General features: G+C 40.7%; 3 protein-coding genes across 5 annotated transcripts in view; 2 read left to right on the top strand and 1 right to left on the bottom strand.

The window, feature by feature from the left end:
- fam171a1 (family with sequence similarity 171 member A1) overlaps window positions 1-22,251 on the top strand; it is a 170,983-nt gene extending 148,732 nt beyond the window's left edge. The window contains exons 5-7 of the mRNA XM_048607863.1: window positions 18,216-18,332; window positions 18,652-18,775; window positions 19,493-22,251. Coding sequence (XP_048463820.1) covers window positions 18,216-18,332; window positions 18,652-18,775; window positions 19,493-21,086 — 1,835 coding nt within the window. The 3' untranslated portion in view covers window positions 21,087-22,251. The remainder of the gene's footprint in view (window positions 1-18,215; window positions 18,333-18,651; window positions 18,776-19,492) is intronic.
- Window positions 22,252-42,739: 20,488 nt separating this feature from the next.
- On the top strand, window positions 42,740-100,257 carry nmt2 (N-myristoyltransferase 2). 3 transcript variants are annotated; one of them, XM_020534567.2, is made up of 12 exons: window positions 42,741-42,910; window positions 51,091-51,229; window positions 59,445-59,589; window positions 69,297-69,415; window positions 71,574-71,665; window positions 71,763-71,879; window positions 75,572-75,742; window positions 77,432-77,540; window positions 78,012-78,182; window positions 81,426-81,593; window positions 83,054-83,191; window positions 98,646-100,257. In XM_020534567.2, the coding sequence occupies exons 1-12, from the start codon at window positions 42,798-42,800 to the stop codon at window positions 98,664-98,666; spliced, it is 1,503 nt and encodes a 500-aa protein (XP_020390156.1). In that variant the 5' UTR covers window positions 42,741-42,797; the 3' UTR covers window positions 98,667-100,257. The 3 variants fall into 3 exon arrangements, with proteins under 3 accessions (XP_048468794.1, XP_020390156.1, XP_048468793.1); XM_048612836.1 differs by having other exon boundaries at window positions 42,758-42,910; window positions 69,287-69,415; XM_048612837.1 differs by lacking the exon at window positions 75,572-75,742 and having other exon boundaries at window positions 42,740-42,910.
- Window positions 100,258-106,740: 6,483 nt separating this feature from the next.
- On the bottom strand, window positions 106,741-114,165 carry rpp38 (ribonuclease P/MRP 38 subunit). The gene is made up of 2 exons (XM_020514637.2): window positions 114,004-114,165; window positions 106,741-108,266 (listed from the first exon to the last, which is right to left on the bottom strand). The coding sequence occupies exon 2, from the start codon at window positions 108,216-108,218 to the stop codon at window positions 107,295-107,297; it is 924 nt and encodes a 307-aa protein (XP_020370226.1). The 5' UTR covers window positions 108,219-108,266; window positions 114,004-114,165; the 3' UTR covers window positions 106,741-107,294.
- Window positions 114,166-120,656: the final 6,491 nt, after the last annotated feature.

The raw sequence follows: 120,656 nt of genomic DNA, 5'->3' as shown, positions 1-120,656 counted from the left end.
GCTGAGCTTTTCCAGCAACTTTGTTTTTGTTCCTGATTTACAGCATCCGCAGTTCTTTTGGTTTTTATCAGTATTCTTATAGCTGTACTATCAGATTTTAATGAGCCTAGTTCAAAATTAAACCAGTTCTTAATAGCAAATCCAAGTTAGTCTCCACATGGGGAGGAATCATCCTGGAATATTTGTGGACTTTTAAATGCTACACTCTTGCTTACATTTAGTTGAACATACTTTATAAATAAACTTGCAGGTCCCTCTTAAACTCACGTTATAATGCCTGTGAATGCTTTTCTGATTTATATCCAAATGAAATCAAGCTTAGTGATTCATATAACTCCTGGGATCAGTAATTTAAGTTGAACAAGAAGCCATCTGTGACCAGAATCTGGGAGAGTCGTTGATGTGCAGTGAACAGTCTGACATAGATGACATTGTCTGAGGTATGAACAAATATTCCAAAGGAAAACAGAGTTTATTAAAGGTTATGCTTTAATTACATCGCTGCAGTCCCAAATTACACATGATTAAGAACTTCTTTTTAAAACTCATGATAAGTTGTTTTCCGGGTTTTTTTAATTGTTTTTTTGTGTATTGGCTACTTCTGTGAATTATTCTGCAAACTTAATGCAAAAGTGATCAGCTTCTTCAAGAATTAAATTAAAAGTTGCTAAAGATGTATCATTTTTTAAAAATATTAGTGGGACTACAGTGCTACAAAGCGATGGGTCAACTAACTTGCAGTTTCATCCAAAATTCAGGTTTGAGTTAAAATTTAAGTGCTACACCACCAAGTACTTTATTGATGGAACTTTAGTTAACCAGGCATTTTTGTGAAAGTAAGCAGCGGCATCTCACCAGGGTGAAAATTGTGAATCTGTTTCACTGTCACAAATGATGTTCCTAATTCCCAGAAAAGAGTTTAATGTTTATCTATCCCTGGCCTGCATGATGTCTACATTTCCGAGTTGTTTGTATTGGAAAGTGATTCACCAGGGTGTTATCAAAGATGAAAAATGGCAGTTAATTAGAGATAATTGAATGCAACTTTTTGTACCAGAGCTGAGTGGTTTGACTCCCGTCTTAAGAATAATTGAAGGTTATATTATAATACAGGAAGTCATTTGAGTTACCTATGCTGGAAAAATCCAAATCTGATCCAGTTCTTACTCTCATTGAAATCAGTCCATTGAGTCCCTGTTAGGTCAGTGCAGAGCAATCCCACACCCCGGATGTGTATCTGTAGAACTGCAAAGTTATTATTTCCTTGAAGTGCACATCCAATTTCCTTTTGCGGACATTGATCATCTCTGCTTTTATCTATCCTTTTGAACAGTGCTCCCTATCCCCATTTGTTCCGATATTAAATATTTTGCCCATCAAAGATACAGTGGTGCATGCTTTAAGAGTTCTCTACTTAAAGCCTTATGCCAGGGGTTTCCCAAGTTGGACGTTGGAATCGTAAGTGGAGTCGCAAGCTTAGATTTTGTGGTTGCAAGCTACGAGGCGCAATGGCTGACTGACCCCCTGCCCCTTGCACTAATAGATCTTCTCCTGCCTTTCCCCGCAGTTGTATGTGGGGTTGCAACAGGTTTCAAGCTTCAAAATGGGATCATGGTAGGAAAAGGTTCAGTAAGCACTGCCTTAAGCAACTTCCCCTAAACGTCCCTTCTTCTCGTCCTGTCAGTTTTACAGTGCTGGCCCGTCGTGTCCAGTCATTGGAAATAGGCTTTTCCTATTCACTGTACGAAAGTCTCTATTAAAAACCTGAAGCAACCACATGAAAACATTTTTTATTTATTCATAGAATGTGGGAGACACTGTTGAAAAAAACATTGGTGAGTAATTGCAGTCCAGCTTTAAGATGGTACTGGTAGTGGAGGGGGTGACTTTTTAAGATGGTGGATGGGGCTCCTTTGTCCTGGATGATTGAATGCATCTTGAGTTTCATGCAGCTCTGATTCTATAATATATTATAAACTGCACTTATCCAGGCAAATGGGGAGCATTCCATCACATTCCTGACTTGTGCCTTGTAGATGGTGGAAAGATTCTGAGGAGTCAGGAAGTGAGCTATTCCCTGCAGAATATGCAGCCTTTGGCTTGCTCTTGTAGCATTGATATGCACTTCTGGTCAGCAGGCTGGTGATGGTGGGTGATTCAGTGATGATAATGTCATTGAATGTTGAAGAGCGATCAATAGACTTTTGTTGGAGATGGAGATGTATATTACTTGCCATGATTTGGACCATGCTTGTATATTGTCCAGGTTGTGTCAAAGCAGAATTTAGGAGCAGGTGGACACGATTTGACTCTTTGAGCCTGATTTGCTGTTCAATAAAATGATGAATGATCTGGTTGTGGCCTCAACTCCACTTTGTTGTATGCTACCCAGAACTGTTGACTCCATGATTGAACAAAAATCAATCTAACTCAGACCCCAGTAAATTCAGTGACCCTGCCTCCACATGCTGATGACACTCTCAGAGAAAGAAAAAAATCTCCTTGTCTCCATCTTAAATGGGAGATCTTTTCTTCTTAAACTCTATCCCTTAGTTCTTGTCCCCCGACTCCCATGCCACACAAAGACACACAAGAGGAAGCATTCACCTGGTAACCCCCATAGAAAGTCCCCTCAGGATTTTCTAATGCAGTGACATCATTTGGAAGCAATTTCTTCACCCAGAGAGTATTGTTTCTGGCTGCAGTTGTGCAAGGCCTTGGTGAGACTGCACCTGGAGTATTGTTTGCAGTTTTGGTCTCCTAATCTGAGGAAGGAAGTTCTGGCAATGAAGGAAGTGCACCAAAAATTTATCAGACAGATTCCTGGGATGGCAGGACTGATGTATGAAGAGAGACTGGATCATTTCGGACTATATTCACCGGAGTTTAAAAGAATGAGGGGGCTATCTCCTAGAAAGCTATAAAATTCTAACAGGACTGGATAAGATAAATATAAGGAGGATGTCCCCTGTGACTGAGGAGTCCAGAACTAAAGGTCACAGTCTAAGGATATGGAGTAGGCCATTTAGGACTGAAATGAGAAGGAATTTCTTCACCCAGAGAGTGGTGATCCCATGGAATTCTCTGCCACAGAAAGTGGTTCAGGCCAAAACATTGAATGTTTACAGGAAGGAGATAGACATAGGGTTAAAAGGATCAAAGGATATGGGGAGAAAGCAGGAACAGGGTACTGAGTTGAATGATCAACCATGGTCGAACAGCAGAGCAAGCTCAAAGGGTCAAATGACTGACTCCTGCTCCTATTTTCTTTTTTTTTTAATATAAATAAGGAGACCAGCACTTTAAAAAGGCATGGACTGCTTCAGTATCTGAGTGATTTTGGATGGTACTGACCAATTGAAAAAGACAGCTGACCTTTATAATAAAGGCAAGACCATTTCACGGAGCCACTGAAGATGGTTGATTCCAGGTTTGTGGTTCTGAAGAACTCCAGAGGCAATATTGTAAGGCAAGGATGACTGGCCTTCAATAACGACAACCATCCTCCTTTTGTTCTGAGTATTACTACAGCTGGTGGAATGCTTTTCTCTGATGTCCATCGACTCCAATTGTTTGAGACAAGATTCTTGGTAGGAAGCAACAAGCTCTCTTTTAATGGGATTTATTGCTTGTTTTTGGTTTCATTACCTGCAAATCGCACCTCAGTAATGGGCAGCTTTGTATTCTACCACCTGCCACATGGAAACTAGACATTAACGACTCCTGACAAGGAAAGCAGATCAGTTATCTGGTGACTTTAGCTCAATGCTTGTTCCTCTGGACCACCATATTGAACAACCATCAACAATATCCCTGCACACTCACCAGGGCACCTGCTGCACTCACCCCACCCTACGCACCAGCAGACAATGACTTCCAGACTCTCGGTATTGTCATGGCACCTTTCCAATTTGCCTCGTGTTACAGGGGGCTAAAGAACAGAAAAAGGCCTTTCAACCCAGTATGCACTGGTTGAAAACAAACACCTACCTATTCTAATCTCCTCATTTTCCAGCACTTGGCCTGTTGCCTTGTAATGTCTTGGCATCACATAGCATATCTAAATACTTTTCACATGTTATGAGGGTTTCTGTTTCTACTACCCTTACAGGTAGTGAAATCTAGATTACCACCATCCTCTGGATGAAAATATTTTTTCTTCTTATTCATTCTAAACCTCCTGCCCCTTAATTTAAATCTTTGCCTCCCCATTCATGATCTCCCCATCAAAGAGTAAAGTTCCTTCCTGTCTATCCTATCTATGCCCCTCATTTTTTTATGCATCTCTATCTTCACCCCCACCCACCCCCCAAATCTCCTCTGCTCCAAGGAATTCAACCCATGTTTATCCAATCTCTCAACATAACTAACTTACAGGATACTTCTGCACTTTAAAGCTAAACTTAAAGGAGCATCAGCAAGTAGCATTGAATTGCTGCAACAAGCACACTTTGTGCACAGGGACATGTATTGTACTGGGTTTCACCACAGCTGGACACTCGCTCCCTTCGTGCTCACTCAACTTGAACCTACCTGGATGCTCACAGCATTGCCTGACATGCATTCTTGCACTCTGCCACCTCCAGTCAAAGCGACCAGGCTTCTATTTTGCCATTTAGCACAGACACAAAGCCAGGAGACTTGTAACGGTTAGCAGTCCTCAGTAAGGTCAAGGGAGACAACCTTCAGCCAAGGGTGCTCTGGTACAATAAGGTGAGGGCAGCCTCTGATATCAGTCCACGGCTTGGATGTGGTCAGCTGGCTACTTGTGGAGGTCAAGGTAAGGATCACCCTTTGTAAAGGGTGAGCGGCCAAATGTCGGTTCATCAATGTTATTGACATAACTGCCCTCGGAAATGTTCTAGAAAACCACTCAGTTATTTCAGACAGCTCGGTAATATCAAACTGCTAAAAAGCCTCAAAGGAATGGAACAGCTTGGGCCCCTCACATCATCCAGGAATTTGAAATTATAACCTCGGGACTGTGAACACTGTAAAGTCCTCCTTTCTAACATCTGGGGGTAGTGCCAAAATTGGGAGAGCTGCCTCACAGACGAGTCAAGTATTAGGATTTCGGGCTCCCTATTGTTATATGGTAATGCCCAGTTGATATTAGTACCAGATCCTTAACAGGCTGGATAGATCACAAGTTTTCTTTTCTTTTGTTACCAAAGCGATCTTTTACAAAAACTTAAGTATGCAATGGTGCACTCTTTGTTTTAATAATAAAGCAAAACAAAAGTTTATTAACGACAGAAATGAAGATAAACAAGTAGAAAAACCACTCTATCCTCTTATAACACAGATTCAAAGATTTTTAATCACAAGAGTAGAAACAACCCAAGCACTCTTTGTACATTGAAAAGAAACAACAGCTTTGTATCAGTATCAGTAAAGATAAAAGTCACCATTGTCTTCCCAGACCATTGAACTGCTCTGGTGGTTTAACCTGAGGGCCACCAAACCTGAAGGAAGGGAAGATTTTGAGAAGAAGAGTCCTTCATGGTAATGCTAGCCAGTGCAGAAACTCTCACACTGTTGGCATCAAGCTGCATTGCAAACCGTCCAGCCAGCTGAGCTAATTGACCGTTCCTTACGGTAAAGTCACCAGCGTCCTGCTGGACTGTCGGGCTGCTGTCTGACTGGAGAGAGATGATTTGTGGTGGGTAACCATGCCTTAGGTGAGGGGAGAGGGTGAGGAGGAGAGTCCTTCATGATAACCTCAACCGGTACAGAAATTGAACCTGTGCTGTTGGCATCCCTCTGCATTACAAACCAGCTGTCCAGCCAACTGAGCTAACTAACCCTATCATATCAGATTCAGTTACTCTGTTACAGTAGACTGACATTGATGCAATTCTTGTATTTAGTGTCATACCTATGGCAAGACCCATTCCAGCCAATTTGCAAGAGAGAGAAAGTCATTGCTTTTTTGAAATGCTTGATTGGCTTGAAGTAATTAAGGTTTCAACCTATTTGCTGGAAATGTAGATAATTTTTTCTTAAATATTATTATGCTTCTGACATAGCGTACTTCTTGTGCTAAACTATACCTGATGTAGCTTCAATTCCTTTTCTCGTTTTTTTTCAAAAAATACTTAACTTCATTTCCACTGACTGTATCCAAATATTCCAGTCTGGAATTTATCATAACTTCTTATTCTAAGATAATTTCCATACTTTAAACTTGTTTCCTTAGCACTTTTTACTCCATCAAAAGACTTCTTAGAACTTTGGAACTTAATATATTCTTCTCTCTCAAAGGACTTTCCTGCACAGACTAAAAAATGAAAAAGCCCCAAGCCCTCTGAGTAACTCTGAGTTCCCTAGGAACTCTGGATAGCTACCTCTTACATGGAGTTATGGGTACTGTATTCTTTAAAAATAATTCTCATCTCCAAAAATACAGACAAACCCATATGTTTAACTGAAAATTCATGTCATAGGCCAGACCAGGTGAGGATGACAGATTTCCTTCCCTAAAGTACCAGGTAGGTTTTTGAGATTATCAACAATTGTAATCATTAGACTTTGTATTCCATATTTTTTATAAAAATTCAAATTCCACTGCTTGCCATAGTCGGATTGAGACCCTGGTCCACAGTGCATTACCTAGATCTCTGCATTACTTATACAGTGACAAAATCACCATGTTATCACCTGCCCTTGTCTCCCCTACCACATCATTCTCGGGAACTTATGCTGTACGCTCTGTACAACTTGATTATCCTTTCAATAGTAGAGCATCCAATACTATATACAGTACTGTGTCACTGCTATTGCCTTGAGAAAATTCATCATACTTGTATAAGACCAAAAGTGCTTGACCCTTCCTTACCTACAACTGCAGTTCCAAGGCACAATGCAGTAAAATCTCAAGTCTTTTCACTATTAAATGAATACTCAAGACTTCTGCTTTTTTTGAAGATGTAACGCTCAACACTTTGTTGATTTAACATTTGTCTGCTCTTTCTGTGAACATTTCTATATTCTCCTGAACGCCACCTCTCTGAAGTCCCTATTTGTCCAGCTTCTTGGAACTCCCTTCATTTATTTTCATCCCTGTCTATCTGACCATAGACAGACAAGGCATTTTCCATAATTCCTTCTCTAATCCTAATGGCTTACAACTCTTAGCTTTTATATAAGGTAAGTATTATAGCATGTTATTATGTCTTAAGTTGCTGCCCCTCAAAACGATGTAATCCTTCAGCGGGCGGATTTCCTACATTTTGGTGAAAGGGGAAAATAAATTTAATTGATTTTATGTTGTTCACTGATTACATTTACAAAATAAAATACATCTGTGCCCCTGAAGTAGACTGCTTTCAATGTGAATGCTACAGTGTGAATGCTTCACACAGGGACAAAAAAAAATGCCAGGAAGTGATGATTGCTTAACTGGAAAGAAAATAATGTGGATGGAAAATGAATGCCATCTGAGGCCTCTGATTGACAGTAAATTGAAGCTATGGCAACTATGTTCAATGGCATTGAGTAAAGCAAATCAGATGTTGGGATGTATTAAAGGTGAATATTGAGCCAAAATTGTGAGGTAATCCTAGCAGTTCATAAATCACACAGCTGCACTTACTGTGTTATTGCCACAATACAAAAGGGATATTGCAGCTCTTGAAAAACTGTAGAACATAGAAACAGAATGATTGAAGAGATGGAATAATTCCATAAATTGGTCATGTTCTCATTGGAAAACAGAAAATTGAGAGGTGATATGTTTGCTGTTTTATGATTCGAAAGAACAAGATCATATAAACCACCGTGAATTGTTTCACAGTGTAGAGAGCTGTGGATTTAGAGGGCATGCACTTTGCTTGAAGGGGCTAAATCAAAACTAATCTGCAGAAAGAGTGGCCCTGAATTTATCAAAGCAAATCATCTTGTGGTAAGCGCTATGAGTCCATAGAGTCATACAGCACGGAAACAGACCCTTTGGTCGAACTTGTCCATGCCGACCAGATATCCTGAATTAATCCTGAATTAGTCCCATTTGGCCTGTATCCCACTATACCTTTCCTATTCATGTACCCATCAAGATGCCTTTTAAATGTTGTAGTTGTACCAGCCTCCACCACTTCCTTTGGCAGCTCGTTCTGTAAACGCACCACTCTCTGCATGAAAAAGTTACCCTTCAGTTCCCTTTTAAATTGTTCTCCTCTCACCTTAAACCTATGCTGTCTAGTTTTTGACTCCCCTACCCTGGGAAAAAAAACCTTGGCTGTTCAACCTATCTGTGCCCCTCGTAATTTATAAACCTCTATAAGGTCACGCCTCAGCCTCCAATGCTCCGGGGAAGATAGCCCCAGCCTATTCAGCCTCTCCCTGTAGCTCAAACCCTCCAACCCTGGCAACACCCTTGTGAATCTTTTCTGTACCCTTTCAAGTTTAACAACATCTTTCCTATAGCAGGGAAACCGGAATTGAACGTTGAGTTGAATTTTTTTTTCTAACACTTCAGCTCTAGTTTTGCCTTAAAAATTCTTGAGCTGTGTGTTAAGGGCGCACTGAAGGCAACAGTCTATCTGGGAGCTTAGCGGAAAATGGGACAAGTAGTCTCACTTCTTAACCAGTGAAAATTTAAGGATTTTACTAGCTCTGAAGTAGTAGCTTGGATATCTGATTATTTAATGAAAAGTCAATTAAAGTATTACTGAATTACGTACAGTTCTGTGTATTTTTGCCTATGGGCCATGATACAGCAGTTGAAGAGGACAGTCTCCTGCCTTTGATTCAGCTAGTATCTTCGGGAAGAATCTTATAAGAGTCTGAGTGACGTGGGCCAAGGTGAGATATGTGGCAGAATCCACCAAGACGTCCAACGAAGCTGATCTCAGTATCAGTAGCATCTTGTCTTTTTTTCATGCTTTTGGCAAGTTAATTATCCTTGTTAATGATCCAAATTTCATGGTTAATACTCAGCATGCTATCTCACCAAACATGCCAAACAAGCTAGACTTTGGGAAAACTCAATATGGAATCCAGAGCAGATACCGGGCAGATTTCAAAGGATCTCCATGTCGTGGAGGAACAAACAGCAACTCGCAGCAAGGTCTATAGCCATCAGCTGGACATAGCACGGACATTAACATCAAGTATTTGCGAGTCTCTTATAACTGTCATGGAACCTCTCTTCGTGAGACAGCTCACAGGGTGCACTGGCAACTAGTTTTGAAACACTGCTGCAAGGACACCTTGTGTGCCATGGCACCTAGTTCATGGATTGGCCCAGGCTGCATCTCACGGTCATTGTTTGTTATCTTAGCGCTCACTCATATATCAGCTACCTGCATGCCGTACCATGCATACTATACTGTGTTGTGCCATTTAATGCAGTTACACACCTTGGCAAGTTGCCACGTTGGTCAGCATTCCTAACTCAAGGGGGTGGACATCTAGTTGTATGTTGCATCAATGTCACACCTTCTCCATGTGTCAGCACATTACATGTCAGCAAGCAAGCTACCATGTGCTAAAGTCTGATCAGAGTACATAAGAACATAAGAACTAGAAGCAGGAGTAGGCCATCTGGCCCCTCGAGCCTGCCCCGCCATTTAATAAGATCATGGCTGATCTTTGAGACTCAGCTCCACTTACCCGCCCACTCACCATAACCCTTAATTCCTTCACTGTTCAAAAATTTATCTAGCCTTCCCTTAAAAACATTCAACGAGGTAGCTTCAACCACTTCACTGGGCAGGGAATTCCACAGATTCACAACCCTTTGGCTGAAGAAGTTCCTCCTGACCTCAGTCCTATATCTGCTTCCCTTTATTTTGAGGCGATGCCCCCTAGTCCTAGTTTCACCTGCTAGCGGAAACAACCTCCCTGCCTCCACCTTATCTATTCCCTTCATAATCTTATATGTTTCTATAAGATCTCCCTTCATTCTTCTGAATTCCAATGAGTATAATCCCAGTCTACTCAGTCTCTCCTCATAATCCAACCCTCTCAACTCTGGAATCAACCGAGTGAATCTCCTCTGCACCCCCTCCAGTGCTAGGATATCTCTTCTCAAGTAAGGAGACCAAAACTGCACACACTACTCCAGGTGTGGCCTCACCAGTACCCTATAAGCTGCAGCATTGCCTCCCTGTTTTTAAACTCCATCCCTCGAGCAATGGCAGACAAAATTCCATTTGCCTTTTCAATTACCTGCTGCACCTGCAATCCCACCTTCAGCGATTCATGCACAAGGACACCCAAGTCCCTTTGCACAGCAGCGTGCTGCAATTTTTTACCATTTAAAACATAGTCCATTTTGCTGTTATTCCTACCAAAATGGATGACCTCACACTTATCAACATTGTACTCCATTGAGTAGTCCTGAATGAAGTCCATGGAGGCAGCTATCAGTCAGAGGGTCACAGACAGTAAGTGCAGGGCAGCCTTCCATAACAGGCCAAAGGATTGGCAATGGTCAGTTGTCTGATTGAGGTGATCTCGGTCAGGATGCCCATGTCTCTGCAGTTCAGGAAGTGCTTTGCAGGCATTGGGTACGCAGGAGGCAGCCTTCCTGATGCTTCCTCTTATCCTCTTAAGTACTCTTATCCTCCGAGGGAGCCAGGAGGGATGTGGTGTGTATGGGGTACGAATGAGGGGAGATTTTGCAAGTATGGTGAGAGTGGCAAAGCATAGATCAGGCTGCCAGCGTCTGATGGCATGGCCTTCTCTGCCAGTCCTATGGAAAACAGACTCTTCTGCTTTGTGGCATCCAGGTCCTTGTTGGAGAATCATGGCACCAACTACCCCTTCTCCAACAGATCTGGAAATGTCCTTGGCCAAGCAGGGCAACTTCAAAATGCCAGTGCTCATCCGGGTACACAACAACCAGTTAAATATGGCGTGGCTGCAAGGGATGCTGGTCTTTTGGCTGATATCTGCTGAGTGGCAAGTTGTTCTGGAAATGGCTCATGGTAAGATAAAGGAAAATAGTCCCAATGTTCATTTCCGGGAACATTCTCATGAATCCTTTGTGTCCTCATCTGAAAGCCTTCACATCTTTCCTAAAGTGTAGCCATTTCCTAAAGTAGTTGCAGTACTCCAGTTGAGGCTGAACCAGTATTCTGTGCAAGGTTAGCATAACACCCTGGTTCTTAAAGTCTATGCCCCTATTAATGCAGCCAAGGATGCTGTATGCTTTATTAGCCACTCTTTTGATCTGCCCTGCCAGCTTTGATTGATCATACAGATAGTCATCCAAGTGTCTCTGCTCCTGCAGCCCCTTTGTTTGATGTTGGATCTCTGTATTCTTCCTACAAAATGAACCACTTCACTCACCAAACTGAGATATCAGAACAGGTGACCTAAAGCAGGACCAGAGTGCTGGGTCTTAATAAGTGACTTAAAGGATACCACAGGCAGAGAGGTTTAGGGAGGGAATTCCTGAGCATGCGATCTAGACAGCTAACGGCATTGTTGCCAAATGTAAGAGAATTCTGATGTGCAGAACTCCAGAATCAAAGAGTGCAGAGATTTTGGAGAGTTAAGGGGCTACAGGATGCTAGGGGAAAGGAAAAAGGCTTATTTACAGTGCCCTTTGAGACATTCAAAAGGGCTTTACTGCCAATGAAGCAATTAGAATTGTAGTTGTTGTCACGATGCTAGAACAATAAGAACAATATTGATCTGAATATGTCAAAAGGCAAGTTTGTGCATAGCCAATGGATAGCCTTTAAAGAACCATGGCAAGGATAAGAGCAACTATATGTTCCTTCAAGGTGCAAAACCTCAATAAGAGTCAGCCAACCATAGCTGACATAGGAAGTTAAGAGTTATATAAGTTTGAAACAAAAGACTCATTAAGTTGCTGGTAGAAGTAAAGAATCAGAGGTTTGGGAGATTTTTAGAACAGAGCAAAAGACAACCACAAAACTAATCAGGAAAGCGTGAATCAAATATAAATGCAGTCTACCAAAAGAAAACATAAAAATGGACTGTGAAGGCTTCTACAGGTTTGTGAAAAGGAAACGTTTGGCTCAGACAAATTATAGGCAGAGTCAGAAGAATCTATAATGGGGAATAGAGAAATGGTAGAGAAGCTAAATGATTACTTTGTGGCTGTTTTCACTGAGGAAGACACAAGAAATCTCCAAGAGTTAGACATCCAAAAACTAAGGAGAATAAAGGAACAAAAACAAAGTTGCTGGAAAATCTCAGCAGGTCTGGCAGCATCTGAGGAAGGGTCACTGGACCCGAAACGTTAACTCTGTTTATTTCCTTCACAGATGTTGCCAGACCTGCTGAGCTTTTCCAGCAACTTTGTTTTTGTTCCTGATTTACAGCATCTGCAGTTCTTTCAGTTTTTATTTAGGGAGAATGAAGAGTTGAAGGAAATTAGTATTTGTAAGAATATTGTACTGGAGATCTAAAAAGTTGATAAATGCCTAAGACTTGATATTTTATATCCTGGAGTATTGAAAGAGATGGCTATAGAGATAATCAATGCAAAATTCTATACATTCTGGCATTATTCCTTCAGATTGGAAGCTGGCAGATGTTACTGCACTTTTCAAGAAGAGAATGAGTGAGAAGACAGGGAACTATAGCTATTAGCCTTACATCAATATTAGGGAAAATGCTGGGATCTATTATATGGGATGCAATAAATGTACACTTGGATAATAGTGTTCTGATTAGGCATAGTCAACGTGGATTTTGGAAATCATGTTTAATGATCTTGTTGGAGTTTTTTTAAGGATATTATTAATAAAATTGACAAAGGGGAGTCAATGTACATGGTTTACTTGGATTTTCAGAAGGCTTTTGATAAAGTCCCCAACAGAAGTAAGTTAGAAAAATTTAAAGCACATGGATGGGAGATAATGTGCATAGATTATGGATTGACTAACTTAAAGAAAACAAGTTTTTCTTGCATTGGCAGGCGGTAACTACTAGGAAATTATTAGAGAAGATTCTTAGGGACAGGATCAATTCTTTGACCCCAGCTGTTCACAGTATATATCAATGGACTTGGGGACCAAACGTAACATTTTCAAATTTGCAGATGATACAAAGCTAAACAGGAATGTTGTGTTGTAAGGAAGATTTAAAATGTTTTCAGGAGGATCTGGACAGGTTTCATGACTGGGAATTACCATGTTAGATGAAATCTAATATGGAAATTGTGTGATTATCCACTTTAGTACAAAGAACAGATGTGCAGAGTACTTCTTAAATACTCTTCCCGTGAGGATGAAAGGTAAGGATGGCAAGTTTCAGGAACCTTGGATGACAAGAGATATTAAAATGTTAGTTAAAAATAAAAAGGAAGCATACATAATGTTTAGTAAACTGAAATCTGGGAGACATGGTGGCTCAGTGGTTAGCACTGCTGCCTCACAGCTCCAGGGACCTGGGTTCAATTCCACCCTCGGTCGACTGTCTGTGTGGAGTTTGCACGTTCTCCCCGTGTCTGCGTGGGTTTCTTCCAGTTGCTCTGGTTTCCTCCCACAGTCCAAAGATGTGTAGGCTAGGTGGATTGGCCATGCTAAATTGCCCGTAGTGTTCAGGGATGTGTAGATTAGGTGGGTTACAGGAGGATGGGTCTGGGTGGGATGCTCTGAGGTTCAGTGTGGACTTGTTGGGCCAAAGGGCCTGTTTCCACACTCTAAGGATTCTATGATGATGAAATCAAACAAGGCCCTTGAGGAGTACAAAGGAAGCAGAAAAGAACTTAAGCAAGAAATTAGGAGGGCTAGAAGGAGCATTGAAATATTCTTGGTAAGTAGGATTAAGCCCAAGGCATTTTATATGTATTTGAGGAGGAAGAGGGTAGCCATGAAAAGAGTAGGTCCCCTCAAGGAAAAAGGAGGAAATTTCTGCATGGAACCAGAGGAAGTTGGTGAGGTCCTAAATGAGTACTTTGCATTGGTATTCACTGAGAAGAAGGATATAGATGATGGTCAGATTAGAAGGGGGTTTGTTAATATTCTGGTGCATGTCAGTATTAAAAAGAGGAGGTTTTGGGTGTCTTGGAAAACATTAAGGTAGATATGTCCCCCGGACCTGATAGGATCTATCTCAGGATACTGAAGGAGGCATGGGAACAAATTGCTGGGGCCTTGACAGAGATCTTTGTATGCTCTTTAGCCACAGGCAAGGTCCCAAGAAGACTGGAGAATAGCCAACGTTGTTCCTTTATGTAATAAGTGCAAAAGGAATAATCCAGGAAATTTTAGGCTGGTGAGCTTTACTTCAGTGGTAGGGAAATTATTGGAGAAAATTCTTAGGGACAAGATTTACTCACATTTGAAGAAGGACTTATTAGGGATAGATGGGGAGGTGATGGCCGAGTGGTATCATCGCTGGACTGTTAATCCAGAGACCCAGACAACGTTCTGAGGAGCCAGGTTCAATTCCCTCCACGGCAGATGGTGGATTTGAATTCAATAAAATATCTGAAATTAAGAGTCTAATGATGACTGTGAATCCATTGTCGATTGTTGGAAAAACCCATCTGGTTCACTAATGTCCTTTGGGGAAGGAAACTGTCACCCTTACCTGGTCTGGCCTAAAATGTGACTCCAGCCTACCCTCTGAGCAATTATGGATGGGTAATAAATGCTGCCTAGCCAGCAACACCCTCATCCCATAAATGAATAAATAAAGAAAAAAAAGTCAGCATGGCTTTGTGTGGGAGAGGCCTTGTCTCACAAACTTCGAGATTTTGGGAAGGTGATGAAGATGATTGAGGGTAAGACAGTGGATGTTGTCTACATGGACTTTACTAAAGCATTTGACAAGGTCCCTTATGGTAGGTGCCCAGAAGATTACATCACATGGGTTCCATGGTGAATTGGTTAGTTGGATACAAAATTAGCTTGGTCAGAGAAGACAGATAGTAATTGTGGAGCAGTGTTTTCCTGACTAAAAGTTTGTGACCAGTGATGTTCTGCAGTGATCAGTACTATTACCTCTGTTGTTTGTAATGTTACTAGTGACTTTGATGAAAATGTAAATAGTCTGATTATAAGTCTGAGTAGTAAGTCTGTAGATGATACAGGAATTGGTGGAGTTGTAGATAGTGAGGAAGTTTATCAAAGGATACACTAGGATATAGACCAGTTGGAAAGTTGGGCGGAGAAATGCAGATTGAGTTTAATCCACAAATGTGTGAGTTGCTGTATTTTGGGAGATCGAATGCAAGAGGAAAGAATACAGGAAATGGCAGGACCCTTAGGAGCATTGATGTACAGAGAGATCTTGGGGTCTAAGTCCGTAGCTCCCTGAAAGTGGCAACACAAGTAGATAAAGTGAGAAAGAAGGCACATGGCATCCTCATTTTCATCAGTCAGGGCATTCACTATAATAGTTGGCAAGTCATGTTGCAACTGTATAAAGCTTTAGTTAGGCCACATTTAGAGTATTGTGTGCAGTTCTAGTAACTATACTCAAGGAAAGATATGGACGCTTTGGAGAGAGTGCAGAAGAGGTTTACCAGGGTGTTGTCTAGATTGGAGTGTATCAGTTATAAGGAGAGGTTGGATTGTTTTCACTAGAGCATCAGAGGCTGAGGGGCTACCTGATTGAAGTATATAAAATCATGAGAGGCATGGATAGGGTGGATAGTTATAATCTTTTAGTAGCCTAGTAATCAAATACTGGGGGCATAGGTTTAAGGTGAGAGGGGAAAAGTTTAAAGGATGTATGTGAGGGAAGTCTTTTTACACAAAGGGTGGTAGGTGCCTGGAACGTGCTACCAGGGGTGGTGGTAAAAGCAGAGATGATAGCAATATTTAAGAGGCTTTTAAACAGAGAGGTCAAAAGACAGGGAATAGAGGGATATGGACAATGTGCAGGCACATGGGATTAGTTTAGACTGGCATAATGGTCAGCACAGACATGGTGGGTTTAAGGGCCTGTTCCTGTGCTGTACTGTTCTATGTTCTAAATGATGAGACTTTGGAATATTAGATGTGTGAAAGAACTTGTCTGTCCTTGTCAATCAGTCATTGAAGGCTAACACGCAGGTGCAGCAAGCTATAAGGAAAGGTAATGGAATGTTTGCCTTCATGGCACAGGGATTTGAGTGAAGGAGCTGTGAAGACTTCCTTCAATTGCATAGGAACTTGGTCAGACCACACTTCGACTACTGTGTGCAGTTTGGTCCCCTCATCTCAGGAAAGGTAATATTGCCTTAGAGGGAGTGCAACAAAGTTTTATCAGACTTGTTCCTAGGATGGCAGGACTGTCCAATGGAGAGAGATTATGCAATGTATTGTATTGTGCGTGTATTGTCTACATCCTGCAGAATGAGAAATGATCTAATTGAAACCGACAAAGGACTTAAAGGAATAGACAGTCTAGATGCAGGTCAGATGTTCCCACTGGTTCGGGTGTCTAAAACCACACGATGAAAATAAGAGGGCACGCCCCTATCTACATCAATGGAGCTGAAGTGGAGAAGATCAAGAGCATGAAGTTTCTAGGAGTGACAATCACCAAAAATCTGTCCTGGACCACCAAAATTGATGTGACGGTCAAGAAGGAAATTTGACGTGCCCATAAGGACTCTCACCAATGTTTATAGATGCACCATAGAAAACATACTATCTGGATTCATCACGGATTGGTATGGCAACAGCTCTGCTCAGAACTGTAAGAAACTGCAGTAAGTTGTGAACACTACCCAGACCATCACACAAGCCAACATCCCATCCATTGACTCCATCTATACTCCTTGATGCCTCGGAAAGGCAGCCAACATCATCAAAGTCCCCTCCCACTCCGGTTATAATCTCTTCCAACCTCTTCCATCAGGCAGAAGATTCAAAAGGTTAAACACATGTACCAACAGCTTCAAGAACAGCTTCTTTCTGCTGTTATTAGACTTCTGAATGGACCTTTCAAATGTCAAATCTGATGTTCACCTCACCTTGCGCACCTTCTTTGCAGCCGTTACTATGTATTCCTCGCCCTTCAATCACCCCATGATTTTTGTATGTTTTGATCTGCCTGTACTGCATGTAAAATAAAACTTTTCACTGTACCTAGGTACATGTGACAATAATAAATCAAATTAAATAAGGGAGATGTCGCTTAGGACCAAAAGATGAGAATTTCTTTCTTACTTGCAGAATTGTGAATCTTTGGAATTCTATTCCTCAGAGATAAGTGGAAGCTCTATCTTTGAGTATACTTAATATAGAAGTTATATATTCCTGACAAACTGATCAGAATCTCATTACTATTCTAAACACTCCCATCTATGGGCTTTCATGTGTTCCATTTTAAGATATTGCATACACAACATTACAGATAAATTCATTGAGAAACGTCACACTTATTCATGTGGCAATGCTATATATTGCACTGATAATTTTTTAAAGCTATTTATCTGTGGACCAGACCACTGGCTGGACCAGAATGTATTGCCCAACCCCAGTTGCCATTGAGTAAGTTGCCTTCTTGAACCGCAGTTTATTTTGCAGTCTGATTTCTAAGCTTTGGCTTTGCTGGGATTAATCTTATACAAGTCTGCTGAATGTGTAACTGAGAGCTGATTTTATCAGTAGATAGCTGTACCTTTTTCTTTAAGTTCTGGGAAGAAAGCTTGCAAGGCATTCTTTGTCAGGGTTGGTTTGTCTTGCTAACTGTATCTGTCAACCATGCACCCTGTGCTCACGTGAGAATGTCATCTGGTTTTGCATATCGATCAAATGGTTGAGCAACTACCTTAATTTGGTAGTTGTCCTTAATTGTGAAGAAATATTAACAATACATTTTGTTCTTTATATCATGTTATGTACTACGCATATATGCCCTCTAGTGATTGATGAGGACCTTGCACAAATCAAACATTTCTAAACAATTGGAATCTGTAAGTGCAAGTGATGAAAAATAATCTATATCAAATGCTTACTGCAATTACAAAATAGATAGTAATTTGCTAATACTTACTGATTTGAGATAAGCTGAACTTTGCTAGGATTATAATGCCAATATCCAGAACTGGAGAAAAAAACTGCTGAGAAGGCACATTTTCAAAATACCATTTTTCCATTTACCTTCTCAACTCCAGTATCATTTACTTTGATTTCTCTTAGTTTACTTACAAGTAAGTTTATACGAGGAAATTGGATGTGGTTCTTTACGAGGGTGCCAATTTTCCAATATTAATTTAATGAGGTCAATTATTTTTCGATAATATATGACTATGATTTGAATCAAAGTTTCCTTTTTGATTGCTGTTTCTTAAGGTGCTTGGCTGAAGAGTGGATTGGGCCTTGTACAAAGAGAAGGCGACTATCTCACTTGGACATACTTCGCTCCACAGTTGGGTTACTGGGTTGCAGCTATGTCCCCTCAAAGCCCAGGTAAATAATTCAGGAGAATAGTAGCAACGTTTCAGGGTCACCATGAATGGTAGAGTTTGGAAGTCATGGACTAGAACACTGCAGTACTGTTATTGATATTTACCAATATTGAAACTGAAGGTGCCTGATAAGTGTAGGTATTACTGTACTTTGACAATTCTAAGTATTTGACATAGAATGAGTAGTATTTCACCTGTTTTAATGTTATGCAGTACAAAGGGATCCCATCTCCTTTATAAAATGATTCCAGTGATATTTGCTAAATTATTTATTTTAACCAAAATAAGTTATTTGATATAATATAACTTGCATATTTTAGGTAATATGGGTTCTGTTGGAGCCAGTGACATCACTGTCTATCATACAGCCTTCCTGTTGGCCATTCTTGGAGGAATGACTGTCATTCTGCTGGTCCTGCTTTGTTTACTCATCTATTATTGCAGGTAACTTTTCAAAGGAACATGTTTCTTAGAACAAAACAGAGCACATCAAAATAGTCCACTTCCAAAGGATGGGATCTTTTAACAACCACAGAATTTTAAATCTTATTTTCTGATGGACTGCGCACTATGTCTTGCATGATTTTTCTTATTATTAGTGTTTTTTTAAACTGTTTACAACCAGAGCTATATGAAAGATTTTTAATTTTTCTAGTATAATTTAGAGTTATGTTAATATGTTTTGTCTAATATGTGTACTCCAGTGAGGTAGAAAATTACTCCCTGCAGCGATTCTCCTTTGAATTTGCAGTCTCAACAATGCTGTCAAGAAAGCATCAGTTGACTGGGAAGAATAAAATGCAGATTGGAGAAACTAGGGCAATGTGTTTTCATAGAATCATACAGTACAGAAGAGGCCCTTCATTCCATTGAGTGTATACTGTCAAAAGAAAAGCTTTATTTAAGTGTATGTTCATTCATTATCGTTCAGTCATTAGTATATAGTTTATTCATTACAAAGGCAATTGCATAAATAAAATACAAGACTCAAGAAGTTGCTTTTTAAATTGCCAGGTAGATGTTTCTTGAAAAATTTTGATGCATTTGGTTTATTCTTAAAAGATATCAAGTTTAACTGGAAATTCATTAATTATATGAAGTGATTTATTTCAATACAATCTGAAATATTCTTTCTTTCCACCCCGATCAATTTTTTTACAGGAGAAAATGTTTAAAGCCCCGTCAGCACCATAGAAAAATTCAGCTGTCCTCTGCACTAGACAGTTCTAAGAAAGACCAAGCAACATCCATGTCTCACCTCAACTTAATCAGTGCAGTCCACATGGAATTGGTATCATCCAATGGAGAGGCAGATGTACATACACCAATGCTGAAGCCCTCATACAGTACTTCACGAGAATTCAGTTCTAGAGAAGAATTAATTTCACACAAAGACCCATCTTTAAGAGAGACCTTAAAGGAGGAATATTGTCAATCTCCTCCTCGAAACTATCACCTCAAAATGGCAAGATCCATTGATGTTACTGAAGATTTTGAACCTCCTGCGAGAGAAGACTATAGAAAGAGCTACAATTCCGTTGTTTCCCAGCCACTACTGGATAAACGAGATAAAGAAGTTCAGGCTTCAATAAGACTTCTTTCCACAGACAGTAAAAGTAGTATCCAAGAGCCAGACTATCAACTATCATATGTTCCTGACAAAGCACAAAAAGTGGACAGAAAGGCAACTGATTACATGATGTCCCGGTCAGTTGACCATCTTGAAAGACCAACCTCTTTTCCACAGCCAGGCCAGTTGCTCTGTTGCAGTTCAGCAGATGAAGTGAATGACAATGTTTATAGAAAAGTACTACCTACGTTAGTTATTCCTGCCCATTATATGAAATTGCCCATGGAATATCAGTCCATGGGGCAGCCTTTAACTGCCCCTGCAGAACAACAGCTGGAGTTTGAAAGATTACAAGCAGAGCTTTCTATTTCTCACCAACAGATGCATCCTCATTCTCAACAACAACAGCAAGTGACACCACAAACTTTATCACAGCAGCAACTTCAGGAAACAGAAGGTGGAGACTGGAGTCCCCAGTCATCCACCATGTCAGAATCTGTATCCATCCCAGCATCACTAAGCGAAGCAGCAATGGCTCAGATGAATAGTGAAGTCCAACTCTTTGCAGAAAAAGCACTGCTAGAAATAACAGGAGGAAAGCCTCTCCCTCACCCCAGAGCTTGGTTTGTGTCCTTAGATGGCCGTGCAAATGCCCAGGTTAGGCATTCTTACATTGACTTGCAGAAAGCTGGCAAAAATGGGAGCAACGATGCAAGTTTGGATTCTGGCGTGGACATGAATGAACCAAAACCTTCCCGAAAGGGAAAAGAAGCAAGAGAACAGAATCTTTCTGGCAGTATGACGTACACTAGGCTGGTGTATGTGGATGACATGGAACAGAGCGGTAGTGAAAGTGGTACCGCTGTCTGTAGCCCAGAGGACACCTCGATGAAACCACTAATGGACGGGTCAGCTGAAAGAGATAGTCGCACAACATTAGGATTACAGAATGAAAACATCCAGCGAATTGAAGAACTTGAGGAGTGTCTTCCAACTAGTCCACGACACACAGAGACTGCTGAAACTGATGAAAAGATAATGAATAATGAAAATGACCGTATTAATGACAATGATCAAATCAATGAGAATGATGACACTGACAGCACTGAAGACCAAGACGAGGATAAAAAAAGCCCTTGGCAGAAACGGGAGGAAAGACCTTTAATGGCTTTTAATTTGAAGTGATCATTTACAGGTTTACTCTCATTGGAGTTAAAATAAAGTTGCCAAATATGTTATGAAAGCGTGTGTTCAGTTGTGGGAATTTGAGATAATGAAAGAGGGAGAAGACATAAATATATTTGAAAGGAGCTGTGAATGCTGTGCTGATGTTTCAGACATTGTAGGGAAAGTGCTCAGAGAGCTTTCTGAACAATTGTTGCTTGAATGAAGGCCAGTGAGACAGCTGGATGATTAAAGAAAGATAATGTCTTCAAATTTATTTTTGCCATAAATGACCTATTGTATGAAATAATCAGTTCCATGCCAGATATTTTACCTAAATATCCAAACAGTGGCAGTGGTTGACAGATTGTGATTTATTTGCCAGAATTATACTGTAATAGTGTATAAAAGGGCATCACGCTGTGTCCACGGTTATAAAATATTTGAAAGAAAGGCTATGCATTGCTGCTTTTAAAATTATGTTGCTTAACTCACTTGTCATGTCTAATATCTGTTGTAAACTATTTTTGTTAAGATCGCTTATTCTATTAGATTCAATATTGTTAGAGCATTTAGCTACCAGTATGCTGTGAATGACAACACTCAGTGATGGCAGAAGCCACTGATTAAAACCAAACTGTCCTCTTTATTAAAAAAAAATCTGGTCCGGTATTCTCCAAGTGCCTTCATGTTTTCCACTTAACAAACCCTATTTCAATAGTTCTTGTCTCTGGACTCTTGAAATTCTGCTTTTCATAATTGTCAGTTTTTTGACAGTTCTATATTGATTTGCATGCAATTATCAACCAGTTGTGCTTTTATGTCATGCTTAAATTGCAACAGTATATTGTAGATAGTAATGTGTATTGTATTACTGGTTTGCTGTTGAACTACAGATAGACTAGAGAACTTTTACAGAGACATGAAAAAAGTAGCCATGAATGGATGTTCTGTATATATTGTATGTTTGGCTGCAGTTGAATATTTTAATTGCTAGCATTTCCAATGTCTTTCCAATCTGGGATAATTGAGTGGTCAAGACTGAATGATCAATGTGTTCAAACCAACATGTTATCCTTCTGTGTCATTTTACAGTACAAGGATTTCTTTTCTGTACAATCATTTGGATTGGTTGCTTGTTTCTACAAGGCTAATTATTCAAAATAAATCTTGGGTAAAAGCTGAAGTTTCTTGTATTTATTTTTGGAAGGATTTGCAGTTAGTCTTTTTTTAAGTCCTGTATTTATTATACCTTTCTTTATATAAGTAACCAATTTCTGGGGGCATTTGATTTTTTTGTGCTCATGGTATTGAATGAGAAGTTGAATATTTGCTTACTCCATGATCACATTAGCTGTTTTATAGGTTATAATAAAACCAAATGTACAACATGCTCCCTTGTCTCACTGAAATTAATACTTGTTTAAAATATTGTAGTTTCTTTTTATCCTGTGGATTATAGGTTAATTTATGTTTTTGTGTGTTTCAGATCTCCAGTACCTGCAGTTTTTTGTTTTGTTTTTATGTTTAAAGGTAGTTAGCCATATGTTAACATTTTTAAATGTATCACGCATATTCAACTCGTCAGGCAGTAATCCTGGTGACTCATCAGCTCTCACAATTTAGCAAGTCTGGGGTTTACCTTTATTTAAATCTGGCATTATCAGTCTCTTTCCACCCTATCCCACAAAGAACGACAGTTTAGAACATTTCTATCTGTTTTGTAATGGAGTCAATAACAAAAAGAATGCCTGACCTGTCTTCTAAATTCCCCAAGCCATGGTTCAGCCCTGGATCATGAGATTTGCTGTACTTTTTGGTGGCCTATTTCTCACTCAGCACTATCAAACCACAACCTGAACACAAGGCAGTACCATTGTCCCTTTATGTTAAGCGTACGAATTCATTAATAGCACACAAAATCTGATAGCTTGAAAAACAGATAACAGAGCACCTGCTAATATAATTTATATTTATAAAAGAAAATTTAAGACACTAAAATGATATATTTTTATTTTACTTTATTTTTGCGAACTAAAATGGGTAAAAAATTATTTTAAATTATGTCACCAGATATTCCCCAAATGAATCCACTGGGTTCAATACTTGGGAATTGATTTATGGCTATGAGACTAGAGGACAATTAAAATTGATTAGGTAAAAGTTCTTGAATACAAAAGGACAAATTCTCAACATTGTCCATATTTTTAAAAAGACTCAAAGGTTTTACATACACAAGTTAAAGAACGGGCTGACAAACATCGTACAATTGGAGCATTTCAAGTGGGAGAAGACGTAATGGTATTGTTCCCTCTGAAAGCAAAATTCAGTGATACATACAAGATTGTTAGGAGGTTCACTTAGCTGACAGATAATCCTGGAAGATAAATCTGTAATGTCACATTAACATGTTGAAATGGTACTATCGCAGGGAACAGGATAAAGATGAGTAAGTATGTCAGGTGATAAGAGTAATGGAAGATGATTGAAATAATGAGCATGAGGCGGAAAGAGAAATGGATAGTTTTTAAAGCCAACTTCCTACAATTCTAGAAATTCTGGGACAGTTAGGCTATTCTTCTATTTAAAGGAAGGACAATAGGAGGATTGCATGATAATCTGGACAGATATGCTTGGATGTACTGCATTAGCTAGGTATGATGCTAGACAGTCAGTACCAATAAAACAGTGCCCTTATCCGTTCAACCCAAATAAACAAGTTCAGGTAAAAAACAGAAATCCAATACATGCTGGAAAATCACATGGTTGAACCTAGTCAAAACAGCTAAAGTTCACCATTACTGTTGGTTCCTAAATGGGATTGATCTATGATCATTCCATGTAGACGACAGAAAGGCAAATACAGTCACGGAAACAAACTTGTACCCACTTCCAAAAAAACTGAAAACTCTAATGGAATTTACTGTTCCTAAAACAAAATAAGAAACCATGAGATTTTTAAGAATGTGTGGGTTTTACAAAAAAATTTTGCATAATTTCAGCACAATCGCTATTTCTTTAACAAATGTATTTGTTAAATAGGCAAGCAAAAGAGGTATGGTCAGCAGAATGGCATGCAACTTGGCAACTTTGAGAAGCTGAACCCAATCTAAATAAATGAACCATTGTTGATCACATTTAAAATGGACGTTGGTGCTCGTGACCTGGAGGTACGTGCAGTCTTGTAATAGAATGATGAATTGGAAGTAGAGAAGCCAGTGGGGTACTTTTCAAAGAAACTAAATCAGTATCAGAACAAGTACTGTACTGTAGAAAATTAGAATTTGGGAATATTATCATCTCTTCAACACATTGATGTCTTGCTTGACATGGTAGCAAAGAGTTTTTAATCTACATGGCCCTTAATCCACTGGCATTCATTAAAATATGAAACATGAAACGATTCGCATGGAGTCACTTGTTTCAACTATTTAATTAAAGATTTTGCATTTTACTGGAAAAGATAATGTGGTTACACAATGTAAACTGAGAGTTAAGTTCAAGATCTAAGAAATACAGAAAGATTGTGTAAGTATACCTAAGAGAAAGAATGAATGGATATAAGTTTTTTACTTTCTTGTTTGTGTATCACATAATTAGTGATGAAACATGTATAAAATGGTGTTTCATCTCTTATAATGGTATATAAAGACCATCTATTTTTGTTTATCTTTAGTTTTGAATATGAATTAAAATGGGCAAAAGGACTGTTTTAAAACTGATGACTGTGAAAGGAATTGCTGCAGTTTTAAAACACGTTATTAGAACTCATGAGATAACAAGGTGTAGAGCTGAATGAACACAGCAGGCCAAGCAGCATCAGAAGAGCAGGAAGGCTGACGTTTCGGGCCTAGACCCTTCTTCAGAAAATTAGAACTCATTGTAAGTTGTGTTTACACTGCTACATCATTGAAGCAGTGAGAGAAGAGAAATAAGATGCCATGGAAGCATGATATATGCATAAAGTAGCATTTGTCCGGCAATGAATTGCTGATTGATTCGTGCAAATGTGACCAGTTTGTGGTTATTGCAAGTCATTAGCTCGGTAACAGTGCTGTAATTGGCTCCCGGGCATGTGAACAGTTTGTTTTTTATGACCAAGAAAAGAAGCCTCTGGACTTCTGAAGGAGAAGCTTCTGTGTCTATCTCTCTGCAGTAAAAGTAACTAAAACTGGAAGAAAGTTAGTTGTTTTCTCCCAGCAGTTTTTTTTTCATTCAGGGAACATAGGCATCGCTGGCTGGCCAGAATTCATTGCCTGTCCCTAGTTGCTCTTGAGAAGGTATTGGTGAGCTGCCTTCTTTCACCCCTACAGGTCACACGCTGTAGGTTGACCCACAATGCCCATTGGGAGGAAAGTTGCTATTAGCTGTTGACTTTAACCAGCATGTAAGAGACTTAATGATTAGTGTACCAATCGCCCAGTACCTTCTGTGAACAGTGAAAGAATCTGGAGAAGGAGATTGGAGAACTGAAGGGCCTGGGAAGAGTCATGGCATCATACAGATCATTTAGTCCAAATCATCCATGTTGACAAGGTATCCCAAACTTAACTAGTCCCACATGTTTGTATTTGGCCCATATTCCTCTAAACCTTTCCTATTTATGTATCTGTCCAAATGTCTTTTAAATGTTGTAATTGTAGCCACCTCAACCACATCATCTGGCAGCTCATTTCATACACGCGCCACCTTCTGTTTGAGAAAGTTGCACCTCAGGTCCCTTTTAGATCTTTCCCCGTCACCTTAAATCTATGCTGTCTAGTTTTGGATTCCCCTACTCTTGGATAAAGACCTTGGATATTCACCTTACCATGCCTGTCAAGATTTTATAAACCTCTATAAAGTCACCTCTCATCTCCAATGCTCCAGGGGAAGAAAGCCCCAGCCTATCCAGCCTTTCTTTATAACACAAACGCTCCAGTCCCAGAAGAATCCTTGCAAATTTTTTTGGCATCCTTTTCTAGTTTCACAACATCCTTCCTATAGCAGTGTAACCATAATTGAATGCAGTATTCTAAAAATGTCCTCACCAATGTCCTGTACAGCCACAACATGACATTCCAACTCCTATACTCAATGTTCTGACCAATGAAGCCAAGCATGCTCAATGCCTTCTTAACCACCCTTTCTACCTGCAACTCCACTTTCCAGGAACAATGAATCTGCAACCTTAGATCCCTCTGTTCAGTAACACTCCCCAGGGCCAAATTAAACTCCATCTGCCACTTCTCAGCCAATTGGCCCATCTGATCAAGATCTCTTTGTACTCTTAGATAACCTTTTTCACTGTGCACTATACCATCAATTTTGGTGTCATCCACAAACTTACTAAGCATACCTCCAATATTCTCATCCGAATCATTAATATAAATGACAAATAAAAGTGGGCCCAGAACCAATTCTTGCAGCACACCCCTGGTCACAGACCTCCAGTCCAAATAACAACCCTCTACCACCATTCTCTGTTTCCTACCATCAAGCCAATTGTATCCAATTGGCTAGCTCTCCCTGGATCCCATATAATCTAACCTTACTAACCAGTCTACCATGCAGGACCTTGTCAAAGGCCTTGCAAAAGTCCATGTAGACAACGTCTACCATTCTGCCTTCATCTGTCTTCTTGGTAACCTCTTCAAAAGACTCAATCAAATTTGTGAGACACCATTTCCCACTCACAAAGCCATGCTGACTATTCCTAATCAGTCCTTGTCTTTCCAAATGTATGTAAATCCTATCTCTCAGAATCTTTCAACAACTCACCCACCACTGACGTAAGACTCGCTGATCTATAGTTCCCTGATTTTTCCTTGCAACTTTTCTTAAACATTGACACAACATTAGCCATCCTCAAGTCTTCCGGCAGTTCACCCGTGGCTGTCAACAATACAAATATCTCTGCAAGGGGCCCAGCAAGCACTTCCTACAATGTTCTGGCATATACCTGATTAGGCCCTGTGGATTTATCTACCTTTATGCATTTTACAACCTCCAACACCTCCTCTTCTGTAATGTGGACTCTTTTCAAGACATCACTGTTTATTTCCCTGGACTTCCATGTTTCTTTCCGCAATTAACACTGAGGCAAAATATTTGTTTAATATCTCACCCATGTCCTGTAGTTCCACACATAGACAGCCTCGTTGATCTTTAAGGGGCCCTATTCTCACCCTTGTAACTCTTTTGTAAAAAGAAAAGCTAAAGGAACGTTTCATCAATTCTGTACACTGTGCTATTGAACTGTGTTTCCCTAGTGATTTGTTTTCTCCACCCATGACATTTATTTTTGTTTGTCTGTGTCTGTTTGCATATTTCCAGCAGATTGATTCTGGCCATAATAATTAAGTATGGGTTCCGAAACTAGCCACACCCCTGCCTAAGCTGTCCTAGTACAGTTATGACAATAGCATTTACCCTCCAATGTACAACATTGAACAGCAGTGTGCTGAGCATAAAATGTAGGAAAACTCCAATTCAGCCAATTATCATGCCATCAATCTACCCTCAATCATCAGCAAAGTCATGATAGGGGTCATAGACAGTGCTATCCACTTTTTTTTCCTATTCATTTCCTATTCCTATTCATTCAGAGTGTTTAAAAAGGGAGTTTTAACTAGTAGAGATATATGTTGATAGTTCATAGTTTTAATTAGCTGTGGACACAACTTCATTATTTGTCATAAACAGCGGTTATTGTTAAGTACAGGAACCTGTTTAGTGTTTTCTGTTAACCTGATTCCAACAGACAGGTAAACAAGGGAACAAGAGAAAACAGAAATTGCTGGAGAAACTCAGCGGGTCTGGCAGCATCTGTGGAGTTAACATTTCAAGTCCAGTAACCCTTCTTTAGAACTCTTTTGTGTGTTTCACATCTCTAACATCTATAGTTCTTTGTTTTATTTTAGGTAAACTAGGAATTTAATGCACTTAGGTTAACAATTTAATCAATGTCGTGAGCCCAGGAGTAGTGGAGCTCGAATCAGTGCAATTTCCCAAGTGAACTAGAACAACACCAAATTATCCTTCCTGATAATTTGTGATCTTTTGCATTATTATTTATATATTTAATGTTAATGGAGAAAAATATCTGATATTTCCCCAGCTACCAGCATTTTTTGTAGTTGCTGTGTCATCAACCAATCTATCAGAAGGTCATTGATGAAGCAACTAAAAATGGTTGAGCCCAGGACACTGTCCTGAGGAACCTTCCCCAATAACATTGTGGTCTACCTACAGTACATGGACGGTAGCGCTTCAAGAAGGCAGCCCACCATCACCTTCTCAAGGGCAACTAGGAACAGGCAATAAATGCTGGCCTAGCCTATGACCCCCACCTCTATGAGTGAATAAACAAAATCTTGCAGGAGGTCATAAGACTGAGGTGCTTGATCTCCAAACACTATAGCTATCTTCCTTTGTGGTTAGATACAACTTAAACCACCAGAGAGATTTTCCCCAATTCCTCTTGCCTCTACTTTGGCTATGGCCCCCTGACACTACACAAGGTCAAATACTGCTTTAATTTCAGGGCAGTCACTCTCACTTCACCTCTGGAATTCAGCTTTTTTGTACATTTTTGGAACAAAGCTGTAGTGAGAACAGGAGCTGAATGACCCTGGTAAAACCCAAACTGAAAGTCAGTGAGAAGGTAATTGCAAAGCACGTGCAAGCTAGGAATACTGTAGCGAGTAACTCGCCTCCTGACTCCTCAAAGCCTGTCTGCCATCTACAAGGCACAAATCAGGAGTGTGATAGAATACTCCCCACTTGCCTGGATGAGTGCAGCCCCAACAACACTCAAGAAATTTGACACCATCCAGGACAAAGCAGCCCACTTGATTGGCACTACATCCACAGGCATCCACTCCCTCCACCACCAGCGCTCAGTAGCAGCAGTATGTACAATCTGCAAGATGCACTGCAGAAATTCACCAAAGATCCTCAGATAGCACCTTCCAAACCCACGACCACTTCTTCCTAGAAGGACAAGTGCATCAGATATATGGGAACACCACCACCTCCAAGTTCCCTTCCATCCTGACTTGGAAATATATCACCGTTCCTTCACTCTTGCAGGGTCAGATCCTGGAATTCCTCCCTAATGGCATTGTGGGTCAACCCACAGCAGGAGGACTGCAGCGGTTCAAGAAGGCAGCTTATCACCACCTTCTCAAGGACAACTAGGGATGAGTAAGAAATGCTGGCTAGCCAGCAACGCCCACATCCCACAAATGAATAGGAAAAAAAAGTGGATAGCACTGTCTATGACCCCTATCATTACTTTGCAGATGATTGAGGGTAGATTGATGGCATGATAATTGGCTGGATTGGAGTTTTCCTACATTTCATGCTCGGCACACTGCTGTTCAATGTTGTACATTGGAGGGTAAATGCTATTGTCATAACTGTACTAGAACAGTTTAGGCAGGGGGTGTGGCTAGTTTCAGAACACATACTTAATTATTATGGCCAGAATCAATCTGCTGTCAGGGCCCATAACCTTTGCAGCATCCAATGCCTCTAGTTGTTTCTTGGTATCACGTGGAGTGGATTGAATTGGCTGAAGACTGGCATTTGTGATGCTAGGGGCTTCAGGACGAGGCTGAAGATGATTGCAAATATTTAAGCCTTATTTTTGCACCAAAGTGCTGGGCTGCCCTGGTTCTTGAAGATGTGGATTTTATTTTTGGAGCCTTCTCCTCCTATTAGTTGTATGATTATCCATCACTATTCAGGAACTGGTTGTGGGTAGACTGCAGAGGTTAGATCTGATTTGTTGGTTGTGGGATCACCTGTTGACCCTTAGATTCATACTATCTGTCCTTTCCTATCCCAGTCTGTTAATTATTTTGTCTGTTTTTGCATTGGCCTTCACTTCACTCTTTGATCTATCACAACTTCACATTTGATTCCTTGCCCTCAATATTTAGTTTTAAATCCCCTCAGTAATGCAGTTGGCATTAATACTGTGCCCAACAAGGTTTAGCTGCAAATAGGCCCATTGATACAGATCCCACTTTCATCATTACTAGTGCCAGTATCCCATGAACACCGTTTACTTCTCCATTGCACTGGTCTTTGAGCCATCTCTGTCAACTAATTTGCCTTAATCCAATTTGCACATGGCTGAGGTAATAATGGGAAAGGTATCAACCCCAGCAGCAGGGTGGGCCTTTATTTCCATACAATGTTCCATCTGCACCTTGGACGTAAGCAGCAAAAGGTATATTTTCAAGGCATGAGAATAATTGCTACTCTAAAACGCCTTTAGTTCAGTGACTTGGCAACACAATTAGTGCAAGCTAATATTGGCATGATGAGCACTATTTTCAGCTTATTCGGGTCAAATAATGTCTGATAATGGACCACAGTTCACTTTCACCAGTAAACCATTTCAAGATATGTATTAAATGAGGAGTGAGCCATGTCCTATTGACTCTCCAATTGTACAGCAGAATGTATGGTACATACTATCAAATCAATGACCATTGATTGTTGAGCAACAAATCAAGATTTTCATTTTGCATTGTGGCATTTTCCTGCAATACGAGTGTAAAAGGGAATTACCATCAGGACAACTTATGCTCAGAAGGTACGTGTGAACAAAATTTCTGAGCAACCAATTGTCTAACCACTCCAAGACAGAGGATATTCTTCTTCAAAGACGGAGGAGAATAAAAGAGATGTATGAAAGATGAGTGAACAGGTAAAGAATGATCAATTTGAAATGCTAGTCTTGAAAACCCTAACTATGTATAATTATTATGTACAATATGTAATTGCATATTTATGATCATGGCATTCATACTTGTTCAACTGCCTGTGTGTGAAGTCAGATCAGTGGAGGCAGACCCCTCAGTACCAAATACCTGCAAAGTGATACTGCATGTTTATTGAAATATGTTGACGGCTCAATTTGTCAAACTCTTTCCAGCCTTTCAGCGGCATCAATGCACGTTACTGTTGGGAGGACTTTGGTTTAGAGCTGAAGAATGGAGAAAGGATTAATACAGAAACACACACAAACTCAAGAATAGGAATAAAAAGAATTTAGAATTTAGAAATACATGAGATGGAAACAAATTGAGAATGAAAGACAAATAAAACACCAACTACAATGGTAACTAAAATATATAGAAATACAAATAAAGAAAAGGAATATGAAGAATAAGTGAAAGAAAAATTCTAAGCAAGCTCTCCAGGGAAATCCTTGATTTTGAGTTTAGCCTGAGACAATTAGTAAACATTTTCACATCAACAGATCAGGAAATGTGTTGACAATTGCTAGGAAAATAGTGACTGAAATTAAGTATAATACATATCTCAAAGTATTGATTGAATTGTCAGTTATATTATTGGAATATACAAATTAGCTAAATACATGATATAGGATTACACAGGATATGAGGAACAGAAACATTTAGCAGACTCTAGTTTTTATATCCCAGCTAATTTCCAACAAGATAATTGCGTGTATTTGCAAATCAGCAGACACAATTGCCAAACTCATGACTAATTGTTTGAGGTAGAATTCCACACAATTTTTGGTATATTTTCCAGGTGTTATTGAGGGAAAGAATTTTTACTGCTAACCAAAGGTGCAAAGGTCACATAGATGTTTAGAAATCTTTTAATGAATAATTTGTTAACAGTATATAGGTGTTGTCGGCTAGGCCAGCGTTGTTCAATGCTAATTGCACTTGAGAAGGTTACAGTGTGCCATCTAATTGAACCGTACTGTTAGGTGGAGGGAAGTGCATCAGCTGTACTGTTGTGAAGGGAGTTTGCAGGATTTTGACTCAGCAACATTGAAAAAATAACAGCAAATTTCTAAGTCAGGATGGTGTGTGGTTTGGACATGGAACTTGCAGGTGGGAGTGTTTCTATGCATCCAATTAATGAACTGGCACTTTTCAATTACTTCAGAAACCTATTTCTGACATTGAAAACAGGTTATGGAAACTTGCAGCCAACGTGCAAACGTGCATTTTTCTCCAGGGTTCAAGGTAATGTTGGAAAATTCAAGTCCAGTCTGACTTAGAAGTATGCCAGAGCATGAAAAAAGTGCTGTTGTGACAATAGCCTCCATTTCTTGACAGGTTTCCATCTATGGATTCAGTTGAAACAGCAGAATCTGAAGACAAATTGTGGACTAGAGGGTATGATCCAAAAGTTTGCAGATGCCATGACAACTGTTAGGGTAATAAATAGAGAGGAGACCGGTTGTAAACTGCAGGAGGATATGAATGGACTGGAATGGAGTTCCACAGGGGTCAGTGCTGAGACCACAACTATTCACGTTACACATTAACGATCTGGATTTAGGAACTGAGGGTGTTGTTGCTATGTTTGCAGCAGACACAAAGATAATTGGAGGGGCAGGTCATGTTGTGGAAGTGGGGAGGCTGCAGAAGGACTCGGACAGGCTAGGAGAGTGGACAATTAAGTAGCAGATGGAATATGATGTCAAAAACTGTGAGGTTATGCACTTTGGTAGGAAGGGTGGAGGCATAGATTATTTTCTAAATGGGAAAGGCTTTGGAAATCTGAAGCACAAAGGTACTTGGGAGTCCTAGATTCTTTTAAGGTTAACATGCAGGTTCAGTTGGCAGTTAGGAAGGCAAATGCAATGTCAGTATTCATTTCAAGAGGACTAGAATACAAGAGCAGAGATGTACTACTGAGGCTGTATAAAGCTCTGATCAGAACGCATTTGGAAGATTGTGAGCTGTGTTAGGCTCTATACCTAAGGAAGATGTACGGGTATTGGAGGGGGTCCAGCAGAGGGTTACAAGAATGATCCTGGGGATGAAAGGCTTATCAAATAAGGAACAGTTGAGGATTCTGAGTCTGTACTTGATGAAGTTTAGAAGGATGAGGGGGAAATCTGATTGAAACTTACAGAATACTGAGAGGCCTAGACAGAGTGGACATGCAGAAGGTGTTTCCACCAGTAGGAGAGACTAGCGCCGAGGGCATAGTGTCAGAGTGAAGGGACAATCCTTTAGAACTGAGGTGAGAATGAATTTCTTCAGCCAGAGGATGGTGAATCTCTGGTATTTATTCCTGCAGAAGGCTGTGACGGCCAAGTTATTGAATGTACCTAAGACAGAGATAGATAGGTTTTTGACTGGTAAGGGGATGAAATGTTACGGCGAGAAGACAGGTGAATGAAGTCGAAAAACACATCAACCTTGATCAAATGGCAGAGCAGACTCGATGGGCCAAATTCTGCTCCCCTATCTCATGGTCCTATTAACACAGCAGAAAACTGTGAGGTAATGTACCTGGGGAGGGATGGCTAGGCAAGGGATTACACTTTGTATGGTATGAACCTGGAAAATACTGAAGACTAGAGGGACTTTGGACTGCATAGCCACAGATCCCCGAATGTATTAGGACAGGCAGATGAGTTGGTTAAGAATGCATTTGGGATACTTTATTATCTGAGGCATAGAATACAAGATGAGGGAGTTTATGCTGGAACTGTATAAAATTCTGGTTCGGCCACTGAGACTCACTGTCTGAAAGGGTGGTTGGGTCAGAAAATCTTGCAACATTTAGGCAGTATTTAGGTACTCCCTCTTGTTGCCATGCCTCCAAGTATATAGGCAAAAGCTGGAAATTGGGATTAAAGTAGCCAGATCTTTGTTGATTAGACAGTCATTATAGACGGAAGAGTCACCTTCGCTGCTTTAAAAGTCTATGAATCATCTGAGTTTAATGTTCAGTACACAAATGTTGGCCCTGAAACAGACATTGAATAATAGTTGCGGAATTGAAATATAAGCACCCTCTGCTGGTTGAAAGCAGGAAAGAATGTAAAGAGAAAAAACATACTTCAGGCTACGAAAATTACATTCAACATATAAAGCACATCTGTCATACCTAGTCCTTAGTTGAATTTTTTAAAATAATTATTTAGTCTTTGCTCTTATCAGAATGTTAGGGTCATAATCATAACATTAGAACTGTAGTAGCCAAGCAATGATGTAAAATGAATAATTTTGGATCGGTTACCCATTTATTTTTATGTAAAGGAACATCAGATGGTCTGTTAATTTGACCTTGTCTGTTTTACACCATTGCCCAAAGTTATAATTATCACCAAAGCCTCCAAAGATAAATAGAATAAGTCAGAGGTCTTTGACTATTGAAGCCATAGAGATGCTCAACCATTGCGAGTAAGTTCCTTCTGGAACCAGCAATCTGCATCGTGCGAAACTCCAGATTGAAATTACTCTCACGGGAGGATCTCTTCATCTGACTGATCATTTTCCAATCTCAGATACAAACTGATGACCAGAGAGTATAAATCAATTATGTCCAGTATTCACTTGAAGGCTGACTGCTGGACACAATAGGATAACACTTGTTTAATGAAAAAATGGACAAAATTGTTTCTAAAACTTATTATTGTGCTTTTTCTTAATTTTGAAAAGCTTAGTGCACTTTATTAATAACCTCCTGCCTCTGGGGAGACACTTACTGTTCATCTCTGATAAAATGATTATACTTCAAATCAATGATATGAAGCATACTGTTGGACAAATAGGAGTCACTGATAAACATATTTGCAAAAATGTAATAACAAAAATTAAATATATGTTGTCAATTTATTAATTGTTGATGTGATAAACATTAACAGTGCAGAAAAACATAATAACATGGAATATGGTAATGGGAGCATTGATGAACACAAGGGAAATTATATCGGTCTTGATATGTTACTACCTAAGACAATGAATTGGCTGAAAAGTTAATGGTTAAGGTTGAGGAGTCTAGAGTTCTGACAACATGTATATAATATGCATTGATTTTGAGCAAATTAATTGCTGAAAATCCTAAGAAAAACAATGCCTGGTTTGTAGGTTTCTCACCACTGGGATGCTGAAAACTTAGATATCTTAATGCAATTTGATGTTGACATATCTGATTATATTACTGTGCTAAACAGTAGATTGTGCAATAAATTTGAAAAAAGATGAGGATTTATAACAAATGATATTATATCACTTCCTTGCAATGGAACATACAGCATTCATCACTTTTCAGATGACATTACCAGAAGCAATGGATCAGGCCAAATGTCATCACAAACATGCTTCCATTATCATGGCAATGGCAAGATTTCTTTTCATTTATTCACATGATTTAGGGGAGGTGATGACCTAGTGGTCCAGGGCTTGCTGCATTTGGAAACAGATTGCTTCAGTGCTGAGCATTGTTGTAACATCAGCAAACATCACCACTTCTGACCTTATCATGGTTGGGCCTAGAGCACTACCCTTGGAAACGTCCTAGAACTGAGACGACTGACCTCCATCAAACCCAACCATCAATTGAAAGAAGGTTTGACTCCAATTAATGGAGAGTTGTCTCCCTGGTTCCCATCGACTCCAGTTTTGTCAGGTCTCCTCGATGTCCCACTTGCTCAAATGCTGCATCTGAAGGTCTGTCACCTTACCTCTGGAGTTCAACTCTTTTGTCCAAGTCTGACCCAAGGCTGTAATGAGGTCAGGACCCCTGGCGGAAACCAAACTGAGTATCATTGAGCAGGTTATTGTTAAGCAATTGCAGTTTGACAGCATTTTTCTAGCCGCTTTTTTGGCCATGGTGCCCCAATACCTATAGCTGAGGTATTTACAGCAATAATCGCAGAATAGGATAGATGGTAATGTATTAGACATCAGTGGGGATCAGCATACCCTAATTTCTTGATAGAACATCTCTTGTTGCGCACCCAAATACCATGATTGTGACTTCTTTAAGAGACTTCTCAAGCATTCTGTCACAGAGGTGAAGTGTGCAAAAAGCAAAGGAAATGATTCACCATTCCCATAAACTGTTGCAGGTCATGCACCAACTTTGGAGTTTGGAAGTCTTTGACCTCTTGGTTTTCTAGAATCAGCTTGTATCTCATTCTTGCTGATGAAATAAGTTTGGAAATTAATTTATCCCTAGAAATTTTACATTTGTCGATTAAAGTAATGCCTGCTGCTTGTAAACATTTCAGCACATTGTATAATCATGGAGCTGGGTTGCTTTGGTATGTAGCAGGATATCATCCATGTAGCATATGACGGTATCTACTCCTTCTAAGATGTTGGACATAGTGCATCAGAATATCTCCAGGGCGGAAGTGATATCAAAGGGTAGTAGTCTATTGAGATAGTATCGACCAAAAGATATAATGAAGGTGTGAGGACTTGTGACATCTCATCCACAGGGGCTTGACAAAACCCACCACTGGCGCACCTTTACAAATTTTCTGAGTGGAAAATTGAGCCAAACTTTCATCAATAGGACGAATTTATTAGCGGCTGCTTTATTCAGCTGTGTGAGATCTGCACACACATTTGTATGGAGTCTTTGAGCCTGGGATCTAAGAGCACCACTGTTGAAGTTTAGTCACCTGGGAAAGAACACCCACATTGAACATGTCCCTCCGTTGCTTCTTCACTTTTTCTCTTTGTGGTTGAGAGATTTTACTCTATGTTGGCACCAGCTTTCAACATGATTTTATTAGGGGTTTTCAGTTTTCCCTGACCAGTAAACAATTACTGGTGTTGCAAGACACTTTTCAGAGTGTGTGAGAGTACCTGTACTCTGCACAGGAAGTTAATGCTTTCTTACTCGATAGGAACAATTGCTGTTTTTTGATGATGCATGCTTTCTCCTCATATATGCAATCTTTGAATGTCAGAATGACATGCAACACCTCTAGGTGTACCAGATGCAGACTTATTTTTACGTCTGGTAAAGTCTAATTTGTCTTCTTCATGTGTTCAGGTTCATGTGCTCTCAAAATTTTCCCTCATTCTACAGTGTTCTACCACTGCCACATTGTACTATTTACACTCGGTGATGAGCAGCTCTGTGGCATCAATACAAGGCTTCTCCAGGAATCTGAAGTAAACTTAAAAGATTCAGAAAAGATTTACAGGGATGTTAAACAAAAACCAAAAGAACTGTGGATACTGTAAAACAGGAACAAAAACAGAAGTTGCTGGAAGCTCAGCAGGTCTGGCAGCATCTGTGAAGAGAAAAATCAGAGTTAACGTTTCGGGTCCGATGACTTTTCCTCAGTTCTGAGGAAGGGTCACCGGACCCAAAACATTAACTCTGATTTTTTCTTCAAAGGTGCTGCCAGACCTGCTGAGCTTCCAGCAATTTCTGTTTACAAGGATGTTGTCAGGTTTGGAGGGTTTGAATTATAAGGAGAGGCCAAATAGGCTAGGGCTATTTTCCCTGGAGCATTGGAGGCTGAGGGGTGACCTTATAGAGGCTTATAAAATCATGAGGGACATGGATAGGGTAAATAGGCAAGGTCATTTCCCCAGGGTAGGGGAGTCAAAAACTAGAGGGCATAAATTTAAGGTGAGAGGGGAAAGGTTTAAAAGGGACCTAAGGGACAACTTTTTCATGGAGAGGGTGGTGCGTGTATGGAATGAGCTATCAGAGGAAGTGGTGGAGATTGGTACAATTACAGCATATAAAAGGATTCTGGTGGGTATATGAATAGGAAGAGTTTTGAGGGATATGGGCCAAATGTTGGCAAATGAGACTAGATTAATGTAGAATATCTGGTCAACATGGTTCAGATGAACTGAAGCGTCTGTTTCCATGCTGTACATCTCTATGACTCTATGCTTACACAGCACTGCTTATGTTTACTGAATGTGACAGTACTATGGCTTTAAGAGATGTATTTTGCCCCTTTCTTATTATGAGATAGAGGTGATAAGCAGTTTATTTCAAGCCAATTAAGTAAACAGTTTGTGAGGCCTTGGAGTTTTTTATAAGTTGGAACAATAGAAGCAGCATGAATGGGTGGCGACAGTCAGGCTCCCATAGAACCTGGGTTTTAGTTTAGTTTTCAGCATTTGTTGGGGTTTTGAAGCTGCTAAATATCTCTTCCTGCTACAGAAAAATGCTTACATTCTTTCTCTTCTCTCTCTCTCTCTGCTAGAATTTTCTCTTGATGTCCTTTCCTCCTGGACTGGAGAAATATTGCATGTGGACAATCTATTTTAATTTACCTTTGCCAAGGATGTGTTAATTTGATGTTACTACATTGGAACAGTTGCTGTTTTGTAGTTAATTAGTCTATTATTCTGATAACTTTTCCAATAGAGTTAAAGTTATACCAATTCTTTTTTGTTTCATTTGTATTTTAACCGTAGAGTAAGAATATAGTGTGTTTTGCTTAAAGCCGAGTAGTGTAACCAATCAAATTACACCTGGAACACAGCACCTTATATTTGCCTTCAAATAAGAAAAAGTTAGGGTCTAGGCTATCTCCTTGATATAATTGAAAGGGGCTTGGTCTGGTCTATAACAAATTGGGGGCTCTTATCGGGATCAAAACCTTTATTTCCAGGTTTGGCTTAGAATTATTGGATTCAAAGACAGTGAATGGTGAGTGTTCGTGCTTTTTTTTTCGGGTGTTGTATTCAGTTGGTTTAAACAGGGTGTGCCTTGTGTAGTAATGGCTCTTTCAGTCACTAAGAGTTTTGTGGGATGGAAAAAGTCACTTTGGGAGTTTTACAGAAAGTGAGCAAGGCAAAGCTTTCGGAGTTGGCAAACAAATTGAAATTGTAGTTGCCTGTGCCTGTGAGGAAACAGGATATTATTGTGGCAATAATTCTGCTTTTATAATTGCCAGGAATGCAAACAGAATCATTGGAAATGGCTAAAATTCAATGGCAAATGAAGTAGCTTGACTATGTAAAGGAAATGAAACAATTTGAATTACGAGTAAAATCAGAGGAAAAAGAAAAAGGTCTTAGTAGAAGAGAGGGAGAAAGTGAGAAGTTTTGAAGTTCAGAAGTTGGCAATGAAAGAGGAAAGTCAACTTAAAATGGCGAAGGTAGAAAGCAGGAGTAGTGATGAGGACAGTGATGAAGAGCACACCAATCAAAGCCATACACCTGGTGGGGATCTGTTTAAATATGTTCAAGCATTACCAAAGTTCGATGAGAAGGATGCAGAAGCTTTTTTCATTTCATTCGAGGAAGTGGCTAAAAAACTGAAATGGCTGGTGACCATGTGGGTTTTGTTGATCCAAACAAAGTAGAGCTAGTGAGATATTTGCATCACTATCAGAGGAGGTATCTGGGGAATATGAGGAGGTGAAAAAAGCCATTTTAAGTGCATATGATTTAGTGCAAGAAGCCTTCAGACAACGTTTTAGGAATCTAGGAAGAGAACCTGGTCAAACGTATATTGATTTTGAAAGGATCAAACAAAGCATTGAAAACAGATCAGACATATGATGCTCTTAGAGAGACTGATGTTTTGGAGGAATTCAAAACTTCACTTCCTGAAGTAGTGAGAATTTATGTGGAAGAGCAGAGAGCTAAACTGCAAGATTGGCAGCGGAAATGACAGGTGATTATGAGCTAGTTCATATATCAAGGTTTGGCTTCCAACATCAATTTTACTCTGTGAGGGATAGAAATTGGGGAAAAGAGAAATCCCCAGGTCGTATAGGAAAATGAGATCTCTTTGAAGATAGTAAAGGTAGTTTAACACATTAAAAATGGTGGGGGGATGAAAGAGAATTAAAAACCCTCATGTGTTTTAACTGCATGAAGTTGCAGTGTTAATGGTTTAAGAAAAGCACTGGGAAGATGGATGTGACAAAACAAGGTAAGCCAGTGGGTTTTATTAAATTGATAAAGGAGATCCCATTAGAAGCTATAAAAGAATGTACAGCCTAGTCAGGGGTTGGTTAGTAAGAAAGTACCAGATGTATTTAAAGTTACCTGCATGGGGAAGGTTTACTCATGTGTACCAAGAGTCATAATCAGTCATAATCATGAATTCAAACTACGTACCTTTAATCCCACAGACACAATCACATAACACAAAAGCACAAAAGTCTGGACAGAGAAGTTATTTTACAGAAAACAAAAGTGGAAAACAACATCTGCTGGTCAAGGGTCTGGGATTTCTCATGGTCAATAAAAGTGAATTGTTGATAGCCATGGAATGATATAAAATGTGCATTTCTGATTGCCTTCGCCCTGCCTGTGGAAATTAAGCAGTCTACCTTAATAGTTTTTACAGAAATTTGGTCAGAAATTCTGGGAAATGCAACTTCATCCAGTTCCCATGAACTTCAGCTGAGAAAGTAATTATTTGTGAATTGGATCCAGATTATTTGTAGGTCTGAATTCCTTGTTGGTTGGATCTGGATTATTTGTGGGTCCAGTTTGTTTGCGGTCTGGAATAGGATATCTGGTTGGGATGGATGAGTTGGATGTAGAGTCTGTTTCCATGCTGTACTTCTCTGTGACTCTGAAACACGATTTGTGGATCTGGATTGTTAGTGGGTGTGAGTCGGTGCGGATTGCAGTTCCTGGTCGATGCGGATCGGTGTGGGTTGTGGTTCCAGGTCAGTGTGGGTCTGGGTTGTGGTCTGGATTGGTGCGGGTTGCGGGTTTGGGTTGTGGTTCCGGGTCAGTGTGGGTCTGGGTTGTGGTCTGGATTGGTGCGGGTCGCGGGTTTGGGTTGTGGTTCCGGGTCAGTGTGGGTCTGGGTTGTGGTCTGGATTGGTGCCGGTTGCGGGTTTGGGTTGTGGTTCCGGGTCAGTGTGGGTCTGGGTTGTGGTCTGGATTGCTGCAGGTTGTGGGTTTCGGTTGAGGGTGCGGGTTGGTATGGGTCTGGGTTGCGGTCCAGGTCGGTGCGGATCCGAGTCACGGGCCCGGGTCAGTGCAGGTCTGGGTCAGTGCGGGTCTGGGTCAGTGCAGGTCTGGGTCCAGGTCGGGGTCAGTGCTGGTCTGGGTCGGTGCGGGTCCGGGTCGGTGCAGGTCTGGGTCCGGGTCAGTGTGTGTGCAGGTCAGTGCAGGTCTGGGTCCAGGTCAGTGTGGGTACAGGTCAGTGCAGGTCCAGATCCGGGTCGGTGCGGGTACAGGTCAGTGCAGGTCTGGGTCCGGGTCAGTGCGGGTACAAGTCAGTGCAGGTCTGGGTGCAGGTCAGTGCGGGTGCAGGTCAGCGCAGGTCTGGGTCCGGGTCAGTGTGGGTACAGGTCAGTGCAGGTCTGGGTCCGGGTCAGTGCAGATCCAGGTCAGTGCAGGTCCAGATCCGGGTCGGTGCGGGTCCGGGTCAGTGCAAATCTGGGTCCGGGTCAGTGCTGGTCCGGGTCAGTGCAGGTCTGGGTCTGGGTCGGTGCGGGTCCGGGTCAGTGCGGATGCAGGTCAGTGCTGGTCCGGGTCAGTGCGGGTCCAGGTCAGTGCGGATGCAGGTCAGTGCTGGTCCGGGTCAGTGCGGATGCGGGTCAGTGCAGGTCTGGGTCCGGGTCAGTGCGGGTACAGGTCAGTGCAGGTCCGGGTCCGGGTCGGTGCGGATCCAGGTCAGTGTGGGTGCGGGTCAGTGCAGGTCTGGGTCATTTGCAGGTCTGGGCCCAGGTCAGTGCGGGTACAGGTCAGTGCAGGTCTGGGTCCGGGTCGGTGCAGGTCCGGGTCAGTGCTGGTCTGGGTCTGGGTCAGTGCGGGTACAGGTCAGTGCAGGTCTGGGTACAGGTCAGTGCAGGTCTGGGTACAGGTCAGTGCGGGTGCGGGTCAGTGCAGGTCTGGGTCCAGGTCAGTGCGGGTACGGGTCGATCCGGGTCCGGGTCAGGGTCAGTGCGGGTACGGGTCAGTGTGGGTGCGGGTCAGTGCGGGTACGGGTCAGTGCGAGTGCGGGTCAGTGCAGGTTTGGGTACGGGTCGATCCGGGTCCGGGTCAGTGCGGGTACGGGTCAGTGCGGGTGCAGGTCAGTGCAGGTCTGGGTCCAGGTCAGTGCGGGTGCGGGTCGGTCCGGGTGCAGGTCTGGGTCCAGGTCAGTGCAGGTACGGGTCAGTGTGGGTGCAGGTCAGTGTGGCTCGGTGCAGGCCTAGGTCGGTGCAGGTCCAGGTTGGTGCGGATCCGAGTCACAGGCCCAGGTCAGTGTGGGTCGGTGCGGGGTCCGGGTCAGTGCAGGTCCCAGTCGGTGCTGGTCCAGGTGCGGGTCTGTGCAGATTCTTTATAGGTTCAGGGACAGTAGCTGTGCCTGCCAGGCAGTCAAGGACATTCGGCCCTGGATCTTCGCGTAAGCATCCTTCAAGGTGGACTTCAGAATACACAACAACGCAGAGTCGCCTAGCAGAGGCTGATAGCCCAGTTCGGTACCCGTGAGGATGAGAATGGGATCTTGGGTTCATGTCGCACTACAGGTTGACCCCACCACACTATACACTCTCACACATGCATTCATACACCGCCCCCCCCACATACTGTCTTTCTCCCACACACACACACTCTCTTTCCCCTCCTCTCTCTCACACACGCATACACATTTTCTCTCTCTCCCCTCTCTCACACACACATATTCTCTCTCTCCCTGACACACTCGCGCACACCCACACACACTCTCCCCTCCTCTCTCTCATACACGCACATGCTCTCTGTCCCCCTCTCACACATACACGCGCTCTCCCCCCTCTCTCACACACCTTTTCTAACTGATTAAAGATTTAACATCATCTTCGGTTTGTTTAGTATATCCTCATCAGTGGTGTGACCCTTTGATCTTTTACTTATTAATTCTGCGTTTGATACCACCTCTCTCACTAAGACCTGAAGACGGAGTGAGGCTGTGAAAGTTTGTGTTTTTAAACAAACCTGTTGGACGTAACCTGGTTGTTGTGTGTGGTTTCTGACCTTGCCTGGCGGGGGCGCTGTCTGTGGCGTGCCGGCGGCCGGCGTTTGGATGATGGCGGAGGACAGCGAGTCGGCGGCAAGTCAGCAGAGCCTTGAGCTGGACGATCACGACACCTGCGGCATCGATGGAGATAACGAGGAGGAAAATGAGCAAACGCACAGGTAGTGGGCGGTGGGGAGAGGGCTGGGGCAGTCCGGGCCGGGTTAGGGATGTGTGTGTGTGTTTTGGGGGGGGATTCGGGGCCCTGGGCCCGGCAGGCTGCCTGTTGTAGGCTTGGTAGGGGGGTGGAATTTGTGCGCTGTCTGCAACTGGCAGGTTAACCGTTAAGACATTGGGTCTCTGCACCGTGTCCATGTCGGGCTAGTAAATGAAGATCGAGCCCCTGGACTGTGCAGGCTGGTAGCTTCAATCTCCTGCGCCATGTGGGTATGGCAGGTAATGTGGGGGAAGCGGGGGAGGAACTGGGTGGGCTGAGGATCTGGACGACTTTTTCCCCTTCCACCGCCCTTGCACGGCTTATCTCAAAGCTTGCAAGGCACAGAAATTAATGAAGTGTTTCTAATCAGCATTTTACCAATTCCGTCTTCCTCTTCTGTAACCGGCCCCTGCCTCCAGTCTGCTGTTTGTGTCGTGAAAATGACAGTGAGATGAACTGACTGGAATCTTTAACAAAAACAGAAATTGGTTGAAAAATTCAGCAGATATGATATCTGTGGAGAGAAAGCAGATTAAAATTTCGGGTCCGGCGATCGTCCTTCAGACCTGCTGAGTTTTTCCTGCAATGAATTGAACACAATGCCACAGGCAAGTTCATAAATTGATATTTTTTATTCTAAGTAGAGTCATTGAACATTAAAGCAAGGGGAATGTTTACAAACTTCATAAATCTCTGTTTAGACCTCAGTTGAATTTTCAACAACAATTCCAGGCGTCAGATTTCTGGAAATGCATAAAGATCTTGGAGTACAGAAGATTACTTGGGTGTCATGAAAGACAAGAGACTTCAGTTGTGAGAAGAGATTGGAAACATTAGAGCTGTTTTCCTTGGAACATACAAGGCGAAGAGTTGCCTGCCAAAGTGTGGTGTTATGATAGCGTAGGTAGGAAAAAACGATTCCCCTGGGAAATGTCAGTAACTTGTGGTCATAGATTTAAAAGCATTGGTAGAAGATTTTTTTCATTTATTCTTTTCACGGGATTAGGTATCCATTCTTAATTACTCTTGAACTGAATGACTTGCTCGGCCATTCATAGAACAGTTGAGATAAGTTTTATATTCTAGATTTATTAATTGAATTCAAATTCCACCAGTTGCTAAAGTGGGATTTGATCCCTGATTGTCTGGATTGTTAGTCCAGTGATGTTACTACAATAACATCGTTCGAAATCAGAAGAAATTTTTTATTCAGAGTATGGTCGAGATCTAGAATACTCTACTCTAAATGTTGAAGCAAATGTAACACTCTGTTTTAAGAAAGGGAGGAGACAGAAATCGTAAAACCTAATGCTAGTTAATCTGACATCTTTCGAGGAAAATGTTGAAATTCATTATCGAAATGGTAGTAGCATTTAGAAAATTATATAATTAAGCAGAGTCAACATAGTTTCATGAAAGGGAAACCTTGTTAGACCGATTTATTTGGAGTTGCTTGAGGATGTAATATGTAAGGCAGATAAAAGGGAACCAGTGATGTAGAGTATTTAGATTTCCAAAAGGCATTCAATAAGGTATCATACAATTTGTTACTCTACAAGATAAGAGCTGATGGCACTAAGAATAATATATCAGCATGGGCAAAGTATTGGCTAACTAAAAACTGTTGTGTCAACTGTTTACAATTTTTATTAGTGACTTGAATGAAGAGACCGAGTCTGTTGTTGCCAAATTTGTTGATCAAACAAAGATACAGTAGGAAAGCAATGTGTGAGGATGCCACAAAGCCTGCAAAGGATTATAGATAAGCTAACTAACTATGTGATGTAGCTAAATGGATATATTGTGGAAAAAATGTGAGGTTTGCTACTTTGGAACAATGAAACATTATTATTTAAGACGAGACTGCAAAATGCAGTGGTACACTAGGATCTGGGTGCCCTTGTACAGAATCATAGAGTACAGCTGCATCAAATAGTTTGGAAGGTAAACAAAGTGTTGGACTTTACTGTTAGGAATTAGAGTACGTTATGAGAGATAGTAGGAACTGCAGATGCTGGAGAATCCGAGACAACAAGGTGCAGGGCTGGATGAACACAGCAGGCCAAGCAGCATCATAGGAGCAGAGAGGCTGACGTTTCGGGCCTCGACCCTTCATCAGAGTACGTTATGAACCCATTTATGGCCCTACAGAACAAATCAGATCCCAGAGTGAAACATGGCTTGATAGATCATATGTTTAACTTTTTCATTAGTTCATTAACATTGTGTTTGGTCATACAAGGCTGTAGATGTTGTTTAACAACAGAACCTAAATTTATTGCACAAAAGAGGCAAAAACAAATCAAACAATATCGAAGACAGATTAGAAGATTCTTAACACAAACAGTAAAATAATTGTTTCTACTTAAATGATTCCTTCCAATTTCTTTTCATGGACCCTGTGGACAATTTTACACTTATTTTCCATCTTCAGGTATGATCGTTTCATAATTCTAAGGGCCTAAACTTTCTCAGTTTTAACAGCTTGAATACTTCCATTAAAGGTGTCTCAGCTTGGAAACACTTCTGCTGAAGTGACTGGTCCTCTGATCAGAGTTGAAAAAAGCTTAATTTCCCCTGCTAAGAGAAACTATTCTATCTTCTGACTTGAACTCCTGATTCTTCTGATGCAACTTTGAACCTTCTGTTCTGAAGCTGAAACTAAACTAATTACCATTATACGTTTACACCACCTGTTATAAATATAGCATTGTAAACATTTAATGTATTAACACCACAAGAGGCTGATAGGCTGTTCACTGAAGTTATATGCATTCTTATCAATGATGTATTTAGGTCACTGTTCCAAAATGACTTTCTGGTTTATTAAACAAACGTTACAGAACTGCCAAAAAAAATTTGCCGCTGTTTTAAAGTCCACCTTCAAAGAATGATGGGAATGATAAATAATGGTAAGCAATAACATATAGAAAGGAAGCAGTAAGAGGAAAGTAAAGACCGAAAAGGAAGTGAGTAAGCAAAGTGAGTGTTCATCCTCCCAACAGTCCATAAGTTACAGTCAGAAATGGAGTAAGTCATAATGGGGAACAAAAAGCTGGTAGACCAATTAAATACATACTTTTAATCTGTTTTTATAAAGGAGGATGCAAATAACATTCCAAAGTGTTAGGAAACTCCAGATAGAGTGTAAGAGTGGATTGAGTCAGTATTAGTAGGGAAATGCTGTTGGGGAAATTAATGGTATTACAGGCTTAAAAAATCCCCAGGGCCTGATAATCTATATCCCAGAATATTTAAGGAAGTGGCCCCAGAAATAATGGATGTACTGATGGTTATCTTTCAAAATTCTAGAGCCTTGGAATAGTCTGGAGTGTAGGTGTTGTATTCCCACAATTTACAAAAGGAGAGAGCGAAACAGAGAATTACAGACAAGTTAGCCTGACGCTGGTTTTGGGGGAAATGCTAGATTTCATTATAAAAGATTTTGTAGCAAAACATTTGGAAATCAGTCGCAAGATTGGACAGAGTCAGCATGGGTCAGTCATAAAAGGGAAATCATGCTTGACAAATCTACTAGAACATTTTGAGGATATAACTAGTACGGTTGATAAGGGGATGCCAGTGGATATAGTTTACTTGGACTTTCAAAAGCTTTTGACAACATTCCACATGAGAGTCTAGCATATTGTATTAAGGTATATGGGGTTGGGGATAGGGTTCTAACATGGATAGGGCACTGGTTGGCAGACAGAAGACAAAGAGTGGGAATAAATTGGTAATTTTCCAAGTGGCAGGTACTGGCTAGTAGGGTACTGCAGGGACCAATGCTTGGGCTCCAGCTATTTATAATACATCAATGAATGGATGAGAGGACTAAACGTAATAACTCTAAATTTGCAGATGAAACACAATAGGGTGGGAGAGTGAGCTGTGAGGAGGATGGGAAATATTTCAGTGTTGAGACAAGTTGAGTGAGTGGGCAAAGGCAAGACAGATGATGTACACTGTGGATAAACGTGAAGTTATCCACTTTAGTAGCAAATGCATGAAGGCAGATTGTTATCTGCACAGCGATAGGTTGGGAAAGAGGGATGGCAACCTGGGTGTCCTTGTACACCAGGGCTGAAAGTAAGCAGTCGGGCTTTTGTGGTACTGTGGTACAAACCAATCTTTGAGTCAGAACACCCGGATTGAAGTCCCATCTGTTCCACATAATGTTATAACATGTCTGAACAGGTTTATTAAAAATATCTACTGATGAAGTAAGCTTTGCAGAAAGCAATTGGTATGTTGGCCTTCATGATGAGAGGATTCAAGTACAGGAGCAGGGATATCTTGCTGTATAGGGCCTTGGTGAAACTGCACATAAGAACCAAGAGCAGGAGTAGACAATTCCGCCTTGAGCCTGCTTTGTTATTCAATTCAATATGGCTAATCTAATCTCAGACTCAACAGCACTTTCTTGCCTCCTCCCCATACACCTGGGGAAATTTTTAATATTACTCATTCTTGGGACTTGGGTACTGCTGGCTGGGCGAACATTTATTGCCTGTCCATAGTTACCCTTGAAAAAGTGGTGGAGGACTGCCTTCTGGGACCACTAAAGTCCATGTGCTGTAGTAGACCCACAATGCTGTTAGGGAGGGAATTCCAAGATTTTGACCCAGTGGGACTGAATGAATGGCAATATACTTCCAAGTGATTGGTTTGAAGGGGAGCTTACAGGTGGTATTGTTCCCCTCTATCTGCTGCCTTCTAGGTGGAAGTGGTCCTGGGTTTGGAAGATGCTACAGAGGATCTTTGGCAAATTTCCACAGTGCATCTTGTAGATAGTACACACTGCTGCTACTGAACATCAGTGGTAGAGGGAGTAGATGTTTTTGAATGCAGTGCTGATCAAGCAAGTTGCTTTGGCCTGGATGGTGTCAGTCTTCAAGTGTTGTTGGAGCTGCATCCATCCAGGCAAATGGGGAGTGTTCTGTCACAATCCTGACTTGTGCCTTGTAAATAGTGGACAGGCTGTGAGGAGTCAGGAGGGGAATTACTCACAACTAGTGATGTTCCACAGGGATCAGTGGTGGGACCTCTGCTATTCGTAGTCTACATAGATGATTTGGAGGAAAACAAGGCTGGTCTGATTAATGCATTTGCGAACGATACAAAGGTTGGTGGAGTTGCTGATAGGAGGATTGTCAGAGGACAGTCAGCAGGATATAGATCGTTTGGAGGCATGGACAGACAAATGGCAGATGGAGTTTAATCTAGGCAGATGTGAGGTGATGCATTTTGGAAGGTCAAGTACAGGTGGAAATTATACTGCGAATGGCAGAACCCTTGGGAATATTGATATGCAGAGGGATCTGGGTGTGCAGGTGCACAGATCACTGAAGGTGGCAGTGCAGGTAGATAAAGTAGTAAAAAAGGCCTATGACTTGCTTGCTTTCATTGGAAGGGGCATTGAGTATAAGGATAGGTAAGTTCTATAAAGCTGCAACGTAACTTTAGTTAGGCCACACTTGAAATATTGCGTACAGTTCTGGTTACCACACTACCAGAAGGATGTGGATGCTTTGGAGACAGTGCGAAGAGGTTTACCAGGATGTTGCCCGGGATGTGGGATTTTAGCTATGAAGAAAGGTTGGATAGACTGGGTTTGTTTTCACTGGAATGCTGGAGACTGAGGGGCGACCTGATAGAAGTCTATATGATTGTGAATGGCATGGATAGAGTGGAAAGTATGAGGCTTTTTCCCAGGTTGGAGGGGTCAATTACTAGGGGACAGGTTCAAGGTGATGGGGGTGGTAGTTAAAAGAGATGTGCGAGGCAAGTTTTTTTACGCAAAGGGTGATGAGTTCCTAGAACGCGCTGCCAGAGGAAGTGGTGGAAGCAGACACAATAACAGCACTCAAGAAGAATCTGGGCGAATAAATGAGTAAGAAAGGAATAGAGGGATATGGATCCTGTAAGTAGAGTCAGGTTTTTTTTAGAGAAGGGCAAAATGTGTTGGCACAGGCTTAGAGGGCCAAAGAGCCTGTTCCTGTGTTGTATTGTTCTTTGTTCCTTAAGCTTCTGACCTACCCTTATAGCCACTGTGTTTATATGATGTTCAATTTCAAGCCAATGGTCACCCCTAGGATGTTGATTGTGGGGGTTCAGTGATGGTCAAGCCATTGAATTTCAAGGTGCCTTGGTTAGAATGTCTCTCATTGGAGATGGTCATGGCCTGGCAATACCTGGTGTTGTGAATGTTACTTGCCACTTTTCATCCCAAACTTGGATATTATTCAAATGTTAAAAAGATCTGGATATGAACTGTTTCAGTATCTGAGGAGTCATGAATGATGTTCAACACTGTACTTTTGTGCAGTTTTGATCTCCTTATCTGAGGAAGGATGTTCTAGCTTTGAAGGAAGTGCAACAAAGGTTTAGCAGACTAATTTCTGGGACAACAAGACTGATGTATGAAGAGAAACTGGAGCAGTTAGGACTATATTTACTGGAGTTCAGAAGAATGGGAGGTGGGGGGTGCAGCTTATAGAAGTCTATTAATTTCCATCAGGACAAGACAAGAAGGATGTTCTCAAAGACAGGGAGACCGGTACCAGGGATCAGAGTGTAAGGATATGGGGTAGGCCATTTAGGACTGAGATGAAGAAAAGTTTCTTCACCCAGACAATGGTAAGCCTACAAAATTCTATGCCGCAGAAAGCGGTGGAGGCCTAAAAGTTGATTGTTTTTGAGAAGGAGCTAGGTGTTGTTCTTGGGGCCAACAGGGATTAAAGTGTATGAGGGGAAAACGGGAACAGGGTACTGAGTTGCATGATCAGCCCTGATCATATTGAATAGCAGAGCAGCTCAAAAGGCTGAATGGCCTCCTCCTGCTCCTATTTTGTAGATTTCTGTTGTGTGTACCACCATTTTGTCAATAAACCCTGATACCACTGTGATTAAAAACAAAACCCCAAGGAATTTTTTCAAGCAATATATTTTTACATTTGCATGAATTTTGTATTATATAAATTATTAATCAAACTTTTTTAAGGATGTTAAAAATTGCAGTGATTCTGCTGCAAAAATTCAGTCATTAGTGAGAAGCCTGTAGTTGTGTTTCATTGGCAAGCATGAAAATTGTTCCAGTCCCTCCTAGATGACCTTCATGCCTCAAAGTGGGGCATGTCCGTTAGAGTAGAAAATAGCAAAATATAACCTATCCATTCAAGAAAGGAGGGAGACATAAAACAGGAAACTACAGGCCAATTAGCTTGACATCTGTTCTGTGGAACGTGTTGGAATCAATTGTATTGGAGATTATAACTGGACATTTGGAACTACTCAAGATAATCAGGAAGCATCAGCATACTTTTGTGAACTTGCAATCATATCTTGCTAATTTTTTGGAATTCTTTGAAAGAGTAATGTGCACTGGGGTTAAAGGAAGCCTCTTGATCAGCTATACTTGAATTTTCAGAAGTCAAATAGCCTGTTTCTATGATGCGGTTGTGTATGATTTCAGTTCATCAGAGCAAAGTATTGCTATAGTTATGTCCGATGCCTCGCTATGTGATCCAACTTTCTGTTGTTTTTAGCAGTGTGGAAATGTTATGCTGGTGATTTTCACAATCTGCCCACAAAAATCTGCATTTTCTTAGCTCATATGGACCATGCTCAACCAGTTTACCTATCTAAAACACAAAGCACTATGTCACCAGTAAGCTATCATTTTGCAATAGGGTAACACTTGCTGCACAATCCTGAATGCACCAATATTTACATTAACAACTAATTTAAGATAATCAATCAAACTTGTAATGTGGCTCAATTATGCTTGCAAGAAGTGATATGCATTCATGTGTAGGGGCCCTTTACAAATAAGAGGACCATATTTAAGTCTTGTGCCTTTTTGATTTACCAGGAGCTTGGGAGCTTGTCATTTCTTGTAGCTTTCTCCTTGGCAATGCCTAGTTAATCAGGGTTGATTTATCAACCAGTTTTTTGCTCTACTCACTTACGGTATAACTTGTTCTGAGCATTTGAAATTTGGCATTCTTACGTTTGCTATGACTGTAAGACAAAATGTCCTAGTAAAATGCCTCTGTTTTCAGTGATACTTAAGTTCTGTATGATCAGGGGGCTGTTTGTGGTAATTGGTATTTTTCTCTTTCTGTTTTCTAAATTTGCTGACAGAAGTCCTGGAGGGGATCCTGGGGCCAGAAAGAAGAAGAAAAAGCAGAAAAAGAAGAAAGAGAAGCCTAGTTCTGCTAGCACCAAGTCAGATTCTGCTTCAGATTCACAGGAAATCAAAGTTCAACAGCCCACTTCAAAAGTGAAGTCATATTTCTAATGTCTTATTAATTTCTTTGTAATGTATTCAGAACAGAAAAAAAAACTCTACTGCTTGATTTCTTTAGTAAAAGTACCTATAAATATGCTGTAACATGAACACAGTGTGCTAAACCTCAAATTCTTGTTCTGGTTCTTCTTTTTTATGTAAATTGACCAGTGCTTAAAACTGAGATAATTTATTTGCTAGTTTGCTCCTGACTAGTAATTGAGATGATTTCTAGTGTAGAAGCTGTACGCATTAATAGCAAGCTTCTATGGCAGCATGATTTGGTGTTGACCTACTGCTGGCATTTCTGAGTTGGATTCGCTGCCAAGACTATTTTTTTTTTACTTTTTTTTCTGACTTCATTCAATTGTGTCAGTATCTTTATGTACCAAATAATATTATTATATAACTTTTTGGACTAATGCACTGCTATGATCTGTCAGAGTACTTTTAAATGTCGATTTTAATACTTTCTTCTGAAACAAATGCAGTATCTTTAAATTGCTTGTTGCATTTTGCAGGCAAAATTTTGCAGCAAGCTCTGTAAACCCCAAGGAATACTAAGTGATCATTTTTCTTCAATTTGCGAAGTATTTATGTTTACAGATGTTTTTATTTAAGCTCTAGATATTTCCACTTCCACTCTTGAACTATACCATGCGCACACTGAAATGACTGTAGCCATGGGTCTAGCTGGTTTTTATCTAAATTTAGATTTGAGCTGATTTCTTATAACTTCAGCCCTGCTGAACTTGGAATATGATTGACAATTTGAGAGATTTTTTTGTACCTTTTCTTTCAGCAAGAGACTTTTTTGTTAGTCTAGTTCAAAATCTTTTTCCAAGAAATGTTTTCCTTGTTGAAATTTTCGCTTTGCTGGAAAGCATTCTGTTGAGAAATAGTTTTTGAGCTGTACTGTACCCAAATCTGTACTCACCTGAGGTGACCATGAAGTTCCTGCCTATTCAATCTCACCCCCTCGCCTGAGGCGTGGCAACCTTCAGATTAAATTACCACCAGTCATCCCTCTCTCGTGAGAGAGCAGCACTGTGGTCCTCTGGGACTACAGCAATTTTACTCAATCATTGCAGGAAAATGTAGAATGAGATGGACTAATTATAGGAAATTTCCTAGACTGAGAAGTATGTTGTAACATTTTTTAAACAATACACAATGGCAAGCTCTTAATACGTGACTTACAGAGTCATAGAGTCATATAGCACGAAAACAGACCCTTCAGTCTAACTTATCCGTGCCAACCAGATATGCCAATCAGACCTTTTCCTAATTGCCAGCATTTGGTCCAGATCCCTCTAAACTCTTCCTATTAAAATACCCATCCAGATGCCTTTTAAATGTTGCAATTGTACCTGCGTCCACCACTTCCTCTGGCATCTTGTTCCATTCATGCACCACCCTTTGCGTGAAAAAGTTACCCTTCAGGTCCTTTTTTAAATTTTTTCCCTCTTACCTTAAACCTATGCCCTCTAGTTTTGGACTCACCCCACCCTAGAAAAAGACTTTGGCTATTCATCCTATCCATGCCCTTCATTTGTAGGTCATTTTCAAGCTGTACAAATAATTGCTGGAGGAACTTCTTGAAAGATTTGTGAATATTCATCACAATCAGCAGCCGTTATTCCTAATTGTCATTCAGTTTCTTTTTTCTCCTTTTTGATTAATGCTGTGTCTGGTTTACAGTTCTTAAAAATCACTGCTACCTACTGATAGGCTCCTTCCGGATGTAACAAACTATGTAGTGAATCCCAGAAGCCTATTTCCAGGCTTTAACCATGCGCAGTCCATTCTTATTCAGTATTTTGTGGGTTTTTCCAGTTTGCCAGTTTCATTCTTCTATCTTGTATCACGTGTAGTCTTGGGATTCCAAGATGGTGATGGAGTAGTAGCGCCACATGCGGGCTCCTTCGTCCAGGAGCCTGGAGCTCGTCTACTCCACCTTCCTCTTTTTTTTTTCCTCTTCCCATGCTTTTTTAAAAATGTTTCTGTTTATTATGGTACCTTACCTTCTGTTAATGACTTCAGCAGAAGGCATTTTCTCCAGCCCAGGCCCAGTGACAAGATGGCTTCGAGTGGCCCAGAATGGTGGTATACACCTGGTGTGGCGGTCTCCTGGTGTGGCAGTCTTGTCAGGGAATAGCGGTTTCAGCCTGGCATGGCGGTCCTGTCCTGATGTGGAGGTCTTCGGTGGCTTCTGGATATTCCAGCAGCCCGGTGTGAAAGTTTAGTCCTGGCTTGGAGGTCTCGTCTTTGTGTGGAGGCCTCATTTTTGCTTCGGAGGAAGCTTCCAGATCTTCCAGCGGCCCAGCATGGAAGTCTAATCCTGGTGTGGCATGATGGTTTCAGCCCAGTTTTCCAGCATACCCCGAACCCAGGAGCCGTTAATTGAACTGTGATGAACTTTTACGTTTTTTTTCCCTATTTATGGCTTCTGTCATTAATTTGGGCGCCGTGATATGGCGACTTATAAAATATTTCACTGTAAATTCCTATTGTATTCTATTCTAGTCTGGCTTGACAGAGTTATGGCTAGAAGATTAGTGATTAGCATCTAAGACAGGATCTAACCCTTTAACATTATCTCAAGAATGCATGCCGTTGGAGCCACAATCCAGCATTCTGTATCAACATAAAATCTCATTTGTTAAAAAGTTTAATGTATCTTTGCTCCGAACAGTATCATCCTCTGGAGAGGTTAAATTGTAGAGTTTAATTAGATTTTTTTGTGCTTGTGTCTGACTAACTTGATTGAACTGTTTGACAATCTGACAGTTCAGGTTGATAAACAGTCTGTTTTTTAATATAGTGCCATTTCTGGTAGTTGAGACACAATAGGGTTCATTTATATGCAGGAAGTAAGGCAGAGAAAAGCCGCAAACAAGGCTGATCTAATTGGTGAGACAAGTCAGAAATGTCAAACAAGGGCTGGCAACGAAAAGGGCGATCGTACAAAAAAAGGTGTTAAGATATAAAATATTCAAAACTAAAAGAGCTGTATCTTAATGCACGGTGCATTCATCTCAGGATGGACAAATTTAAAAGCACAAATGGTTGTAAACAGGTAAGATGTGATTGTGATTAGAAAAGCATGGCTGCAGAGTGACCAAGGCTATGAACCAAGGAATCTAGATTAAGCTGGATGCAGCTAAGAAGCAATAGTGGGCTGAAAATATCAATGGATATTGTCTGTAGGCCTCTAAACAGGAGGCCTCTAAAAGCAGGAAATTAAAAATGGATGCAGCATGGGTGCTCCAGTAATCAAGGATAATTTTAATCTACATATAGACAGGGCTAACTACATTAGCAATAATACTGTGGCAGATGAATTCCTGGACTGTGTATAAGTTTTGTTTTACACAAGAACTTTGAGGAACCAGGTGCAGAAGAGGTCATCCTTGATTTGTTTTTGTGTACTAATAAAGGGTTAATTAATCATCTTGTTGTAATAGGTCCTTTAGGAGTAATTTACCATAACACAACAGAAGTCTGTTGGGATAGAAAGTGAAGTAGTTAAGTCTGAAACTAGGATTCCTAAGTCTAAATGAAAGAAACTACAAAGGCATGAAGGATTAAGTTGGCTGAGATAGATTGAGTAATTTAATTAAAAGGCATGACAGGGGATTAGTAATAATTAATAGTTAAGAAACAAAAGCCATGCATTGCAACAGTTACACATTCCTTTCAAGAAAAAGAACCCAACAGGAAAAGTTACCCAACTGTGGCTAACAGAAGAAATTAATGGTAGTATTATATCGAAACAGACATAATTTATAGTTGTTAGAAAGGGTAGCAACCCTGAGACAAAAACAGAACTGGAGAAGGGTCCCTGGACTCAAAACACTAACTTTACTTTCTCTCCACAGACGCTGCCAGACCTGTTGATTTTTCTCCACTAATTTCTGTTTTTGTTTCAGATCTTCAGCATCCACAGTTCTTTGCTTTGCAGCAATCCTGAGGACTGGAAGCAGTTTAGGATTCAGCAAAGAGGGCGAAGTGATTGATTGAGAGTAGAAAAATGGAATATGAGAGTAAAGGAATGTAGAAGTTTCTATAAGTATGTGAAAGGAAAAAGATTATTGAAGACAAATAAAGGCCCCTAGCGATTTGAAACGGGGGAATTGATAATGAAGAACAAGGAAATGGCGCAGCAATTAAACTACTTTAGTTCTGGCTTCACAGTGTAAGATCCTGATAACTTCACAGAGATGCTAAAGAAACAAGACTGTTGGAAAGGAGGAATTGAAGGAGTTTAGTATTAAAGAAATTGGTGCTGGAGAAATTAAAGGGACTGAAAGCTAATAAACTCCCAAAGCCTAATAATCTACAACCTCGGGTGCTAAAGGAGGTGGCTGCAGAAATAGTGGATGCATTAGTTGTAATCTTCCAAAATTCTATAGATTCTGGAACAGTCCTGGCTGATCGGGGTGGCAAGTATAACTGCACCATTTAAAAATTAAAGAAAGGTAAAAAGCGGGAAATATAGATTCATTGGCCTAACATCAGTAGTAGGGAATTGCTGAACTCTATTATAAATGGTGTGATAGTTGGACACCTTAGAAAATGCCACTGGTATTACACAAAGTCAGCAAGGATTTCTGAAAGGGAAATTATATTTGACAAGCCTTACTGGAGTGCTTTTCAGGATTTGACTAACAGAATAGATGAGAAGTGCTTGTGATGTATTTGGGTTTCAGAAAGCTTTTGATAAAGTCCTGATTAGGAGGTTAGTGTACATAATTCAAGCACATGAGACTGGTAGTAATATGTTGGCACGGATAAAGAATTACTTAGCAGACAGGAGCAGAAAATTGAAATAAATGGATCATTTTCAGCATGGAAGGTGGTGACATGGGGTAGCTCAGAGATCAGTGCTTGGGTCCCCTACTCTCAATATATATTAATAATTTGGACAATGGATTCAAATGCAATCTTTCCAAGTTTGTTGGCAACATAAAAGTTGGTTCAATTGTGAGTGGTGAGGAAGCTGTAAAGAGGCTTCACGTTAATTTAGACCAGTTGAGTGAGTGGATAAATTATAATGTGTATAATTGTGATGTCCACTTCAGTAGGGGAAACAGAATCCCTAATTGTCCAGAGCGCATTTAAGTGTCAGCCATGTTGCTGTAGATCTGGAATCAGATGTACACCAGACCACGTAAAGATGGCAGATTTCCTTACCTAAAGAACATTAGTGAACCAGATTTTTTTATGTCAGTCGACTGTGACCTGTAATCACCATTAGACTAGCCTTTTATTTCAGATTTTTATCCAATTTTAATTTCACCATTTGCCATGGCAAGGTGCGAGTTCATGTCCCAGAACATTAGCCTAAGGTTCTGAATTGCTAGTCTAGTGTCATTACCATTATTCTATCATCTCTGCTGTGGTGAAAGATTGGGAAATGTTGGTGTTTACAGGGACCTGGGTGTCCTTGTACAGTGGTGACTGAAAACAAGCATGTCAGGTGCAGCAAGCAATTAGGAAATGATTTGTTTGCTTTAATTGCAAGATGATTTGAGGAGGGGACCAAAGAAGTCTTGCTGTGTTTGTCTGGTGCCTTGATGAGCCCATACCAGGAATATTGTATGCAGGTTTGGTCTGTTTACCAAAGAAAAGGTGTACTTACCAAAGAGGGAATGCAATGAAATTTCACTTACTGATTCCAGGTAAGTTAGTCATATAATGAGAGTTTAGAATTGTGAAAGGGTACCTAATTGAAAAATATAAAAGAGTTCTAGTGGACAGACTTAATGCAGAGAGTTCTGGTTATGGATTAGAGATCACGTTCCCAGGATATCCAGTAGACCAATTTGGACTGAGTTCAGGAAAATTTTCTTCACTCGGGTGCTGAACCTGTGGAATTCTGTACTGCAGAAGGCTTTGGAAGCCACATTACTGTTTGATTTCTAAAGGCTAAAGATGTCAAGGAGCATGACATGGAGATCGAAAATCAGCCATCGTAATGCTGAATGACGGAGTGGGCTTGATGACCAAATAGCCTACTCTTGGGTCTAGGCCCGAAACGTCAGCCTTTCTGCTCCTATGATGTTGCTTGGCCTGCTGTGTTCATCCAGCCCTGCACCTTGTCGTCTCTATTCTTGCTCCTGTTTTCTTTGTTAAGATCTACAGTCTGATTCTGATGTGCTGAGACCTGTTGCATTGATTTTCCTTCCACCATGAGGCAGATTCTTCAACAAGCTGGAATCTCGCCAGGACACTGGTGATATTATTTATATGAATTACACCTTGGAAAATTTACCAGCCTCAGATATAGGCCATTAGAGTGGATTGAACCCACACTTTATCAAAGATGTGCTGACGTTCTGCCAGGTGACCTCTCAAAGTAGATTTGTCAGTAGCTGTTTGATATTATTAGCACTTTTTATTCTTTGAGCTTTATTTATCTATTGCTTTATAATCTTCAACTTGTTCATTTGTATCTTGCAAAATGTGTACTAATTATAAGAAGGTACCAGTAGAATATTTAAAACATTTACTGTGACGGTTGGTGCTACAACTGACTTTAGAGTGGATATGTTACTAGATATCAAGCAGACAAATGTTCCAAACCTAATGCAAACCAAATGTTGTTAGTCTTCAGCCAAGCTTGATGAAGATTTTATTCATTTTCATACCTTTTTCAAAGTTAAATCTCTGTGTAATCTCGCACAGTGATGTGTCATTTCACTATGTCAGAATCCTTTTGATAAATATTAAGTTGAATAGATGAAGAAAATAAGTCATTGTTCATTGGCTGTAGATGTTGGTGGCATGGCTAGCATATGTTACCCTTGTCTAATTCTTGAGAAGATGGTGGTTAGCTGCCTTCTTGAACCACTGTAGTCTCTGTAGTGTAGGTACACCACACTGTCATTAGATAGGGAGATCCAGGATTTTGGTCCACTGAAATTGAAACAATACAATATTCAGGATGGTATACACCACGAAGTGGAACTTGCAGGTGGTGGTGTTCCAATGCACCTGGAGTCCTTTTTCTTTTTGGTGGTAGAGCTTGTATGTTTGGAAGATATTGTTGGAGAAACCTTGGCAATTGCTGCAGTGTATCTCATAGAACATATTGCAGCCATGACAGACAAATGATGGAGGAAGTGTCTGTTTAAGGTAATGAAATAGTAACACTGCTGTTTGCTCCAGATTATGTGCAGTGATAAGGAAGTTTGTGCCTTACCGACACAGGTTGGAGTATTTTAGGCACATAGTTCAGTCTACTATAGACTTGGATTTATACACTTGTGATTTTTCTATTGAAAGCATAAACAAAACTTTTTCAGCAGTATGTCAAAACCAATTTCTGTAGGATTCTATTTCTGGTTTTGGCATTGTAGTAGCTTCTTGGAAGCAAATTAATTCTGAAGTTCCAAAATATGAAACTACTGGCATCCCCAGTCTTCTCTCTTATCGCTGCATCTCAACACCACAGTTAACTTCATCCACTTGTGTGGATATCAACTGCTGAAATATATATGAGCAGAGTGTATGATATATCTTCAGTTTTACAGATTTTCTAATTGAGTAACATCATGTTGAGAGTGGTTTCACAGGCTACAGTGATGTTAAATTTGCTGATGTGTTAATTTTTCGTAATATAGTTTACAGACACTGGGACTAATGTAGTTAAAAGCTGACTGTTCCATCACCTAACCTCTGAAGTATGCTTTAGTGAAGAAAGGAAATAGAGAAAACTGTAGTTGGATGGGATATAAATAGCAGAACACCTCCTTCCCCTGCAGTCCAGGATTGCCAAGGTCAATTGTAGAATTACATTTCCGTTCTGACTAGGACCACCTATAGCAGGTAGAAATTGAAATTTTAACCTCCTAGATTATTTGGGCCATTAGAGGATTCCCGTAATGAAGATGGATCTGAATGAGGTCTGATCAAAGTGGATTCTGTACTCTTCTATGTTGACTCCATTGCTGTTTATTTTCACTAATGATTTAAATTATGACATTAGTGTAACTGTTTGTGAATTTGCAGACAGCATGAAAATGTATGCACAATTACATTAACAAAAACAAAATAAGTAGGTTGAATGTTTGTTTTGATGACAATTACAGTGGTGTTGCCATAGTTCTATAATGACATTAAATCTAGGAAAATGTCCAAAGTGCTGGACTTTTTTTTTATAAAGGCATCTTTTATTTTTAAAACTGATGTTCTTTTTCATTAGAATCCCTCCGTTCCAATGCAAAAGCTACAGGACATTCAAAGAGCAATGGAATTGCTTACAGCATGCCAAGGCCCTGGCAAGAGTCTGGAGGAGGCCAGTCAACACAGATACCACTTCTGGGACACCCAACCGGTACCCAAACTTAGTACGTTTAGCACATATTCTGACTGACCACGGTACATGTACATATAGAAGTCTTCTGTTGTTGTGAGGGGTATTATTTCAGCTTAGGAGCCCTTGTAGTAAAGGAAAGATTCCTAAGTGAATCCTTTATTTTGTTGCTGAAGACAAATTGTAAATGATGTAAGGTTACTTGATAAGTAATTCAGAGAAGAATTCAAAATCCATCATGACAATATGAGAATTTGAGTTCAGGTTTTAAGAAGCTGATTTTAAGAAAAATTAGCACCAGTAAAAGTGATCTTAAGTTGGATTTTTACAAATGACCAGCTGGTTTACTACAGAATTTTAGAGAAGAAAACTTTCTTATTTTGGCCTATGTGTAATTTCAGTCTGTCATTGATGTGGTTGACTCTGAACTAACTCTGAAATGGCATGCAGGCCAGTCTGTTATTTCCACCTACAACTTGATTCGTGCAGAAAATGCTTGGATCTCGAGAATGATTTTGTTTCAGAAGAGAATGGCATCAAAATTACAATTATCTGAAAGAATAGATTGATATTGGGCATATATTGTTTGTCATAATGTCTTTTTTTAAGATGGAGAAATAGGTTTTTATCTTAATAAAGCATCTTTTGCATTTTTATATTGAAATGGCTTCATGAGGGGAAAAGCTCCCAGTGTAGGGCAGCAAAATAAAATCATTGAACATTAATTAAATATCAGTAAATTCCAAGTCTCATTATAGCAAAGAAATCTCCAAAATGCCAATTTAATTAACAGTTTTTAAATTTGAACTAATGTTTTAGTTTACAGCTATGATCACTGTATATTCTGTCTCAGTCAAACTTCAAATTTGTTATATAATAGAACCATTGATGTTTGTGAGGTAGAAAAGCAACTATTCCAGCTGGTTGAATCTGTGTGCTATCTTTTCTCCAGAGAATTTCAGTACCAACAGAGCCCTGCACACTCCCCATATCATGTATTTTCCTTTCTTAGAAGTTACAATGGTTACAACCTTAGTCATGCCCTATGGCAAAACATTACATGTCCCAACAATCCCTTTAAGCAACATAATGTTTCCATAACTTTTTTTCTCAATTTCTTTGTGACAATTTAAAACTGATGACTTTCATCACAGACTCTCGTTCTCTATTCAATCTATTAAAACACTTCATACATGAAAAAAAATTAAATCTCTTAATCTTCTTTGCATCAGTGGAAATAGCCCCAGTATTTCAAGTTCCTCCTCATTACTATATTTATATTCTCGGTTTCAGGAATCATTCTGGTTAATTTACATTGTAATTTCTGCATATCCTCATGCACTATCTACAAAAATGTTAACTGAACAAACTTTATTGACTCTAATATTGATTCTACAGTGATAGCTATATTTGAAACTGTTTTTGTTGACCTTTTGGGAAGGATATTTGCTATCCTTACCTCCTATGGCCTTTGTGTGATTCCAGATCTTTAGCAATACATTTGACTCTTAAATGCTCTCTGAAATGGCCAGCAAGCCACTCATTTGTATCCAACCATTTGGGAAGTCTTACTATGCTGGATACACAGCATTGTTTTAGGCATCAGAAATGGCACCTCCAACCATGTTAATCATGCAGAACCGTCCTTGATAACATCTAGGAGCTTATGATAACATTGGGAGAGTTATCCCACAGACAAGTTAAGGAATAGCCTAACTTGGTTACTCTTACAAAATTAGCTCATGCGCACAATATCCCAAACACTACCACCACAATCCTTGGGTATGTCCTACCCACCAACAGGATAAATTTACCAGTGGTGGCAGAATAATGGTTTATATTTGGGAGGAAGTAGCCCCAGGAATCTTAATCATTATCTCTGGACCCTATGAGGTCTCGTGGTATCCTGTCAAACGTAGGCAAATAAATCACCTGCTAAATAAGACAGATTTTAAACAGATTTAGCAACTCCATACCAGACGCCCATGAGGTGCTTTATGCAGTCAGTAGCAATAGAATTGTGTTCAACCATAGTTGCATTCCTCATGGCCTGGCATTTCCCCTACTCCATCAGTGCTGTTGAGCCAGGGAACACTGGCTCAAAGAAGAATGCAGGAAGACAAGACAGAAGCAACTAAAAATGAGTTATCAATACAGTTGGACCCAGAGTGTAGAATGACTTACAAGCCAAATAACAGAAGCGGCCTGGGATAAGCTGTGTTCTTGAAACCAACATCGTTATCAAAGCTCTGCAGTCCCGTGCTTGGACTGACAAGTGGCAAATAACATTCCGTTCCCACCACACACATACCAGGCAATCTAACTACTGTTGACATTCAATGGTGTTGCCCGTACTGAAATCCCCACTGTCAACATCTTGGGGATTACCATTGACCAGGAACTCAACTGGACTTGTCATTTAAATAGAGTGGCTACAAGAGCAGGTCAGAGACTAGGAATATTGCAGCAAGTCACTCACCACCTGTCTCTCCAAAGCCTGTCCATCTACAAGGCACAAGTCAAGAGTGAGATGGAATACTCCCCACTTGCCTACATCACATGCACTGCAGCTCCCCCCCACCTTCTCAAGAGCAGCTAGGGACAGGCAATAAATGCTGGCTAGTCAGCGACACCCACATCCCATGAGTGAATGAGAAAAAAGTTCTGCCAGCCATGGATGGTGGTGGACGATGTAAAGACCGTGTCTTTTTATTTTTCTGTATTTTTAATTATGGACTGAAATGAGAAAGGAGTCATTTTAAAAACCAAGAATTAATGGTGGATTGCTGCACATTTTGAAAGCAAGTAGCCTGAGACTCATTGCAAGCATCATTTAAATTGAAGTGTAGTTTGTTGATGAGCTGAAGCCAAATGGATGTGTACAAATGAAGCTTTGTTTGACAAGAGAAAGCTGATTCATCTATGGACTAGTCACCAGTAGTAGTGACTTTAGCCTTCTGCCTGCCAACAACTGTGATTGGTTTTCAGCTAGTTGAACAGCTTGGGGCTGTGAATAATATAGAGAGAAGCCTTCAGACCTCTACTCATTCCCTCTGTTCACTGCAGTAAAAGCTACTTTTTAAACCTGAAGCAGTCCAGTTTATTATTCCCTCAGCAGTTACTGTAAGCAGTGACTTTTAATTAATAAGTCCTGTTATAATTACATTTTATAAATACGTAACAGTCCACTATGTCTCCTGCAAACCAGTGAAAGCTTCAAAGAATGGAAGATTGAGAAGCAGTGTTCTGACTGGTGCAGGACTCATCTCAACAACCCTGTGAGCAGAAACTACTGCACTGCCTTCCCAATATTTCCCTCCATTCATCACACCGATATTTCTTCTGTGTGTGTATGTGTATGGGGACTTGCATATGAACAAATCAACAGGATAGGCAACTCCGCCCATCTCCACTGTCCATGGCTGATCTGATTTTAACCTCAACTCAACATTCCTGCAAACCATCAATAATCTTTCATCTCCTTGATAATCAAAAGTTTATCTACAACTGCCTTACAAAATATTAAAGGTTTTACATACACTGCCTTTTGAGGAAGGGAATGCCAAAAATTCAACCTCCTCAGCTCTGAGACATGAAAAGAGTGTCCTGCAGTCTGGGAAGGGTGACTTATAGTTGGTTCTTGTTGAGAGGAAAAGAAACAAATGACATCACACAGTCTATATGTTTATTGGCTGGTATTGGAAAGGAAGGATTTGCAGGCCTAATCATAATCTAATCGCAGGCAGGAAACCAAACATCAGATGCTTGTTTCATCAGGAATGAATATCTGTTTATTAGTTTAAGCCTATTATCAAGTTTTTAACATGGTGGTGCAGTTAATGTAATATATGAGAAGCAATATACATAAGTGAATGGTATAATAAATGGTATAATAAATAAGTGAATAACTAAGTGAAAACTCACTAAGAATGGCAGTACAGGTAATATGTCAAAAGCTGCAGTATGATGGAGCTCAAGGATACCTGCCACTGGTATTCTTGTGAGCAGCATAATTAGAGAAGTATAGCAGGCTAAATCATGGAGGCAAGAACCCAAATATGATCGAGGATCATAGAATCCCTACAGTGTGGAAACAGGCCCTTTGGCCCAACAAGTCCACACTGGCTCTCAGAGCATCCCACCCGGACCCATCCCCCTATAACCCACCTAATCTACACATCCCTGAACACCACGGGCAATTTAGCATGGCTAATCTACCTAGCCTGCACATTTTTGGACTGTGGGAGGAAACCGGAGCACCCGGAAGAAACCCACACAGACACTGGGAGAATGTGCAAACTCCGCACAGACAGTCGTCCGAGGGTGGAATCAAACCCAGGTCCCTGGTGCTGTGAGGCAGCAGTGCTAACCACTGAGCCACCGTGCTCAACTATGGGAAGTTGAAGTGAATCAAAGAGTGGGGGAATGGCGTCAGAGAAAGGAATTAATGTGGGAAATGACAAACCAACAGTGACAGGAAGGGACAGAGAATTCAGATCCAAGAGGAAATTAGATAACTCTGGATGTTACAAAAGTAATAGAAGGACGAAACCTAAGGCACTGTATTCGAATGCATGTAAATAAGCTAGCGACCGTTACTGCAGCATGGCTGCAGGATGACCTAGAATGGGATCTGAATATTGAAGAGTGTGTGTTGTTTAGGAAGGACGAGAAGCTAGGAAAGAGTACAGGGTTGGCTTTGTTAAATAAAGATAATATTAGCATAATAGAGAGGAATGAATTAAATTCAGGAAACCAGGATATAGAAACAGTCGGGGTAGAGATGAGCAATGATAAAGGCAACAGGTCACTTGTGGAAGTTCTGCACAGGTCCCTAACAGTACCACATGGCAGGACAAAGTATCAAGGAAGAAATAATGAGAGCTTATCAAAAGCGTACAGTGATTATCTTTGGGGATTTTAACCTATATGTCGACTGGAAAAATTAGTCTACATGAGGAATTCATTTAATGTTTTTAGGACAATTTCTTAGACCAGCATGTTATGGTACCAACCAGAGAACGGGGTATACTAGAGATAGTAGGAACTGCAGATGCTGGAGAATCTGAGATAACAAGGTGTAGAGCTGGATGAACACAGCAGGGGAAGCAGCATCAGAGGAGAAGGAAAGCTGACGTTTCGGGCCTAGACCTATACTAGACCTTGTTTTGACCAATGAGATAGGATTCATTACGACCTCGTAGTGAAAACACCCCTGCATGGCAATGACCATTACATAAGTGAATTTTCCATGCAGTTTAAGGGAGAGAAGTGTAGGTCTAAGACTTACCATTATGAGTTTTAAAAAGGGCAATTATGTGGCAAATGAAAGCAGAACTTAAAACAAGTGAACTGGGAGATTAGGTTAGGGAATAGGTCAATAAAGATGCAGTGTTTTAAAATGTGAAATTGTCCATTTTGGCAGAAAAAATAAAAAAGAAGCATGTTATCTTAAATGGTAAATGGATGCAGAGAGATCTGGATCTCCTAGTCCATAAATCACAAAAGGTTAGTATGCAGGTACAGCGAATAATCAGGAAAGCTAATTGAATGTTTTTTTTTTATTGCAAGGGGAATAATGCAAGAGTAGAGAGGAGTACAGTACAGTCCTGGTCACCATCCCTAGAGAAGGTTGTCAATGCATTGGAAGCAGTTCAGAGAAGGTTTACTAGACTAATACCTGAAATAAGCGGATTGCCTTCTGAGGAGAAGCTGGACAGGCTGGGCCTGTATCCTTTGAGTTTAGAAACGTCAGAGATGACTTAATTGAAACAAATAAGATCCTGAGGGGACTTGACAGAGTGGATGTGGAAAGTTTGTTTTCTGTTTTGGGGAATATAGGGTTATAGTTTCAATATAGGAGGTTGCCTGTGTAAGATAGTGAGCATTGTGAGTCTATGCGGGCCTATAAGAGAGTTTATAAGGAAATTAGAGTTTAATTAGTAAAGTTATATGGTAACAGTTCATAGTTGTTTACCTGTAGCTACCATTTAATAACGTGGAATAAATAGTAATCTTTGTTAAGTGTAAACACGTGGTCTGTGCTTTCTATCAACCTGGGTCTAAAAGACAGACACGTTTGGGAATTCGACATACTTTGTCAACTTTCGTGGCGACTCTCTGAATAGTGGGACTTGATTTCCAGCAGGCAACCTCAGTCAGGTGTAACAGCAATTAAACAACTAACAGGAGAAGGAGACTGCACCAGTGCCATTATCCTCAGTAAAGGGGAAACCGAGCACAGTGATGCAATAGACAAGACTGAGGCATTTGCAACGATCTACAGCCAGAATTGACAAGTGAATAATTCACCATAACCTTCCCCTGAGCTCCCTATGATGCCTTTAGCTACTGCACATACTGTTGGAAAATGGCTGAAGACATTGGATGCTGCAAAGGCTAGCAGCCTTGACAATGTTCCAGTATAGCTGCAATGGCAGTATTACTCGGCAATATGGAAATTTGCTCAGGTATGCTCTGATACAGATAAGTAGGACAAATCCAGATACCAATCACGACCCTATCAGTTTATTTCCGCTCATCAGTAAGGCCAACTTGCTTATTAACAACCTGGTCTCTGAAGCTGTGTTTGGATTAATCCAGGGCCTTTCTCTTCCTGAACTTATTGCAGTCTTAATCCAAACATAAACAAACAGTTGAATGTTCAAGAGGTGAAGTAAGAGTGACTGCATTTGAGTATAGCATCAAGGACTCTTGCAAAACTGGAGCCAGTGAGAATCGGAGAGAAATGTCTCCACTCATTGGAGTCGTACTTAGCAATAGAAGATGGTCGTGGTTGTTAGAGATCAATCATCTCAATCCAAGGACTTCACTGCATGAGTTCCTACACCCAGTTGTTTTCAGCTTCATCAAAGACCATGCCTCCATCACAACGTCAGGAGGTAGAATGGTCACTAATGATAGCACAATGTTCAGCACTCACAACACCTCAGATATCGAAACATTACATTCCATGTGCTGCAAAATCTGGATATAATTCAGGCTTGTGCTGATAAGTGGCAAGTAACATTCATGTCAAGCAAGTATCAGCAATGACCATCTCCAAAAAGAGAGAATCTGACCATCTCCAATTGACATTCAAAGGCATTTCCCTTGTTGAATCCCTCACCATCAAAATCCTGGATGTTAGAATTGACCAGAGACTGAATCGGACCAAACATCTAAATACTGTGCTGTCAAGAGCAGGTTGGAAGCTAGGAATTCTGCAATGAGTAAGTCACTATGTATCTTCCCAATGCCTGTCCAGTATCTTAGGGGCACAAATCAGGAGTTGACAGAATGTTCTCCATTTGCCTGGATGGGTGCAGCTCCCACAGCACTCAAAATAAAGCACGTCACCCTGGACAGAGCAGCTCAATTGATTGACACCCTATGCATCAGCTTCAACATTTACCCCTTCCACAACAGACACCACTATAGCAGCATTGTATAGTATCTGCAAGGCAGACTGCAGCAACTCATCAAGACACCTTTGGCAGTACCTTCCAACTAAAAACCTTGACTGTGTTGAATGACAAAGGCAGCAAATGCATGGGAACAACACTGCCTGCAGATACTTCTCCAATCCACACTTGCTGACTGACTTGGAACTGTTTCACTGTCACTGGGTCAAAATTGTGGAACTCCCTTCCTGATAGCATTGTGGATATACCTTGCCACCACAAACCCCGCCATGGACTGCCGCACTTCAAGAAGGCAGTTCGCCTGCAACGCTTACATTTTGTTATTGAATATTTTTAAAAAGTAGGTAAAACAGCAAAAAAACTTGTCACTATTCTAACTCGCTTAGAATTGAATGTAGTGCAATGCTACTGTTAATACTTGGTCTCCTTTATTAACTACTATTTTGTATGTTTTGGCTTTCAGGGACTGGTTTATTAGCATTTTTACATTGACATTATGTTTTCAATCCTTACATTTTAAGGTATGACAAACAGTTACTTTATAAATTATGATTTAATATTCATGCATGAAGCTCAGTTATGTAAGATATATTTGTCTAAATACTTGAATTCATGTGTCAGTTTCTATGATTAGTTCCCCACACTTTCATGAGCAATGTAGAGTTGCAAATATAAGTAGCTATTTATAATTCTGCAAGATTTGTAAATTGTAAACTGATAGTAATATATTTCCTTTGATAAGATCCCACATGGAAGGATGGTCCATGTGATTCAAGGCAATGACTTGGATGTGAACACAGAAGGTATAATTAGAAAGTTTGCAGATGACACATAAATTGATGGTGTTGTTGATAGTGAGGAGGATGGTCTCAGGCTACAGTGTGATATTGATCAGCTGATAAATTGGACATTGGCAGATGGAATTTAATCGTGATAAGTGCGAGGTGATGCATTTTCAGAGGTCTAATAAGTGAAGAATATACACAATGAATGCTGGATGCCTAGGGAATACTGAGAAACAAAGCGACCTAGGTGTGCAAGTCCACGGATCCCTGAAGGTGACGACCCAGGCAGACAGGTTGATGAAGAAGACGTATGGGATGCTTATCTTCATTAGCCACAGCGTGGAATATAGGAGCAAGGAAGTCTTTATAAAACTTTATAAAACATTGGTCATGAAACAGATGGAATACTGTGTAGTACTGGTTACCACACTATCGGAAGGATGCGATTGCAATGGAGAGGGTGAAAAGGGTGATTCACCAGGGTGTTGCCTGGGATACAAAGTCTCAGTGAAGAGGAGAGACTGGATAGGCTGAGTTTTTGTTTGCCTTAGAGCAGAGAAGGCTTAGGGGGCGATCTAACTGAGGTATGCAAAATTGTGAGCAGCATAGACAGAGTAGATTGTCAGAATCTCTTCCCCATGGCAGACGTGCCTAAGTCCAGAGGGCATATGTTTAAGGTGAGGAGCAAGTGATTTATAGGAGATCCTGAGGGAAAAAAAATTTCATTAGAGGGTACAGATATATGGAATGTACTGCCTGAGAGGGTGGTGGAGGCAGGTTACACTCATAACATTTTGAGAAGCATCTGGATGAGCACTTAAAATGTTTTATCCCTATGGCTATGGACTGTAAGTGCAGGTAAATGGTTTTACTATGATTTTTTGTTTGTTAGTCGGCATTGATATGGTGGGCCAAAGGTTTGATTTTCAGTGCTGCGTGACTCTATGACTCTGAGCTTCTAAAATCGAGTTTACTTATTTCATAAGATTATGTGTGAATGAGGAAAACAGTGGACAGTATTGACTTCTCATACTTCTGGATTTCAGCAAAATTGTGTCTGCACACTGACTCCTTAATGCTGCTTGGGCTAATGAAATGGTTCCCTTGGTTGCAGCATCGTAGACTGGCACAGTTAGTAATCTGTGATTTACTTGTTTGGCTAGGGGTACTCATTTAGAACTGAGCAAGGTGGAAGTAGGAGAAAAACGTAATGGCATTTGAGTGTCATACTTTCTCAATCAGAAGTATAGAAGCACAGAGTATAAACAGTTTGGGAAATTTTGCAGCTCCTACCAATTTGAATTGTTTATTTTTAAAAGAGACTAAGTTTAAAAGCTTAGTGATTTGGGATATTTGTGCAAAATAACATCTCAATTTTATGATTTTACAACTTGTCAGAAAAATTGCTGTTTACCTAGGCTATCTCCTCTATCTAAACATGTTTGAATTATGTTAGCTTCTACATTGAGTTACTGGTACTTTATGTCTGCAGTGAATTTATAAAAGAGAGTTCTCTGTTTTGGTCCCTGCAGATGAAGTTGTGACAACTCATGGTTCTATTGAACCAGATAAAGAGAATATCCGTCAAGAGCCATATTCTTTGCCTCAGGGCTTCATGTGGGATACTCTGGATATGGGCAGTTCCGAAGAGGTTTGTAGTTCGAACATTTTAAATTTGTACAAAATAGTTTTTTTCTATTTTTCTTATAAATATAACAGTTTTAACTAAAGTTCAGTTTGCATATTATTTGTACATTACTCTCCCCTTTCCTTGTTGCCAGCTGAAAAAACAGGGCAATGGGCAAAATTTACTTGCTTTCTTAGATTAGCTGGGAGGGGAATGGAGCTTGGAATTGTAGTGAGCTAGTCTTGGAGGAAGTGTTGAACATGATCTGAATCCATTCCAGACGTTGAAAGGAAAGTCACTTCTTTCTGCCTGGAAAATCTCTGTTCAGATATTTCTTAATCAACCTTTCAATATGTAATGACACACCTCTAAACCTGGTAGTACTTGAATCTAGGCCCCCTGGCTCAGAGGTAGGGACTCTACCACTGAACCACAAGTGTCCCAAGAATCCTGCTCAAATGATTTTTAGAATTTCAGCTTGTATGCCAGAAAATGTGAGCCCATCATTAAATTGAAAATGTTATTAGGATATGGGATATGTCATATGGGAAATTAAAATTCAACCCTTGTTAATTTGTATAGGTGACGTTGTGTCAGAATTTGCTGTATGCATTTAGGATTGTGTATAGTAGTGCCTAAAAGTAGCTTCTAAAATTTATTTCAAAAAACTTCATAGCCAGTATATTGTGGCAGTACTGAATAAGATTGGAATAGTCCAGTTTTGTCCTTCATCCACTATAACTAAATAAGATTATTTGATCATTAAACTCACCTCTGTTTGTGGAACTTTTTATGTGCAAATTGTGCTGCTGCATTTCCCAGTTTTACAACAGTAACTCCCTTCAAAATACTTAATTGGGTTCCAACAAATTTTAAGTGGTAGTGATAATGACCAGAAACATGCCATCCATGAGCATTGTGGAAACGGAGGCAATCAATGATTTCAAAAGGAAATTTGATGGCTACTTTAAGGAAATAAACTTGTAGATATTACAGGTTAGAGCAGAGGAATGGGTCTGTGGCTGGATTGCCGATTTTATAAAAGTCAGTCTGTGACAGCAGCTGAAATATCAATAATCTGCTATTAAAAGCTGATTAGATACCCTTTAAAATTTTTCAGAAGATTTGTAGCTTGGGATATGGATGAGGTTGATGACATGCTCGCTGAGCCGGTTGGTTTGGTTGCAAACATTTTGTCACCCTGCTAGGTAACGTTGTCAGCGTGCCTCTGGGGAAGTGTCGGTGTTCTATTCTTTGTTATTTATATGCATTAGTTTGCTGGTGTGGTTGGTATTCCTTCCGGTTTTGTTTCTCAGTGGTTTGTACACAGGGTCTAATTCACTGTGTTTGTTGATGGAGTTCCGGTTGGAATACCAGGCCTCCAGGAATTCCCTGGCGCGTCTCTGTTTGTACGATTATGGATGTGTTGTCCCAGTCAAATTTGTGTCCCTTGTTGTCCCTGTGTAGTGAGACAAGTGAGAATTGGTCACGTCTCTTGGTGTCTAGTTGGTGTTTGTGCATCTGTATTGTCAGTCTTCTCGAACACCAACTAGCCACCAAGAGATGTGACCAATTCTCACTTGTCTCACTACACAGGGACAACAAGGGACACAAATTTGACTGGGACAACACATCCATAATTGCACAAGCCAAACCGAGACACACCAGGGAATTCCTGGAGGCCTGGTATTCCAACTGGAACTCCATCAAAAAACACATTGAACTAGAACCTGTGTACAAACCACTGAGAAACAAAACTGGAAGTAATACCAACCATCCCAGCAAACCGAGACATATAAATAACAAGCGGGACAGAACACAAATGCTTCACTGGAGGTGCACTGATGATTTTACCTAGCAGGGTGATGAAATGTTTGCAACCAAACCCACCGGCTCAGCAAGGAAATCTACAACCTAGGTACGCCTTTCTCTCATTTGTCACAGTAAATACAACTTTACAGACCTAAGGTCCCACCGAGTCTACATTTTGATTTCTATCTTGGGAAATATTTATCCATTTCACATTTAAAGAAAATCTGAACTTGCCCTATAATTTCTGACCAGTGTCAATTATTGGGTGTTGAAATGTTTCAGCGTATTGAAATTGAACACTTGGTGATGGACATGAAGCATAATTTTCTTTTCTGTTTTGGAATTGAGCTTAAAATGTTTTTGCTTTCAGCTGAAAGAATTATATACATTGTTAAATGAAAACTATGTGGAGGATGACGACAATATGTTTAGATTTGATTATTCTCCTCAGTTTTTGCAGTGGTGAGTACACAATTCTAGTTAATGGTGCTTTTTGGAAATTTTATTTTAATTTGATTTTAATTGGGATTGTTAACCTAAAAGCTGCATGTTCTTTCAGGGCCCTTCGTCCTCCAGGCTGGTTACCACAGTGGCACTGTGGAGTTCGTGTATCTTCAAATAGAAAATTAGTGGGATTTATTAGTGCAATTCCTGCCAATATTCGTATTTATGAAACGTAGGTTCTCCTTCTATTTTATTTGTTTCAAATATCTTTATTATTGTGCATGTTTTCACATATGAGCTCCGATACTGATGCTTGTGCCAATCTGCTGTAATTAAGTTGCCATCCAGCTCTCTTTGGCATTGGAAATTTGGCTTCTGTTGCAAAAGGGATGGATTACAAAAGTAAAGAGATCTTGCTACACTGTACAGGGCATTGGTGAGATCACATCTGGTGTACTGTGTACAGTTTTCAATGCCTTACTTAAGGACAAATATATACTCGCTTTGAAAGCAGTTCAGACAAGATTCATCAGGTTGATCCATGGGATAAAGGGATTATTTTATGCAGAAAGGTGGGGACTAAACTTATTTGCATTTTATACAATTAGAGATTATCTTATTTAAAATATAAGGTTCTGAGCGGCATAAGAGAGGTGGTTTTCCATTGTTGGGGAATTTAAAACTAGGGGCACAATTTAGAGATGAGGATTCTATCGAGGTTGAGGGAAATATGGAGGAATTTCATCCTCCAGAGGGTTACTATTCTTTAGAATTCTCTTCCCCTGAGAGCAGTGGAGGCAGACTCCATGGAGTATGTTCAAGACTGAGTTAGGTAGATTTTCAGTTGATGAGAGCTATTGGGTAAAGGCAAGAAAATGATGGTAAGGGTGCAGTCAGATCAGCCACAATCTTACTGAGTGCGGAGCAGGTTTGGTGATATGATTGGCCTGTTTTTGCACCTATTTCGTGTAATCTTAGTATTATGATTTTAATTACAATATTCATAACGCTTCTGTGCGGCTTCTGCGCAGATTCCGACCATAGTCACACATTCACCCAGCTGACAAAAGCCCTTCATTGATAATTGAATTGATTTGTTGGAAATACTTAGTTACTCTAACCACTTCTGCTTGTAGTAGTTTACAAATGCTGTTCATCATGCCTGACCTTGGGTTCGACCTAGGATCAAACATAAATTAACCACCTTGCCAAAATTCACTTCAATCTTCACGTAGTAGCCTGGGGTGTTTTCAAATGTGTATGAATAATAATTTAAAAGTTGCTTGTTAAAGTTGGGCAGCTTTGTTACATTAAGTTATATTTTGCAGTTTGGCTAATATGGCAACCGTAACAATACTGTTGCTTCTAGCAACAAAGTTATTATCTTACAATTGCCAGTATGCTACACATGAATACATTGCAATAAGCTATAAGTTATGCAGGTCATTTTAATTCAAAGGAAAGAATAATTGATTGGTTCTTCACAATGCTAATGTGTACAATTTCTATAAATTAGTTTTCACTGGCAAGCTGGTGTCATTAGTTGTCAAGCTGGTGCTCATGTTATGAGATGTACAGTGTTTTCCATTTTCTTTGTAAGGCTGAAATGAATGTTTGTTTTAATTCCATACATTCATTAGTCCTGCTTTTAGATATTTACAAACTGAGACCTCCAAATCATTTTGAAGTGAGGTATCCTTATTGCAACAATTTGTTAAAACTCCTTCCATCCCTCTTGCTGTACCCATCATCTTCCGTATGACCCCTATCTTCGCAGTTCTTCCTATGAAGTCGGCCCAATTCCATACTTCCCTTGCATCTGCCCCTTCCCAAGCTGCCTCCCCTCCCATCCCAGTCCCATGTCATCCCTCCACCCTTTTATGCTACCCAGCACCCTCCAGTGCTGTCCATCTTCCCCACTGTTCCCAGTTCACCCAGTGAGGGCGCAATGTAAACAGTGTAATGATAAGCAATCTACTACTTCTGATGAGGAATGTTTCAGAAATGACATATCAGGGCAAAATTAACAGTCCTATGTGCAAATGCAGATTAATTAAGGAAAGCCAGCATCATGTTTAGATTGACTTATTTGTTTAGATTTATTTATTTGTCACATGTACTAAGTATAGGAATAAATAAATACAGCGAAAAGTGCACAAAGTTGCCATTCACTGGCGCCCACCTGGTTATGAAATAATCAGCATGAAAAGATTTCACAGCCAAAAGGTAAGCAAGGAAAAAAATGTCTAGATCGCAGAGCCCCATGTCCCATCTCCACAATAGTGCTGGTGCTGCTCCAATCGTTGGGCTGCCATTGCCACTTTTACTGGCCCGCTCTTGCCGCTGACTGCTGCTGCCCCACCAGCCTGCTGTCAAGGCCACTGCCTTACCGTCCTGCTCTCGCTGCCAACGTCGCTCTGGTCCATACTTAATCCATCGTCGCTGCAGGACACGGCCTGCGCGTTCACCTCCCACCACGCAGTTTCCGGTCACAACCCGACTCCTTAGGTGGTGTTAAAAGGGCAGGGGGTGGAGGGGAATTACTGCAGAGAGGAGAGAGAAGAAGAAAGGTAAAGGGAACGGAGCTGGCGAGCAAAGTGGAGCTCTGAATGGAGCAACTTACCCTGCCGCCAACTTGCCAGAAGTAAAACTAATTTCATTAGGTTTTAATTAAGTAACAGAGGGTGGATGGTGGTAATATGGTTGTCTAGTGTGCATGGATGTCATAGACATTTGATAAAGTGCCACATAACTGTCTTGTGAGAAAATTTAGAATTTTGTGGTGTAAGAGGGACAGGAGCGACATCGTCATGAAATTGCCTGAGTAACAAGAAAAGATTTAACGCAGAGAAATGTGGAGTCCTGCATTTTGATTGGAAGAACATGGAGGGGCAATATTAAACAAAGGATGAAGTTTGAAAGGTGCAAGAACAGAAGGTCCTAGGGGTATGCATGTTCAAATTGTTGAAGGTGACAGGGCAGGTTGAATGGTTAACAAATCATACAGGATAATGGGGATTATAAATGAGAGCATTGGCGAGAAAGCAAAGAAGTTAAGATAAACCTGTATAAGGCATTGATTCAGTTTCAGCTGGAGTACTGAGTCCAGTTTTAAGCACCACTCTTTGAGAATGAGGTGAAGGCATTCAAGAGTGTGCAGAAAATACTTATAAGAATGGTTTCAGGGAAAAGGAACTTCTGCATGGATAGATTAGGATTAACTGGGGTTGTTCTCCTTGGAAGAAAGAAGCTTGATGCGAGATTTGATAGAAGTGTTTGAAATCATCTAGTGTGGAGAGAGTAAGTAGAAAGAAACTGTTCCCATTGGCTGGAGAATTGAGAACACAGGGCACCAATCTAAGGAGAAGCAAACGTTAGCTTGCTCTCTCTCCATGGTTGCTGTCTGACCTGCTCTGATCTCCAGCATTTGTTGTTTCCACACCAATGTAAGGAGATTGCTGCTTTTACCAATGATGACATGACGAAAATCTTTGTTCCTCAATGCATAGTTGTAGATCTGTAGTGCATTGCCTGAATGTAGTGAAAATAGATTTAATCATGTCTTTCAAAAGAGATTTAGGTAATTGTCTGAAGAGAGAAAATTTACTGTCATATGGGGAAAAGGCAGGGGAATGGGACTAACTGAGTTGCTCTGTCAGTAAGCTGGCACAGGTCTGATGGACTGAATAGCCTCCTGTTCTGCTGTAACCATTCTATGATGTAAATGATGCCACACTGAGTATTTCCACTGAGGAACATTACTCTAGCATGGTGAAATGAAAATGTATATTGTATGTTGAAACTTCTATTCAAATATTTATCATAACCGTGGTGAAGGCACTAAGAATCTTTATGGGTCTGTTTCCTAATGCTTTCTTTTTATGTTAGATGCATAATTTAGTGTTTTCTAATTATTTCTGTCAGCGAGAAGAAGATGGTTGAAATTAATTTTCTTTGTGTGCACAAGAAGCTGCGGTCAAAACGTGTTGCTCCAGTTTTAATTCGTGAAATTACACGAAGGGTGAATTTGGAAGGGATCTTTCAAGCAGTGTACACAGCAGGAGTGGTTCTTCCAAAACCTGTAGCTACATGCAGGTAGCATGTTATTCTTGTTAATATAAATTACTCTTCGTAAATTAATAAGAAGTGGTACATCAGCACGTTTGTTAGAGCTAATATAATGATTATTCTTAGACTCCTTTGTCTGCATACAAGTCACTAATTTTATGTTTGGTATTTTATTAATAAGTGATGGAATTAACATCAAAGCATTTCGAAGTGAATTACTTTCTGAAGTGCAGCAGTTGTTATGTAGACAAATTCACCTATCAGTAGTCCCACAGACAGACAAAACATGAATAAACCAATCTGTTTTAAGATACAGATGTTAATTAGTGAATCAACCTTTAAATGATCAAGACCAGGAGTATTTGGCTCTGTAGGAGCTTAAATGGTCACCAGAACAGACTTAAATATTTAGTCTGAAATGTTGCACCTCTAACAGTGTATCACTCCCTCACCACCCCAAAAGAGTGACAGTCTAGATAATGCATTCGTCCCCAGATATGGGTTTCTGATGTGCTGCTACTAACAAATAACAGAAAATGCTGGCCAGTTAACTTAAGATCTATCATTGGGAAAATGTTAGAAGCTATTACAAAAGATATAATAGTAAAGTATTCAGGAATACATCAAGCATAATCAACAGGGTTTTATTAAGGAAAAATCACACTTGACAAATTTATTAGAACTCTTTTTGAGGAGGTAATAAACAGGATAGAGCTAGATAGAGCAGTACTGGATCACCCACAAAAAGACAACAAGACCTATAGATGCTCAATGTGATCCAACCAGCTATGCCAGCGAATATCTAGAAATGTTATACCATATAAATTCAACACTGTGCCGTTGGAGTAGAAGATTGGTGGTCATACCATCAAAGGAAACAGCTAACATAAAGAGATCTATTTTACTCGGGCCAAGGGTATCAGTATTAGGGGAAAGGGACTGGTTGAGAAACTTGACCACAGTGAAGGTATCAAGGGCTAAATAGATAGAACTTCACAAGAAGGAAGGACTTATCCCTGGGGAGAAATTATTCTGGAACAGATATGGAGGGTAGTGGATTGCAAAGGGAATTAACTAAATATTGATGATGAAAGTTACAAGTCTGGTCAGAGATGGTCTAATCTATATTTCTTGAGTTGTACAAGGTGGCTTGGGTGATTTGCCTTAAACTGTGAAGAAGTGCTTGAACCCTGGGTGGCTCAGTAATTAGCACTACTGCCTCACAGCGCCAGGGACCTGGGTTCAGTTTCAGTCTCCGGTGACTGACTGTGTGGAGTTTGCACATTCTCCCTGTGTTTGCTTAAGTTTCCTCCGGGCATTCTGGTTTCATCCCACAGTCCAACAATGTGTAGGTTAGGTGGATTGGCCATGCTAAATTGCCCCTAATGATCAGGGATGTGCAAGCTAGGTGGGCTAATCATAGGAAATGCAGGGTCATAGGATGGGGTGGGAGAGTGAGAGTCTGGGTGGGATGTTCTTTGGAGGGTCAGTGTGGACTCAGTGGGCCAAACGGCCTGCTTCCACACTGTAGGGATTCTTTGATTCTAAAATTCACTGCTGTCAGTGCTCAGCAGCTGTGGTCAGGTTTTGAACTTAATTTACATAATTAAAAACACATCCTATAATTCTTGTGAAAACTTGTGATCCATTGCGTTGATGTTAAACTATCAATGAATATTATTTAATTTATATCTAATATTGCTGTTATATTCAAAGGTATTGGCATCGATCTCTAAACCCGAGAAAGCTGGTGGAAGTGAAGTTCTCTCATCTCAGCAGAAACATGACCTTGCAGAGAACCATGAAGTTGTACAGGTTACCAGATGTAAGAACCACAAACCACATGCTACCTAAAATAAATACTGTGGAAATAGTGAAGCCCCTTTCTAATTCACTTCTTAAATGCCCCTTTCCTACAGTATTTGTTTCAGTGTGGGAAGAATTGGGACAATTTCAGATCAATAATACTTTGCATTGTTATCCATTTTAAATTGTATTTTATACTGCAGTGTTTGTTTTATCAAACTATTGGGTAGAATGATTCCTTGTCACTGATATAATTACCTTATAAAACATGTGCAGTGGCGCAGTTGTTGGAAAGTTAGTTTTAAAATTTAAATATTAACATTATGCTAATTGTCAATAATGGCTATGCTCATATTGCTACAGTTTGGGTTTACATAAAGGTAGAGTAGATTGATGGTGTAAAGGGAAGCCGTACAGCTTTTTGGTTAGAAGTAGCAATACCAAATTCTGTTTATCACGATGACAATCTTGCTATTTTTTTTTCTGCTAGACCCCGAAGACAACAGGTTTGAGGCCGATGGAGCAAAAGGACATTAAAAGAGTACAAGAGCTGCTCTTTAAATATCTAAAGCAATTTGAGCTTGCTCCAGTGATGAGTGAGGAAGAAGTGGTCCACTGGTTATTGCCCCGTGAAAACATTATCGACACTTATGTGGTAGAGGTAATGCAATTCTGTTGTTTGTCTGTATGCATAGTGATGCTCTGTTTTGAAAACAAAATATAATAAACTTTTCATCTACTCCTCCATCCCTTGACAGTCATCTAAATGAACATGAAATAGTCACATTGGTCAAAAGCCTTCTATCACCCATGAAATGTAATCCAAGGATCAATCATGGTCTTTGCAGGGGTAAGGAAAGAAAAACTTTGTAACAAAAACAGAAATTGGACCTGAAGCGTTAACTCTGTTTTCTTTCCATAGCTATTGCCAAACCTACTGCGATTTTGCAAATTTCTGTTTTTGTTTCAGATTTCCAGCAATGGCAGTTTTTTTGTTTTTCAGGGCTTTTTTTAAAGAAAAACTTTATAAAAGCTAATCAGAATTTTATTTTATTGAATTTGTTTTTCAAACTAATAAGTTAAATACTTAAACTAAAAATTATCTTGTAAGGTATTATTGTGCTTCACAGGTAATATTTAGATTATGCTCATAAAAAAGTTTATTCAGAGTTTGATTTGTTACAAAAACTTAGGCAAAACTTAAGTTCATGCTGAGGATACTGGCAGAAAAGGACACTATATCACTGAATACATAGGAATACATACATATTTAACATAGGAATATGCTCAATCTAGCTTTGGCAACATATTTTAAAAATATTTGATACAAAATGTAGAATATTCTTGTCAGAGAATTTGCTGTTTTTCACCATCTTACAAGTATTACAACGGTAATGGGAGGAATGCACTGACAATCAAGCCCTGCCTGTTGGACAGGAGTTATCCATGGATAATGATGATAGTGTCTGGGCTGTGGTCTGCAGGTTATGATTCTGAGAGTATGACAGTTTTAGGCTGTTGCTTGACTAGTCTGTGGGTCAGCTGTCCTAATTTTTGTGCTTTCCCCCAGAAGTTGGTAAAGAGGATTCGGCAAGATCAGTGGGGTTGTGTTTCGCACTATCGTTTCCTGTCGATGCTGGGGCTCCATCCGGGTTCATTTCTTTGTTTAGATTTTGTAGCAGTTAATACAACTGAGTAGCTCACTATATCATTTCAGAGAGAAATTTAGAGTCAATCACATTGCTTCATCTTGAACATAATTGCAGTTGTAACTAAGAAATGAACTCAAGGTGTTTGGATAATCTTTGTCCGCCAGTGGCAAATTATCAGGAAGTGAGCACGATAACTGAGGTGGTTGCCTGGTGCAGTTGGGGACCTGATTGATCCCTCACTTGTGTGGGTGAAATGCACCACCAGAATGAGATATGCTTCCTATTTGCAATATGGCAATTAGGAGGCTGGCAGTCATGTGCTGCTGCATAATTTAACCCTTAAAACCTATTCTTTTGCATCTACGTTGCACCCTCTCCAAGGTCAGTTCATCTTTCCTGTCAAATGAGATCTGATCAAGGTTCTGTACAACTGCAACATGACTACTTCCTCTTTGTATTCCACAGTCACTGAGATAATTTCATTAGCCTTTTTGATTGCCTTTGTACCTGTTTGCTCACTTTTAATGATTTGTGTACTTGCTTTCCCAAATTGCTTTGCACACACTTGAACGCTATTTGCCCACTGACTTAATCTGTCTAGTCCTAGTGCGTTATGGCACAGTGGTGGTGTCCTTACCTCTGGACACAAGATCCTGGTTCAGATCCCAACTGCCCTACAGTTGTGTCGGAAAGGATGGATTAAAATAACTATCTGTCTAGTCCTCTGTGACTTCCTGCCCAATCTATACCATTCAGTGTCCCTCACAACTTGATATTTGCAAACTTTAACAAATAACACTCTACTACTTCATCCAATTCATGAATTAATAGTGTAAAGAACAGATCACTGGAAAACACTCCTTGTCTATTGCCTCCAATTATAGTTCAGCTTTATCTCCATTTTATCCCAATCAATTCTGATGACAGGATAGAGAAGTTTAGGGGAAAATTAAACATTTTTGTTTTCAAACTTGTTAGCTTAGAAACAATGCAGCATGGGTACAGCCTGGGAGTATAGAATCAACAATCACAAAATTGCTGGAAATTAATGTTTAAATCTTAATATTATCTTCCATAGTACAATGTTCTGCACACTGTTGAGCAAGTAAATGACCAGCTCTAGCTTTTTATTGAGTTTCCTTCCCTCTACCTGCTAATAGCTAATTGGGAATTGAGAATCGAGGTGATTCGATCTCTAGGAAACATAAGAGGGTGATGTTTCTTTAAATATCTTAGTTTCTTAACACATTTCTTCGTTAAATTGTCTGTGTAGCAGATGATACAATCATGCCCGCTTCACTTGCAGTTTTACATTTCTGAGTTAATGGTCCTCCAATATAAGTGAAGCTGGCTTAATCTTTAACCAACCCTTTAATTTACCCTTCTACAAATTTCTTCACACTATTGTTAGATTAATTTTTAGATATGAATATTTTCAAGCTTTAAAGAGTTCATGTAGAATAGGTCTTTTTAAAATGTCAGTAATAAGTTTTAAAATTGTTGGTAACGCTGGGAATTTGATCTTTTAACTACATTTATGTGCTTTTCTTAAAATACTGGTGGTAACATTATACAGTTTAACTCTTGTTCATGTTTGGTTTAGATTAGTGAAAGGTTATTTGTGCGTGATATCAGGAAATCGTTCGCGCAAAGTGATCATTGTATGGAAGCAACTACTAAATAAAATAGCAGAGATGAAAATCCTGGAGGCAATGAATGCTGTAACACGAAGATGGTAGAATGGTTTTGGATGGCTAAATTTGAATGGGCTGGATTAAGTAGTTTTACGGCTAACTGTTTCATTACTGACAGTGTCTGATCAAATAAGACAAATGCATGAGGTCTTTGGGACTAAATTCAAAACAAGTTGTTCTGACATTGAGTATGCAATGGTGAGACCCATTCTGGAATATGGGGTGCCCCCAGCTTAATAAAAGTTGAGATATATTACAAGAGGTTCCAAGAAATTTTCACAATGATTTCATGCCTTGTGCGCATTAATGTGTAAAGAGACATTGAACTTATTAAACCGAGTTTCACTGGAAAAAGAAACTGAGCTAAGACTTGCTCTATTATCTGGAAGGCGTATGTATCATTGAAGTGAAATTGAACAAATTACTTAATTTGGACAATGAGCATAGGATTAGAATACACTATAGTTTGTATGTTACAGTCTCAATTTAGTTCAAGTTACTTTGATTTTTAATATTTCTTCAATTGGCCTTCTTAAACAACTATTTATTTTTTTTCAGGGTCCTAATGGTGAGCTGACAGACTTTGTGAGCTTCTACACTTTACCTTCCACAGTTATGCATCATCCTGTTCACAAGAACCTTAAGGCTGCCTATTCCTTTTACAATGTTCACACTGAAACCCCATTAATTGATCTTATGAATGATGCACTAATTATTGCAAAATCGGTAAACTTTTTTTGATATTTTATCTCTTGAAGTATAAACAGTGTATTTAAAACCATTACAGCATAATAAAATCACGATTAACTGAGTTACAAAGATGTTTTGAGCACAATCATGAAGTTTTAGCATGAATTGTTTATGTGTTGTCCTGAACAGCTTTGTAGTAAAGTGAAGTGATGTAATTAATAGTGTTTGTTTCTAGAATAACTAACATAAGGTGAAGTATATGTTTGAATTAGCTGTCATCGAACATGGTCTCAAATTGTCAGCTGCACTTTGATGGAAGTTCAACTCTGTATACTCTGCTGACTCCGACATGACTAAAACTTCTAACTGTAATATTCAGGAGACAATTTTTCATGTGCCTTCATATGTGAAAGAGGAGAGTTAAAATTTTGATATATAAATATTTCCTGACTATTGGGGGGTGTAAAAGTACATCCTAAAGTTGTCTTTCTTTGGATTTCCATTTAAGACTTACTTGAGATAACACAAATTCTGAGTGCTATAGTTTGAAGATACCTGTACATTCGTACTTATTGCTGTAAACATCTCCTCACTCAATACATTGGTCTTGCGGAAATTGGTATCTATGATTAGGGAAGAAGCATTCAGAGCAGTTTCTAAAAAATGGATAACTGCTGGTGCAATGTGTTTCAATGCCAATAGTCAGGTGACAATCATAAAATTTACAAACCCCTGAATCTGCTTACCAATTCAAACAAGCATGAGTCTGATGGAAGAGAGAAGTGAACTTTAGCAGAGATATTGTACTTATTTGAGATTAGGTGAAGCATGCTTAGGGTATTATCCTGTCTATTAAGGAGTAGCCTGCTGGCAACTACTCTCTAGATAAATACATAAAAGAATAGCTGTTTAAGTGAGCCGTGAGTGTAAAGCAAATGCATACTTGGCGCAGTAGGACTGCCGTCTGGTAAGAGTCAGCATTTTCAGGACAAGTGTATAATTTTATGCTTACAAGATACATATTTTTAATTACATCCTCATAGTCTAGGATGGTATTTAATTTCAATAATTATATTGGCTTACTGTTTCCTTTGAAATGATGTTAGTAAGACAGAATGAGAAAGGCCTGTTTAGGAAGCAGGAGATAGAAAATTCTCTTATCTACTTAAGAATGAGATATTTTTAAGCTCAAGTTGAAAAGCAGAAACTCACTAGTATTATTGTCATGACCTTACCCTGATCTCCAGTTCTGTATTTTGTTTTCTGCTTTCTTCCTACGTGTGATTATTTCTGGACTATTGGCAACTCATGTCTTCTGCTAAATAGTTATTTATCAATATTTTTAAAAAATTGTATTGTTCTTGTTTGGCAAGTGAAGTTGTTCTGACAACATGCAAGAAAATTCTTTACCAAGAAAATAATTTATAAGCATTTTATTTTTCTGGTACTGTCAACTCCAGTTTTTTCCTGATGAATATTCTGTTTTCCCTTTACAGAAAGGATTTGATGTATTGAATGCACTTGATCTGATGGAAAACAAAACATTCCTAGAAAAATTAAAATTTGGCATAGGTGATGGTAATTTACAGTACTATTTGTACAATTGGAGGTGCCCAGACATGGAACCTGAAAAGGTGAGAAACATTTATATCTTTATTGTAAACACTGAGGCCAAAAGTTTTTGGACCTGCACTAACCTTTCTTTTTGTCTTTCGTGGGATATAGGGATTGCTTGCAAGGCAATTAAGAGTCAATCATGTAACTGTCTGTCTGGAGTCACATGTAGACAAAATTGGATAAAGGTAGCACATTTTCGTTCCCTATAGGTCATTGGTAAACTAGATGGATTTTGCAGCAATCAATGATTGTTTAATGGCACCATTATTGAGACTACCTTTCATGTTCCAGATTTTTTTTTTAATTGATTGAATTTAAATTCTGTGGTGGCATTTGAACCCATTCCCCCTACACCATTCACCTGGTCTTCTCATTTTCTAGTACACTGATATTACCACTTGCTGCTGTCTCCCATGATCTCCCCTTCCAAATGCTAGCAATCATTCACCTTATCAAAACGATAATTTTCCTGATTTCACCATCAGCTTCCAAGTGTGCTCTGGCGGCCAATTTTAGTCTTCCAAAGATTTAGATGGCTAAATGTTTTATTGCCAACTTTGTGCTTCAGACCCAAGTTTGGAGTGCAGAGATAGCCATTTCCTAATTCTGCATATTGAACCAAGGAAAACTTGTCCTGGGAGTTTGGATGTTCTTTCCACGCTGATGAAGTTTCCCACGAGTTGGGCGGATAAACCTGGAAAGAGAGTGGAAGCTTCTTACTGTCAGTGGGAGCTAGACACAGTATTGTGCGGTTAAGATTGTTAGAAAAATTCATGAAGCCAAAAACAGCATTCACCCCTCGTACGCTATCCACCCCACATGCACACTTCCCATGCTCCATCATGCTAAACTATGCCACTTAATGCCCTGAATCCACTCTCCCGTAACCCTATGCCAAGCCATTGTGCCACTCATTCCTATGGCCCTTAATGGCCCCTATCCCAACGCTGGGTATCCACCCAAGCTCAGCATGCTAATTCACCAAGTAACCATTACATCCAAACTGTGGGAGCCATGCTAAAATAAGTTGTCCATTGATTACATTACTACTTTAAAAAGTACACATTGATTTAAAAAAATATTCAGTACATTGAAATTCCCTCAGTTAACATCTTATGAGAACACACGTTCACATTCCAGGTTCTTTGACCATTTCACAGCTCCAGTAGGACCTTTTAAGTGTGTTCCTGAGTATTAGAGTAATCTTCTTAGTATTTGGTGCACACAGGGAATGGCAGGAGGATGGTGCTAATTAGCTGAATCTGCTGGTTGCATGAGAAACACAACTGGCGGCTGGGAATAGCTCATCTCGCCACTACCACAAGATGAATGTGTGTTTTAAAAATGAGTAGCCAGGACTGCTCGTAAATACTGTCAGCAAGGTTTTAATTTAAACAGTAGAGGGAGAGGGGCAACCAAACAATCTGTTCCCAGAAACAAAAACAGAAGTTGCTGGAAGAGCTCAGCAGGTCTGGCAGCATTTGTGGAGAGAAATCAGAGTTAATGTTTCGGTTCAGGTGACCCTCTGAATACAGGCCTGAAACATTAACTCTGATTTCTCTCTGCAGGTGCTACCAGACCTGCTGAACTTTTCCAGAAACTTCTGATTTTGTTTCTGATTTATAGTATACACAGTTCTTTCAGTTTTTAATCTATTTCCAGAGCGAGGAGACCTACTTTCGCACAGATAAGTCAGTCAGAGAGCTTTGGTTAAGGTCTTCAGGTTACATTTCCGATTGCCCCTTTAGGATTTCTGACAATTGAGGTTGTTGACTTGCTTGTCGAGCTGGCTTGTTTTTGTTCAGACGTTTCATCACCATGCCAGGTGACATCATCAGTGGACCCTCCGATGAAGTAATGTTATTCTACTCTGTTTGGAATTTATACTGTTCAATCTGTTATGATGAGTACTGTTATTTCCGGTTTTGATCTGTATGGGTTTGTGTATGCGGTCCAATTCTGTATGTTTGTTGATTGAAGTATGGGTGGAGAACCATGCCTCTAGGAATTCCTGTGCGTGTCTATGTTTGGCTTGGGCTACTAAGGTTACCTTGCCCCAGTTAAACTGATGGGAAACCTTCGCCAGCTGACTGAGCTCTACCTGCGAACAACTTCACTTCCTCCACAAATGCCTCAGGAACCAGGTACTGTCGCGCAGCGTGAAATACAAACCTGCACTCAACACCCCACAGGCATATAAAATAGCTGAACAGAATGGACGCAGAATGCTACGAGCAATGATTAATGATGCCCATAATCGACTCCACAGGTCTGAACAAGAAATTGCGCGCCAAAAATCACAGTATCTAAAGTCTACGGACCAGCAATGGAGTACAACCCTAGAACAGGCCATCACCATCAATCAACACAAAATCAAAACTAAGAAGAGACACCAACTACAGGAGAATCTCACCAAACTGATCCACCACAAAAACAAGAACAGCAACAAACCGGGCACATGGATAAGAAACCTATCTAACAGACAACTCGCAGAAATTGAGAAAGATGTCCTGTTACGTGGACTAAACTATAACCACAAAGGTGCGAACAGAACAGACTTCATGGCTGCTCTGGAGAATACATTAAAAGACAACAAACTCACGGACGAAACATAACAAGCCATCCAACAAACTATAATCCCCACGCTACACAGAAGGAACAAAGGCGACAACCTGAACACAGCAGAGAGAAAAGCACTAGATAAACTCCGGAAAGACAAGAACATCATAATCCGCCTCGTGCTCCCACGAGGAGCTCGAACAGTTCATCCACTTCACTAACACCTTCCACCCCAACCTTAAGTTCACCTGGACCATCTCCGATACCTCTCTCCCCTTCCTGGACACCTCTATTTCCATCTCTGGCAACCACCTGGAAACCGATATCCATTTCAAGCCTACCGACTCCCACAGCTACCTAGAGTACACTTCCTCTCACCCACCTTCCTGCAAAAAGGCCATCCCCTATTCCCAACTCCTTCGCCTCCGCCACATCTGCTCCCGAGATGAGGCATTCCACACCTGGACATCCCAGATATCCTCGTTTTTCAAGGACCACAACTTCCCCTCCACAGTGGTCGAAAACGCCCTCGACAGTGTCTTTCGCATTTCCCACAACTCATCCCTCACACCCCCCTCCCCGCAATAAGAACCAAGAGAGAATCCCCCTCATCCTCACGTACCACCCCACCAACCTCTGGATCCAATGCATCATCCTCCGACACTTCCGCCATCTGCAATCCTACCCCACCACCAAAGACATTTTTCCCTCCCCACCCTTATCTGCTTTCCGGAGGGACCACTCTCTCAGTGACTCCCTTGTCCGCCCCACACTCCCCACCAGCCCCACCACCCCTGGCACTTTTCCCTGCAACTGCAGGAAGTGCTACACCTTCCCCCCTCACCCCCATCCCAGGCCCTAAGAAGACCTTCCACCATCAAACGATGTTTACCTGCACATGTGCTAATGTGGTATACTGTTTCCACTGTTCCTGTTGTGGCCTCCTCTGCATCGGGGAAACCAAGTGGAGGCTTGGGGACCGCTTTGTGGAACACCTACGCTCGGTTCGCACCAAACAACTGCACCTCCCAGTCGCGAACCATTTCAACTCCCCCTCCCACTCCTTGGACGACATGTCCATCCTGGGCCTCCTGCAGTGCCACAACGATGCCACCTGAAGGTTGCAGGAACAGCATCTCATATTTCGCTTGGGAACCCTGCAGCCCAGTAGTATCAATGTGGACTTCACAAGCTTCAAAATCTCCCGTCCCCCGACCGCATCCCAAAACCAGCCGAGCTCATTAGCTGCCTCCCTAACCTGTCCTCCCACCTATCCCCTCCTCCCACCTCAAGCCCCACCCCTATCTCCTACCTACTAGCCTCATCCCGCCTCCTTGACCTGTCCATCCTCCCTGGACCGACCTATCCCTCCCTAACTCCCCACCTACACTCTCCTTTACTGGCTGCTACGCCACCTCCTTGACCTGTCTGTCTCCTCTCCACCTATCTTCTCCTTTATCCATCTTCTACCCGCCTTCCCCTTTATCCCTATTTATTTCAGAATCCCCTTCTCCTCCCCCATTTCTGAAGAAGGGTCTAGACCTGAAACGTCAGCTTTCCTGCTCCTCTGATGCTGCTTGGCCTGCTGTGTTCGTCCAGCTCTGCACCTTGTTGCCTCAGATTCTCCAGCATCGGCAGTTCCTACTATCTCTGTAACATCATAATCCTACCAGCAGACAAGGGGCGCATGACCATCATTATTAACAAACCAGACTACATTAAGAAAGCACAGACATTGCTTGTAGATACAACCACTTACCAAAAGGAGGTAAGTGCAGCTAGGTAATAGGATCACCCAGACACTGAAGCGACTAATGAATGCAGGGCAGATAACCAAGACAGACTTCACGAGAATGAAACCAGAAGGCACAAACACCCCCCGCTTCTATGTACTTTAGGCAGTCCATAAACCAGACATCCCTCTCAGACCCATTGTTTCCCTACCAGACACCCCTTCACACAAACTGGCCCAGGACCTACACAGAGCTTGAAACATCTAGTAGACGGATCACCTCATTCTATCCACTCAACCCAAGATTTCCTCGATACCCTCAAGAACATAAAAATCAGCAACAACAAGATTACGGTATCCTTTGACATCAAAGCTTTATTCACATCTATTGACATCCCACTAGCCAAAGAAACAGTGGCCACATTACGAGAGGAAACGGCAATGCAGACCAGCAGCTCCATCAGCAAGGACAACATACTTAAATTACTAGACCTCTGCCTCACCACACATTTTGTCTTTAATGGTCAAATATACAAACAGATCAACGGTACACCAATGGGGTCATCCATCTCAGGACTCCTCGCAGAAGCAGTCATGCAAAGACTAGAACACACCACCCTTCCCCACATTCAACCTAAACTGTGGATCCGGTACGTAGATGAAATATTTGTCATTATTAAATGCAACAAATTAGAAGAGACCCACCACCTCATCAACAACGTATTCACAGGGATTAAATTCACAAGGGAAGAAGAAACCAACAATCGTCTTCCGTTTCTGGATGTTAAAGTAGAACGATTGACAAACTGGGAGTTCCAAACCTCAGTATACAGAAAAGCAACCCATACAGATCAAATCGTCAACTTCCACAGCAACCACTCCAACGTCCATAAGCAAAGCTGCATTAGGACACTATTTAAATGGGCCAGGACACAATGCAACACTCCAGAACTACGCTGGGAAGAGGAAGAACACTTTATACAAGATCCTTTAAACGGATATCCCCGCAACTTCATCCACAGATGCGTACAAAACAGACAACAGCAGGAGGAAACAGTACGACCTAACACACTGACCACACTGCCCTACGTCAAGAACATATTGGAACTGACAACAAGACTCCTAAGACCACTAGGAATCATGGTGGCCCACCAGCCCACAGCCACTCTACGACAAACACTCTCAAGGATTAAAGGCCTCATTCCCACAATGTGCAGAATGAACGTGGTTTACAAAATACCATACAACGACTGTCACAAACATTACATCGGACAGACAGGAAGGAAACTAGCCATTGGAATACACGAACATCAGCTAGTAGCAAAACGGCACGATGAACTCACCTTAATATCAATACGCTCAGACAATGAAGGCCATCAGTTTAACTGGGACAAGGTAGCCCAAGCCAAACATAGACATGCATGGGAATTCCTAGAGGCATGGTTCTCCACCCATAAAGCAATCAACAAACATATAGAATTGGACCTCATATACAAACCCATACAGATCAAAATCAGAAATGACACTACTCACCATAACGGACTGGACAGTATTAATTTCAAGCGGAGTAGAATAATATTGCTTCATCGGAGGCTCCACTGATGATGTCACCAAGGATGGTGATGAAACATCTGAACAAAAACAAGCCAGCTCGGTGAGCAAGTCAACAACTTCATCCACACCTCAAGCTACAGATCTTTGCCAAAACTTTAAATTTCCGACTGTTGTACTGTGGGAGAATTACCTGGTGCATTACAGCGGGGTCTGCCTGATGGCCAGCTGCATGAGAATTCCAGATGCTCAGGTACTATCATATCTTGTGTACTGCTGTAGAATGCTGTAAACTCTATTCCTTTGACTCTGGCCTTGTTTGTATTCGCTTCTATTTACACTACAGTTGGTGTCTATGTCTTTAGCTATCTAGGCCATATGCTTTGAAATTCCAAAACCACTCCTTTGCACCCACTTTTCTTCCAAGTCCTTTAAAACCCACAACTGTTCATCCAAGATTCTGTCACCTTTTCTAACATCTTTTTTATCTTGGTATTTATTTTTATCAGATTACTCTTGTGTAGCACTTTGAGATGTTTTGTTCCAGAAGACATGGTATAACTCAAATTCATTGTTGATGTAAGAACCGAGATAACTTTTTCAATGGTGTTGAGTATTACAGACCAAAGATAGTATTTATTCAGATATTTCACTGATGGTACAAATCTTTTAAAGCTTTTTTTAACATCTGGCTTAAATGGGAAAATAATTTTTAAAACAGATCAAAATAATTCTCGCCTTAAGGAAGGAGTTCAATCCAATTTAATCATCCAAACAAAGTAAAGTCTAATGCTCAGTACTGCATGTTGTTGCTTAAGTGATTCAAGGTATTCTTCATCACTGTCTTATTTGCAAATCCATTCTAAACTTGAATTTGTAACATGTTGAAGTTTTTGAGGTCAACAGAATTAGGTAACAATTTTACTTTCTGAATTATGAATTCTTTTTGATAAAGCAGAATTCTTTTTATTTATGTGAATCAGTGGAGGAAGGTGGCAACATGGCAATTTTGTCCAGCTTCTACTTATTTTAGGTAGAATAAATGATGCTAATTATCAGGAACATGGAAGGCAGTGGTATTGATGATGGCAAGCTAGATGGAGGGAACTAATTCAGTTGAGATAACCTCCACTTCAGCCAGGCTAAGAACAGTTTTTTTCTGATGAATCGAATATCAATAGCAACCCACAATGCTATTGTCTGAATGAATTAAATGAATGAGATGGTGAATTGAGAGGATTCAGGAAAGGATGAATTTAAGGCATTAAGAGGAATTTTGAGAATGTAGTGCAGCCGAGCAATTTAGGTAAATATTAACAGGGTGGGTTTGAAAAAGACAGAGAACTTAACAAATGTAATGGAGTGTTAGTCATTAGAATGACATTTGGGAGAATTTTCTTGAAAATAAACAATAGTCATATTTTAATGCAGTCACAACAAAATCAGTGAATTAATGGAACAGACAGATGTTCATGGATTGATATAATAGCATTTAAAGAAACCTGGTTGCAGAATGATCAAGAATGGGAATGAGCCTCTCTGCTCCTATGATGCTGCTTGGCCTGCTGTGTTCATCCAGCCCTGCACCTTGTTGTCAAGAATGGGAATGAAGTCGTCCATTATTGCTGAACTTTAGAAGAGATGAGAAAAACAAAAAGGATTTTTAAAAATTCATTCATGGGATATGGGTATCACCAGCTGGGCCCGTTCATAGTTGCCCTTGAGTTGGCTTCTTTAACTGCTACAGTCTATTTAGCATAGGTAGACCCACAATGCTGCAAGAAAATTTCAGGATTTTGAGAAAGTACAGCAACATATTTCCATGTCTGGAAATGAACAACTTGCAGGGAACTTGGATGATGATCCCATGTATCTGGTGTCCTTGTCCTTCTAGATAGTGGTGGCCTTGGGCTTAGACGGTACCGTTTAAGGCAGTGGTTCCAACTGTTTTAGTGTCAAGGTATACTTCAATCAGACAAACAGTTCCACAGCACCACCACTTTTTCAGCTGATTTGACAGTATAAACATCACATTTCCTTGCATCTATTCTGGTTATGGCCTCACTAGAGAGGTTTGTACACAAGCTTGAAAAAAGGATCAAATGCATAAATGTTTGAAAACCATCAGCAAAAATACACTATCTTTGACTGCAAGCACAGGTACATTTTCAAACTCTGTTCAACTCAACTATTTCTAACTATACATGAACAACTGATCAAAGCAAAACACAGTGCAGAGTAATTTACTGGATAAATGGGACACCACAGTGTGACAGTGTACTTGGATACTTTTTATTCAAGGAGAATTGAGGAGAGGACCACCCACGAATCTTGCTTCACTGACAAGTGCTCCGTCCTGTCGTTGTTCATGTACAGCAGTGTTGAAAATGCTATCTCCCAGATGTGGAGGTGCCGGTGTTAGACTGGGTTGGACAAGATCAGAAATCACACAACGCCAGGTTATAGTTCAGGTTTATTTGAAAACATAAGCTTTCGGAGGGGCGATGCTGTTGGACTATTACCTGGTGTCATGTGATTTCTGACCAGCTCCCAGAGGTAAATTGTCACAAACGACAAAGGTACAGCAGTAGCACGGTCAGAAATTGTCAGCTATTCTATAAGAACATAAGACCATAAGATTTGGAGAAGAATTAGGCCTTTCAGCCTATCAAATCTGCTCCGCCATTTTATCATGGCTGATATGTTTCTCAACCCGTTCTCCTGCCTTCTCCCCATAGCCTTTGGTCCCCTTACTAATCAAGAACCTATCTATCTCTGACTTAAATACACCCCGACTTGATTTCCACAGCCTTCTGCAGCAATGAGTTCTACAGATTCACCACCCTCTGGCTGAAGATACTCCTCCTCATCTCACCTAAAAGTTTACCCTTCACTATGAGCCTCAGTTTTCAGGTCCTAGTTTCTCCTACAAGAGGAAACATCTTTTCCACGTCAACTCTGTCCAGGCCTGTGAATGTTCTGTAAGTTTCAAGGAAATCACACCCTCATCCTTCTCGGATCCAGAGGTCCTCAACTGCTCCTCATATGACAAGCCACAGCTACATGCTTAACTTCACACTTTCCCACATTTGTACTCCATCTGTCACTTCTTTGCCCATTCTTCTAGCCTAAGTCCTTCTGCAGCCTTCCTGCTTCCTGTCCCTCCACCTATCTTTGTGTCATCTGCAAACTTTGCAACAAATGCCCTCAGTTTATTTATTGTCCAGATCATTAATGCAGAACATGAATAATTATGGCTCCTGTGCTAGTCACCAGCTGCCATTCTGGAAAAGACCACTTTATCCCCACTCTCTTGACTGCCAGAAGTCAGAGACTGACAGGCAAAAGGCGTATTCACGTACTACAGTCAGCCAAAACGTGTTCAAAGACCCGCTCTGATCTTCAACTTCATTAATCGTAACTCTGTATTCCTTTGTTTTAAAACATCAGCTTTTGTGACGAATCAGAAGACAGTGAACTAAATAGATCACATATGCAGTCATAGTCTTACACCCTTTTATAAGGGCAGTAGAATTTGCAGTTCTCTTGCAGTGCTTTGAGATGTTTGAATAGGAGACTGCATCATCACAGCAGCATTTGTCATTGGTGATGCTAGTGGAAACATCTCGAGTGAAACTCCTGCCAAAGGCTCAGTTTTGACTTGAAGCTTTGAAGTTAATTTGTGGTCAGAATCGTCTCATTCTTCCCTTGAATTTTAATATTCAGCTCATTCGAGTGGCTGAAAATGTCTACGAGATTTGCCAGCTTAGCCCACCAATAATCAGCAGAAAATAACTCTTTACAAGGCAGTTCAGGCATTGTTGATAACACTGTCAGTTCTCTCAAGAGCTCATGAACACAGGAGAGAACCTTCCCCCATGATAACCATCACACCTTGGTGTGTAACAGTAAACTCTGATGCTTGGCCCCCATCTCTGCACGCAAGATAGTGAATAGGTGTGATTTCAATGGCCCTGATTTCATGTAATTCACAATTTTCAAGTCTTGCTCTAATACTACAGCCAACTCTGGTGGCATTGTTTTGGCTAAAAGAGGTTCACAATGGAGGATGCAATGGGTGATCTGAAAGTCAGGAGTTTGATTTACCTTCCTGATAGATTCTTTGATTTTCCCCATCATGGAGGCTACTCCCATCAATGCAAATGTTCCAACACATGGCCCAGGTAAGTTTGCTTTCCCTCAAGTAGGTATCTTACTTGAAATACTACTCTACGAGTCGTATGACTCAGTAGCTTCTTACAAAAGTAAAGATTTTCCTGAATGGAGTTCCCATCAACATACTGAACATTGACCAACAGCTGGCAGTGTTCACCTCTAGTGCTGGAGCTGTCGATCTGCAACTCAAGATCCCACAAAGAGCCAGTTTCTCCTGTGGCACCTCCTCACTATTAGCTGGCATATCGTCAGTTGACTGTTTAACTGTATGAACAGCGTAAAATTTTGTCAATCTCTTTTGCAGCATGAGCTCCTCACATCACACACACAATTTTTTTTTACAGGTAGGCATGATTAAGGTTTTGGCGGTTGTATGATGTTTCTTTGATTTTTCTTCTCTCCAAGCTCAACCACCAGGTAACTCGCCTCTTGAGTTTAATCCAATACCCACTCGCACTTCAACAGATGTTGGCTCTGTTTGATGTTTTGTTCTCTGAAGCTCTTGAAGTACTGAAAGTGTTTGTTCACAAGGGATAGGTGTTTCATCAGTAAATGGCATCCTAGTTTGTACCATTGGAGTGTTTGCCAACTTCTTTCTGCAGATGAGATATTCAGGTAGGAGACAAGCAACATCTCCTGTCCGTGACAATCCAAAGGCAAAATAGCTCTCATTACACTCGCTTCAAATGTTTCAGTGACTGATTTAGCAGAGGAATTGCCTCTTTTGACAAGAAACTTATCCACTTCGTCTTTGAAACTAAGACTTAGATAAGTGGTGTAAGTAAAAAGAAAAATCCAAAAATGTTCACTTTAAAATCTGTGCTAACATGGAAATGTATCTAGGCAGGCTGGCAGGCCATTTCAGCCATTTCAGTTGCATGCCCCTTTACTGCATATGCCCAGTTTCTTCTCATAGTGAATGTTTGATCCTCTGCATGTGCAAATGCTGAATGTTCACATATGGTAGGTGCTGAATTTCCTGCATGCACAGCATCAGAAGTCACTACTCAAGGCGGAGCTGCTCTCGAGAACTTGCAGCACTCTACTCATGTTGCCATGTCACAGTAGTTGAAAACTGAAGGAGCCATGGCAAATTTCTGTAGTACATCTTTTGGAGGGTACGTACTGCTGGTACTGAGCATTGGTGATGGAGGGAGTGAATATTTGTGAATGTGGTGCTAATCATGCAGACTGCTCTGTCCTGGATCAGATCATGATTCTTGAGTGTTTTTGGAGTTGTATTCATCCAAGCAATCCATCTGGCTCTTGACTTGTGTCTTGTAGATGATAGACAAACTTTGGGCGTGAGGGGGTGAGTTAATCTGCAGAATTCCTAGACTCTGTAGCAATAGTTTTTATATAGATATTCCAGTTGTTTCTGGTCAGTGGTAACTCCCAGGATGCCAATGAATGTTAAGGGACAATTTTTAGATTCTCTTTTGTTGGAGGCAGTCATCGCCTGGCATATGATTGGTGCACATGTTACTTGCCATTTAACAGCCCAAACCTGGATAGTGCCCAAGTCTTGCTGCATTTGGACAAGGACTACTTTAGTAATTGTGGAGCTTCAAATGGTGCTGAACATTGTGCAGTCATCAAAACAGTCCCAATAGAGGGAAGGTCATTGTTTTAGCAGCTGAAGATGGTTGGGCCAGGACACTACCCTGAGGAGCTCCTGCAGAGATGTCCTGGAGCTAAAATGACTAACCTCCAATAACCCCAACCATCTTCCTTTTATAGGAACAAATTACTGCAGATGCTGGAATGTGTAATGACAATAACAAATGCTGGAGATCACAGCAGGGCAGACAGTATCCATGGTGAGAGAACAAACTAATATCTTAAGTCTAGATGACTTCTTCAGAGCTGTCGTGAAGTGTGAAGGGGACAACATTTATGGTATAGTTTTGTGGGGGTGGTGTTGGGATAATTGGTGTAGGGTGCAGTTGGAGAAAGATGTAGATTACGTGATTAAGTTCTGGACTTAAAATTGAGTTCAACACCTTTAAATTGTGAACCATTTCTTCCCTTTCTTTTAGCTGATTATCATGTCCTCCTTCTCTCTCTCTTCCCCCCCCCAACTCCCAAGTCTAGTTACTGTCTGGTCTGGCACGAGACACACCGTTGTTCTGCCATTCTCACATTCTGATCACGTTCTCACATCTGAACAATCAGAATCTTTTCTCCAGCAGCACCCTACACCAACTACCCCCACAATGCCCATCACCCAAACTATAGCATTATTGCCGTCCCCTCCACACTTCACTTCAGCTCTGATGAAAAGTCATCTAGACTCAAAATATTAGCTTGCTCTCTGTCAAGGACACTGTCTGACCCGCTCTGATTTCCAGCATTTGTTGTCTTCAGTACATCTTCCTTTTATACCTGGTAGGACTCCAACAAGTGGAATGTTTCCCCCTCCTGGATTCCTACTTACTCAAATTTTGCTAGACTGACTCGATGCCACATGGTCAAATACAGCCTTTCTGTCAAAGGCAGTGAATCTCCCCACCATACCGAGTGTTACTAAGCAAGTTTGCTGCATGATTGCACCGATGATGACATCTGCCATCGTTGGTGTGATTGCTGTACTGGAGCAGTTTGACTAGGGGCATGGCACATTCTGGAGTGCACTATTGCCGGAATGTTATCAGATTCCATAATCTTCGCAATATCCATTCCCTCCAGCCATTTCTGTACATCACATGGAATGCATCATATTCTCTGGAGACTACTTTTGTGATGCTGGAGACCTCTGGAAAAAACCAAGATAGATCATCCACTCGGTACTTTTGGCTGAAAATTGTTGCAAATGCTTCAGCCTCATTTTTGCACTAATGTGCTGGGCTTTCCCATCATTAAGAATAGGAGTATTTGTATTGCCACCTCCTCCAGTCAGTTATTTTATTGTCCATCACCGTTCATGACTGGATGTAACTGCACTGCAACACTTGTGTCTTTATCCTTGGGCTATCAAAATCCTTAGCTCTGTCTATCACTTGCTGGTCCTACTGTTTGGTACACAAGTAGTCCTGTTTTCTAACTTCAAGTTGACATCTTATTTTTTAGGTATGTCTAGTGCTGTTCCTGGCATGCTCTGCACACTTTGTTGAACTAAAGTTGGCTTGGTGTAAATGGTAGAATAGGGATATGCTGGGCCATGAGGTTCCAGATTGTGTTGGAGTACAAGTTCAGCTGCTGCTGATGCCTGCAGTGCCTCATGTTTGCCCAGTCATGAGATTCTGCTTTTAATGATGATGAGATAAATAGAGACAAAAATCTTAGTTTGTAAAATCAGGAATTAGATTGGCTGGATCCAAGAAACAATAATGGATGCAGTTTACAGGTTCCCTTGCAGCACTTGCAGTGTGGGGCAGATCATAAATCATGCAATAAGTTGCAGGTTTTAAGGATAATAAAATTTGGGTGTAGAGGTGAGTTTCTTTAATTTTCATATAGGCTAGGCAAACTAAATTTGCAATAGTTTTGTTGGGGACAAAGTTCATAGAATACATACATCGATTTCCAAATCATTTGCTTAATAACCTTTCACTGGGAACTTTTTGGAATGACCAATAACAACAGAACAGAATTTTATATTGCGTTTGACAGTGATCTAATTAAATACCAAATTTAAATCTTTAATCTGAAGATCTGAGGGATGAGATTGTTAATGTAGATTGTGAAACTAGATTTAAAAATACGATAGCAGATAGGTGATGTTAGAAGAATTAATTCATAGTTTGCAGCAATTATGCATTTCTTTGAGGATTAAAACACTGATCAAAAGATGATCTAACCACGGCTAACAAGCGACATTAAAAGAATATTAAATGAAAGAAAGACTATAATACTGCCAAACATATTAGTAAATCTGAGGATTCAGGTGATTTTAAAATTAAACAAATGCTGACAAATGGATAAAAAATGAGATTAAACTAATTAAACATGTTGTAAAAACTTCTCTTTCCCTTTTAGTTTACATACCTAGAGATTAGTGAAAGTAAACATCAGTCTATTAGAGGCAGAAACGCAAATTATCATGAGCAATATGGAGTGCCAGAAATATTAAACAAATAATTTGGATTTGTCTAAGAGTTTGAAAAAAGTGATGTAGAAGTGACAAAAACCAAGGATCCACTCAAAGTGAGGAACCTTAGGATATTGTATTAATAAAGAAGTTGGGCTGGAGAAATTAATAGAACTAAAGCCAACAAGTACCTTGGACATGACGCCTGCACCTTAGAACTTTAAAAAAGATGGCTACAGAAGTAGTGATTGCTCTGTTTTCAATCTTGCAACATTCTGTAAATTCTAGAACCATTTGTGGCAATTGGGAAGTATCAAACAGTGCCATTATTTGAGAAAGGAGGGGAAAAAGGGAACAGTAGGTCCGGTGGCCAAAGTCAACACATAGTAATAAGGAGCATCATATTTGATACATGTAGATTTTTTTTTTTCCTGAGGATGTGATTGTTAGGGTGCATCAGGGAATTCATGGATATAATCTGTTTGAATTTTCAAAAAGTATGCAAGTAGTAGTTAGATAAAATTAAGGCGATTGGGGTAATATACGCACATGGATTTAGGATTTATTAACTGGCAGAAAACAGGCTAGGAATAATCGGTCATTTTCAGTTTAGCAGTCTGTAAATATTGGGGAGCTACAAGGGTCATGGTTTGGGCCTGAATTATTTACAAGCTATATTGATGACTTAGATCAGGGGCTAGAGTATTAATATATTCATATTTGCCACTGATACAAATTTTCAGTGGGAAAATAAGCTGTGAGGTGGACACAGAGGCCACAAAAGTACTTAAGGATTTTTAATTTTTTAAACGTGATATGTGCATTTCTGGCAAGCCTGATATTTTTTAGCCATCTCTAATTACCCTGTTTTGTGTGCATGCTAGTGCACCATCAGAAAAGGCAGTCAACTAGTCAGCCAGATTGCTGTGTGTCTGGAGTAATTTGTAGGACAGACCTCGTAAGCACAGCTGATGGCCTTCCCTAAAGGCCCTTAATGAACGAGATGAAATTTTATCCTAAGCAATAGTTTCATGGTCATCATTCATTAGAGTAGCTTTCAATTCCAAATGTATTCATTGAATTTGAATTTTGATCAGAAGTTCTGATGAAGAGTCACTGGACTCAAAATATTAACCCTGTTTTTGTTTCCGATCTCCAGCATCCCCAGTTCTTTGTTTTAAATTATTTCAAATATTTACCACTTTAATTTATTCATAATAACTTATAAAACATACTTCTGGTTCTACCTTCCTGACCTTTTAAAAAGTTATCTTCTGGCAAGTAATACCCTTTAAAGTTTCAATGATATCCTTATTTAATTATCAAATTTTTGAATGGTTGAGTTCAGATTTCTACAGCCTTATCCAAAACCTGTCTATTTTCACCCAGCTTTTACTAATAGTTTTGATTTTCTTTCCTGCAGGTTGGTCTAGTGCTACAATAGAACACTACTACTGCTGTAGAAGTCTCTTCATTGAAGCCCAGGGTCCAATATCATGCCTTTGTTCAGTGACAGTATTCTACCAGCTCAACACAGAATTCTGTAAAAGGAGCTAGTATTTGCAACCATGTTTTGCTTGCAACAGAATGGAGACAATTGATTCTTTATTTGGGATTTGATTTTATTGTGCAGTAAAGTGTTGCATTATTCCATGGTGTTTCTTGGAAATTTGAACCACTATGAATGTTACTTTTTAACTATTTGCAACTTAAATAAGATTTCTCATCAATGCCTAAGATGATTTTGAATGCACTTTTGTTAATTTCAAGAGGCTAATCTACATTTAGACATTCATGAAGAACATGTTGCTGCTATCTTAGGTAATGAGGAACTGGAGGCTTCTTTTGCAGAATGACAACTCAGTCTTTTGTACAGATGAAGTGCAGTAGTAATTGTGAAGAAAATTGTTATTGTTATATCCACTGGGTGGTCTTGTACTGCCAGACAGATTTATATTTATTGAACGGTGTTTTTTTTAAGTGTTCACTGTAGGAATATTAAAAAGCCTATGGTGCAAGCTAATTTTTATCCATTTGTGTCATGTTGTAATAGAATGTGGGAATTTTTGCAATAATTTGATAGTGCAAATTCAGAATTTCCAGCAATGCAAGTGAATTGGAAAATGTCCCACTCTATTCCATATGCATCTGCAATGTCAACAATGCAATCTGGCTGCTCATTGGTAGTGTTCATGGCTTATTTGTGAAAGAGGCTACATGCCCCACGTTTTTAATGTAAAGTTGGGGCAAAGCTTTATTTGTCACTGTTAGTTTCTAAGTTTTTTTTAAATGCCACCTGGCGTGGCCCAATAGCAGTGGTAAAAGTGCACACTTTACAATTCATAGATCAGGGATTGATGTCTTTGACATTTGAGGTGGGAGCCTGGTTTGCGATTAAATTTCAGGTCTCTGGGCAAGCTACAACTGGAGTAACAGAGTTGGTGGCAATTAAGAGTGGCTGAAGGCTGCATGTCGAGGTAACCTTGCAGATACATGTAGATTTAAAATATTAAAACAATCATGATTAGAAATTTTCTCTTGCCAAATCTTTTTTTTCCATTCTCTACATATGAACATTTGGCTATTTCATTTTCTCCAGTGACCTTAATAATGGAGTCAAATATGTATTTTTTTTTTTAGCTTAAATGCACTTGTGAATACCTGACAATGAAACTAAATCAAAGGGAAATAATTTTTTTTAAAAAGGTGAAAGCTGAAAGCTTTGTTTCATGTTGTGTTTTGCACAAATTATTTCGAGGAGGAGGATATGGGCCTTGTTTGTTAAAGCATGTTTAGCTGTTCAGCTTAAAACTTTGCCTGGTCAAATGACAGGTTGTGTACAGTTTACTATTATCGCTATGCATGCTTCACTGAAAAGGCCCCAAATGTGTGCTAAAATGACCTATTCCTAAATCAGTTCTGGAATAGTTTAAATGTTGCCAGAGAAAGAATGTACTTTTCTGATTTTAGTAATGTTTGAGGTCACCAGCATGACTGTTTGATGTCCGAATTAATAAAAGTCATTACAACTTTGCTATTACTTGTGCATGCTTTCATTCCTTCAATAATAAGTTTGACACTTGTATTTTCTCTTAGAATATATAAACTTTAGACAGTTGAAAACATTAGTCTTTCTATCAGAAAAGCCTAATTTAGACACCATGTGTATGTGTTTCCAAATAGATTTTTTTCGAAGTCTCCCTTCAATACTAACTAACCTTACTGAGAAAACAGGTTATTCTGAGTGGACTGACTTTAACCAATTTGAGTCACTTGTTCTCCTGTATTTCATTTGTTGCAATTATTCCTGCTTCTCCCTCTCATTTGATCCCAACAGGTTTTTTTTTGAAAAGGATATACTTGCCAATTCAGTGAATGTTTAACTGTTTACATGTTGTGATCATAGGCACAATTGGACAAATTTCACTGTTTTTAAAAAAAGGCAAGTTTTATTGTATTTAACCTAATCTAAGTAAAATTCTTAAAAGTTCCAACTTTCTTTTTCTGTCTCATCATCTTTGGTGGTCACTCAGGGTCAAAGATGACTTGCTTCCACATTGGGAGAAATATTGGGTTCTGCGGTAGGTGAATAAGTCCGATCCTGGAGCCCCAGACTCTGTCCCAGGTATTGTTTGAGGCAGGAGGGTGGGACACACTGGCTTGGTGACACTCAAATTAGTTGGTGCCTTCATGGATGCTTCTCCAGTTTGTACATGCTAGGACAAGCAATTCCAACATGTCGATAGGGATGTTGCATTTGTTTAAGGAGGCTTTCAGGTGAAGCATTTCATCTGTCCTCCTAGTGATTGCTTGGAGTATAGCACTTATTTAGCGAGTCTTTTGTTTGGCATGCAGACAACGTGGGCTGCCCATCACAACTGGTCATGCTGGACCATGGTACTGGAGATATTGGTCTGAGAGAGGACTGTCACACTGGTACACCTATTTGCCAGTGGAATTGCAGTGTACTGTGAAGGAGGCACTAATGATTGCAAGGTTTTGAGGTGTCTGCTGCAGAAGGTCTGTGTTTCTGCTGCATACAGGAGAGTGGGGACTAGGTTGCTGTGTAGACCGTGAGCTTAACAGTGGGTTTGAGGTCTTGGACTCTGAACGTCATTCCTCGGGCATCTAAAGGCTGCACTGGCACATTGCAGTCGATGTTGGATTTTATCGTCAATATCCACTCACCGAGAGAAGGCTACTGAGGTGGGAAATGATTCACATCTCAGATCTTGCTACGGATTTTGATGGTCGGGTGGGTTGTGTTGCTTGGTAGAGAACCTTTGCTTCTGGATCTATAATCTGAGGCCCATTTACTCGTGCCTTGGTGGATGTGTTGTTGATGGTTGGTAGCTCGGTCTCTGAGTGTGCACAAGGGCGGGCATTGTCTGCATACTGCAGCTTGTTGACAGAAGCTGGTTCTGGCCTGGAAGTGTCAAAGGTTGCATATCATGAAGCAGGTAATGTGACAAATTCTTGCAGACAGCCAAATTTGAGATGGATTTTCCACAATCTCCCTCAGTTTTATTTAACCCGCACTAAGTAAAGTTCTTTGTAAAGAAAAAACTTCCAACTTTCTCTCTCCCCCCTCCCACAGATTCGATGTTCACATTGGGCGGCATGATGACCCAATGGTTCGCACTGCTGTCTCACAGCTCTAGGGACCCAGGTTCAATTCCACCCTCAGGCGACTGTCTACGTGGAGTTTGCACGTTCTCCCTGTGTCTGTGCGGGTTTCCTCCAGGTGCTCCAGTTTCCTTCCACAGTCCAGAGATGTGCAGGGTAGGTTTATTGGCCATGCTAAATTGCCCATAGTGTCCAGGGATGTTTAGGCTAGGTGGGTTAGACATGGGGAAATACATGGGTAGGGGAATGGGAGTTATTGGGCTGAATGGCCTGTTTCCACACTGTAGGGATTCTATGATTTGCAGAATCAGATTAAAGTGGGGTGAAAGATTAATCAATTTCGAGGCATGCAACTGTAAAGGGGTGTATGACTCAAAAGGTTGGCAACTTGGCTGGCTTCTGGCTGACCTCAGTCCTATTGCTATTGGCATCACGACGACTTGACGATATAGCTGGACAATTTCTGTTCCACTGAAGATCTCAGCTGGTACATTGAGTTCTTTTTTAAAAGCTTTACAGCAGTTAGACAGTCAAAATCGACAGCCAGGGCTTGAAAGTTAAGTAGTTTGGAGAGGGAGAGAAATCACTCACTGCTTTGCTCTTTCTGCATCTCAGCTCTTGTCCCATTCTAGAGCAAATAGTTTAGTAAACAGACACTGGGCTAGATAGCTTGTCATAAGATCGCTTTCCAACTGATAAATGACCTAAAAAGGGTCATGGATCGTGTAGGACAGACTACTAGAATATGTATTATGAGATTATGTCTGAATACATTTATAGCCAGAGTCTCATTGTTCAAGTGATTTTGATTAATGGATCGCATCCAGCAATTTATACCCAGGTGATCAGATGTTTTGCTAATGATGTAAGAAATAGACCCCACACACAGTCCTCCTTTTCTTCTTGGTATAGATTTAGAGACAACCTGACCCCAACTTAAAACATAGACAGATTCCAAGCAAGACCGCACATCTAAAATGCATTGTCTGACTTGAGATGTCGCCTCTTGTATACATTGATAAAACCTTTAATTATCTTAGGACAATGACTTAAAAGGAATCTAGATTTCGCATTTTACTCAGTAGTCTCCTTCCTTACCGATTTAAAGTTTCAACAAGAGACAGCCAGTTTTGGGGTTGTTACCTTTCTGCTTATAAATTCTGTGTCTTACATCCTCTCTCTCACACTATGCCTGAGGAAGGAGCTGGGCTCCGAAAGCTAGCATTTTCAAATTAACCTATTGGACCAGAACCTGGTGTCGTGTATTTTTTTGACCCTGTCCACCCCAGTCCAACACCGGCACCTCCACATCATATTCCAGTCTCAAGAGCCCAACTTAAAGTAGTTCAGGGCTTCACTCACCTCAAAAGCTACTGCATTTACCCCACCATACCCACGATTGAATATAAAGAATCAGCTTTTTGTAGTCTCTCATGTTCTGTTCCTCCACCTACTAAGTGCATAGCCTCACTTTTTCCCATAATATATTCCATCTGCCAATTTATGCTCACACAGCTCGTCTGTATCATTCTATAGACTCTCGTGACTTCCCACCTAATTTTGTCAAACTTGGTGATAGTAAATTCACTGCCCTCATCCATGTCATTGATGTTGCAAATAACTGTGGATACTAGTTAGTTTGCCATTCTGAAAGTGTCCCCTTTATCTCAACTCTTTTTTAAATAGTTAGCCAAACTTCTATCCATGCCAATATACTACTTCCATCTCCCTGGGTTCTTAGATGCCTTACATGCAGTATCTTATTGGAAACATTTTGGAAATCCAAAATTCTAACAGCCACTGGTTTCCTTTTATCTATCATGCTTGTCACGTCTTCAAAGAATTCTAATACATTTATCAGGCATGACTATCCCTTCATGAAGCTATGTTGACTCTGCTTGATTATGTTATGTATTTCTAAATGTGCTGTATAATACCCTCTACAATGAAGTCTAGCACTTTCTCAGTTAAGATGTTAAACTAACTGGCCTATAGTTTTTTTTTTTGTCTTTTTTTCCCCTTTTTGATTAAAGGTGTTACATTAGTAGTTTTCTAGTCCCCTGGGAATTTTCCAGAAACTGCGGATTCTTGAAAGATTGACACCAGTACATCTACCTCTCTTAGCTACTTAGAACAAAGAACATAGAACGTTACAGCGCAGTACAGGCCCTTCGGCCCTCGATGTTGCGCCGACCTGTGAAACCAATCTGAAGCCCATCTAACCTACACTATTCCATTATCATCCATATGACCGTTTAAATGCCCTTAAAGTTGGCGAGTCTACTACTTTTGCAGGCAGGGCATTCCACGCCCTTACTACTCTCTTCATTTAATATCCAAGATACAATCCATCAGGTCAATGGGATTATTTATCCTTTTTCCCCATTAGTTTCCTTCATATTGTTAGGTCCTTTTCACATCATTTTCTTACTTACCTGTGTTTAGGAACAGTAACTTCAATTCCTTCACCCAAGTTATTTATATAAATCGTAAAATGTTCAGGCTTCAGAAGGGTCACCGGACCCGAAACGTTAACTCTGTTTTTTCCTTCACAGATGCCGCCAGACCTGCTGAACTTTTCCAGCAACTTCTGTTTTTGTTCCTGATTTACAGCGTCCGCAGTGCCATTTATGACTGCTCTGCGTTTCCTGTTAGTAAACGATCTTGCCGGATCTCTTAAATCATAACCAAGACCTTTCTCCACGGGCTGGATCACTTCCTGCCTATTTCATTCACCTCCACCAACAAGCATTCAAACAGACCATGTGGAAAGGAATAAGCCACTTGCAACTTATTGATGATCTCTTTAAGTGGGGAGGGACAGGGAATATGGAGCAGTCAAGCAAACCACACACCCCCTCCCCTTCCTTTACTTGCTAGATGAGAAATCCACCAATGGATTCTCTATTATAGTCTACCACAAGCCACATTCATTATATCAATATATGCCACATGCTAAGATTGGCCTTACCAGCAATTTCACACATAAGATGCAAGCCATTTGCTCACTGTAGAAGCTTGATGCTAAAATAAGGCACAAATTTATGTTATGTGATAATGGCTTTCCTGAGTAGATTCTTGCTTGCTGTATTTCTCGCAAACTCACGAATGGGCCTAAACCCACTACTGTAGAGCACCCTTCTTTCTGAGATTAGGTATCTCAAAAAGATTTGACAAACAGGTGAAGCTAGAGATTTGCACAGGGGGTGTTCCCTCCTAACAAGGTCAAAGGCATCAGTCCAGTTACAAACCTCAGAACAAGATGGTCAACAGTAGGTCATTGAGTCACACAGCAAGTGATTCAACTATTGGAAAACTCTTGCTCAGTATCATGATTGTGTAATTCTAAGCACAAACCACCATTTTAAGTTTCAGTCTGGTTCACTATGTGACTCATTTACATGCAGGGCTCTCTTTTGCAAACAGAAAGAACATGTCCACACATTGTGCCTTTTCAATTGACAAAAGCTTGAAGGGACAGTCGTTCCTTGATGCATTCCCCATTGAACACCTTGCCCTGCCAAGTTTAAATAAATCTTTTGATAGCTACCTGTTCCCTGATGCCTTCTCCATTACAGTATCTCTACAATCATAAGACCATAAAAGGCCAATCAGCCAAACAGACTGCTCTGATAATCCTCAACTTCTGCCTTTTCTCCATAATCTTTGATTCCTTGGCTGATTATAAATACATGGTAAAGGATTTCACAGATTTACAAGCTTCAAGAGAAGAAATTCCTCTTCACCTCTATCTGCAACCCCTCATTCTCAAATTATGCTCTCTGATCCTAGACTCTGCCATAAGGGGAAACAAGCTGTCCATATTTACCCTGTCAAGTCCTCTAAGATTCTTGCATATTTCAATAAGGTCACCTCTCATTCTTCTAAATTCCACTGAGTTTAGGCCCAATCTATTCAACCACTCCTCATAAGACAGTCCCTCTAAACCTGGTATCAACCTAGTGAATCTCCTTTGGACAGCCTCCAATACCAGAATTTACTTACTTAGATAAAGGGCAAAAAACTGTTAACAATATTCCAGTTGTGTCTTAGTAGAGCCTTATTCAGTTTTAGCAAACTCATCATTCCCTTTGAAATAAAGGCCAACATTCCATTTGTCTCTCATATTACCCATTTTAAATTCTAGCTTTTTGAGATTCATGGACAAGGACCCCCAAATATCTCTGTTCTATAGTTTTCTACAGTCTTTTTCCACTTAAATAACATGCAGCTCCTCTATTCTTCCTGTCAAGTTGCACAACTTCATTTTTCCTCACATTATATTCCATCTGCCAACATTTTGCCCATTCACTTGTCTAAAACTGTGTCATCCTCACCACTTGTCTTTCCACCTATTTCTGTGTCACTCACAAACATTCCCTTTCCTCATCCAAGTCATTTATATTGTAAATAATTATGCCCATCGCTGCAGAATACCACTAGTTATAGACTGCCAATTCGAAAATGACCCCTCATCACGTCTGATTTCTATTAGCTAGTCAATCCTTTATCCATATTAAAATACTAGCTCCAATACCGTGGGCTCTTATTAAGGCTCCATCGTCAACCAATCAGCAACTGTAGGAGGACAAGGTAGTGACACGTGATGTCAATGGATTAACGACCCAGGTTAATGTTTTAGAACATGGCAGATGATGATGTGAATTCAATTACATCTTGAATTAAAAACTAGTTTAACGGCCATCATATAACCACTATCAATTGTCATAAAAAACAATTTACTTCATAATGTATTTGAGGGAAAAAAATCTGTCACCCTTATCTGGTCTACAAGTGGCTCCAGACCCACAGAAATATGGTTGACTAAAGTCAAGCAATAAATGCTGATCTAGCCAGCAATGCCCTTTTTTAATATTAAACAAACTACAAAATCTTGTTCATTTTGGTCTTTATTATTATTATAATACCCCCCTGAAGACCATCAGGATATGGTCTTGGACAATGTTTCTCTTTTTTTCAGCAAAACTCAAGTTCTGCACAGCCAAGCAACTATATGATTGTAAAATCCAACCATCATACAGAGAAGATTGTTGGTTCAAAACCTGTGAACGTCCTTCCTAATTGCACTGTGGATGTAACTGTACCCAACAGACTGCAGCAGTTTAGGAAGACAGCTTAACATCATCTCCCAAGGACAGTTAGGAATGGGCAGCAAATGTTAACCTTGTCAGCTTCGATCCCATGAAGGACTTAACAGAAAAGAGTAACACAATTTTAAATTTACATGTTTTAAAAAATAAGCTAGTACATTAAATGTTCAAGAACATCGACAAGTCTGCCTTCATTCCATGGCTTTTTAATCTGAAGTTTACAGCAGTTCTGATGAAGAATCAACACATTTGACTTGTCTTTTCGGTCAATAGATGCTAACCAACCAAGGAGTTGTATACTTTTAGATTTATTTTAAGTTTCCGCAATCTGACGTTTATTTATTTTTCCTGTTCTTTTTTGGCTTTCGAATTTTATTTGGATTTGGAACTATCTTCTTTATTTTCAGAGGCAGCAATGTCACGCCCATTGCTTTGCTTGTTGGAGTGTCTAATTCTAATTCACTTGATGACAGTTCATTGAATTTACGCTTCTGACTTTGCGGAAGTGCGGTATCCATTAATTCAAGCTTTGGAATTTCACCAGCGCAATCTGCCTCATTTGTGTCCAGTCCTTCAGCATTTACAACTACCTTACTTTGCTGTATCCACGAAACATTTAAGGGAGGTACTTGTGGAGTAATGGCATTAACTGTCTCAATAAAAGCTTCTGAATTCTTTTTAAATCCCAGTGCGAGTGTAGATTTCAGACCCAGCACTGGTGCCACTGTTTCACTCAGACGGGGAACTAGACATGCAGGGACCTCCCGGCTCACGCTCAGTTGGATGAGATGATGAACCATCAAAGGGGGTTTCACTGACTTACACACCAGAACCAAACACAACGTATCTCTCTCCAAAGCCCGAGTGACCTCGTTGATTCCAATTGCCAATTGTTTCCTAAACCCCACATTAGTCCATCCTTGTTTAGATTCTTGAATGTTGATCACCGAAAGCTCTTCCTTCAATTCTTTGACCTCTTTAGTCTTCTGCTGATCTTCGATATTCTCTTCCATATTTCTCTTTTCTTGACTTCTTGATGCCTTGGAAGGTTTTGGTTTCCTGGGTCTCACAATGGGTTCAACTTTGCACAAGCCAGTCTCTTGAAATGTTTTTGTTAGCTTTTCCAGGATGAATGTCATGATATTCCCATCCAAGGGTACCCATCCTATACTGTAAGGATTGTTGAAAGAAGTCTTAACAGATGGAGGCCTTGCTTTCCGTACCCCTTTTCCTTTTGCAACTTGTGCTGGACTTTCCATGTTTTTAATTAACACAAATAGGATTCAATGTTCTAAAATCTTGGCAACCTGTAAAAGACACACAAGCACCTTAGGAAAGCAAACAGACTGTAATTAACCAAACTTGAATCACAGATTAAGCAACACTGAAGCTTTTAACTGGCATTTCTCTCAAACACTAAGCCAGCAATCCATGTCGATGTTGCAGCAAACAACACACCCCTACCATTACAGTAGTTAATATTTTCTTTAAAATAATTAAAGTTTTTGTGATTAATTATATTCTCTGAACAATCTGAATGAGTTCTCAATGTCCGCCCTAAATTAACCCTTTCTTCAATTAAACTAGTGTCACCTATTTTTAGATCTACAGTTTATTTTAATATAAGCCTTTTTTATAGTCTAAATAAATTTCTATATATCCACAAATATCTCTCCACTGAAAAAGGTAAGATTCTCCATCATCTCCACGTAATTTGTCCCTGTTGATGGGCATCAATCCCTTAGCTCTTCTCTATGCAGTCTTTTGAATATCGCTTTTCTTTTGGTATCTTTAATTAGGTATACTATTCAATAACATTAGAGTTTGATGACAATCATCCCCTAGCATATGTTCTATTTTAATGGACCATAATGGAAATCAAAATGCGTTCCATTGCTTCTTTGTGCAGTTCAACATCCGATGAGGTATGTTAATTGTTGCTATACACTGATTGGATATACTTAGCACTAAAACGCAACAGAGTTCATTATTTTCTCTTTCTTGCTTGTTGCACTTTACACAACCACATGAAACTTCATCTGCCATTCATCTACCCACTGGCATATCTTTTTCTGTTATTTCTCAGCTGGTCTTTCCAATTTCACTGTCTTTCCAAGATTGATATCATTTGCAAATATGATTACTTTGCATCAAGGCTCTGAATTAGAAACTGTAAACTGAAGCATTTCACTCAGTATTTCCGGTATGTCTCCTTTATTAATCTTATATGTTTCTTGTATGTTGTCGTGATTTCCCCTAAATCTTCACTGCTTTGAGTTTAATGAATTGTCTTTTACAATGAAGTTTGTTAAAAGCATTTTGGAAGTTGAAGTAATCACATAGTATAGGTAAAGGTAATGTACCATAGTCCTAGAGGACCATAGGGCTGCTCTCTTATTCGAGAGAGATGGCTGGCGCTGAGTTTAATTGGAGAGTGACCTCACCTTAGGCGAGGAGCAAGATTGAGAGGGCAGAATTTTCACGGTGACCTAAGCCAGTGTGGGAATTGAACCCCCGCCCTGCATCGCAACCAAGCCATTCAGCCAACTGAGCTAACAGACCCCGAACAACGCAACACAGCTTACAAAAATCTACTTGGGGCATCACTGCCAGAGCCAAGAAGAACTTTTACCTTTAATAACAAGACTAATTTAGCCATTATTCTAGATGATCATTTGACTTGATAATTGGTTTCACTTTATATTGAATAGAGGTAAAATTAATGGGTCCGTAGTGGTTGGTGTCTGTTTTGCCCTCAGCCTTGTAAACCTTGTCTGAACTGCTTTCAATGCAAGCCTCCTGCTTAAGTAAGAAGACCAAAACTGTACACAGTCTAGGTGCAGTTTCACCAATGCACTGTACAAGTGTAGCCAGACTTCTCTACTTTAATACTCCAACCCCTCTTACTAAATAAAAGGCTGACATTTCATCTACCTCCCAAATTAATTGTTACAGCTGCTTATTGTAATTCATGTACAAGGACACCGAGATCCCTCAGTACCATAGCATTCTGCAGTTTCTCTCCAATTAAATAATATTCTGCTTTTCCACACTTCCTGCTAAAGTGGACAACCACGCATTTTCCCACAGTGTACTGCTTCTACTTAATTTATGCTCAGTCATTTAATCTATCTGTATCATTTTGCAGATTATCTGTATCTTACTCAAAATATGCTTTCCTACTCATCTGTCCACCATCTTCAAATTTGGCTAGGATACAGATGGCCCGGCTATTGGAAGAACATTATGAAACTTATGGAAGAACATTATGAAACTTATGAAAGAACATTATGAAAGGGTTCAGAGATTTATGTGGATGTTGCCAGGGTTGGAGGGTTTGAGCTATAGGAACAGGCTGAATAGGCTGGGACTATTTTCCCTGCAGCATCGGAGGCTGAGGGATGACCTTATAGCGGTTTATAAAATCATGAGGGGCATGGATAGGATAAGTGGCCATGATCTTTTCCCCAGGGTAGGGGAGTCCAAAACTAGAGGTGAGAGGGGAAAGATTTAAAAGAGATCTGAGGGCCAACTTTTTCATGCAGTGAGTGGTGTGTGTACAGAACGAGCTGCCAAAGGAAGTGATGGAGGCTGGTAGGATTACAACATTTAAAAGGTATCTAGATGGGTATATGAATAGGAAGAGTTTAGAAGAATATGGGCCAAATGCTGACAAATGGGACTTGATTTATTTAGGATATCTGGTTGGCATGGACAAGTTGGACTGAAGGATCCATTTCCGTGCTGTATATCTCTATGACCGCTCAGTCTAAGTCAATCATATAGGTTGCAAATAGTTGTAGCTCCTGCACTGATCCCAGGAACACTCCACTTATTACAGTGTGCCCAGCTGAAAATGATCAATTCATTTTGATTCTCTGTTTCCTGTTAGTTGGCCAATCATCTATCTATGCTAATATATTCCCAACACCATGATCTCCTCTTAGGTACGGCATCTTATTGGAAATCTAAATACTCTACACCTTCTGGCTCCATTTTATCCAAGTTCTAGTTATGTCCTCAAAGAACTCTACTAAGTCTGTCAAGTCATAATTTCCAATTAATAAAACCACATTGATTCTCATAGACCTATGTTTAGCAAAGCAGTCAACGCCATTGAATACACTACTATTAGCATAGTCAACAAAGATTTAACTACACAATTCCATTTTACCAATTCAGGACATAACTTCGGAGTTTATGACAAGGCAAGTGATTATCTAAATAGTCACCATAATCCTAGAGGACCACAGAGCTGCTCTCACATTAGAGGTGCTTTAACCTGAGAGTCCTCATGCCTCAGGCAAGGGGAGAGGTCAAGAAGGAGGGACCTTCATGGTAATCTCTGCTGGTACAGGAACTGAACCTGCGCTGTTGGTGTCATTCTACATCACAAAAAAGCTGACAGCCAACTGAGCGAACCAACAAACAAATCTCTAAATGCTGTTTAGGGTTACAAGAGTTCCTGACTTAACCACCCTTTCAGGCAGTAAGATCAAGGCTCCCACCACCCTCAGTGAAAAAATTCTCCTAAACCCTTTTCTTAGCCTTCTACCCCTTACCTTAAATCTATGTCCCGATTACTGACCCTCCACTAAGGGGAGAAAATTCCTTCCTATGCACCCTGTTCATGCCCTTCACAATCTTATACACCTCCATTTGGTCCTCTCTCAAACTTCACTGCTCCAAGGAAATCAACAGCAGCCTATCCATTCTGTCCTTATAGCTCAGACCCTCCAATCCAGTCAGTATAAATCTATGCTGCTTCCTCTCTCGTACAATCACATGCCCCCCGATAATATGTGTGACCAGAACTGAAAACAGTCGAGTTGGGACCTAACCACATTATATGTATTTCCATAAGATATAGGAGCATAATTAGGCCATTCAGCCCATTGAGTCTGCTCCCCTCATTCATTCATGGCTGATACGAACCCCATGCTCTTATCTTCTCCCCATAACCCCTTGATCCCCTTACCAATCAAGAAACTATCTATTTATCTTAAAGACACTCAATGACTTTCATCGAGGTGTTCAAAAATTATGAACCATTTTGCCAGAGTAAAGCAGGATATTCTGTTTCCACTAATTGGTACGTCACAAACTAAGAGTCACAATTTCGAGATTGTCAGCAAGACAGCTAGGAGTGAGAGGAGGTGAAACTTCTTTACTCAGAGAGTTGTTAGGATTTGGAATGCACTGCCTGGGAGAGTGATGGAGGCAGATTCCATAGGAGGTTTCAAAAGGGAGCTGGCTATGTATTTGCAAGTGTTGAAGTTAGAGGGCTGGGTGTTGGGGCTGGAGAGTGAGACTAGCTTGGTAGCTCTTTTGGAAGCCGGTACAGACACAATGGGGAGCAGGAGACAGTCCGCTTGGGCCAATTTAAATTAGCTGCCAGAGGTGCCAACTTTAAGATGAGATATTAAGCACATGTGCCTTCGGAGGTAGATATGAAAGATCTTCTGGAACAGTTTATATTTAGGCGTTGGTAAGTTATCCCTGGTGTCTCGGCCAATCCTTATCCTCCAATCAATATCACGACAATAAATTATCGATCATTATCAGACTGCGGTTTACAGGAGCTTGCTGTGCACAAACTGGGTGCCATGAAATTGGGCTTTCAACCTTCCAACTGCAGCAACACTTCAAAGCAAAACACCCTTTCTTGAACAGGATTCAAACACTTTAGATCTTTCGGTTATTATTAAGTGTACTCCTAGAGATTTACGCAAATGTTGCCAGGTATGGAAGGTTTGAGTTATAAAGAAAGGCTGGATAGGCTGGGACATTTTTCACTGGAGTGTAGGAGGTTGACAGGCGACCTTATCAAAGTTTATAAAATAACGAGGGGTATAGATAGGGTGAATGGTAGTTGTCGTTTCCCTAGGATGGGTGATTTCAAGACTAGGGGGCACATTTTTAACAAAAACAGAAGTTGCTGGAAAAGTTCAGCAGGTCAGGCAGCATCTGTGAAGAGAAATCAGAGTTAACGTTTTGGGTCCGGTAATCCTTCCCCAGAAATGGGACATTTTTGAGGTGAGAGGAGAGAGATTTAAAAATGACATGAGGGGCATTTTTTTTTCCACACAGAGGGTGGTTATGTGGGGAATGAACTTCCGGAGGAAGTGGTGGATGTGAGCACAATCACAACATTTAAAAGACATCTGAATAGGAAAGGTTTGGACGGATATAGGCAAGGAGCAGTCTGGTGGGACTAGTTTAGCTTGGGATAATAGTTGGCATGCACTGGTTGGACGAAAGAGTCTGTTTCCATGCTGTATGACCCTATGACTTAAACATAAGTCCTTCTTTTACACAGTCTACCCTAAGTGTTATGAGATAACAAGGTGTAGAGCTGGATGAACACAGCAGGCCAAGCAGCATCAGAGGAGCAGGAAAGCTGACGTTTCAGGCCTAGACCCTTATTCAGAAACCGAAACGTCAGCTTGCTCCTATGATGCTGTTTGGCCTACTGTGTTCATCCAGCTCTACACCTTGTTATCTCAGATTCTCCAGCATCTGCAGTTCCTACTATCTCTACCCTAAGTGTTTTTGGCTTTTCTTTTAAATTCGTGAGGTTTATGCACAACAGCTCATCTTTACTTGCTCTCCCACCCAAACCCGCTATTCCTTTATGAACAGATACTAGGTTTAGGAACAAGCTGAGCAGGGACTGTGGAGGCCCAAGGTCCTGGCTCTGGCAGTAATGAGAGTCAGAGAGAGAGAGTCCATGCTGCAATCTCCCGGCAGCTCTCCCCGAGCACAGAAAGCTATTCAGTGCTGATTGCAAAGGTGCAAATTATTCCCAAACACACCACCACTGATCCCACGTTTCCCCACCCCGGACGACAGGGTGAGCTGCGGTCGTGTAAAACATGTTGGAAGTGATCGCAATCGATTAAACGCTAAACGGGTATCGCTAGCGCTACCGCCGCCATACTCAGCGTGCGTAAATATTGCACGGCCACCGTGCCTAAGGCACCAGATTTAATTCGTGCAAAGTGCAATATTATTCTTTATTTTTTAAGAAAAACCCTCACTCACCCACATATACTTCTTGCTTCCGATAGGGCAGGCAGATCCAGCCGGCACGAGACTGCCTCCTACGGAAGGAATACAACCCCCCAGCTCCGCTGCAGCAGGCGGGGAGAGACGTGCTCTTACACGTTGTGCTGAGTGGTCAGTATGAGGTTGTGAATATTTCCTACTCAATCGATTCAGAGATGTTATTTGCTCCCCTCTGGACCCTGTGGCACTTTCAAAGGAAGAAGGAATAGATGAGGGGTTGGGATAGGGCAAATATAGGCTCACAAAGCAAGAGGATATGGCAGAATTACAGAACAGTTATTTGGATAATGATACCAGGAGTGGGACTGGAGGGACAGAGTGTACTAACAAAGAAAAACAGCAGGAAATGTACTGCATTGGAGACATTCTGGAAAAGGTTCACTAGGCTTATACAAGGTATAAGGAACTGTTTTATGAGGAAAGGTTGAGTAGATTAGCCTGGTACTTGTTGGACTATGGAAGAATGAAAGGCTACCTTATTGAAACATACAAACATTTTAGAGCGCTTTACAGGATAGATGCAGAAAGATTCTTTCCCCTCACAGGAGGGTCTAGGACTAGTGGACATAATCTCAGAACAAGGGGTTGCACATTTAAAACAGAGACGAGAAGGAATTCCTTCTCTCAGACGGTTGTGAATCTTTGGAATTCTTTACCAGAGAGGGCTGTTGAGGCTCCCCCATCCCAGGCCCCAAGAAGACTTTCCACATCAAGCAGATGTTCACCTGCACATCTGCTAATGTGGTATACTGCATCCGCTATTCTCGTTGTGGCCTCCTCTACATCGGGGAAACCAAGCGGAGGCTTGGGGACCGCTTTGCAGAACTCCTACGCTCGGTTCACACTAAACAACTGCACCTCCCAGTCGCGAACCATTTCAACTCCTCCTCCCATTCCTCACACGACATGTCCATCCTGGGCCTCCTGCAGTGCCACAACGATGCCACCCAAAGGTTGCAGGAACGGCACATCATATTTCGCTTGGGAAACCTGCAGCCCAATGGTATCAATGTGGATTTAACAAGCTTCAAAATCTCCCCTCCCCCTACCGCATCCCAAAACCAGCCCAGCTTGTCCCCGCCTCCTTAACCTGTTCTTCCTCCCACCTATCCCCTCCTCCCACCTCAAGCCCCACCCCCATCTCCTACCTACTAGCCTCATCCCACCCCCTTGACCTGTCCATCCTCCCTGGACTGACCTATCCCCTCCCTAACTCTCCACCTACACTCACCTTTACTGGCTCCATCCCTGCCTCTTTGACCTGTCTGTCTCCTCTCCACCTATCTTCTCCTTTATCCATCTTCTATCCGCCTCCCCCTCCCTCCCTATTTATTTCAGAACCCCCTTCCCCTCCCCCATTTCTGAAGAAGGGTCTAGGCCGGAAATGTCGGCTTTCCTGCTCCTCTGATGCTGCTTGGCCTGCTGTGTGCATCAGCTCTACACTTTGTTATCTCAGATTCTCCAGCATCTGCAGTTCCTACTATCTCTGTCATTAATTATATTGTTTTGAATTTGTAACAGAATCAAGGGTTACGGAGAAAAGGTGGGAATGTAGTGTTGAGGATTATGAGATGAGCTATGATTTTGTTGAATGATGCAGCAGGCTCAATGGGTCGAATGGCCTACTTCTCCTATGTCTTATAGTCTTAATCCTTCTCTGACAATGAAGTATAAACTTCCTGTGCTTTGTTCATGCATAGTTGACAGATAATGTCCAGACCTCTTTTGCCCAATTAATTTGCCTACTCATTTTCCCATAGGACATGCTTCCATATCCTTTTCCTCAAATTTTGGTAAGACCTACACAAACATAACTATTTCCTTACTGGACTTCAAATTTTTATTCAGATTGTTACCACCAGACCTACATCAGTATCCAATAGCTCTTGTTTTAACTGTAGCATTTTAAGCTTAAAGTCACATACCTGCACTTTATCTTCTCTTTGCACTTCTAATTATCATTTTCTTATTTCCATTCTTTTCAATTCCATTTCCCTTAATCTTTCTCTGTTCTTTTTTGTCTTCTTCTTCCCTGTCTTTATCTTTTTACGCCATCTCTAGCTCAGGCTGCTTTAACAATAATTGAAAGTCACTTGATTTGATTCTGACATTTCACTGCATTCTTTTGTATTTCCTGTAAATGCAAGTGATGTGCTAGTACCCCAATTGTCTCTGCCTTTCTGACTTTACCAGGCAATGCTACCTCCAGTTTGGTTGCCAAATTAATCAACCTGGGTTTTGAAACTTCCTTTAATGCTACCAGGGACAACTATGCTTCCCGCAGGAAATCCTCCGTTGTTTCCACATCTTAAATGCAGTATGCCTGTATTATTTACCAACAGCACACATAAATCTATGTTGCCCCTTTTTCAAAAAGTCAAGGTCTTTACACACCTCATCCACCACTTCTAACTTTCACTCCCTTCACCATTAATGCACAGTGGTAGCAATATGTACCATCTACAAGATACACTGCAGTAACTCACCCTCAAGTCTTCTCTGCCAGCAATTTCCAAATCCACAACCTCTACTATCCAGAAGGATAAGGCGAGCAGACGCATGGGAACACCACCACATGCAAGTTCTCCTCTTCAAAGCCACACACCATCTTGACTTGGAACTGTATCACGAATCCTTCACTGTTGCTAGGTCAAGGTCCTGGAACATTTCTTCCTAACGTCGCTGTGGGTGCCCCTAAACTTCAAGAACTACAACAGTTGAAGAAGATAGCTCATTACCACCTTCTTCAGAGCAATTAGGGATCGGCAATAAGTACTAACATAGTCAATGATGTCTACATCTCATCAATGAATAAAAAGTCTCCCTCTCCCGTTCAGCTTTGTTGTTGAATAAGTCACATTGATAATGGGAGATACCAAGGTGTAGAGCTGGATGAACACAGCAGGCCAAGCAGCATCAGAGGAGCAGGAAGGTCCTCTGACGCTCCTTGGCCTGCTGTGTTCATCCAGCTCGACACCTTGGTATCTCAGATTCTCCAGCATCTGCAGTTCCTACTATCTCTGAAACATTGATAATGGGGTTGCAAATGCATTTTCAAGGTTTATAGAATCTTTTTTGTCTGTCTTTTTCAGTTCCTGAGTGAGATCTGGGCTGCAATACAACTGGTAGCACACTTGCCTCAGTACCGATAGAAGGGATGAAATTTTTAGGTTATTTAGGCTATTTATTAATTCTTCTATTTCCTACTATTGCCACTTTTACTTGATCACTCTTGGGATGGCTGCAATGCAGGCTGGGCCAACAGTAATTGCCCGTCCCTAAAAAGGAAAATCTTTCAGTTCTGTTTTATCCCCGATTTTATCCCCACATCAGCAAGGAGTCTTTTTTCAACTTCTTCCTTGTTGTTTCTTTCAATAGCTGGCTCTCTTACAGCTCTAAAAATCCAAACGTGGGGAGGTGATGGCCTAGTGGTATTATCACTGGACTGTTAATCCAAAGACCCAGATAATGTTTTGGGACCCGGGTTTGAATCCTGCCACGGTAAATGGTGGAATTTGAATTCAATAAATATCTGGAATTTGATAACTGTGAATCCATTGTCGATTGTCAGGGGAAAAACCCATCTGGTTCACTAATGTCATTTAGGGAAGGAAATTGCCATCCTTAACTGGTCTGGCCTACATGTGACTCCACACCCCCAAAGCAATGGGGTTGACTCTGAAAAGTAAATGCTGCCTAGCCAGCAACACCCTCATTTCGTTAATGAATTTTAAAAAAGCACTTAGTGCAGAGGAAGAGGTCATATGACCATGGCAAGCCAAGCAGTACACTAAGAATGATTATATTTCTCCAACACTATTCACTCAATGAAAGATGCTCTTTGTTTTGCCCCACAACCAGTTAGTGTTCCAGTGTGAAGAGCTGTTAAAAATCAAATATCGCAGACTGGCTCTCTCCAAGTTCCAGGACTACATACTAAGGACTTCACAAAAATTTTCAGCAATGGCTGCAAGGTTTTACTTGGAAAGTCCACAGTCTAAGGTGCTCCTGCCAATAGTGTACCAAAGGGTTTGAAACCATGTAAAAAAATATTATGGAAAATAATTCAATTGTGTTGCACTTTACGTAATGTCAAATTTGAATTGTTATACAATGTACTTCCACAAATTTTATAAATAAAGGATTTTTTGGAAAAGAATCTCATTTATCAAGAACACTATTCAAAACTCCAAACTAGCAAATCTAGTTACAATCGTTAAAATCAGGCACACTTTGATAAATATTAAAATTACCCTTATATATTTATTTTAAAAAGGCTTCTATTTATCTTAATATGTTAAAATCTCCACAATTCCAAATGCAAAATGCATCCAATGGGTAAAGGAAGAAAGGAGCATATTATGTTAACTTGACGATTAAGAAGAAAATGAAAATCAAACTAAATGCCAGTCTCCTGAACCATATCCTACAGAAATGCCCAACTCATTAACATTCACAGCACTCCAATTTTACATGGGTTGAGATCTACTGTCCTTTAACACTGTCCATCACAGAAACCTTTAGCTCATAGTCCAACACTTTACATAATGCAACTCATGGTCTCAAATTTTTGAATTTTCACAGAACTCCCTTTGTGGTCAGTATATATTTTCTTAGGTAAGAAGATCAAAACTGCACACAATACACCATGTATGGTTTCACTAAGGGCTTGTACTGCTGCAGCAAGACATCCGTGCTCCTGTACTTAAATCTCCTTGCAATTAAAGCCAACACACCATTTGCCTTCCTAACTTCTTGCCGCACCTCCATGCTTGCTTTCAGTAACTGGTATACAAGGACACCTTTGTATATGAACATTTCCCAATCTATCAACTTTTGAACAGAAAAATGGCATCTATCCAACAATGTGGAAAGTGGCCCAGTATGACCTGTACACAAAAAGCAAGACAAATCTAACCAGGCCTATTACCCCCCAAGACAACAAGGTGCAGGGCTGGATGAACACAGCAGGCCAAGCAGCATCATAGGAGCAGAAAGGCTGACGTTTCGGGCCTAGACCCTTCATCAGAAAAGGGGGAGGGGAAGGGGGTTCTGAAATAAATAGGGAGAGAGTGGGAGGTGGATAGAAGATGGATAGAGGAGAGGATAGGTGGAGAGGAAACAAACAGGTCAAAGAGGCGGGGATGGGGCCAGTAAAGGTGAGTGTAGGTGGGGAGTTAGGGAGGGGATAGGTCAGTCCAGGGAGGACGGACAGGTCAAGGGGGCGGGATGAGGTTAGTCGGTAGGAGATGGGGTTGCGGCTTGAGGTGGGAGGAGGGGATAGGTGGGAGGAAGAACAGGTTAAGGAGGCGGGGACGAGCTGGACTGGTTTTGGGATGCGGTAGGGGGATGGGAGATTTTGAAACTTGTTAAATCCACATTGATACCATTGGGCTGCAGGGTTACCAAGCGGAATATGAGTTGCTGTTCCTGCAACCTTCGGGTGGCATCGTTGTGGCACTGCATGAGGCCCAGGATGGACATGTCGTCTGAGGAATGGGAGGGGGAGTTGAAATGGTTCGCAACTGGGAGGTGCAGTTGTTTATTGCAAACCGAGCGTAGGTGTTCTGCAAAGCGGTCCCCGAGCCCTGCTGTGTTCATCCAGCCCTGCACCTTGTTGTCTCGGATTCTCCAGCATCTGCAGTTCCTACTATCTCTGATTCAATTTTAACCCCACTGCGAAGCCTCTTCTAAGGATGCCTAGCCTGAAGAAGTTACCCTCCTCCCTCTGGACAAACCTCAGGGGATCTCTCTCCCACTGCAACTCTCTCGTAATCTCTTCGGCCCTGAAACTGCTCGACCATGTCCTGAAGCAAACCAGGTACTACAGCCACATCACCTTCCTTAGCACCTGCCTACGGAACCAGATCATCCCCAATGGACTACAATCCACATTCAAGCCTTCCCAATTTGGTCCCAACCGTGACAATATCTACACTCATGGCATTGAGACCCTTCAGAAGCGTTTCTCCCTGCGAGTCCTGAAACACACACTTGCAGCAATGCGCCGGCATCTCCTGGTACTACAATCAAGCCTACCCCAGCTCAGAGCCTCCCTCTCCCAGACCTGCAAAGGACCTCTCCTGTTTTTTATCCTTCGTAGGATCCACAACCTGAACTCACAATTCTACTCAGCTTTATTGGACACTAAAAACCATAAGTACAGTAAACTTACTGGTGCCTACCACCCAAAACGGGCTTCCTCCACCCCCCAAATCCCCAGCCGTACCCAGGACCTTCCCCACAATGGGCCCGCCACCATTGGCCATGAGGCCACTATCGGAGAACCCACAGATGACGTCACATCCGCCACCGCCAGGTTCCCCACTTCCGGGACAGCGAACACCATCGCTGCCGTTGCCACCGACACTGAAGTCGCGACTACCGTCACCGCTACTGTGCCCGCCTACCCCGCTCCTCCCACCGCCGATGCCGTTCCGCCCATCACCGACGCGGACGCAACTCCACCCACCGCCGGCGCAACTCCGCCGACGCCGGCGCAACTCTGCCCACCGCCGACGCAACTCCGCCCACAGCCGACGCTGACTCAACTCCGCCCACAGCCTCCACAGCCAGTAACTCCAGAGGGGACAATAGCACCCAGCCCTGCCGAGTCTTCACCATCCCCC

Source organism: Rhincodon typus, chromosome 2 (genome assembly GCF_021869965.1).
Source record: "Rhincodon typus isolate 14 chromosome 2, sRhiTyp1.1, whole genome shotgun sequence".
Lineage (NCBI taxonomy): Eukaryota > Metazoa > Chordata > Chondrichthyes > Orectolobiformes > Rhincodontidae > Rhincodon > Rhincodon typus.
This window is presented reverse-complemented; position numbering and strand designations above follow the sequence as displayed.

Excerpts from the sequence above, each read along its gene's own strand:
- nmt2 (XM_020534567.2), top strand. The coding sequence starts at position 42,798 with ATGATGGCGGAGGACAGCGAGTCGGCGGCAAGTCAGCAGAGCCTTGAG. Across the intron at positions 51,230-59,444 it reads TTCAACAGCCCACTTCAAAA|AATCCCTCCGTTCCAATGCA; the intron begins GTGAAGTCATAT and ends CTTTTTCATTAG. Across the intron at positions 75,743-77,431 it reads AAACCTGTAGCTACATGCAG|GTATTGGCATCGATCTCTAA; the intron begins GTAGCATGTTAT and ends TTATATTCAAAG.
- rpp38 (XM_020514637.2), bottom strand. The coding sequence starts at position 108,218 with ATGGAAAGTCCAGCACAAGTTGCAAAAGGAAAAGGGGTACGGAAAGCA.